This window comes from Nomascus leucogenys, chromosome 2 (genome assembly GCF_006542625.1).
Source record: "Nomascus leucogenys isolate Asia chromosome 2, Asia_NLE_v1, whole genome shotgun sequence".
NCBI lineage: Eukaryota > Metazoa > Chordata > Mammalia > Primates > Hylobatidae > Nomascus > Nomascus leucogenys.
The window spans coordinates 19,299,756-19,443,934 of record NC_044382.1 but is presented as its reverse complement, the minus strand read 5'-3'; the positions used below and the strand labels follow the sequence as shown (position 1 = coordinate 19,443,934).

The following is a 144,179-nucleotide window of genomic DNA, read 5'->3' as shown; positions in this document are numbered from 1 at the left end:
ATTACTGTTCTTGCAAGAAGGTGATCCCGTGATGGTCAAGGAATAATTTTTTTTTTTTTTTTTGAGATGGAGTCTCGCTCTGTCGCCCAGGCTGGAGTGCAGTGGCTCAATCTCGGCTCACTGCGAGCTCCGCCTCCCGGGCTGACGCCATTCTCCTGCCTCAGCCTCTCCGAGTAGCTGGGACTACAGGCGCCCGCCACCACACTCGGCTAATTTTCTGTATTTTTTAGTAGAGACGGGGTTTCACCGTGGTCTCGATCTCCTGACCTCGTGATCCGCCCACCTCGGCCTCCCAAAGTGCTGGGATTACAAGCGTGAGCCACTGCGCCCGGCCGTCAAGGAATAATTTTTGAGATGTTTAGCTTTAAAAAAAAAAAATACAATCATTAGTTTCGTGTTTGTTTAGAAGAAACTTTGTTTTCCTAACCATCATTTGAGCTCCATCTCTTGATGCAGGGAGAGATGTTATTGTAAATGTCTAGTTCTTTATATTACTTTACAGTTGGGTTTTTAAAAGACTGTACTCAGTAGACCCACTGAAGGAATTTCTAAAAATACATATGTCCCCATCCCCTAAATTCTAATTCCATAGGTATATTTAGACACTCCACAGGTGGTCCTTGTGTGTCTTTTATTGAAAACCTCTTTTTTATAAATTTAATCTACCCAAGATAACACTTCATGAAAACCTCTTTTAAGGTTAAAGATTAAAGGTTAAGATTAAGATTAAAGATCTGCCCACGTCGGCATAGAAACAGGTGGGGTTTTTTGACAGGGTCTTGCTCTGTCGCTCAGACTGGAGTGCAGTGGCATGATCACAGCTCATTGCAGCCTCGACTTCCCTTGCTCCAGTGATCCTCACATGTCAGCCTCCTGAGTAACTGGGACTACAGGTGCACATTACCACACCTAGCTAATTTTTGGTGGAGACAAGGTTTCACCACATTGCCTAGGCTGGTCTCGAGCTCCTGAGCTCAAGCGATCCACCTATCTCGGCCTCTCAAAGTACTGGGATTACAGGCATGAGCCACTGCGCCCAGCCCAGAAACAGTTCTAAAATGGAGAAATATCCTCAAATACTGTGTTTTGTTATCATGCTTTCATAATGCGCTTGGTAGAAATCTCAAAGATTTCATGTAGATCTTAAAAATAAGACTGCTTATTTTTAAAATAGTTAACTTCTATTAAACATAAGCTTGTCAGTCATAAGGTTTGAAATATATGGAAGGTACTGTGAATATAAATTTAGAATTACACTAAAAGAATGTGAATCTTGGTCATGGATAAAGCAGCTTATCAGCTGAAAACTTCATTTTTATTGTCCATACAAGGAAATTATGATATAGGAGAATTCAGCTAATCTAGACAATCTTAAGTTCCTAAAAATGCTTCCTTGACCTGAGACAAGATGATGGTTTCCTGTCCTTTTAGTGATCACTTAGATCAGTTTTTAAAAATGTAAACAGTGGTTATACTGGAGCAAGTGAAGTCAATTAAGTGAATAGATTTTTACTCTTAATTTGTTTATTTAAAATTTTAGAACCAGAATCATCAGAATATTTTAGTTTTGTTGTTTAATAGTGCTTAAGAGCAAATGTTTGGAAAGTAAAAATAACTTAGCAGAGCCTTGGGTTGAAAATCTTATTTACTACCCACCAACCCTGTAATTTCCCGCTGTTTAAATTTGGACACTTTGGTACATTATATATTAATTGTTTAAAAGTTAATTTGTTGCCTTTCAGTCCTTAGGAAGTGAATGAAGGAATACTTTAAAACATTACCATATCGCCCAGGATTATGCAGAAACTCATTTCACTACATCCTCATATCATGCCTCTGTTTACTCCCATCCCCAGGGCCTAAGCAAGGCCCTGTAAAGTGTCGTCTTCATCCCCCACATTCACTGCTGCTGGGAAACAGCACTGCTGCACTACCTTTTTGGAAGTGGGATCTCCCACAAATGCTGATTTCTGAGAAGACTCCCTTTGACAGCTCTGACTGGTGCCCTTCAAGCAGTATGGGAGCCAGCTAACAGTGTGGAGGTCACTGGCACCAAGCTGTTCTGATGAGAGTAGAACACCTGGGAAAATTTTCTTCTGTCCATTTCAGACTGGTGGTGTTTTTCCATTGACAGAAGAAAAGTATGTAAAAAATACTTAAACCCTTCCCTACACTTAATAGGTATGTTAGTAGACTTCTTTGGGCTCATTCATTGTTCTTGCTTCTCAGTAAGTGACAATGATTAAATATCATTCATTTTTCAGTGTTAACTGTGTGAAATTAATAACTAATGACCAATTTGCATTTTCTCCAAATCAAAAGAATATATTAATACTTTGCTAAGTATGAAGAAATCAGTCCTTACATGTGTGCTTTAGGAATATGTGTGCTTTAGGAATACGTATGATTTTTTTTAAAGATAACAGAAAAATTCAAATGTAAATAGAACTATATAACATTGCTTAAACCCCATGTAGATATCATTCAGTTTAAATTAACTTATTAATTCATGGATGGTTATTGTTTGCTGTATACCCTACTTCCCTCTCCTTAATATTTTGAAGTAAATCTTAGTCATATCATATTATCTAAAATCAATTTAAAATTATTGAAAGACTGTCTTGAGTTGTATGAAGGTATTTGAGCAGATGTCTTTTACAAAACAGTAAAATTCTTTATTGAAGCTATAAAATAAGGAAAAGAGCATAAGTTTATAGTTTAACAAACTGTAAAGATAATTCTTGTAAAAAATTTTATTCCACTAAAATTACTCATGATTTTCCTTTCCAAAAATAAACACTATTACCATCTTGATTTATAGTCCTCTAGTCTTTTTTAAGCATAGATGTATGCAAATCTAGATAAAGATTGCATATAAACATATGCATTCATAGCACCACCACTCAAGTCAAGATATGATATTCCTTACTAATTGCAGCTCCCTACCTCCGTCTATTATTCTGATGTGTATGGTTTGAAATAATGCTTTTTAAATTCTTTTTCATCATAAAATAGATCAGCCTTAAACATTTGGAAAATATGACAGTTCTTTTTATGGAAAACTCTTGCATAATGAAAAATGATTTTAATGGAGAATTTAATGATAAAGAAAAATACTTATGATAAAATGTAGGAGGAAACAGGTTATATAAATGTATAATGGTATCTCAGCTATACAAAAATTTAATAGAAAAATAAAAATCATCGTTGTTAAAATTTATCTCACTGTCCTGTTAGATCAAGCTGGTATTTGGGTTAAATTTTTATGAATAAAATAATGTGAATGAAATTAATTAGAAGCAACTAGAATGATAGGAGGCGGGAAAGGCTAAGTAGTTTTGCAAAGTAGAGTAGCTATGTATGGATTCAAGTGCAGTAAGAAAGCTGGTGTTGTCAGGTTCAGATTGAAAAGATAATGTTAGGTAAAATAGGTAGAAGAGTTTGTAATTTGTAAACATTATACATGACTTTCTACTTAGGCTAATATAAAAGTAATTTTTAGTATTTATGTTCTTGGTGATATTTTAACCTCATTAACTCTAATTGAAATGATAGTATAGATTTGTTAGTTTTCCTTATCACATTGTGATGTGTTGAGTAATGTTTGTTTCCTAATAGATAAGGCCTTTTATGAAAGCGCACCTAAATCGAGATAAAGACAAAGAACTTTTAAAATTAACTCAGTACCTCAAGGAGATAGCAAAATTAGATGACTTTTTGGATCTAAATCACAAATATTGGGAAAGGTAAGTTTTAATTGCTTATTTATTTTCTCTTTACATCAATGAAGAAAAAAATATCATTTTTCATCAGTGACCCCAGTATATATATAGCTGTCTTAATTTTTATTTAAAATAGGTGACTTCTAAAAACATTTTCTAATCCAGTGACCTACCCCCTGAAAGTATTTTCCCCTTTCATCTTAACCTCTAACTTGTTCGTAAACATACCTCTTGTAAGCTCTTTAATACTTCTAGAAGAGAGAACTTGAGAGACTAGCATGTGCTGGTGATGCTGCCTATAAATTATTTTGCGATGTTAGGTAGGCTACTCCTTTATGAATCACATGGAATATAATCCCTCTTCTCATACTGTAACATAATGTCAGGATAAAATAAAACACATGTAAAAATTTCATAAATGGTATTAAAAATTACAAGTAACTTGTGTGTAGCAGAAAAATCAGAAAAGTTTATCCCACTACAAAAACAATTACTCATAATTTTCCTTTTTAAAGATAAACACTGTTACCATCTTGGTATATAGTCTTTCAGTCTTTTATCTAAACCCAACTGTATGCACAAATCTATATAGACGTTGCCTATGAACATCAAGGTTTTGAGACAGAGAAAATCCCCTGGAGAAGTGGAAGGTATTGCTATGTATTACAGTATTTGAGGGGGAATTAGATCTTTAAGGATCTGGTTCCAGTAATACAGCACCAAAAGAAACTATATTTGTGTAATAATAACACTTTGGCTTTTCAGATTCCACTTTTGACTTTTCAGATCACTTTGACACAAGTCTTCTAAGAGTCTATAATCCTAATAGGAAGATAAAGCAGACATTTTTACCCCCATCTTTAAATTGCAAATGATGTAACTGAGTCATGGAGATAGTAAATACTTAGTGCAGTGCCACAAAGTGAGCAAATTGTACCAGCAAAACATGTCCAAGTTTGCTGATTTTAGGAACTCTTTCCCCATCCCCACACCACCAATTATAGTAGTTTGTAAATGTTAGAAATAGAGATCAAGTTTTTAATTTAGTGGTAGATTTCTGTTAAACAATATGAAAAACATTTGTTTGCTTAGTAAATTAATGTCTTGTATCTTTTACACTCTTAATCAAAGACCTTTAGCATCTTTTGCCCACTGTCTTGATGTAACAAAAATAAGATCTTTATGGAGTTTGATCTGTATTTGGAAGTTACAATACTAGTTAATATAGTGAGTTTCACATTGGAAGTAAGGCAGTATGGAGTGGTAGTCAATGAGTACGACCTCTGGAGCCTTGTTTTGAATCTAGGCTCTTCCACTTTCTAGCTGTGTGAATTTGTGCAAATTGCTTAACCTGTTTGTGCCTGTAAAATAGGAATAATTCTAATAGAAACTCCTCAGAGCTGTTGTGAAGACTAAATGAATTAATACATGTACTTAGAACTGTGCGTGCACATAATCAGTAGATGTAAGTGACTACTAAGAATACTCATCTTGAAATGTTTCGTTATTAGAATAAACTCCTTTGAGAGGAAAGTTAGGTTATCTTCATGAATTTAGCATGATACAGCTTTGACATCTTTATTTTATTTCTTGCAGATATCTCTCAAAGAAGCAAGGCCAGTAGTTACAAGTTATACTGGCAGTTATTGAAGATACTTAAGATCCAAGAACTTCTTGCTTTTATGCTAGAAATCATTATGATAGTGCTGGACACTGAAGCAAATACCATACTGCTTATACTTGGTCTTCCAGTTTTTTTGTAAATTTAATTTTATATTTTTTGAAGATGATAGCAATATGCTAAAAAATGCTTGTCCCCTATATGAATATTCTGTTACGCTTGAAAAATATTTTCTCCAGCATTGGTTACTGACCCACCCAGCCCCCCCATCACACACACACACACACACACACACACACACACACACACATACAAAGTGGAGAAAAATGTATACTCAACAATGTCATTTTGTGACTTTGGAAACAAGTTATGTTTTGTGTTTTTGTCTAATTGTGTTATTGTCTGACTAAATCTAAGACCAAACTCATGTTGAAACTAGTACTTTTCCCTTTAAAACCAAAAAAGAAAAAAAAAATTTTTTTTTTGTTTAAAGAACCTAGTTTGTTATGCTTAAAATTACCAAGAATTTTTTGTTTCTTTGTCATGGACACAATTTCTCTTCTGTATGCCACTAGTTACATTTCTAAATTCTGAGCGGTCTCAGTTAGGCCTGTATGTGTGTACATGTCCAAGTAAAGCTGGAAAACGTTAGTCTTGATACAGCTGCGTCTTAGTTGAGAAACAGAAGACTGAAGAATAAAAACTAAGGAACAAGAATGAGTCTCTTTTTGATGGCTAAGTAGAATCTGCCTAAAACCATTGTCATAAAAGCAGTTAAAGGCAATAAATTTTTAAAAGGGACATATCACTGATTCATTCCTAAAAAGCATGAACAAAAAGTTTTTGTTCTGTTCCAGCTATATCTTGTCTAAGTGCTAACACTGTTTCAGTGAAAATATCTAGCCATAAGATTAAAAAAATATATTATTTGCAATGCTTAAGCCTGCAGATATGTAATGTGACCACTGTTTTGTGTTGACAATATTGCTTTATACAGTTCTTGTATTTGAAAGGAATTGATCCTTTTAAAGAAACATGGTGTATATTGTTCTTACAGGACTAATTTCAGTGGTGTAAATAATAAATATCTTTTCTTAAAACATTGGTTATCTGTTCTATATTACCACAGATATTTTACCTCTTTGTTGAATGACAAAACGAACATTATGTTCAGGCAAGGATCTCTTGCAAAAACTTATATGTGTATGGTGATGTTAAAGGTATGTATATCACTATTTATACATTCAGGAGTAGTTTTAGCAGCTAATCAGATACATAAAATTACTTAATTCTAATAAGTACCTTTTTTTCAGAAATATATACTATTTTCTTTGTGACAGGTTATGAGGATATACAATGCAGAAGAGTTTGAGGACTAAAGTGATTCAATTGAAATATATTTCTTAATTATGAAGTAAAATTTAAATACTTACGGATAGAATAGAAGTTTTAGAGTATTCATTTTTCATTGGTACATTTTTCCCACTGTAAAAGACAACTTATTCCAAAGTATGCATGGAAAGGGCTTTATCTTCTCAAGAAAATGGAACACAGCATTAACATAGGTCAAGAAAGGGCAGACATTTTCTAAATCAGTATAAACTAAAATACAAAAGTTAGCAAGTCACAGGGAGCAAAGTAGAATTTTACAAAAACATTTTCTGCCATTAGGTGGTGCCCAAACCAAAGCTTCTTAGCTGCTGTGCTTAATTAAGCCACTCTGGAGAACATTGTCATTGAGCTTGTTGAGATAACGTGCTATATGTGATTAATACCGTCATAGAGTGTGGGAGTTTTCATTTGTCTTCTGCATCTCATGGCTTATTGAACAGCTCCATCTTTATATATCATGTGTGTGGCACACACAATTGAGTCAATAGATCACTTAATTCAGATGTATATTTTGGTGAAACCACAAATTATTTTTATCAGATATATGTGTTAAGCATTAAAACAGTATTATACGAAGTATATTTAGCCTAAAAACTACAGAACATCAGTAAATCTTTGATTCTGAGGGAAGTTTCTAGTTTCCCCTCAGATCTTTGTTACGGAAATCAGTTATTGGACTAATGATACCTATAGCTGTTCTTCAGTGTAAAAGGTAAGGAATGGAAAAACAGGTTGTTACAGTAAGCAACTGAAACTTATTCTTTATTCATGGAAAGTAAAATAGTTGCTTGAGAGGAAGAGGAGCTGTACAGGGATGGGGACTGGGAAAAGATATGCAAAAAGATGCAGATTAGTTGCATTTTAGGTTATTGCTTGGTTTTTAGGTATTAATAACAATTGGGTGGTCAGAATGGTAATAAAACATGAATAATAAACTGTTGAGTTTTCTCATCCCAAGTACTCAACAGAGCTCTCTCAAGGGACAAACTGTTACGGTCTCCAATGAAGTATTTTACATCAAAATTCAATCTTATGAACTAGCCCAAGAAATGTCTGTGAAGATTAAATGCTTAGATATTTGTGTAAAGATTTAGTTTTGCTACGTGAGTCTTGGTGAGACATCTGAATATTTTAAATTTTTAATTGACAATTGTTTATGGGATACAATATAGTGTTTTGATACATATATCCAATGTGGAATGATTGAATCAGGCTAATTAGCATATTCACCTCAAATATTTATCATTTCCTGGTAGTGAAAACATTTTAAATCCTCTTTTTTAGCTGTTTTGAAGTATACATTATTATTAACTGTAGTCACTGTGCTGTGCAATAGATCACCAGAATATATTCCTCTTATTTAACTGAAACTTTGTACCCTTTGACCAACATCTCGTCTTTCCCCATCCACCACCACCGCCCTCCCCAACCTCTGGTAACCACTTTTACTCTCTGCTTCTGTGAGTTTGACTTTTTAGATTCTACGCATAAGTGAGATCGTATTGTGTCTCTCTGTACCTGGCTTATTTCATTTAGCATAATGTTCTTTAGCTTCATCCATGTCACAAATGACAGAATTTCCTGAGTTTTTTTTTAAGGCCGAATAATATCCATATATGTATATATACCATATTTTAAAAGTCCACTCATCCGTTGATAAGTACTCTGTTTTTTTCTATATCTTGGCTATTGTAAATAATGCTGCAGTGAACATGGGATTGTAGACATCTCTTCAGAGTGCTTAGTGTTTAAATCTTAAGAGAATCTTTTTGTAATTAGTTTCATAGATTTAGCAAAGACTTCTGAGAAATTAGTGCCTTATAAGAACTGAAATCAATACGAAGCATCCTGTAGGGCTAAAAATGGTGTCAGTTATCTATCTAGTAATGTCAGTGAGCTTCCATGTAAAGTGTTTAAAATCTTACATGCCTCCCACATTAATAATTTCGTAAAAACACTTTGGAAGTAAGCAAGCACTTAAATGCAAGCATAAGGATATTTCCTGATACGAACTGTTACTCATTAACATGCTGGTTTGCTTCCGAAAAGCTTTAAAAGCTGAACTTACAGCTTTTAAGAACATTTGTAAACAGTAGAAACAAAACCTTAAAAGTATCAAAAACAAAGATTGCTAAGCTTTAATGATGTTTCCATAAACCAATATGGCTATGAAGAACACGCGTTAGTGTATGTGTATAATTAGTTACACTAAAGGCCAAACTGATGACTTTTCAGGAATCTAGAGGTAAATCAATTATTTAATTGAATACAAATCCCTCTTACTTTTATTCCCAGTTCTTAATTCTCTGGAACACTGATTGCTATCACGTCTTGTTGGATAATCTGTGAGGAGAACTGCTGTAGCTTCCTAAATAAGGCTTTTGAAAGAGCCAGTGGTTTGTCAGAAAAACGTGACTAAAATCCCTCTTTATTGGCAACAGGACCTTGGACAAGTCACTTCAACTCATTGAACTTTTGCTTCCTTCTCCTTAAAAAAATTCTGCACCTGTCTGCCTTTCCCATAGGCTGTGGTGAGTCAAATGAGACAGTTCCTTTGGAAGGACTTGGAAGCAGCAAAGGCTTATATGAATGTCAGATGTTAAAAGTAGCACAGAGCACGTGGCTGTCATCGAGCCCTATAATTCCTGAAATATGGTTACCAAAAGTGAAGTCTTAAAAGGAAGACTTTTCTTGATAACTTTACAAATACTATCTTGGTTTTCCTAAGATTTCTAAATAATCAAAGAAAGGAGAATAAGGAAACCTCTGAAGACCAAGATCTTTTGGTAAGTATCCAGCTGCTTTTACGTCTGCAAATTCCATTTAGTATTGGTCTGGACTGGAAGTCCAGCTGTCCCTCTCCCTCCACCCGCATCCTTAAAGTGACTATGACTGAACCTTAACAGCATTATAATACCTTCTGTATAGTGAAATATTTACATGATTTTAATCTTCTAACTTTGGAAATCAATTGTTCCCAGATAGAAGCTTGCTTATTTTGCCTTGCCATGTAAAAATGAAAAGTCATTCAAAAGCAACGAGTTTTAAAACTATTTTTTTCTTGTAAAGATATGCTAAGGTGTAAACATTCATGGGTTTTATTTGTTTGTTTGTTTGTTTGTTTTTTCTGACAAGTTTGGCAGAATAAACCATGCAGGAACCAGGCAGTCAACATTTAATGTATATTTATTAGTTCCTACTGTATCTGAGGCACTGTTCTTCAAGGGTTAAACACAAGATTTTTCTACCCTCACAGAGCTTATATTTGAGTGAGGGAAACAATGAAGAAACAAGATAATTTGAAATGGAAGTCCTATAAAAGTATAATATAGAGAGAAAATGATGGTGATTCACATTACATGACCTAAGGTGGGAAGATGGAATTTGAGCTGAGATCTGAATGAGAGCCACCATTCGGAATGTACAGAGAGACGATGTGGAAATCTTAAGGGGCAAATAAAAGGAAGAAAAGAAAAAAAGCACAAAAGTATGGAGAAGAATATTGTGGACAGAATATTGTGGAAGGCAGGATCAAGCTAGGCAGATTCAGGTAAGAGTGGGAGGTAAGCCGTGGCCTGGTGCGAGGTGAGGTTGGAGAGGCAGGCAGAGCCTGTGGGAAAGGTAGGATGTTGTACATCACCATAAGCAGTCTGGCGAATTCTACGTGAAATGTCAGAAACCAGTGAAGGGTGTTAAGCATAGAATGACAATCTAATTTTTTTAACAGCCTTATTGAGATAGAATTTACATATCACAAATTTACCCATTTGAAGTATGCAGTTCAATGGTTTTTAGTATATTTAGAGAGTTGTACAACCATCACTGTAAGCTAATTTTAGAACCTGATTTGTTTTTAAAAAGATCATTCTGGTTCTTGTGTGAGAATGGGTTATCGAAGGGCAAAAGTAGAAAGGACAAGACCCATTAGGAGATGAGAGATGTTCAATGTGACCAGGAGAAAGTATGCATTTCTTCACTCCCTTGTAGCATCATCTTCCAGCTACCTATTGAGCCCCTGTGCTATACCAGGCCACGTGTGAGGTGCCACATCTTCCATGGTAAAGAAGACAGATATGACCCCTGCCCTATGAGAGCATGCAGCTGCAAGACTGTGTGCACCACAAACTTAGCCCTTCCAGCTTTACCACTGGGTAAATGATGCGATTTGAAGAATAGAGAACTCAATATATCAAAGTCAACATATGAAAAATCTTTCTCACCCACCTATGCTCACAATGAAAAAGCCCTCTGTGATTCCACCCAACCCTCCTGCCCAGAGGCCAGACCCAGGATTAAGTGTCCAGCTTGGGCATGCATGGCCTATGCCAGCATGGGCACAGCAGAGGTCTGCACACATAGGAAGATAGATCAAAGGCCCCCTTCCATTTCTCCTCTCCAGAGTGTTCCAGCAAGAATCCCCTTCTAGCTATTTCACATGTGGACAGCCAAGAAATAGACAGTCATTTACAGAGCATTTTGCATTTGTGCACTTTCACTTGTTATTTCTTCCCCGATACCTAATGGGGGCTGCAGCGTGTACTCTGTTCGTGGTTAAATTCTGCTGCCAGAAGTTTCCTCCAGTTCCTGATGCCCCGAACCCCTCCCTCCAGCATTCCTGTGGCTCATCTTGCAAACTGATTCAAAGGTGCTTTGTTGCAATCTGATCTTTCAGGACACATACTGCTATAAAGCTTTTGAAATTTTAGTCAAAGCAAAAAAATAAGCCTAAACATCCTGTGAGGGGAAAATAATGAAGGAGCTCTTAAGCACTATTGCAGATAATGCTTAATTTTAAGAAGATGTATTTTTTTAAAAGAATGTGGACTACTTCCTGGTTTAGACTTGGAAGGGTGTACATGTCCAGAAATTTATCTATTTCTTCTAGATTTTCTAGTTTATTTACGTAGAGGTGTTTCTAGTATTCTCTGATGGTAGTCTGTATATCTGATTTGGTACCAGTACCGAGCTGTTTTGGTTACTGTAGCTTTGTAATATAGTTTGAAGGCAGGTAGCGTGATGCATCCAGTTTTGTTCTTTTTGCTTAGGATTGTCTTGGCTCTGCAGGCTCTTTTTTGGTTTCATATGAAATTTAAAGTAGTTTTTTCTAATTCTGTGAAGAAAGTCAATCGTAACTTGATGGGGGTAGCATTGAATCTATAAATTACTTTGGGCAGTATGGCCATTTTCATGAGAATGATTCTTCCTATCCATGAGCATGGAATGTTTTTCCATTTGTTTGTGTCCTCTCCTATTTCCTTGAGCAGTGATTTGTAGTTCTCCTTGAAGAGGTCCTTCACATCCCTTGTAAGTTGTATTCCTAGGTATTTTATTCTCTTTGTAGCAATTGTGAATGGGAGTTCACTCATGATTTGGCTCTCTGTTTGACTATTACTGGTGTATAGGAGTGCTTGTGATTTTTGCACACTGATTTTGTATCCTGAGACTTTGCTGAAGTTACTTATCAGCTTAAGGAGATTTTGGACTGAGACGATGGGTTTTTCTAAATAGACAGTCATGTTATCTGAAAACAGAAACGATTTGACTTCCTCTCTTCCTGTTTGAATACGCTTTATTTCTTTCTCTTGCCTGATTGCCCTGGCCAGAACTTCCAATACTATGTTGTATAGGAGTGGTGAGAGAGGGCATCCCTGTCTTGTGCCAGTTTTCAAAGGGAATGCTTCCAGTTTTTTCCCATTCAGTATGATACAGGCTGTGGGTTTGTCATAAATAGCTCTCATTATTTTGAGATACATTCCATCAATACCTAGTTTGTTGAGAGTTTTTAGCATGAAGGGGTGTTGAATTTTGTCGAAGGCCTTTTCTGCATCTATTGAGATAATCACGTGGTTTTTGTCCTTGGTTCTGTTTATATGATGGATTACATTTATTGATTTGCATATGTTGAACCAGCCTTGCATCCCAGGGATGAAGCTGACTTGATCATGGTTGATAAGCTTTTTGATGTGCTGCTGGATTCGATTTGCCAGTATTTTATTGAGGATTTTCACATTGACGTTCATCAGGGATACTGGCCTGAAATTTTCTTTTTTTGGTGTGTCTCTGCCAGGTTTTGGTATCAGGATGATGCTGGCCTCATAAAATGAGTTAGGGAAGATTCCCTCTTTTTCTGTAGTTTGGAATAGTTTCAAAAGGAACGGTACCACCTCCTCTTTGTACCTCTGGTAGAATTTGGGTGTGAATCCATCTGGTCCTGAACTTTTTTGCTTGGTAGGCTATTAATTACTGCCTCAATTTCAGAACTTGTTATTGGTCTATCTAGGGATTTGACTTCTTCCTGGTTTAGTCTTGGGAGGGTGTATGTGGACACATAGACAAAGGGAGGGGAACATCACACACTGGGGCCTCTCAGAGGGTGGAAGGCTAGGGGAGGGATAGCATTAGGAGAAATACCTAATGTAGATGACAGGTTGATGGGTGCAGCGAACCACCATGGCACGTGTATACCTATGTAATAAACCTGGAAGTTCTGCACATGTACCCCATAACTTATAATAATAATAAAAAAGAATGTGGACTAAATATTCTTTATTTTCCCTTAGTTGGTTCTTTGCTCAAAGAAAAATTTGCATCATTGTTTTGGTGGATTTGGTGGACCTGTTTAATTAATGTCAGACCTAATGGTTTAAAAGATCTTGGAGCAAAAAGGTGTAATACCTTTTCCTCACTCATTTTGAGGTCCACAGCCAACATTTCTATAGGAAATACAGGTTAGCAAGAGACAAGCATAACAAACTCAATCAAGTTTCATGTGACACAAGAGCCTTCAGAAATGAAGGCCTAAAGACCCAGGGAAGATTATATTTTTATGCTTAGGTTCAATGAAGAATGGACAGCCATGTAGAAATGTGATTGGACAAAAAGGGTATGCTCTAACGGTAATAAACAGGGGACCCCAGCAAGGCCTGTTTGTTCGGATTCTTCTTGGCCTCTTCATACAGGATTTTTTCCCTGCTGGGTATGGCGCAAGACCCTTCTGCAATGAGGGTCTTATGGCCTATTTTCAGAGGAGGTAGGTCAGAGAATGACCTCTCGAGGTTTTATGGCTTGCTTCGGGCGAGAGGGGTTCTAGTTTCTATGAGCCGCTTTGGAGAAGAGGGATCCTCATTTCCATGACCTGCTTGGGAGGAAAACGGGAGAGGGAGAAAGGAGTGTGGAGAAGGCCAAAGAGAACTTCTTGCTTCCGAGGTCTTTCCCATCTTTTACAGTTCAAAGTACTCAGCATGCCAAAGTGTCATGCTTTGGAGTATAGTGTTCCGAGCCTTAACATTCTTTAATAGCTATACATTATTATTTTTATTTTTGTGGGTAATTTCTATTTGTTTAAGAAATACAGTTTTTTTTTAATTACATGTAATCTCACCACCCAGAGGTAACAATGGTTTACATTGTGATATACGTCCTTCTGGGATTTTTTCTATGCCTATGTGTACTGATAAAATATATGTGCAAAAATGGATAGGTATGTTTCAGTGGCTCTCTGTGCTTAAATTAGTCCAAATGGTTATTGTTAGATGCATATAGTTGAAAGCCTCAGGAAGCAAAGACTGTATGTCTATTTTTTTTTGTATTCTTCCCAGGTACATAGTAAGCCTTTGAACTTGATGGATATATGATCAACCTGAGTTGAATTAACAAATGAATGTATAAACAGACAAGCCATAAAATAGGTACTTATTTAATGTCACTATTTTAATAACATTTGCTTCTTTAAATGCTTCCCTCTGTAATAAGAGTAATGACAAATATGTAACACATATTTATTTCCCTTTTCTTTTTGCATCCCAGCTTATTGATTTTTCAGTCTACCATTTAGGAGGATATATTGATATAAGGAAAATATTTTTATGACAGCTTATTACAAGAGAAAATTTTAAAATTCTGGTTACTGATTTAATGTTGGATGGGTGAACTACTGTCGTTTTGTGTCTCCATGATGTATGAGGGATATTTTCATTCGTCTCTTAAATGCATTCTGCCTTTAGTGTAATAGTCAATTGATTAATGTAGTTTACAAATGCTTTCACAAGACAATAATAGAAGGGCACAGGCCAGGCGCAGTGGCTCAGCCTGTAATCCCAGCACTTTGGGAGGCCGAGGCGGGCAGATCACGAGGTCAGGAGATCGAGACCATCCTGGCTAACACGGTGAAACCCCGTCTCTACTAAAAATACAAAAAAAATTAGCCGAGTGTGATGGCATGTGCCTGTAGTCCCAGCTACTTGGGAGGCTGAGGCAGGAGAATGGCATGAACCTGGGAGGTGGAGCTTGCAGTGAGCCGAGATCACGCCACTGCACTCCAGCCTGGGCGGCAAGGCGAGACTCCTCAAAAAAAAAAAAAAAAAGGAAGGGCACAGCACCATATTTAAATGCCATAATTATTTATCATAAATTGTTATTCTCTGGGAATTCTGGGAGCTTGAGATGATCGTCCATCCTGGTTAATAGGACACTGGTAGGTATTGTGCTGGTGCTGTCAAGCAGCAAATCATTTAAAGCCAAGTGCTACAATTTGCTGGCCGCCATCCAGTTCACTGAGTAACTAACTAAGCAGTCACACATCCAACCCCACAGTGGGGTGCTGTGAACATGTATGGAAGCCCCATATCTTCAAGGAGGTCCTACCAGGGCCACAGGTTACTAAAACTTCTCTGATAGTGCCCAAGGTGAACCCGTATTATTGTTCCTCTATCAGGAAGCTCAATATATATGAAAAGATAGTGGAATCTGCTAGGTGATACAGGTGAGGGAAGATCCTTTAATTTGAGCTGATGAGGGGAATTCAGCTGAGTCGTGTTTCAGGATGCAGGCTCATACCTAGAACAATCTTGAAAGTACCATCTGGGAGCAAGAGGGCAGGGCATGGATGCCTGTTGAACATGGGCTTTAAGGCGAACAGACCTGGGATGGATATCTAGTCCCAGACTCCTGTGGGATCTAGGGCTAGAAACTTCACCTCCCTGTATTAGTTTTCTATTGCTGCATAACCAGTTACCACATAGCTGGTGTGTTATAATCACACATTTATTATCTTGTAGCTTCAACAGTCAGGATCAGCTTAGCTGGATCCTCTATTCAGGGTCTCACAATCCTGCAGTCAAGGTGTCGGCCAGGCTTGTGTCCATCTGAAAGCTTGACTGGGCAAGAATCTGCTTCCAGACTCCTGTGGATTGTTGGCAGACTTCATTTCCTTGAGGTCGTGTGACTGAACGTATGTCTGAAGCCTGTGCCTTGTCAGTTTTAGCTGCCCTGAGGTTCCCATGATCCTTGCCACATGTACCTCTAATATGGCTGTTTTCCTACCTCAAGAGAGTCTCTGACTCCAGTCTGCTGAAATGGAGTTGTCTTGTATTACGTGAAATAATTATGGAAGTGACATCTCATCACGTTTGCCATATTCTCTTAGAGTCAAGTGACAGGTCCCACCTACACTCAGGAGAGGGGATTACACAAATGTGTGAACAGCAGAAGGTAGAAACATTGAGGGTTATGGTACAGTCTGTTTGCCACAATCCCTGAACCCATTCTGTAAAGTTGGTATAAAAATACCTACTTTAGAGGGTTGTTATGTTAATTGAAAACAAGATAACATATATCAAGTGTTTATGTGGTACCTGGCACATAGTGAGCATTCAATAAATGTCACTGATGATGGTAATGATGATAATCATTGGTGATAACCAATGGATATCCTGATAAATGCCTATAATCTTCTTAAATCATATATGTCTTTCTAAGGACTCACCACAATATGAGGAATTTCAAGTTTTGAACTTGACTCTCTCAAAGGATAATGGTCAACTCAGTTATCTACATGACATGGAGAGGAGGGTGATGGAATTGATTATCTAAGGCAGGATATAATTCAGGAAAATATCTAACTTGACTTTGTAATAAAGATTTTTTCTTTCCCTGATTATCTTGCACACACTTATTATTCCATATCACAGAGATATGCTAATTACCCTAATTTACTTACTCTTTCCCCATTGATGGACTCTTAGTTTGAATCTAATTTTTACGATTACCAGCAATGCTGCAGTGGACATCCTTCAAGACATATTCTTATGCTCTTTTGTGTTTTTGTAGGAAAAAATTGTACAGCCATTTATCGATAGCTTATTACATATCAGACATTGTGTTATGTGCCAGGTGAATAAGACCTATATGGTTCCTTCCCTCATGGAGCTTACAGCTGTTAAAATTACATGTATTAAAAGAATAATTTTGCGTATGGGGTGTATATTATAGGAGGACATAACATAGTAGCGAGGAGGGAGAGCTGAGGTCACACCCAAGCACAGGAAGATAAGCAAGATTTTGATGTCAAATGAGAAGAGTTAGGCTATCTCTAGAAAAGAAATGAAATCTTAGGATCTGGGGAATCAGAACTTGGACAACATTGGAGCCAAGTTCCTGGGATCTTGAAATTACTCTTAAAAAATTCACATGTACAAATCTGAGACTGTTAATTCAGAAATATGATTTTATTTTTCTATTAGAAAATTTATTTTAAGATCCCTTATTTTTCTGAGTAGCAGAAACTTAATCTTGGTCAATATGAGGTTTCCTGTCTTTTCCCCAGTGTTGGGTCTAAGCACTGGGGTCTTACATCATGCCAAGACATTGGGTATATGGAATTGAGATGAAGAGTTATCTGGTCTTTAGTAGTCACCTAGTGTGTTAGTCTGTTTTCAAGCTGCTGGTAAAGACCTACCTGAGACTGGGCAATTTACAAAAGAAAGAGGTTTATGAGCTGGGCTCAGTGGCTCACGCCTGTAGTCCCAGCACTTTGGGAGGCTGAGGTGGGTGGATCACCTGTGGTCGGGAGTTTGAGACCAGCCTGACCAACATGGAGAAACCCTGTCTCTACTAAAAATAGAAAAAATTAGCTGGGCGTGGTGGCACATGCCTGTAATCCCAGCTACTTGGGAGGCTGAGGCAGGAGAATTGCTTGAACCTGGGAGGCAGAGGTTGCAGTGAGCCGAGATCATGCCATCACACTCCAGCCTGGGCAACAAGAGAGAAACTCCATCTCAAAAAAAAAAAAAAAAAAAGAAAGAGGTTTATGGACTTACAGTTCCACATGGCTGAGGAGGCCTCACAATCAGGGTGGAAGGCAAGGAGGAGCAAGTCACATCTTACGTGGATGGCAGCAGGCAAAGAAGGCTTTTGCAGAGAAACTCTCATTTGTAAAACTATCAGATCTTGTGAGACCCATTCACTATCAAGAGAACAGTATGGGGAAGACCTGCCCCATGATTCAATCATCTCCTACTGGGTCCTTCCCACAACACGTAGGAATTATGGGAGCTACAAGATGAAATTTGGGTAGGGACACAGAACCTAACAATATCATTCTGCCCCTGACCCATTCCAAATCTCATATCTTCATATTTCAAAACCAATCATGCCTTCCCATTAGTCCCCCAAAGTCTCAACTCATTTCAGCATTAACTCAAAAGTTCACAGTACAAAGTCTCATCCAAGACAAGTCAAGTGTCCTCCACGTATGAACTTGTGAAATCAGAAGCAAGTTAGTTACTTCTTAAATAAAATGGGGGTCCAGGCATTGCATAAATACAGCCATTCCAAATAAGAGAAATTGGTCAAAACAAAGGGGCTACAGGCCCCATGCAATTCCAAAATCCAGCAGAGCAGTCAAATCTTAAAGCTCCAGAATGATCTCCTTCAAATCCATGTCTCACATTCAGGTCATGCTGAAGTAGGTTCCCGAGGTCTTGGGCAGCTCTGCACCTGTGACTTTGCAAGGTACAGCCTCTCTCCCAGCTGCCTTCACAATCTGGCATTGAGTGTCTGCAGCTTTTCCAGGTGCACAGTGCAAGCTGTCTGTGGATCTACCATTCTGCGGTCTGGAGGATGGTGGCCTTTTTCTCACAGCTTCACTAGGTTGTACCCCAGTAGGAACTCTGTGCGGTGGGTCCCACCCCATAATTCCCTTCTACACTGCCCTAGCAGAGGTTCTCCATGAGGATTCCACCGCTACAGCAAACTTCTGCCTGGGCATCCAGGCATTTTCATACATTTTCTGAAATCTAGGCACAGGTTCCCAAACCTCAATTCTTGACTTCTGTGCACTTGCAGGCTCAACATCACATGGTAGCTGCCAAGGCTTAAGGCTTGGACCTTCTGAAGCCACAGCCTGAGCTGTACATTGGCCCCTTTCAGCCTTGGCTGGAGTGGTTGGGACACAGGGCACCAAGTCCCTAGGCTGCACACAGCATGGGGACGCTGGGCCTGGCCCATGAAACCATCTTTTCCTCCTAGGCCTCCCGGCTTGTGATGGGAGGGGCTGCTGTGAAGACCTCTGACATGCCCTGGAGACATTTTCTTCATTATCTTGGGGATTAACATTTGGCTCCTTGTTACTTATGCAAATTTCTGCAGCCAGCTTGAATTTCTCCTCAGAAAATGGGATTTTCTTTTCTATCATTGTCAGGCTGCAAATTTTCTGAACTTTTATGCTCTGCTTCCCTTATAAAACTGAATGCCTTTACCAGCACCCAAGTCACCTCTTGAATGCTTTGCTGCTTAGAAATTTCTTCCGCCAGATACCCTAAATCATCTCTCTCAAGTTAAAAGTTCTACAAATCTCTAGGACAGGGTCAAAATGCCACCAGTCTCTTTGCTATAAGAAGAGTCACCTTTACTCCAGTACCCAACAAGTTCCTCATTTCCATCTGAGTCCACCTCAGCCTGGACTCTATTGTCCCCATATCACTATCAGCATTTTGGGCAAAGCCATTCAACATGTCTCTACGGAGTTCCAAACTTTCCCACATTTTTCTGTCTTCTTCTAAGCCCTCCAAACTGTTCCAACCTCTGCCTACTACCCAGTTCCAAAGTCACCTCCACACTTTTGGTTATCTTTTTATGAGAACCCCACTCCTGGTATAAATTTACTATATTAGTCCATTTTCATGCTGCTGATAATGACATACCTGAGACTGGACAATTTACAAAAGAAAGAGGTTTATTGGTCTTACAGTTCCACATGCTGGGGAGGCCTCACATTCATGGCAGAAGGCAAGGAGAAACAAGCTACATCTTATGTGGATGGAAGCAGGCAAAGAGAGCTTGTGCAGAGAAACTCACATTTTTAAAACCATCAGGTCTCATAAGACTCATTCACTATCAAGAGAACAACATGGGAATGACCCACCCCACGATTCAATCATCTCCCACCAGGTCCCTCCCATGGCACATGGGAATTATGGGAGCTACAAGATGAGATATGGGTGGGGACACAGAGCCAAACCATATCACTAGTCATGCTGGCACCTGCTAAGATCTCCAAAATCTGCCCTGGATCTTGGCCACTGATCCACATAGGTCACTGCTACATCATTCCTTGTTCTAAGTCAGGTCAATGAATGTTCCTTGTTACATCTATACTTCTGCTGAATGCATAGAATTCCTGTGCTTCTCTCAACCCTAGGACATTAAGTGGAGCTAAAACCCTGTGGTACTTCAGAGCCACTCTTAGCAGCATAAAGTCATCTTTTTGTCATCACTCTGTGCTGAGTTAAGGGGAAACTCTTGCAAGGCTGTTTAGGTTCCCTCTGTCTAAGCACACCCTGCAGTCATTTCTTCTCTGAGGTTGTGGCACCTCTTTTAGGCTCTGCCAGGGAAGAGAGACACACAATTACTTTGCTCTGTAATCCTATAAACCTTCCTGTGGTTCTCCAGGGCTTCCTTTCTGGGCTCACTTTTCTCTCATACATTTTCTCTTCCTCAATTCTGGAATAACTTAATTTAATTGGTGGGGAAGGATAGAAAACTTTGATATAATGCATCACTTCAATCTAACTCATCACATATGTTCTTAAATTTATTGCCTGGTTTCCAAGATTCAAAATCTGAGAGCAGGAGGCCCCTTTCAGGGCCCTTTTGCCCCACTGCCCCCTCCCCCAAGAATGGAAATAAAGGAAAATTTTGAGTCATCTCAAGGGAAATTCCAGGCACTTGGCTAGCCTTGAGAAATAAATGAGCAACCTGATAAGCAAAAAGGTAATAATAATTTAAAACAATAGCCACCCAAGTAAGTTAGAGACACAGATATTTGGTTCCCTATAAAAACTAAAGATAACATCTTGACATATGTCCCTGAGTTATTTTTCAGAAACCCAGACTCCCACCAGATGGAAAATGTTATAGGCTGTCATGTAGACTGAACTCTGACTGCCATTCCTTGTTCTAATTTTCTTCCTGAGGGGCCTGAAGAAAGTCATGCCACAGTCCAAACCTGAACATTCCTTTCTGTGGACCCCAAGTTTTTAAGACACAGATTTGTTTTCTTAACCAATTGCAAATCAAAGAATCACTGAATCTATCTATGACCTATAAGCCCCGGCTTCAACATATCCTGCCTTTTTGAGCTAAACCAATGTATAACCTCCATATATTGATTTACAATTTTGCCTATAACTTCTGCTTTCCAGAAATGTACCCCTGCCCTTAAAATCTCTTGCTGATAAGCCATGGGGAGTTTGGGCCTTAAGCATTATCTGACCAATTCTCCTTGCTTGATATCCCACAATAAATCCTTTTCTTTCTCTCATTGAATATCTTTTTTTTATAATTAATGAATAATTTATTTTGTTTTTGTTGCTGCTGTTTACCTACAGCTGCAGTATCTCACAGCAAATCTTGATGTCAGCTTTTGGCTTTGCTATGCCAAGTGAGCAGACCCAAGTTCAGTTCAATAACAAATCCAAAAGCCTTTGTTCTCTGCTATTCTTTGAGTTATCTATTCCTTGAGGCAATGAATGACTGAATGGGGTAGGGATACAGAGGAAGACCAAGAGGTACAAAAAATATATAGAAAAATTTTTTTAAATATTTTAAAATTATTTACCCACTACAAATAGCACTTTTTATTTATTAGTGATGAGGTTCAAGACACATCACCCCAGTATATGACTGTACTGGACTAGAATATATCACCCCAAAATATGCTCCTTTAGCATAAGGATTATGCTGATTTAATTATTTTAAGAAATAGCAGACCTAGGAGAAGCTCTGAAAACAAGAATAGAAATTACCCTTTTGTAAGGAAAATTTACATTTACAAAGGAAATCTCCAATTTAAGGGTGTTTTCCTCTCTGCACCAGGAAGAGAAGGGGACTGTACATCATTATACACTCCTACCAATGGAGAAGACACTGATTTAAATCTGCATAACAAACCTAATGCTGTTTTATGGTGGTTTGCCTGGCCATCTTGGCAAAAACTGGACCTTCCCCCACCCCGCCCCCTTTTTTTTTGTTTTGGTAGATGGAATTTAAAACCACCTCTTAGAGAATTACTCATTTTCCCTGTGTATCTCCCGTGGTATAAATGAGACATACATGTTTGTTTTTCTGTTGTTAATCTGTCTTTTGTTATAGGAATTTAGTTGTATCAGCTAAAAATCATGAAAAGTAGAAAAAATTATTTTTCTCTTGCTACATTAGACATGCAAAATAAATACATGTGTTTGAGCTGGTGTAGTGGCTCATGTCTGTAATTCCAGCACTTTGGGAGGTCAAGGCAGGCGGATCACTTGAGGTCAGGAGTTCGAGACCAGCGTGACCAACATGAATGAAACCTTATCTCTACTAAAAATACAAAATTAGCTGGGCATGGTGGTGCATGCCTGTAATTCCAGCTAACCTGGGAAGCTGAGTGTTATAAATAAACTTTTGGTGCCACAAAAAGAAATAGCACTCAAACATAAATTTAATTTTCTCAGCAAGGCAATTTTTACTTCTATAGAAAGAGTGTGACTTGTGGATGGAGCAATGGTGAGAGCACACCTGAACAAAGGGAGGGGAAGTGGTTTTTATTCCTGATGCAGGTAGCCCCTGCTGCTATGTCGTTCCCCTATTGGCTAGGGTTGGACCACACAGGTCTAAGATAATTTCCGATTGGCTATTTTAAAGAGAGAAGGGGAACAAGTCAGAGTGGCGGGGTGAGTAGTTTGGTGGGAAGGGCAGTTACAGAAAAGAGAACTCAGGATGATTCAGGTCAGAGGCAGGTGACCAGGGGGTGACTCAGATGGAACAGAAGACCAGGGGTGACTCAGGACAGAGCAGGTTGACCAGGGGAACAGATGTGAACTGGCTGATTAGAACTGGTGGAAAAAGTTGTTTACTGAAACTACGGGCAAGGAGAACAAGGAAGTTAAACTTTAAAATGGAGAACAAAGAATGGAAATACTGACATACTTGATTCTTTGAAGAGAAATTTAGAACTCACTGTATTCAACATGAGGCAGGGAGAATCACTTGAACCTGGTGAGGTGGAGGTTGCAGTGAGCCGAGATCACGCCATTGCATTCCAGCCTGGGCAACAAGAGTGAAACTGGTCTCAAACAAAACAAAACAAAACAAAAAAAATGTGTTTGAATCTGCTTAACACAACATTTTAGATGGACCTCTTTTGATGTTCCCAAATCAGGCTGTTAAGGACTATCTTCCGTGGGAAAAGGTGACTGGAAGAGTGGCAATCACTGGACAGAGTAAAGTTCTGCTTTGCTGCTTTGCAAAACTTGCTTATTCTCATTTTTTGGGGGGATGTATCCTAAGCCTTAGGCAAGAATTACTTAACTTTAAAATTTACACTTAGGTACATGAATATTCATAGCAGCATTAGCCATAATAGTAAAAAACTGGAAACAACCCAAATGTCCATCAACTGATAAATGGGTAAATAAAATGTGGCATGTCAATGCAATCAAATATTGCTCAGGAACAAAAGGAATGAAGTACTGATACACGCTGCCAACATGTATGAACCTTGAAAATATTATGCTAAGTAAAAGAAGAAAGTCACAAAGGACCACATATTATATAATTCAGTTTATATAAAATGTCCAGAATAGACAAACCCACAGAGACAGAAAGTAGATTGTGTTGCCTAGGACCTTGTAGAGGAGGAGGGATACTGGGATTGGGATTTGTGTTAGTCGTTTTGCATTACTATAAAGGAATACCTAAAGGCTGAGTAGTTTGTAGAGAAAAGAGGTTTATTTGGCTCACAGTTCTGCAGCTGTCCAGGAAGCAGGGTGTCAGCATCCACTTTGCTTCTGGTGAGGCCTCAGGGAGCTTACAATTATGGTGGAATGCAAAGGGGGAGCTGGCATATCATATGGCAAGAGAGGAAGTGAGAGAGAGGGGAGAGGTCCCAGGCTCCTTTAAAACAATTAGCTGTCCATGTAAACTAATAGAGCAAGAAACTCACTCATCACCAAGAGGATGGCTCAAGCCATTCATGAGGGTTCCACTCCCATGACCCAAACAGCTCTCATCTGGTCCCACTTCCAACATTAGGGATCAAATTCAACATGAGATTTGGAGGGACAAATATGCCAAACCATATCAGGTGTTGATGGTGAAAGGGGTGCTGTGCTTCTTTTTGGGGTATTGAAAATATTCCAAAATTTAATTGTGGTGATGGGTGCACAACTCTGTAAGTGTAGAAAACCCGTTGAATTAGACAACTTTAAAAGAGTCCACTTGTATAGTATGTGAACTATACTCATTACAGCTGTAGAAAAATGTATATCCTTGGTGGTCAAATTTTAGTAGCTAGTGGTGGCTTCGGTTTGCAGAGTTAGAAGAGTAAAGTCAAATATGAGGGTTTGTATATTTTGGGTAACTTTTTCATTATCTAAAAGTAAAATTTTCTCTTTTTGTGGATCTTGGGTGGAATGTAATGTAAGGCAGAAACCTTTCTCTCTACCCTCTTAAGGTTTGATCATTGAGTCTGGGAAGTAAATAGACAGTAGATAGATTAACAGGAAAAAACAATTTTAAATTATGTGCATAGGCATGGAAATCTCACAAAATATGGAAACTCAAAGAAGGCTAGATGATAAAAGTTTCTGTAGCATCCTGAGCTAATGGAAAGGAATTGAGGCTTGGAGCTTTAATTTGGGGGTGGGGCATGACACAAATTATGGGAGGGAAAGGAGAGGAAATGCATAGTGAATAAAAGTTGTCTTGTTATGCAGATAAACAATCTCCAGAGTAATAAAGGTTGTCTTGGAGCAGCCCTCAGAAGAATAAGTGATAGTTTGTGACAATATCTGGCTTGGCACTACCTTCCAGTCTGTTCTCCTCCTGTGATACAGTTAATTTTTTCCTAATTAATGAGATTCCTGGGGAGGAAAACTCATGACAATTGAGTGCCTTTTTGGAAGGTCTATCTTTAGGCAGATGAGGGCAAGTTCAGAGACCACCCTTCCCTGTGCTTTTGAAACGGGTGAGACACCAGCAGGGCCAGAAGTTCAGGGAGGCTTTGATTCTCCCTTAGTTCAAAGCACTCTGCGTGAAAGCCCCATACTTTGGGGTACATTTTCAGAGCCCCCAACAATAAAACTTACAAATTTGGCCTATTTGTGTAGACTTGCTTCTTGAGGGTCAGTAGTCAGTATTTTTTCTTACTCAGTGAAATTTCAAATTTACAGAATTGAAATCACTCAGACTTAAATTTTAAAATGTACTTGTGTGAAGAAAATACATATAGTAAAATCCTTTGAAAGCAAGACATTGAATCTTTCTTGAAAAATGATAGGACATTTGCAGTTTTTAATATGAATGATCTAATTAAATTCCATTTGAATTTCCTTCCCCCCCGTTCTGCTTCTCTTACTGTCCATTCCTCTTCTGGTAGAAAGAGTTGACTGCCTATGTACAGGTGGAAGAGTTGTTTTCTGTTCATCAGAGTCAGTAGTAGTAAAATTCAGTTGCTGGATCAGCCAAGTTGGCTCTGAATTCTTGACCTCTTCAATGCAGTAACATTTTACATGACTAAATCTGTACAGTTTGTTTCCAAAAATTACCCTGCAAAGCAGTCTGCACAAAGCAGGCGGAATCCATGCTTGGACACCATCCCAGCTTGTCCTCCAGGTTTGTGGGACAAGATCTGGGACACTGAGGGCTTGTAGAGAGTAGATATGGACTGGATTAAGCACATATGGCAACCCTAGAGATGCACACAGGGAAAGTCGTAGTCAGCACAGCACCTTGGGCTTCCTATGTATGACAGCAGCATTATCAAGTGCTAACGAGCCGGGGCTTGCAGGGCAAGGCCACACCAATGCATTTGCAAAACTCCCAGAGTCACCATAGAAAGTCATTTCCTCCAATACTTGTAGAGAGAGGCTGCCTGTCTCTAACAGTAATATGTACCAGTGTTGAAAGTAAATCTTTATAGATAAGTTAAATTAACCAAATTTAACTGAGCGAAGAATGACTTGTCAATAGGGCAGCTCTCAGAAACCAGCAGAAGTTCAGAGAACTCTGCTCCATGATATGGGCTGACAGCATTTATGAAACAGCAAATGGAAGTGAGGTACAGAGACAGCTTGATTGGTTACAGCTAGATGTTTGCTTATTTGAGCATGGTCTGATCAGTTGGCAGCCTATGATTGATTGGAGGTTTGCTGCTGTGTTTTACTGCTGGAACTCAGCTATTAGCTACAAAACATATAAATTAGCTTTCGGTCTAGTTCATACCAAGTTAGGTTGCAGTTCATTACATAGGGACTCAAGGTATGGAGGCAGCCTCAGGTCAAGTTTAGATTAATTAAACAGTGGAGAGAGGGCAGATGTCAGTTTCAGAATCATGGCTGATTGGAAAATGTTTTCCCTTTCTGGACTTTTTGGGTAGGGAGACCTTTCCTTCTCAGATCCTCCAAAGGCCTTCCTACCTCCACCAACAACAAACTCCAAGAAATGTCTTTTTATTTTTAAATGATACATGCTCAGAGAATACAGAGAATCCAAAAGAAGGAATTTAAAAAAAGTAAACAAACTAAGACAGTAGTCATTGTTTACTACTTTGGAATATTATAGAATGCTATCTAACAGAAGTAGAAGGTGAATGACAAAATATGAGCCATATATTTTTAGATAAAAATTTTCATGTAGCCAGGTGCAGTGCTCATGCCCATAATCCCAGCACTTTGGGAGGCCAAGATGGAGGACTGCTTGCTTAAGCCTAGGAGGTCAAGACCAACCTGAGCAACATAGTGAGAAACCCCAGCTCTACAAAACAAAAATGCTGTACTCCCATTAAAAAGGTTTAAAAAGGTGAAATTAATGTTAATAATACTTTTAAACTTGATATATATATTATTTTATCGTACAATCAACTTAAAAAAGTTATTATTATTATTATTTTTTGAGACAGAGTCTTTGCCGTTGTTGGCCCGGGCCTAGTGTGCAATGGCACAATCTTGGCTCATGGGCAACCTCCGCCTCCCGGGTTCCCGCAATTCTCCTGCCTCAAGCCTCCCAAGTAGCTGAGTTTACAGGCACCCCGCACCACAACCCGGCTAATTTTTGTATTTTTGAGGTAGAGACAGGGTTTCACCATGTTGGCCAGGCTGGTCTCGAACTCCTGACCTCAGGGTGATTACCTACCTCGGCCTCCCAAAGTGCTGGGATACAGCCATGAGCCACCGTGCCAGCAACTTAAAAATTATTAATAGGATATTTTACATTCTTTTCATACTATCTTTGTTTTTTATTATTTTATTTTATTTTAGAGACAGCTCACCCAGGCTGGAGTATACTGTGTGATCAAAGCTCACTGCAGCTTGGACCTCTCAGGCTTAAGCAATCCTTCAGCCTCAGCCTCCCAAGTAGCTAGGACAACAGACGTCACCACCACGCTGGGCTTAATTGTTTCATTTTTGTAAAGACAGGGTCTGTATGTTGTCCAGCCTCTTCATATTGTCTTTGAGGACCCAAAGTGTATTTTGCATGTACAGCACATCCTGCCATGTTTCCAATTTGAGGTGCTCAATAGCTGTGGCTCACGCCTATTGTACTGACCAGCACAGATGGGTGTGTGTTGTGAATCTTTACCCCCAAATTTTGGTTCAGATGCCTATACCAAAGGAGGGCGCCCCCAGGCTTTCTGAGCAGCTTGCCCAGGTGTGGGGTGTGGTGCAGAGAGGTAAGAGGAGAGGCAAGGCTTAAAAGCTGTCTGCAGTCCACATATCAAAAAAAAGGAGTCACTCTCTCTGTATATACATTATATTAATATTTATCTCTATCTATCTATCTATCTATCTTATCTATCTATCTATCTATCTATCATCTATTTATCTATCCATTCCCCTATATCAGGTCTCAAGGAAATATATTTCAAAACTACATGTTGAAAAAATTAGCAGAGAGGGAGAAGCAGATGGGAAGGTACTAAAAATGCAAGAACTTTAGCAAAAGAAGGCTGGGTGTACATACAGCAAAGGGGACACACAACAACCCCTCCCACTAGCAAATTGCCTACCCAATCATTGCCCCTAAAACAGAACCTTGCACTGCTGCTCCTTTCCTGAATTGCGCCTTCTGCCCATAGGCACACAGCTTCTTCCTTACTTCTTTCTTGTTCTACTGTTCAAATCTCACCACACCTACCTTCTTTGAGGGGCTTTCCTTGTTCATGCTATCTAAATTAGAGGGTTCTCTTGCCCCTGTGATTTATTAATGTTAGCAAAGCAGCTTACACTTAAAGAATTGTTTTAGTCTCTCTCCCTGAATAAACTGGAAACTCAAAAGGGCGGAGTTTTAGGTCTGTTTATCCACTGGTTTGGCCCCAGAATTTAGAAAAGAGGGCCGGCACACAGTAGGTTTCTGGTAAAGATAGGTTGGTTGGAATGGTTGCTTAGGAGAAGGGAAACAGGGAGGTACTTGGAAAAAAGGAGCAAGAAGGTCACCATTAGTGAGAATAAGTGTTTTATAAAACACAGGTTATGGTTTCCTTCTTTAAGAAAAGTAGTTTTGTTTCAAAGTGCCAAGAATAACATTAGGCTACTAAGATTTCTGGATCTGCTTTGGGATTTGTTTTTAAATGAATAGATGGAAATTACATCTATTTAGCATTAATTTTTTATTGTTAAGGGTACACCCGAATTGCATAAAAGCAGTTCTCTTGAATAATTAAAACATTCCTCTTCACTAAGTGTGCTAAGTGCAAGACATTAGACACTCCTCTTTCAAAAATTCTATTAATGGCAAACTAAAGGATTAAGGTTTAATGCCAAAATAAAGAAGGCATTTTTCTTTATGGTGGCACAGAAGTGAATACCTCAAAATCTGGGCAGGCCCAAAAGTCAGATACCAAGGATATTTTGTGGAGTCAACATGATGGTCTCTGATAACATCGAAAAGTTAGGAATGTTTACTAAAAGAATATAGAAGAATAAAGAATCTGTTTACAGTAGAATTCAAACTAATAAATGTAGAAAGAAGGATGGAAATAGAAAATCACCATTAGGGCAAAATTATTGTTGCTTGCAAGCAAGTATCATCTACGTATGACAAAATCTGTTGGTAGAAGTATGATGAGAAAAAGGGTATTAACATAGTCTTAAAGTGTCTCCCACAAGATATATTAATTCCGGAAGAAAAAGAGTACTACAGGGGAGAAACTGGTGACAGACACCACCTAAACAAAGTGATTCAAAGTTAATTTCACCAGTACTGAGAGACATTTGATTTCATGCCCCTCCTGACAAGATTCACTGAGAAGGGCACAGGTATTACTGGTGTAGGATGCTTGAAAAAAATGTAGAACCCAAATTTAATCATGAAAAACATGAGACAAATCTCACTTTGGACATTTTACAAAATAAACTGCTCCCAGCTCTTCAAATATGTCAAGGTCATGCATGGTTAAGGAAGACCGAGGAACTGTCCCCGACTTGAGGTATTATAGGGCACGAAACTAAATTCAGTATTGGGTCTTAGATTGTATTTCTGGACCAGGAAAAGCCACATTGGTGGAAAAATTAGCAAAATTCGAATAAGGTCCTTCTATTAGGTAGTAGTATTGACCAATGTTAATTTCCTGTTTTGGATAACTATACTAACCATTTATGTTAACATTAGAGAAACCTGGTGTGATAGTAATATGGGACTTCTGTGAACTATTTTGGCCATATTTTTTCTAAGTCCGAAATGAATTCAGAATGAAAAGTTGAAAAGAAGTATCTTTAGTTGGCAATCTTCTGGGAATTTTGAACAGGAACTGCCAAAATGGAGTCAGGAGACCCAGGCTCAAGTTTGAGCCGTGGCATTAATCCTGGTGTTTGGGCACGGCACCAAACTCTGTCCTTCAGTTTTGTCATCTATAAAACTGTCTGCAGAATTTAGGAGTGTGGAAGAGGCCTTAGGGCTCTCAGTGGTGAATGGGGTCAGGGAATGAGTGGGTGTGAGGCTCCAGCCAGAGCAGCTCTGCTTTTGCCTACTTATATATAGGACTTTATAAAAAAACTAATTTTTAATTATGCAAAAAATATACTAATATATTTTCCTTGTAAGAAATTAGAACGTTGCAGATGCAACTAAAGCCCCTTTGGCCACCATACTCCCCAATTCCTGTGTATCTTGGAATTGTGTTTAAGATTTCCATTTGAACAAAGGGACCCTGGCTCAAACAAGTTGGGGGACCATTGGGCTGGTTAACCCTTAAACACCCCAAACACTCAATAAAGAGGAGTTTCAGGACATGGACAAGCCATGGCTGGAGGATGTTCTACAACGTTGAGCAGAAACCCGTGCAATAATTTGCTGAAATAGGGCGTTGCTCTGAGTGCTGTGATTCCAGGGAGATGTCACTGCTGTGTGGTGGCCGTATGCCCAGCAAACGGCTGGTGGCTGGAAGGACATAGCTTTCTGAGTTAGGACTGGAAGGCTTCTGTACATGTCCAAAGTCAACCTTCATATTCATGGGGAGGGAAAAAGAAGTGGGCTTTAGGATTGCCTCTCCTTGTTGGCCTGCTCTGAGAAAAACAATCGCAGGAGAGTGAGGCGGGAGAATCGCTTGAGCCCAGGAGTTTGAGGCTGCAGGTGAGAAGCTGCCGTGAGCTTTGATTGTGCCACTGCACTCCAGCCTGGGCGATGGAGCCCTGGATCCTGTGAGCCTTGACTCATTTAACCCCCACAGCACCCAGTAGATGGTGGCACTATTAGCATACTTGTTTTAGAGGTGAGGACACACACACACAAAGAGATAAGGAATTGCCTAAGAGCACAGAGCTGGTAAGTGGTGAGCCCAGGTGTGAGCCCAGTCTCCTTGCTTCAGGATCAAGTGCACACCCCTGCGCTCTGGACTCCTTCCAGGTGTTGTTGCTCTTGCTGTCATTTCAGCTTCATTACACCTATCTGTATGTTGGTCGTGGGAAGGAGGAAGCTCACTGAACACTGTGGCTTACCCAAGATTTGTCCCTCGACTTTCCCTCTTCACCAACCCCCGAGCACTGGCGGAATATTCAGTTCCTTGGAATCCCCCACGCCCGGGTTAGCTCCTTTTGCAAGCAGCCTAATGGATAGAAGTGAAGGGATGGTGCTCCTTATGAAAGGAGACGGGGGAGCTTAGTGAGCAGCTGCCGGGCCCTGCAGCCCGTCACACGCTAGCATCCACCGGGTGGAGTAGCTGGCGCATGACCGCGGCGGCGGGCGGCGCTGCCAGAACGCACTGCGCTTTCTGCGGAACCCGGGCCTGCGTGAAGGTAAATGCAAATCAGCTCCGCCCAGCGCTTCCCGCCGAAGGAGGGTTTTCTGTATGCGCGCCTGGTTTCCTCCGCCTTCAGCCAGAATGCTGATTTTATTTTTGCGGTTTATGAGCTTGAGAGAGGGAATTCATTTCCTTGGTATAATATGACCCTCTGGAGAAAGTCTTGTCCAGATACATTTTGTTCCCAAACGCCGCCCTAGAAGAAGGGCTATACTGAAATGAAACAGAGATGATTAAAGTCTGATTTGTAGGTAAGGTGAATTGGTAGGATTATGCCAAATTAAATTACATCCAGAGAAGGTGAAAGGGAATGAAAGGGCTCCTCCAGGGAGATGGAAACCTTTGTAAAAAGAAATATTTATGGTGCCCATATCTTTAATCCAACCAGCAGCCAGGTTATATTTTATTATATTCACCACCATTTCCCTTTTCTGTTTCTCACCAGACTGTACAAGCCCTGAAAGCAAGAATGGGGTTCACGGCATCTTGATACCCCCATATGGGGACGTTTTGACGATTTCATTTATAAGAAAGGGATTTTACACCAGAGAGGCTTTTAAATCTGCTAACAGACTGGACCAGCTTTTCTCATCCCCACTGGCTGATTAATGATTCCTCCATGCCAACCCGGTTCTCAGAGACACCAAGGCCAGGTAAAAACCACCCCTTCATCCCCTAAACCTTGCAAGAAGCACAGGGTCCAGAATTATACTTCTTTCAGGTTCTAAATAGCACAATAAAACTAATAACAATAAGCTTTTAGTTATTGGATCAGGTACATTTTACTTTACAATAAGCTTTTACTTATGGATCAGGTACCTTTAAAGCAATTTTTTGAACATTATTTCATTTGATCCTCACAACCACACTATGAGGTAGGTACTATCTTTCCATTTGAAGGATGAGAAAACTGAGGCTCGAAGATGTTTAAATAACTTGTTCAAGATCACAGCTAGTCAGTGGACATAGCTGCCATTCACTGAGTGCTTCCTGTGAGCCAGGTACTGTGACCATCAATTATTTATTTCATGTAATAGTGCCCTTGATCCTTAGGAAGTGGCCTCCAGTGCCTAGAATTCAAGCATTTGGTCCTTTGGAGATGAGAAACCATGGGAAGGAAGGGGCTTATTCACCCCTGTATCCAAAAGTTGAGGATGGTGCCAGGGACAGAGACGGTACCAGGGACTCCAAAAATACTGAATGAAAGGACAGTAGAGGTGCTTTCCTGTGGGATCCCCCAACCTCTCCCCACCTTCAGGTGAGTCTTGCTGATGCTCAGGCTGCCCTTGGAACAGGGACCTTGGCCACAGTTTCCTTATCTGTAATAATGGAATGAGAATTCCTCCTGCACAGGGTTGTTAGGGACCTAGTGAGGTATCTTCTACGGCTGCATTTGGCCCTTAGTTTTCTCACTTTCTTTTTGAGCATGGGAGCAGGGAGATGGACTCCTAAGGGTATGACACTTGAAGATTTCAGAGGGGCCTGCAGGTTTATGTCCTCACTTGTTTTACACCTCCCAGAGGTCAGTGAAGCAGGGTATCACCAAATCCCCACCTGATGTCACTGGAAATCGAGTGCTCCATGTCTTCACCAGGCCCATGCCAGCCATGAGGGGCAGAACCAGATTTTCTGACACCAAACCCCAGGTTTCTTCCTGTGCTGGCATGGGTCCTTTTTCTGACTTGGCCAGCAGCCTTTCATAGATGGGGGTCTGATTAAATAGTTTCTGGTGATGGGTGGAGTGATGGTTGCACAACAATATGGATGTATTTAATGCCACTGAACTGTACACCTGAAAATGGTTAAAATGCTACATTTTATATTATGAATATTTCACCGCAATAAAAGAGAAACAAATATGGATCTGTCTTTCTCACGTGTCAAGAAATCTGGGGTAGGTAGATAGAGTGGTTGGTTCAGCTGCTCCATGATACCATGAGGGTCTGGAGTCTTGCTTTTTTCTTTTCTTTTCTTTTCTTTTTTTTTTGAGACAAAGTCTCACTCTGTTGCCCAGGCTGGAGTGCAATTGTGTGATCTCTGCTTACTGCGACCTCTGCTTCTTGGGTCCAAGCGATTCTCCTGCTTCGGCCTCCCATGTAGCTGGGATTATAGGAGTGTACCACCGTGCCCAGCTAATTTTTGTATTTTTTTTGGTAGAGACGGGGTTTCACTATGTTGACGAGGCTGGTCTTGAACCCCTGACCTCAAGTGATCCGCCCACCTCAGCCTCTCAAAGTGCTGAGATTACAGGCATGAGCCACAGTGCCTGGCCTGGAGTCTCTAGCTTGAGTTTTTGCATGATGGCTTTCATGCTGGGCACAAGGTGTCCGCTGAAGATTCTCGAGATTTTTTTCCGCTCAAGAGAGGAGGAAGGAAGGAAAGGGTGATGCTAGCCATTGCTCTGTCTTTCATCAGAAAAGCCAAAGCTTCTCAGCAACCCTCCCAGCAGAATTTTCTTATATCTCATTGGCCAGAACTCGGTGTTTTGGCTTTGCTGGGCAACAAAGGTGGCTGAAAAAGTGGTCGCTAAACTTACCAACATTTAGAGCTGAAGAGGGCATCAGGGGAGAAAACGGTTGGGAATGAGTATTGATTGGAAAACCAGCAGGCTGTTTCCAAGACCCTGCTCAAGGTCACATGGTTACGTAACAGACTTGTTACGTAACCATAGTTGGGACTAGCGTCTGCTCCTCTGATTCCCAGTCCTGAGATCTTTGGCTTAGACATTTAATACATTTTGTAGTGGCTAGATTTACAATAAAAAGGACAGTCCTGGAGACTATCTTTAAAGAAGAAAAACTCTGCATTGCATGCACTGAAATTAATCAAATGCTAAGAGGTCATGTCGCAAAAGCACTGGGCATGGTGGGAGCCAGAACATCTCAGCTCTGCCCCAGGCTGGCCAGAAATTTGGAGAAAGGTCCAGTTCTCAGTGCTTATGAAATGTGATTAGTTATTTATTTTTTAAAAATCTGGTTAGTGTTGTTCATTAAATATCCATTAAGTACTTTGGTAACTGTAGATGAAAGACCCTGTAGGGGGACAAACACTTGTTATTAACAACCATATGCTGTCAAGTGTGGGCTTACAACATGGGACCATATGCTCCCAAGGTTGGCATAGAATGACAGACGCCACCCACCATTCCTCCAGGCCAGGAACAGAGTAGCATAGGGCTCCAGGGGACACTGAAAATCAGGAATGTAAACAAACGCCCCTATTATAATTACCCTGCCATTGCAAGGAAGCCTGAATGTGTACACTTGGATTTTTGGGATAGCAGGAAATTGGACTGCATTCCCTCTGATCCCACCATCTGCTCCTTCCATGAGAAGCACCAAGGGGAATTGGCAGGCCCTGCCCATTCTTTAGCCTAAAGCTGGCACCCTCTCTTCTCTGATGAGTCTTTCTGGATGGTGCTGGGTTACACAGATCCTTCTTTTTCATTCTCACCCCAGGATACCATATATCCTGAACATTTTAGCATTTAATGATAGTAAAGTTAACTTTTCATCCTGTCTTATAAGCAGTGTCAGGAGTGGGCACTGTTTGGGAGACACAATGCAAGGCTTTTGAAACTTCCCAACCCCGAGGGCTAGCACATGTCCATATATATGGCAAACCCTCAATAAATACTAGAGCTGGACCTAAGAGCTGAGATGTCCATGGCTGTACCAGGTTAGAGTTTTATTTCATGATTCTGGGGATACCAGTAGAGTCGATTTCAGGATAGAGGGTGGAAGAAGTGAGAGCATTTGTGCTCTAAAAAAGTCACAATGCAGTTCAGTGCCCTTGCAAAGGATCCTTCCTGGTCGGATTACAGGGACATCCCCTGAGTTCAGGAAGACACTTACTTTGGAAAAACTCTAAGGGGAAAGAGCAACTCTGCAAAATTTGGAATGGGATCACTTCAAGAAAGGGCAATTCTTAAATGATAGGGGAAAAAATGCACCCCTGGTAGACTTGCAAGCAGAGTACTCAAATCAGCTGAGAATGCCCAAAATATGATTATAAAGAAGAGTTTTTATTAGTTCAGCCTCGGAATGCAAAAATAAATAAATAAATAAACAAACAAAACAAATGTAATCACTTTACAGAAAGCACATACATTACTTAAAAGTAGCACCTTCATGGAGCCATACTTTCTGCTCATAATTGTGTATCAGGTTCATTCATGCTAATGAGAAAAGGATTCCAGATTTTCTTTGCATCTGTCTGCTTCTCACATGGCTGTTAAGAAGCCACCTGCAATTCTGACAATTTCATGTCCTTAGCCATAACTACTTGTCCTCTCTCTTGAATCTTAAGATCCTTTTGCCTTCCAGACACTTACGGTGTTTCTGTGTCATCCTCCTGTGTATTTTAGAGAGGTGGGGGTGAGGACTGCCATGGAAGCTAAAGCTGAATTTTAATTTCAATCTTTTTTTTTTTTTTTTGAGACAGGGTCTCATTCTGTCACCTAGGCTGGTATGCAGTGGCACAATCACAGCTCACCGTAGCCTTGACCTCTTGGGCTCAAGAGATCCTCCTGCCTCATCCTCCTGAATAACTGGGACCACAAGCATGAGCCACCACGCCTGGCTAATTTTTAAATTTTTTGTAGAGAAGGGGTCTTGTTATGTTTCCCAGGCTGGTCAATCATTTTTTCTAGCCCTTTTAAAATTAAGGCATCCAAAGATTAAACTTGCTTAGAAGTGCGAGTGGCCCTAAATTGCTTTATCAACACCATCTCCAGGAAGTCTTCACAGACATGGGAAGTAGCATCTTGTTCTCCTGGATCTTCTCAACAGGTTTGCATTGTCAGCTTTCCATTTAAGTATCTCTTGCGTTCCTATCCATCACAAGTATATGATGGCACTGGTATCAGAACACTGCATTCTTCCTGATTGTCATAAAACTGATGTACTTGCAGCCTTGCTTGAAAAGTTGTCAGTATAAATAAAATTAAATTCACATTTTACATAATAGGGACTGATCCTGATGGATCGGGTCATGAGAGTATGAAACATTCAATACATCCTGGCACACAAATGTTAAATAACAGTAATACACTAATAAATACATAAATTACTTAAATATTTAAATAGCATGAAGGCCCATGGCAACTTGAGAGCTGGAAAATCTATACATAAATTAGCTGATTGTTTCAATGAGCATTTAGCATCTAACTATACAAATACAGCAAAGATATTGTGATCCTAAAAAAAAAACTTTAAAGCAAATCAGATAGAAAATATCTTTTTGGGTCTATTCCGTTGTGTCTTTAAACATTTGCTTAGTATCTTCCACTTTTCCTCCAAATTTTCATCCTGGGATCAGAACCTGGAAGAGAATGCCAAAAGTCGGTGTGGGGGGACATTGTAACAGCAAACTCTTCTTATTTCTCACAACATACGATCCTGGGCAACTGGGTTTCGGGGATTTCATGCCAGAAGGCCCAGGCCTTCCTTATGTGGCCTGGAATTTGGCTGGTGCCATGCTTGCCAGAGGCTTTCTTGAGAGTTTTCTTAAAATAATATCTGATTGTGTTACTTCCTTGCTGAAAACCCTTCAGTGGTTTTCAGGGCCCAGGGCCTCCAGAACAAGGTTCTGAGTCCTGCAAGCTTGCAAGTCCTCCATGCTCTGCCTCCTGGCTACCTCTCTCTCCTTTGCCTTTCTCTTTAGGAGGCCAGAACCCAGGTCTGTTTTCTTTCCTGCAATATCCCTGTGGCCAGCACAGTGTCCTACATAATGCAGACACCAAATAAATATCTGTTAGCGAATAAATGTATGCTTCTGATTCTGGCAACTGGGTGCCGGCCACTCCATCCCCCTTTCCTCTCCAACACAGCCCCCAATCATATCCCTGCACCCAGGTGCACTGAGAGTGCAGGTCTGGACTGGGCTTTGAGGGCCTGCTCACCTAATTGCAGGGCACAGATGCCCATTCACTCCAAGATGAGCTATAGTAGCGGTCCTGGGCCCGCACGCTAAAGCTGGCATTTTTGCGGCAGATGACCGTGGCTGAGGTCTTGTCCATGAAGACTCTATCTTTCTGCAGAAGAGAAGGAAAGTTGTGAAGGCCTCTTGGCAACATAGTCACAGGGTAAGCCGAGCCTATTTCTGCAATGCATACTCTCCCAAAACAAGCCCATCTTGGTCTTAGGGCACTGAGCTTGCAATTCACAGAGGCATGCGTAGAACTTGCACCACCTACTGGCAGACACTCCACATGTAGGTGCAGCTTTTGTACTTTGTAAGCTCTTGAGGGAGAAATCATTTGGCCCAACTTTCATCTTTCTATCACAGTTGCCTTGCCTCAAGGCCCCATGGCCAGTCACCCAGTCCTGAGCTGATGGTGAGAAAGAGACAGATTTGCTCTAGCCATCCCTGAGATATTCAGAAATATCATATCCTGATCATTTCATCAGAAAACTTGCCTTCAAATCCTGGCACTGCTACTTAATAGCTGTGTAACTTCAGGAAAATGTCTTAGGTTCTCTGTGTCTGTTTCCTCACTTATAAACAGGGATAACAATAATGCCTACTTCATAGAATTGTAGTTCAAGGTAGAAATCACGTCAAACTCTTAGCAAGTCTTTAGCACATAGGAAGCACTCGATATCACCTATTAATCATACAGATCTTAAATAGGGAAAGTACTTGCCAAGATGTAAAATAATATTTAGGTAAATATCTATTCCAGGATAGCCTCCCCACCTAATTTTTTTCCCAGAGAGTAACTAGCTCACTGAATTTCTACCACATGCTAAATGCTATGCTGAATTAGGGCTTTGTCCAGTGATTTTAAAAGTGGGGTGAAAGGAGTCTGGGGCTGTACAAAAGGGCCTCTGGAACCTTGCAACAGGCAAAGGAATTCTGCTGTAAGGCGAGGAAGCTGGGAAGCCAATATGTTAGCCTCTATAAGTGTAGGCATTCTGTTTAGTAAAATAATTTTATAATATCTGGAACAGCCAGGAGCTATCCATTTTGGGTGCGATATCTCTTGCCTGTTCTATCATTCATTACATGCACTCAGTTGAAACAACAATTTTAGGCTTCTGGAGCCCAGGTCTCCTCTATCAGGACTAATTCTGAGTGCCAAGATCAATGACCAACATCAGAGGTAGTGGAGTGGTTACGTGCATGGCCTTTCTGTCTGGCAGATTGAGTTTGTGTCCTGGTTATGTCATTTCCTAGCTGGGTGACCTTGGGAAAGTCACTTAACCTCTCTGAGTCTTCAATCACTTGTGAAATGATGATAATACTACTGGCTACCAACCATCCTTTTCTTGGGGTTGGGCTACTCTCCAATGAGCACGTAGTGAGGGCAGTGCTGCTAACACCTACACAAAATTCCTGCATCAGCTACAGCTTTGCTTTACCTTGCCACAGTTTCTGGAAAAAAGGAAAGGCTCTTTTCCACAAAAAAGGGGGTAAAAAAAACAAGAATAACATCAGCTGCCTTTGTTGGGTTAATTTTGTAGATTAAGTGAAATAAACATGCAAAACCCTTGGCACGGCTCTAGACACATAGAAAAGTGCTAAGAAAAGTAATTATGCATCACATAATAACATCTCAGTCAAAGAAGGATCACATATATGACCAGTGGTCCTATATTGTTATAATATTGTACTTTTGCTGTATCTTTTCTGTTTAGATATACAAACCATTGTGTTGTAATTGCCTACAGTATTCAGTACAGGAACATGCTGTACAGGTTTGCAGCCTAGGAGCAATAGGCTATACCATAAAGCCTAGATGTGTAGTAGGCTATACCATCTAGGTTTGTGTGGGCACACCATATATGTTTGCACAATGACGTAACCGCCTAAAGATGAATTTCTCAGAATGTATCCCTGTTGTTAAGTGATACATGGATGTAGTTGTTATTATCATCATTCATCTTCTCACTTTATGGTGGGCCTCCATAAAACTGACCAAGGAATATACTGCACTTGAATCACTTCTTACCTTTTCTCTTTTGCTCTTGCCCTGGACCTGAACGCAGAATGTCAGGGAGAAGTAGGAATGTGGAGTACTCCAGGTGTCAGGGTACTCCCAGCTGACCTCCACCTGCCGAGAATTCTTTAATGGCTTCAGCTGCAAGTTCTTGGGTGGGTCGGGTTTGACTGTGGAAGATGATAAACACGCTTTATTCTCATAATAAGGCTTTAGAGTTCAGTGGTTTTGGCTTATGATCTCACTTGCACCTTTGATCAGCTGTGAGTCCACTGGATAGTTACTTAACTTCTGTGAGCACCTGGATGGCAAATGTGAGGCACCTCTGCCGCAGGTGCTCACGCTGGTGCCTCGGGAAGGCAGTTGTTCTTCAATGGCCACATCTCAGATCCACATTTATTGCAGGATCTGAGAGATGCTCAGAATCCTCACCACTGAACAATCAGATGGGACTGCACAGTGAGAAGACCTCTGCTTTAATGGTTATGGGCCATGCACTGAAGGACCACCCTCTCTGTGCTAATCCCTCACTTTGCACTGAATATGGAACTGAGCTGAGCCTTTCCCTGGGGATGAGATGATAGATTTACTGCCCTTTCTTTTGTCTTTTCATAGCTTTTGGTGAGGACATGTCTTGGAGCAGTTATAGTCAATTGTCTCTATGCTCAATGTGCTTGTTTATTCCACAAATACTGAGCACCCATTATGTTCCAGCCACCGGACTATGCATGAAGGATACAGCAGTGAGTTTCACAAAGACTCCTTCCTCAATTAGGTCTTCTAGATAAGAAGAGGGGGAGACATGCTAGGGTGTGTGGTTGGGCTCTGTAGGCCTGGCTCTGCTCCACACAAAGATCATGGCTCCTAGCAGGTGCTTTGCAAATATGCTTCCCTCTGCTCTTAACACAACTGACATCTTTCCTTTTGGTGTCACCTAAATGTCACCTCCTCAGAGAGGCCTTCCTTGGCCCCCCTATGTGAACTCGACTCCACCCACCAAGTACAACCCCTCCGTAAGTTTTGAAGCAAGTTCTCTGGTTCTATTACACTTTATCATGCTGCCTGGTCAATGAATAAATAGTAAAGGAAATGACTTATGGTGAAATCCCTATCTGCCAATTAAAAAAAATAGATGTCCATTTTGGAAGGGTTTATATTCTAAGAAAGAAGTCCCTTTTCAAATGCTAAGGAAAGATTGGTTGGGAATAATTGCCATTAGTAGGGAAGCCCTGGTTCTGAATATGAATATTATGCTTGATTAGGCTCTGGGATTCATCATGGAAACTATCTGGCAGCTGAATCAAAGTGCAGCAAAGAGCAGCTCTAGTGGAGCGGATCTGGATTTGAACTGCTAGCTGTAAGATCTGAGATCTGGGGCAAGTTGCTTAACTTTTCTAAGACTCAATTTCCTCTTCCTTAAAATGCAGATAACAGTATCTACATCGTATTTTGTTTTTGGATGCAGAATAAAAGAGATAATGCTTATCAACCACCTACCCCAGTGCATGGGGCATTGTGAACATGTGACAAATAGTATCTTTCCCTATGGAGCACATATAATCATCCAAAACTCACTGATGTCCCTGATGAAGAAGCTGCTGGTGTAGTTTTCATACTTGAGCTTGTGAATGGCATCCACCATGACCTCAATGGGCATCCTCTCCTCAGCAGCTGGGCAGGCACTGTCCTCCTGGCACTCCACTGAGTACTCATACTCCTTGTTGTCCCCTCTGATCCTCTCTGCAGAGAGTGTAGCAGCTCCGCATGTCACCCCTTGGAGGTCAGAAGAGCTGAAGTCAAAGACAGAAATTAGCCTGTGTTACACACTGGGGAGAGAGTTCCTAGTGATTGTAGCCAGTAAGGCAGGTAAGGCCTCAACTGTTGTCCAAGGACACACTTTCTCCAACTGGGCTGATTTCTACCCAGAGGGTAAGAAACTGCCCTCCCCAGGAGAAAAAGCTGAGCTTCAAGAGCACTTACATGTCTCTGTACTAAATGAATATGGAAGTTTTTGTTTGTTTGTTTTAGATCTAGAATCTCTGATTATTAAACCCCCATGTTAAAAACTTAAATTCATTTTTTCCCATTTTAATTATAAAATCAATACACAAATCAGTACACACTAATTATAAAAGTAAAGATGATAAAGATCCATATAAAGGAAAGAAGTGTATGTCTCCTTCATCCTTAACTGCTCTCTGCAGGTGTAAGTACTAATAATAGCTTGTTGTACCCTTCCAGACCTTCCTTTTTCTTTTTCTTTTTCTTTCTCTCTCTCTCTCACTCTCTTTTTTTTTTTTTTTTTTTTTTTTTTTTTTTTTTTTTTTTTTTTTTTTTAAGAGACAGGGTCTTGCTCTGTCACCCAGGCTGGAGTGCAGTGGTGGAATCAGATCTCACTGTAGCCTCAAACTCCTAGGCTCAAGTGATCCCCTCCCTCTGCCTCCCAAGTAGCTGGGACTACAGGTGTGTGCCACCACACCCACCTAATTTTTTTATTTTTAGTATTTTCTGAGATAGGATCTCACTGTGTTGCCTAGGCTGGTCTTGAACTCCTGGCCTCAAGCAATCATTCTGCCTCAGCCTCCCAAAGAGTTAGGATTTCAGGTGTGAGCCACTGTGCCTGGCCAGAACTTTTTCAATGAATATTCAAGATAATTGTATATCCACATTTTATATATATATATATATATATATACACACACACACACATTATATATATAATCCATGTTATATATATCCCCACACTATACAGATCCACTATATATATTTTACTTATAAATATACATATAGATTTTGTTTTTATAAACTAGGATCAAATTGTATACATATGATTACGTAACCATCCTTTTCCCCTCTGAACATATTATGGGGAGCTCTCCATGACAAAACATATGGGTTGGGTTATCCATTTCAATGACTGCACATTAAGCAAGAGTATAGTGTACCATGTTTTATTTAACCATTCCTCTGCTGATTATGTCTTTATGCACTTGGAGAAACATTTCTTTAGTAAGCATTTTCCTTTTAAAGATGAAAAAGTGAGACCCCAATGCTTAATTTACTCAGTGAAATAATGGTAAAGTCAGGATGATCACCTGGGGTTTGCTTAGGTGATGATTAAAGTAAGCCACATGGGGGTTAACACATAGGTCTTGTATTTATGGAAGTTGCTTTTTTATGGAAAGTCCAAGTGTATTGGACCAACAGCGAACTTCAGATTAGTGATGTCAGCAGAAGTAAAAGGAGTTGAGGTGGCCCTGGGAAAATTTTGGGAGGCCTCATCGAGTTTTGGAGTCTGCTTCAGGGCCCCTAAGATCTACGCCCTGGAGCTCTTGTTTTTGACTCAAGGTGCAATTTCAGCAAGTCGTTTGTAGCTTTGAATTCTCCTTTTATCCCTTTCTTTGGTGCTATGAGCCTTCAGGAAGCATGGCCAGGCAATTTGGATGAGTGGGTTCAAACACAGCAGAGACTATTCTGAGTTCCCAATAATATCCTGCCTTAACACATATATTTATTCAAGCAATTGGCTAAAATCTCCACGTTCTTTCTTCAATGTAGACAAGGAAGGGTGGTTGAAAAAACATGGGTTTGACTTTGCTTTTCCCCTTATCATTAACTGATAGGTCACTGAGAGGTTGCCCTTAATTTCTTAATGAAATAGTTCTAGCAAAATGCTGAGAAACCAGAGCAGTTTCACTCACCCTCTGCTGCTTTTGACACTGAATGTCAAATCAGTACTGATTGTCGTCAGCCACCAGCAGGTGAAACGTCCAGAATAATTCTTGGCCTCGCATCTTAGAAAGGTCTTATTTTTGGGTTCTGGATTTGAAAAGAACAAAAATTCAATATTTAGGAGTTTTTTGCAGAAAGGTTTTGATTGTGATGAATCACAGGTCACCAGATGGTACAGGGTGAAGTTCTTCCATGTGTTCCCTCTTGGGTAGCTCCATAAGGATTGGGAGGGTCCCAGTGGGGTGTTGATTCTGCAGAGTACACTACACACCTAATATGCCCGGCAGAGGCATTCATTTTTTGAAGGCTATCACCCCAGTGCAGAGTGATACACTATTGGTTAATTTCCATTAGCCATTAAATAATATCACCATTATTTAAAGAAAACATCAGGCTAAACATTCAGACTGACCATGAAACTCCCTTAATATGAGATTTTGATGGTTGATAACCCAAAGGGTCCAGGAAAGCAAAGGAAAATGGAGGTTAACATCAATTAACATCAATAAGAGACTTGATATTCATTAACTACACTTATCATGACTTGGCTTTTCAATTTGTTGTTGTTGTTGTTTTTAACTCTTATAAACGAAAGAGAAAACTGATACTATCCAAGGGCATAGAATTACCTTTCTGGTCCTTTAAAATATCAGTGGACCAAATTCCATCTTCCTTTTTGTGAAGCAGCAGGAGCGAATGGCTTAGAACCTTGCCTCCTTTGTGACAGGTGTACTGGCCAGCATCTCCAAACTCTTTGACTTGGATGGTCAGGGTTTTGCCAGAGCCTAAGACCTCACTGCTCTTGTCCAAGGTCCAGGTGATACCATCTTCTTCAGGGGTGTCACATGTAAGGACCACCATTTCTCCAGGGGCATCCGGGTACCAATCCAATTCTACGACATAAACTGGAATGCACAGGAAGTGGAGAACTAGGCTGTAAGCTCCAGGAACTCTGGGACTGTGTTTTATTAACCCTTTTGGCATCCCCATTGCCTAAACACAACCTTGTTTACAACAAGTAAACAGGTATTTGGCAAATGCTTGCTGAGATGATCTCAAGGCATTAGACCCTGCTTGGGCTCAAGGTCAAGGAAAAGAGAAACAAAGAGTTTTATAGCTGCCATCGACTCATTGACTGGAAGGCTGCCCTTAATAGTAACCTTTGATTATTTAGTAGATTGGAAACACCTTAATATACCAAAAACTGCAAACAGCACAATACTCTTTGCCAAAGGTCTGGGGGAGAGAAACGTCCAGCACAATTTCAGTTTCATAGAGAATACGGCAGGGTACAATATTTAGCAGAATAACATAGTCATTAAAAGCTCAGGATGTTGAGAACAACTAACCAAGACTGTAATCCTGTCTCCACTAACCAGCTGGGGGATTTGGAACAATGTATTTAATTATCATGAGCCTCAGTTTCCTCATCTGTAAAATGATAACAGTATCTGCCATACATTTGACTGAGGATTAAATGAAAAAAAAAAAGCATGTAAAGTACTTAGCACAGTGTCTGCCACACAGTAAATTCTGTGTTAGTTATTGTTACTTACAGACTGAGGAGTCAGCCAACTGTACAGAGAAACTCTCTGTACAATTTTCCATGGATATTTAAGGATTTAGTTCCCTCTGTTTTAAATCACCAATGGAGATTTTCATTCTCTCTGTATTATTATTATTGTTATTTTTAGCTATCTTACACTTTTATGAAGCAGTCCAGTAGATCTTAGTCTTCCCATTTAATGAAGAAGGGTACTGAGGCCAAGGATCTAAGCGTGGTCACATCAAGTCAGAAGTACAAGGGCTACAGCTCAGACCTTTTGTCTCTTGGGCTTTGCAAGGGATGCTTAATGCTAGTGTCTAAACTGGCCTTTGAGGAATGGCTTAGTATAGTATTTCAGAGTGTGTCATAGCAAAGCTTCATTCATTTTTTTATCCATGCATAAATTATTAATTGAATAGAATTGTTTAATGTAGTAGTTCCCAAAGCATGATCGATGAAACACCATCAGCAGCATCACCTGGGAATAGATCAGAAATGCAAATTCTCAGCTGCTGAATCAGAAACCCTGGGATGGATTTAGTCATATAGTTTTTAAGCTCTCCAGATGGTGTTGATGCCTGCTCAAGTTTATGAGTCACAGTGGTTGAGAGCCTGGATTTTGGAGTAGCAGAGGCCTGGATTTAGAAGCAGCTCTAGCCCTTGCTCCAGTCTTGTGGCCTTCGGCAAGACATTCAACTACTCTAAGCCTCAGTGTCATCATCTTTAAAGTGAGAAAAATATTAGCCCTTGCTTTAGAAGGTAGATATGTGGATTATATAAGCTCATTCACATAAGAGCTTAACACAGTGCTCTTACATGCTTTATAAATGGTGGTTCTTGTTATTGGCCTCCAGATGTAAAGCACTGTAGAACATAAAGTTTTCACTTTACATCAATAGGATTATAAGGACTGAATGGATAACAAAAATAAGAGGTCAAAAGCATTTGGGGTCCAACTCTGGGGAAATGAGTAGCTGTGCTGATGTAAAACCATGCGGCACTTTTGGCTTTTTCTTGTGTTTTTTTTTTTTTTGTCCCCGTGACACCTAAACAGCATGGTTATTTTCCTGTCCCAACTGAGGCTCAGAAGCCCTAGAAGACGTTTGCTCAACAGCAGGGAAAACAGCTGCAGGAGGAAAGCTGAAGAGAAGCATCAAGAACCTGGCACTTAGCCTCACTGCATCATCTGCCCTCCTAAGTCACACCTCGGAGAGTTTCTCACACTGATTTTCTGGAATTTCTGTGGTTTACCAAATCAGAAGTCACTAAGGGGTCAAATATGCCAGGGCCAAGATTCCTGAGCTCGCTAACAATCCCAGGGTTGGAAGGGATCTGCCATATACCCCTGGCTCAGGCCTTTGCCTTTACTTAAGAGAGTATCTAAATCTCTCAAACCCTCATGGAGAAGGGGTGGCTGGATTCTGTTTTCCTAAAATCCTTGAGAAGAGAGGAGTGGTCCCAAATTTCTTTCAGGTACCCATTTCAAGATGGTACTCTCCAGAATATCAAAAGGTTATTTCTGATCATCAGCTGAAATATTTTCATCCTTAATTTATGTCCGTTTCCTCTTATTGAGCTCTCCAAAGACCTGGGAAAAAATTACTTCATGTCCTTGTAAAAATGTTTTCACAAATTTAAGTGCACCAGCTTTGAAGCAAGACAGAATTGGGATCAAGTCCCTGTTCCACCCTTACCAGGTATGTGACATTGGGCAAGTTACTTAATCTCTCTGGCCTCAGTTTCCAACATTTATAAAATGGGATACAGACAGTCTCTACTTCATATGGCTCTTGTGAGAATTAAGTGAGACACTGCACTCAATAAACATTAACTATAATTATTATACAATTAAAGATAGTAATCGCCAACATTATGATGTTGGCTTCAGTGATAAAAGTCTGAGGGTCTTTCAGGTACAGCCAATGGTCAGAATGTACATTTACTGAGTGTGAGATACTAGAAGGATGGGCAGAACTCCTTATTTTACCATTAACTATTCTATTAGTCTACTAATAAATTTTACTGATCATTGGGATAATAAAAAGTATCTCTTGAATCATGAGAGATATTTTAAACAACCAAAATGGTAATACTAGCTGACATTTACTTTCACTTTACTATCTGTTGAGTTGTATTCTGCATTCATTAACCCATTAAATAACCCATGTGGTAGGCATCCACTTTGTAACATCCAGTTTACAGTTGAGGAAATTCAGGATCAGAGGTGACCCAGCTCAAAGTCACATCACCAGTCATTGACAGACCTAGGACTTGAACCCAAGTCAATGTGAGTCTGAATCCTAGGCTTCCTCCAAAGTGCTTGGTCAGAGGTAAGTCATCACAGTGCCAACTGAGGGGGCAGTATCATGTGGTGGAATGAGAAATGAACACAGTTGTTATACTTTGCAAATCCTCTACTTTGGAATTTTAATTGTGTGAAACAGCTGGTTTTTAGTACTACTGGAAAATATCATATGTCTTTCCCCACCATAGTGTACCAATGTCATCCAATGTGAAAACCAAACAATATAGATACCATGAAGGTGGAAAAGAGAGATATGGCATTGCATTTTCCCAGAGTGATGGCTTTCTCTAGAGGACCCAGTGCATGGTTGCCCATTTCAGTTTGATTTCCCACCAGTGGCTGCCCAAGAGTCCTGGCTTAGAAGTGGGGCCTCCACAGAGAATAATGAGAGGCTGGTTACCATCTTTCTTCAGTTCCCATATGGCCACGAGGGGAGATGCCAGAAAAACCAGGGAAAACCAAGAGATGACCAACTGCTGGTGACACATCTGTAAGAAGGGAGAGAAGCAGGGGGAAGAGAAGGAGGAAAAGAGAAGGAGGAAGGAAGAAGAGAAGAAAGAATGTCAATAATTCTTATTACCTTTCTGAACCATATACACATTCTAGCTACTTTTTTTTTTAAATAAAATCTTGATTCTTCCCTTTCTTCTCCATAGTGTCAAGCAAATACTAAGTAAGTTACAGGAGTTCTATGGCAGTCTGTGGAGAAGAACATCTCCAGATAGAGAACCATAGGTTATTTGGGGCTGTGGAGTTGAAAGAGACCTAAGGCAAGCCATCTGATACAATCCTCTTATTTTTATGATGAGAAACTTAAAGCTTAGAGAAGGAATGTGACTTTCTGGATCAACATCTAGCAGTTGTTTATTTAGTGCTTACTACATAAAGAGCACTGGGCTAGAAGCAGTTGAGAGAGTAAAAAAGGGCTTACCTGGATCCTGCTTCCTAGGAGCAAATACTTTTACTCAATAAATATTTATTAAGTCAGTGTGTTAAATGCCTCCCTGCCAGCTGGAGAGATAAGCCACACATCTGTATCACCGCAGCACAAAGCAGTGTGTGCTGGAGCACCCAGAACTGAAGGACTTGGGTTAGGGACAGGAAAGGTAGTACAGAGGCGAACTTTCAAGTTCCGGCAATGACCTAGTCACCAGCCCTTGCCTGTAGGGGTTTAGCTTCTCTTGTTTTCCAAGTTCAAAGATTACTCTCTCCCATATAGAGAACCTAGTGGTTCTAAAATTTGAGTGACTGTCAGGATAACCTGGAAGCACTGCTACAACAGACGGCTGAGTCCCACTCCCAGAGTGTCTGATTCAGCAGGGATGAGGGCCTGAGAATATGCATTTCTAGAAAGTTTCCAGGTGAAGCAGATGCTGCTGGCGCCGAAACCACACCTTGAGAACCACTAGTTTAACCCATGTTCAGGGTCCAGAACCCCTGAAAATCAAAGTGTTCATTGGGAAAAGACCACAACATATTCATATATCTACCATGAAATAATGAAATGCATAATGTTATGTTAAATCAGCTGCCATCTGATACAGAAACCAGTCTAGGTTAGTATCCAGGGTTTATGAAAATCTTCAGATTGCAAAAATTACATGCCACTTACGAATGAGGTAGAGATGATTATTGAAACATTCTGAAACAACTCCATTCACCTTGCAGAGCACCCATGGTCTGGAGGAAAGCGGTTCTGAAACCACTGTTTTAAATTATATGAAGGGCAATGTTCAACTGTTTCAATCAAATACCTTAAAAATGAGCATTCCTGGGTTGGGTGACTGAATATTGACAAATCACAGCTTTGTCAGAACTGCTGCTAACCCTAGGGGGACCTTGCTATGTACTTTATTCCCTTATAAAGTTTGTGAGTGGCAGAGACAGGACTAGAAGTCAAGCCTTCTTGGACACTGTTCAGTGCTGTCACCACAGCATGGAGTTTTAGGGGCATGGCTATCACTTCAGTCTAGGTTATGACTGTAGCAAAGTACTAGCTGGCACAGGGCACCAGTTAGTACATTCACAGGCTTGAAGTTAAACAGACACAGGCTTGAATTTTGGTCCCGCCGCTCATTTGCTGTTGAGCAGTGGGAGCAACTTGTTGGCCAAGTTACTCTCTGAGCCTCAGTCTCTTTGTCTATACAATGGACATAATACTTATCTCAAAGGCTTGTTGGGAAAGGCAATGAGATAACATATTACAGAAGGCAACTAATAACATATTAACTTGAACCTAGAGGAAGAGTTAAGGGAACAGTTTGGTATCTCTGTGTTTTATATATCATGGATAGTCAAGAAAGTCATTCTAGGCAGTAGGGAAATGCGCACAGAGGTACTGCAATTACATGGGCCTGTAAAACCCAGAGGCTGGCACACTGGAAGTCAAAGAGTGGAGATTCCTGGCATCTCCTGGTGATTTCTTTATACCCACTTACGCTGAGGTTTTCCCACTAGCTGTGTGCCCAGCACTTCCTCTGCATGCCTCAGATGCATTTGACAATCTCAGGTGAACTGCACTTCAGGGTCAAGGGAACCCTGGCCATGGTTCTAAGAAACGACTCCCATTTTAGTATCACCTACATTTGAAACCACAGAGCACTGTCCAGGAGAGGTGATGGTGGTGGGTCTTCTCCTTTGGCTCTCTGGCCGATCAGCTGATACTAGGGAGTGCTACCCCTCAGCCCACATTTCCTCAGCATGGTAAGTTTGAGAGTCTTGATGATTAAAACAAATTTTTGTGTGTGCAATTTCATAGGTTTTCTAAACTCTTGAAACCCTTGTATGAAGGACAAAGGGACCCCACGTTACACACTCCTACTTCCTGGGGTATGCTAAGGGCTTCCCAACACTGGTGCCAACATCAGCATGCCAGTGACACTTGGGTGGGCATCTCTTTTTCAAGTTTTATTTTGTTTGTTACCTTTAATTAGAAAAGGTAGTTATTATTAAAGAATAAAAAGATATAGTCACAGATGGCATGGGTGGCACATGCAAAGATCCCCAGTTTAAGGGCCAGGCAGACTTCTATAACTGTCATCCCAGCTCTTCCACTTATTAGCTATATGACTCTGGGTGAGTCACTTGGCTTCTTTAAGCCCCACACTCCTGATCTATAAAATGGGCATGCTACTGTGGTAAGGAGTTAGTGACATAATTCATGTAAAGTGTCATGGTGCCTAGATGAAGTCAGGACCCACTGTTTGCTCCCCTCCTTCCATAGCATTTACTACAATGGCAACAACACAGTCTCTTCTTTACTGTTTGTCTTCTCTGCCACACTGAGTGAACTCTCTTATGTCATGGATCATGTCTATCTTGTTTTGCACTTTACCCCCAGAGTCCAGCATAGGGGGGTTCCATGACTTATTAGTAGAATGAAGGAATGTATGGAAATCATACAATTTCAGATTCCAGTAAAATAACCTCTAAGAGGTTACCCACATTCCATCTAGTATCTTGAAATTCCTTGTTTGAAAAAGTGGGTCATCACCTGGGGTTTAGTAATCCCTCTGTTAAAATGACATTGTTGCTGCACAGAATTTTACCTGGGCAAGTATCAGATACCAGTACAGTAAAAGTTAACCTTTTTTCCCCCTTCTCACAGATTTAAAAACTCTTCAGGAAGCAATAATAGCTTTTCATTTTTTAAGTGGGGCCAAAGTTAGTTAAGCCACAAGAATGGACAACCCAGCTATCATTTTGGTTGATATCACAACTGACGACCAAGACCATTACAAATATGGGAGCAAGTCTGATTTATAACATTGTTATAATTATGAATTCAATTACTTTAAGGAATGCATGAAAGGCTTTTTAAAAATTTCAATAGTAAGGCAGGCACCACTCACTTTAGCTCTATACAATCCTTTAACTGATGGGCATTAACATTTTGGAATATACTTTTATACATCAATACACACCACTTCAAAATAAGATAAAACAAACATTTCCATAAACTATGCATACACACAGATCTTGCTTTACAGTTATCATTAGTTGGCTTTTAAAATGGACACTGTACATCAGTCCCTAAAGTACGAAGTTTTCACTAATGTTCCAGCAGGTGACTCACCAGGGAGGCTTCCAGGAATCCACCAACTCCCTGCTGCCAGGTCCTGGGGTAGCACACTAACGGTTTCTACACCTGGACAGCTGCAGGCCCACAGGGAGGGGAGGGAGGCAGGGGCTTGGGAAGTGCTTACCTTGCTCTGGGCAGGACGTAGAGTCCAATGGCCCTGAAACAGATGTTGTTTCTTCTGCTGCTGTTGCTGCTACTGGAGCTTATATACTCTACTCCTTTCTGATGGAAACTTAAACTAGAAACTGACTTGTTGCAACATTGAAAACAACTCTCAAAACCTTCTGGGGGAATTTCAAGAAGTTCCTTTTTTGTTTGTCTCTCTCTGTGTGTGTATCAATAACGAGGAGGGAACATAGACATCAAAATCCCAGGTAATGAACTAAGAGGAAATGACTTTTGGGTGGGGAAAAGGAAGGAGATGGAGATGCTAATTTCTTTGGGTTTACATCATGGCCAAGGTGCTTAGAGACAGCACTAGGCAGATTCCCTGGGTTCCACAGATCGAGGAAGAAGGAAGGCCAAGGGGCGGTCAGACGGGAGGCTGAGTTCATGTCAGGATGGAACAACTGTATGCCCAAGGGCTTAAAAGCAAAATCCTGGTTCTTCCCAAGTCAGACAGGATGAGATGAAGGGCAAAGGGTATAGTACATCTGGGGCGCCTTCCTCCACATTAGTCCTTTAATTTCAGAAACATACTATTTACCACCCATCTTGGCTCCATGCACCTCTCCCCACATTCCCCGAGTGGGAATACACGCGTGCACACACACATCCATGCACATTTCATACAGACACAGCCCTGGGGAGATGATAAAACTGTGTGTACCACTAATAAGACTCAAATATGTGCACATCCCGTGCTCATAGGTACTCGGTCATAGGGGCGGATGGGAGCAGAAAGTGAAATACCCTCAGGGAGGCATACAGACAACCACACTCAAGGCACCCCCCCTTGGGCACCCAGACTACATCCTCATTTCATTTGCACACAAATTTATGGCCCTAGGGGCTCCGTGCGGATGCACAGGAATAGCGGAATAAAGATATCTCTCGTGGTGGAATTTCAAGTTGCTAAGAGGTATGCAAAGGTGTACACCGGTATGGACCCCCCCACCCCCCCGCCCAGTCTGCACGTGAACAGGAACACGTACCTGCACGTATACCAGGTACACGCAGACAGATGCGGGCCATCCCCAGAGCCGCCGACAGAGGTCGCTGCGAGACGGTACCCGCGCCCCCAGTCCACCCGCGCCTCGGAGTGCCCCCGCGCCCAGGAGTCCCCCCGCGCCCCGGAGTCCACCCGCGCGGGTCCACTTCTCCATCCCTGCTCTGGACCTCGGCCCCTGCGGCGGGGGAAGTTCCTGGGGCGGTGGCTGGGACCAGGCCGGGTTTGAGGCGGGCGCAGACTTCCGGGCTAACTTTCCTCGCCGTCTCAGCGCGGGAAGGGGGAAATGGGAAACCCGGGCGAGAGCAGCGGAGCTTCCCAGCCGCACACTTCCTCCCTCCAGCCGTTTGTTTCGGCAGGGGAGGGCCCTGGCAGCCAAGCCGGCAGTCCCACTGGTTATCCGACCTTGTGCTCTGGCGGGGGGTGGAGACCTTACATCCAGCTCAGAGCGCCTCCTCCCATCCCCTGTGTCCTCTAGGCCTCCCCAGACTTTGCCTTTTAGCCTTCCAGTGAAACAAGTTCTGTATCCAAGATATACAATTAAGTGGACAAAGCAGATTGCAGGTATGTTTTTTGTATGATACCATTTGTGGGGTGTGTGTGTGTATGTGTGTAAGTGCACCTGCACTTTTCACAACTGGTATCTCTGAGGCATATGTAACAACTGCGGGAGGGGCTTTTGTAAACGTGTATTAATTTCCTCTGATCCATCACTAAAGTGTACTGAACAGAAGTTGACGTGAAGTAGTTTCGCTAATTTATTTATAGTGGCTGCACCACCACAGATGAGTCCTTGTGCCCCCCCATAAATAAATACATGCATAAAATAAGACAAGGTTCAACGTGACACAAATATTTTATTCATGTGTTCATAAAAGCACCTTCAAAATTAAAAAAAAAAACAAAACTGTAACGTAAAGTCTCAGTGAAAATCCAGCGCCAGTTATGCAAAAGAAGCTTCGAAGTATGCCCTCATCCTCCCTTTTCCGCTCAGATTGCAGCCCGAGGGCTAGTCCTATATGAAAGGGCCCCCAGTGTTCACCTCCACCAGGGACAAGTAATAGGGTTTTAAGAGCATGGGCTGTGGAGTTAGAGAGCTGGATACCCGTACCTGCAAGTTACTTACCTTCGTTAAGCCTCAGTCCCTCACATCTGTAAAATCGGGTTAATGATAGTACCTGATCTTAGGACTGGTGTGAAGATTAATGAGATATGATGGGATGCAGTTAAAGCAGCATCCTGGCTAAATGTTAATGAATGGCTGCTTGCACTTATTTATTTTTTTATCCTGTCGTGTCCCAGAAAGTCTTTTCGTAGCTCACAAGGGGACATCAAAGACCACAAAGAAGAGTGGAAGAAGACAGAGAGAATCAATGTGAGGAGCCTGGAACAGGGCTCTGAATTGTCCTCCCACAGTGAAATCACTTGGCTATTGCTGAGCCACGAATTTGACTCTGAGCATCTAGGATGAGAAAGAAGAACTGGCACCTACGCCATCTCTGCCCCTCGGGACTGACTATTTTGGTAAGTTCAGTTCACCCATGGAGGAAGTGGTTCTCGTACTTTATCTGCGTGTAACAACAAAATTCAGGTTCTTGGGGCTGATGCTCGGAGATTGTGATTCAGATCTGGGATGGGGCTCAGGAACCTGCATTTTAACAATGGAGGTTCTAATGTGGTCATTGGCAGGTTGTTCTAACGTGGGGGCCACAGCCCACTCTCTGAGACAGGCTGTACACGGCCAGCCAGCATTCTGGTAATATCAGCCGAATGCCCATTGACCTGATTTTGGAGAAGAGGTTTATCAACATGTCCCGCTTCATAATCCAGACCCTGATCCCAGGCAAAATGAACCGATACCCATAAGCTTTCTATGGCTTACCCTATGAGTGAGGAAGGTCTGCTGACAAACAGGGCATGCTGAGCTGCAAGGTTAATGTGACTGATGATTAAGCTGTGAGATGGAGGCAACCCCCAAAAAACCAAAAATAACTTAAATAATTTTTTTGGCCACAAAAACTTATTTTCTCCTAGAAGAATGCTTTCATCATCTAGTACACATTTCAGATAAAGGAGAAGCCATGTGTACTTATAAAAATTAAAATCTTTAGAAGATTACATAAGCAACACATGCATGCATGCTATTGTAAAAACTTCAAACAATACAAATATACATAGAATACAGTGTTGAAACCCTGATTTCTGTGGCTTCCAGAGGTTACCAGTGCCAGCATTCCTGCAGAGCTTCTCATGCTTCTCTATGTATTTATATCTATCTGGCTATATAAATGGGATCATACTATACATATTGTTCTGCAAGTTGCTCTTTTCTTGCAACAGTCTATTTTGTATTCAGTCACTTGCAGTGACTTGCTAGAGGTCACTTGAACAGATTTCACATCTGCATCAGTTAGGTTGCCCTGGACTTAGTTTTCCAAGGAGCTCTGCAGTTCTAGGCATCAATCCACTAAGGACTGGTAACATCTGGGATAAGAAAAGACTATCTTGTCCTGTTGATGTCTCTTAGGAGCAAATAATTTGCCCTACAAGCTCCGTAGCCTTTTCACGAAGTCTCGCTTATCACCTGTATACCACTCCCTGACAAGGAGAATGGGCTTATTACAAGGAAAATGATAGACAAGGCAGGTTTGCCCTACTAGGTGGAAAGTGGTAGGCCATTGAGAGTCATGAAACCACCCTCACAGGGTTGACAAGAATTGCGTGCTGGGTTCTGGGCAGACATATAGTTATAATTAAGCATTAATTAGGTTGCACGTTGGCCCACTTCCTTGTTGCTCAAAGTCACGTAGCACTAGATCCTGACCATTTGCATCTGCATTATTCCTGCAGATAGGATTTCTGACATTAGGGTCATAAGATTGTGTAGGAATTGATTTGTATCCCTGTTGTTCCTTTAGATGGGATCTCTGACATTACAATCAGAACGCTTTTGTTTAAGAATCACTTAAGTTGTTTTTCAGGTCCCCAATTCTACCACATTTCAGTTTGGAAACCCCCACAGAGAAAGGGGATCAGGATGAAAATACAGCTTCACCCTGTCCCATGACTTCACTGTGCACTCTTCAACCAATCAACCATCTCCAACACATCGGCCCACTCCTAAACTCTTAAAAACCCTAGTCCCAAATGCCACAAGGAGAGAGATTTAAGGTTTCTTCCTGTCTCCTCTTTTGGTGACCCTACTTTCTCTGCTGCAACCTGGCCTCTCGGCGTATTGACTTGCCGTGTGCAATGGGCAATGAACCTATTATGGATACAGTCACACGTGTCTGTTACATGAGTCCAAGTGATTTGTTTGGCTAGTGAAGTGCAGAAATGGGGCAATTGTGTGGATAATGAAAACTAAGGCTTCTTCCCCCAAATGGTCAGTTGCTTTTGAAGGGATACTTCTAGCCTAGGGGTATGGGAAGTAGCTTCTACCTCCTGCCTCATAGATACGTGCTTTTAACAAAAAAAGAGTGGAAGTGTTACAGCAGATAGCTAGTCAGACATGAGCAGGGCAGAAGAGGGTCCCCCCCACTCCCCGCCCACCACCACCAGGAAGGTCAGGCAACCATCAGGTGGGGGTCAGATGGTTATTAAACTGTCTCTCTAAAATAGTAATTGGTCACAGCTGGTACCAGGGAAAGGCAGTCTCCCAATAGATGGAACACCTGAAGCTGGTGATCAGCAGCTTCCCGATAAGATCTTAGGAGTTGGGCGAATGGGCTCAAGCATGCGCACTAGGAGGGAAAATGGTCGAATTTAACTGGTGTATGAGCTTCTTCTAAGAACACTCAACTAGTAAGGGAAGAATGCCTCAAGTGAACAAGAGTACAATTTTGGTAAACATACTGCGTATGTGGCCCCTCCCAAGTGCTGGCAGGCCACTGTGCATGCGGGCAGCCCACCCCAAGGGAAGAATCAGGGGAGAAGGAAGGCAACCCCCCAGAAGCAAGACAGCATATGCAACCCCAAATCAAAGGTTAAACCATACACTTGAATCTCTCAAGTCACTGTCCCTCTTCCAAGTGTACTTCCTTTTGTTCCTGCTCTAAAACTTTCTTCTTTTTTTTTTTTTAACATTTTTTTTTTTGAGACGGAGTTGTGCTCTGTCTCCCAGGCTGGAGTGCAGTGGCGCGATCTCAGCTCACTGCAACCTCCACCTCCTGGGTTCAAGCCATTCTCGTGCCTCAGCCTCCTGAGTAGCTGAGATTACAGCTACCATGCCCGGCTAATTTTTGTATTTTTAGTAGAGATGAGGTCTCACCAGGTTGGCCAGGGTATTCTCGAACTCCTGACCTCAAGTAATCCACCCGCCTTGGCCTCCCAAAGTGCTGGGATTACAGGCGTGAGCCACTGTGTCTGGCCTTCTGCTCTAAAACTTTCTAAATAAACTTTCACTCCTGTTCTAAAACTTGCCTGGGTCTCTCACTCTGTCTTAAGCCCTTTGGTCAAATTCTTTCTTCTCAGTGTTAGGGACAGGAGACAGAGAAATTCTAGGCAGAAAAGGGTGGGGGTCCTTGGCAAAGACCCACCCTCAAGCCTGGTGCCGCGGCCCAAAGTGAGAACATGTATTCCTGTTTTCCCACTCCAATGTTGCCGTTTCCCAAACCACCCATGGCCCACCCTGCCCCCACATCCTGCACCCATAAAAACCCCAGGCTCCACTGGCAAAGAGCAGAGAAGGGGAGAAGAGAAGAAGCAGCTGAATGCCGGAGAGAAGCAGTTTGACTTCAGAGGGGTGACTTGATGGCAGGACTTCAGGGGAAGAATACCTTCCCAGTCCCTCCCCTTTCCACCTCCCCTTCCTGTGGAGAGCCACTTCCACTGGCAATAAATCCTCCACATTCACCACCCTTCAATTCGTTCATGCAACTTGATTTTTCCTGGACACCGAATGAGATCTCAGGTGCCACGGGTGAGGATGCTAAAGGCTGTCACACTGACCCTCTGCCCTTACAAAAAGGCAGAGGGGTCACTGAGTTGTTAAACACTTAATCCAACCATGGACAGCAAAGCTAAAAAAGTGCACTGTAACATATATCCTCTGGGGCTCCAGTGGTCGTGGGTACTCCACCCTAGATGCTGCTGTGGGGCCTGCACAGAGTTTTGGTCCTGCCGGTGCCCAAAAGCATTTGCTCTGGCTCCTGCACCTGCTCACCTGTGTGCTCCCCCTCCCATGAGGGATTGAGAGCTGTGGGCTGAGTAAGTGAGGCATTCCTGTCATGAGGACTGCGAAGGGGTCAAGGAAAACCTCATGTTTCCTGAGGAGGCAAGAATTGAGGTTAGTTCACCACCACTAACATACTTTGGTGCCACGTGATTTTGGTGGCACGTGACTTGGATACGTTCCCTAGTGGTAACAGAAGGTTCTAGAGCACAAAATTTAACAGTGTATATATGAGTGGTATGAAGGCGAATGATTTTTGTTTTCTTTTTAATGATCTCTTAAATTTTCCAGAATGTCTACAATGACCTTGTATTACTTTTCTAATCAGAAAAAAAGAAAAAAGTTACTGAAAGAAGAGATAAGTGAAGCACACACAAAAGGCAGAATATGTAGTGGATCAAGAATTTGTATTTTATAATCTGACAGACCTAGTTAGACCATAGTCCATATTTCAAATATAATTACATGTGCTCATAGCTGAGAACCTTCTCCTGGGATGGATGCAAGTTACCAGGTCACTGCTGAAATGTTGTACTTTTATGGATGGTGATGAGGAAGCATCTGTTTTAGGTGTGGTATTTCCTGGAGGCAGAAAACTGCTTGAGTTAGCTCATTCAGTTTTTTAGTGGCCCTTCTAATACATGTTTTGTTTTGTTTTAATGCTTTGCAAAAGATTCCTAGAGTGGAAATTGCCTTTGCAAAAATTATAACAGTGAGAAAATTATGACAGTGAAAGGGATCTGACCTAACTGTCCCCATCTTGCTTCTGGGTATCTTTGCTCATTCCTGGGTGTGGGCCAAGCTAACTTTGGGAGAAATTTAATTAAATGATAATGGCCCTTCCCAGATACTAAATTGCCCTTGTAAAACTAATGAAAGGCCGCCAAGTTAGGAGGATGAGAGGGGCCTGAATTCTGTTAGGAAGTATGCCTAGCCAGCCATTACTTAGGAGGTATAAAGATTTGCAACTTCCCCAATTACTCCAGCAGATAACATCACTATTTTAGAATCTAAGACTGGCCTTTGGAGATGTCTTTTCAGGTTTTTGCATTTCTGACAACCGGATGGGCCCCACCCAGGAACCAACTCAACACAAGAAGACAGTTTCCACTCCCTATGATTTCATCTTCAACCCAACCAACCAGCATTCCTTACTCCCTGGCTCCCTACTCACCAAGCTGTCTTTGAAAAACCACTAACCTCTGAGCCTTCAGTGAGACTGATTTGAGTGATAATAAAACTCCAGTCTCCTGTACAGCCAGCTCTGCATGAATTAAACTTTTTCTCTGTTGCGACTCCCCTATCTGGATAAATCAGCTCTGTCTGAGCAGTGGTTCAGGGAGAACCCGCTGGGTGGTTAGAATCAGCTTCACTTTCAAAGGGCCTACAATGTCCTCATTAATTTCTTCCCCTTCAAAGATGACTGTGATCACATGTTTACAATATTGTCCTTCCACCCTTGGCCCATGATAAGGGCAGAGGGTGGTAGATGCAGTCACTACTGAATTTCATTACTCCAGTGGGGATTTTTGGCCTGCTCAACTGGACTGACTGCAGAGCAAGTGTTCCACCTTGACCTTGATTTTGCCATTTGCATATGGAAACCTTTTTTTTTTCCTTTCTAAATGCAACTCTTTGGTAATCCTAGTGAAAGAAATGGGTGTGTGGGCAACTGGAAGGGAGTGGGTGTGTCCTAGGTTGTAGGATTGCTGAGATGTAGAAATGCTTATGCTAGAAAGGTATGAGAACAGTTGTTCTGGTATTGCTGTTGGTAGAGACAGGTAGAACAAGACAAGGTGGGAATAACATGGAGTGGGCAGATGTTTGTGGTGAAGTCCTGGCATCTATTGTCTGAGGGTCCCCTATCAACATTAACTCCAACCAACAATTATTGAATTTTAACCAGCACCCCCTGCATTTATAGGATGAATTGTTAAAGCACCATCCAATAAAGTACATTCCTGCTGCTACTCACCCTAGAGCACATAGAATTCTCCTGGAGAGAAATAGATTGACCAAAAATCGGGGCCTGCAATTTGGAGCATCTTCCATTGTGACAGTTGATTTGGGACTCACATTTAAGGCTGCATTTGTTTCTCCATTCACAGAAAATTTATATTAATACTCATCAGGCTTTTATTGTATCTTGTTCTGGAAATCTGCTCTGGAAAATAACTATGACCCCTGGTCTTCTGCCCTGTCATTTTCTATCTAATTTTTGGCTTTGAAAATCTATCTGTCTATCTATCTATCTATCTATCTATCTATCTATCTATCTATCTATCTATCTATCTTGTATCTATCTATCTATCATCTATCTATCTATCATCTATCTTGTATCTATCTATCTATCATCTATCTTCTATCTATCTATCTATCTATCTATCTATCTATCATCTATCATCTATCTTCTGTCTATCATCTATCTTCTATCTATCTGTCTGTCTATCTATCTATCTATCTATCTATCTATCTATCTATCTATCTTTTATTCTTGATGGTACTTTTAAAAAGTAACTCATGCCTCTAGTTTAAAATAAACCATGCTGGGCATGGTGGCTCACACCTGTAATCCCAGCGCTTTGGGCGGCTGAGGAGGGAGGATTGTTTGAGGCCAGGAGTTTGAGATCAGTCTGGGCAACATGGTGAAACTCCACCTCTACAAAAAAATTTAAAAAATTAGCCAGGTGTGGTGGCACATGCCTGTGGTCCCAGCTACTTAGGAGGCTGAGGCAGGAGGATCACTAGAGCCCAGATGGCTGAGGTTACAGTGAGCTGTGATTGCATCACTGCACTCCAGCCTGGGTCACAGAGAGAGACTCTGTCTCAAAAAAAAAAAAAAAAAAAAAGTCAAATAGCACAAAGGTTACTAAGTGTGTCTATCTTCTTGAGGTGCCTCCCTGGTCCCCCAGTGTGAAAGCTGTGTATACCACAGATCCAAATCAAGCTGTTCCAAATACCCTTCAGACTTGGTGATGATCTTCTAGTCATTTTACTTGAACATGGAACAGCCAAATAGACAGAAACTCAATTTCATTTATGTTTTTTAATAGGTGAGAGATGTTCCTTTTAGACCTGGAGAGATAGCAAGAATCTTAAGACCTTGGCACCATCACCAACCGGTTACACCCCAGTTAAGGAGACTTGATGAGGCATGAAAGTTAAATAATGCCAAACACAAAAATATGGCAAGGTGGGGTTGATTAGTCACCAAACGAATTTACATCAAAGGCATTACCATGTTTGTTATGTAGGTGCCAATAATAATGAAATGCCACTCTACAGTATTTGGGAGGCCAGAAAATTTAACAAAAAGGAAAGTGGCATCCTCAGTCTTATTGAAGGCAGCAAAGCAAACAGACACTAGAGATGAACGGACTTGGGTTTGGGTCCCAGCTCTGTTCTACTAGCTGGATGATCTTGGGCAAATTACTTCAATTCTCTGAGCCTCATTTTCCTTATAAGATGGGACTACTGATAATATCTACCTCAGAGAATTGATAGAAGGATTAAGTTACGTTTGGCATAGAAGATGGATCTATATATGGTAACTCTTACTAAAATTAAATAATATAAAAAAGAATGTGTTTGGTTGCCAAGGGAGTCTAGTCCTACAATGTAGCAATAATAAGTGTATAACACAGCAAAATTTCATCTTTATTAGATTGCTTGTTTAAATAGCTTTTTTTTTTTTTTTTTTGAGACAGAGTCTCACTGTGTAGCCCAGGCTGGAGTGCAGTGGCTCGATCTCGGCTCACTGCAAGCTCCGCCTCCCGGGTTCACACCATTCTCCTGCCTCAGGCTCCTGAGTAGCTGGGACTACAGGTGCCCGCCATCACGCCCGGCTAATTTTTTTGTATTTTTAGTAGAGACGGGGTTTCACCATGTTAGCCAGGATGGTCTCGAACTCCTGACCTCGTGATCCACCCGCCTCGGCCTCCCAAAGTGCTGGGATTACAGGTGTGAGTCGCTGCGCCCAGCCTAAATAGATAGCTATTTTTAATATGACAGAATATGTCCTGAGCACTTACTTTGTGCCAGCTGCTCTGCCACAGTAGAAGGAACACTGCCCCCACCAGTAATGTGCTCACAGTATTCTAGGGGGCAAAAGAAAAAAAAGCTAAGAGGCGATGACATGGCAGTGTGACACACCTTGCAATGACAATCACAGCAAGGGTGCTTTAGATGCACACACATCTTTGGGGTGGCGGTGAGGGAAGGCTTTCCAGAAGAAATGATGTCTAAGCTGAGACCTGCCAAATGAGGGGTTGACCTGAGAAACCACAGTAGTAGAGTTTTTGGGTGCGCTTCCTGTGGACCAGTTACTGTGGTGTGTGTTTTGTGTGAGTTTTCTCATCTAGTACTCACAACAAAGCTATGAGGTGGAAACTATTCTGCCCACTTTACAGGTGAGGAGACTGAGGCTCAGAGAAATAAAGCTAACTTGCCATAAAAAATGTAGCTAGTAGACGGAGAATCTGGGATTGAAACACATCACGTGTCTGAGTCCATCAGTACCATCTGTCTTGTAAGACCATCCTATATAAAGTTTATAAAGTGACAGCAACTCAGGTTAGCAGAAAAGATATTACCCTTAGCTAGGCCGTCTATAGGAAGCCAGTGGGAGAAATGGTTTTCTAAGATGTGGGTATGCATGAAATAGGAAGTGTAGATAGTGCTTGGGGAGGAGAGTGATGGGATTCCAGGGGGTTGTGAAAATGAGGCATCCAGACATGAGGATCAGGTAGGGGAGAGGCTGGGTGAAGGAGACCCAGGAAAGAGCAACAGTAACTAAGGTGTGGACAGATGAAGGCTGGTACTCATGCTTCTTCCCACTGCAAGGAGAGGAGCCATGTAGCATTTCCTCTCTGTGACTGTGAGCAGCCCTTGGCCCCTGGAGCTCCCCAGGTACAACTGGAACAACATCACGGTGCGCTGGGCTTACTTTTAAGCCTAGAACATGAAGAGAGCTGGTTAGAAGGGGACAAGCAAAGGATTGGAAGGATTAGGCACACACACTCCACTATGTGCTTGGTGCCATAGAGCAGTTCGAGTCTAGACAAATTGACAATCACTGCCTAACATTCTCCATTTCTGTTGTCCAGCTGGATAATCAAAGTTCCATAACAGATTCTTTTTTGGTTTTAATCATCAGTTGTGTGGGGGATACCAATGGGGCTAAGAATCAATTGTCCATGTATCATTTTTTGAATTGAGCCTTTTATTCTAAAACAAGCAAGAGGCATTGGACCTGTCAGTTTCTGAGGCAGAACCTTCCTCTCAGAATGGTGTGTGGGCGTTCATGGGATAGTCCTCGAACACTGTCCTAGTCCTAATAAAAGCAGCTAACTTTTATTTAGAGTGCTTGTTTCTTGACAGATTTTACTTAAGAGCTTTATAGTCAGTACTTTTAACAACCCTTTTCCAGGCAAAGACATGGCTGGTAGAGGCAGAATGAGTAACTTGCCCAATGTCTGCCAGCAAGGAGGTGGCAGAACTGGGATTCTTGATTGCAAACACCGCCCTTGACTGTCTCTGCCTGTGGCTAGTGATGCAATTGTCCCACGTGTCTATCTGATGGGCTGTTTGCCAGAAAAGCCTTCTGAAATGCTTTGGGCTGCACAGGACCCCAGTTAAAATGTGTGTATGATTTAAACTGGCACTTGTTAACCTTGTGGTTATTTATTGAGTGACAATTACATATCAGGCACCCAGCTAAATTCTATGAATGTAGTAAGCAGATCAGACCTGGACTCTGTCCTCATAGAGCTAAATAGATATGTGCAGAGGACAAAATGCTATGAAGGAAATGAATGAGTGATGAGACAGAGAATCACGGGAGGGTTCTCTGATGAGGTGGCATTTAAGATGGGACCTACAGGTGAACCAGGATGAGAATCAGTAAGAAGCCCCTATGATGGGACAGGGCTTGGCGGATTGGAGGAATGGAAAGGAGGTTGGTGTGACTTAAGCACAGAGGAAAGGGAGAGACGCCCAGGGAGGCTGAGGCAGGTGCTGGCCGAGGCACGTGGCTTCACAGGCCCCATGTAGTAGGCACATTTAGCACTGAAAATATGTAAAAGTCTGTGAGATGAAACAGCCACGATAACCAAAACCAAGACCCAAGTATGCTTTGTCATAGGATCAGGTACCAATGAAGTTCTTGGGAGCTGTGAAACATGGCTGACTTGAGCAGACCAGAAGTTTCTAAATCTTCCTCGGTCGCAGAACGCTTAGTGCTTCAGTAAGTTTTTCATGGCATCTGTGGCCCAAAGAAATACCAAACAGATTCATTTATTAACTAGTTAGGGTCAAATTGCTTTAAAGTCTTTATGTGCTAGCAACTTTTTATTGGCCATTTGAAAAAAAATGATACATTGAAACAAAAAAATACATTTTTTTGTATTCTCAAATCATCACAATTACTTGCTCATAGGATGTGTGGCCTGTTGGGCACTGTACAACTCCTTAAACTTTGGAATCAGAGTGGGCACTGCCACCTTCATTTCCTGTTCCACACTGATTTCCTTGTGGCACTTGCTTTTTGTCACAGTAACTGCCAAAAACATGGCTTCCCCAAAATATGCCATCACTGAAAGGAATATGACGTAATCTAATGTTGAAACCATGAACAACCCCTGAGTTTGTGCAGTGTTCAACAGATATGGAGGATCCTGTCTTTCCCTTGGAAAATTTAAAATACCAGACAACAGTCCTGTGAATTTACTATGCTACCCCAGGGTGACCTGGTAGACAGTTTGCAACCACAGCTAGCCATAGTACTTTGAAACTACTAAACTCAGATATCTCTTTGCCACCAAATCCCTCCTCAGGGCCATATGTGACCCAGCATTTTGTGCAGGGATTCCAGGAAGCAAAGTTGTCACTCTTTCAGGAAACTGTATCCTATTTGCCCAACCATCAATAGGGGTACATCTGGAGTGCTAACCCAGCCTGGCTTATTTGAATAGAGGAAAGGAGGAAAGGGGTGAGTAACATGTACAGATGGTCAGCAGTAGTATGAAAGCATGTGAGGTTAAACCAAGAGGAAATGAGTAGGTGATACGCAACCATAATTTTGGGACCCTTGATGAAGAAATGAGTGCTGAAATTCTGAAGGGTTTGTTATTGTGCAGACCAGCAGTTAAGCTGGCTAAGCTTTAGGTGTTGCCTCTGCAATCAGGAACATCCTGCCAGAAGGCAATTAAAGAGCAGAAGAGCAGAAATGCAGAGAAGGAATTCAACACCTGCTCCACCAGCACGTGCCTTGGTTGCTCTCATCTGTTTCCTTAGCTGGATCACATTCTTGGTGAATGAGAGAAAGTATGAGGATTAATGAGCAGACCTGTCTTTGGAATACCCTAGAACCATGATGCAATGCAAATATCACAGTATCTCAAAGGACAGTAGCCAGTAGAGCCAGTTGACTTCAAGTCAGTTTAACTTTCTCTTTCTGCATTAAGTCATGTATGCAAATCATCTAGGATGGCTGAGATGCTGATGAAATTAGTTCCCATGGAACTGGAAGGTTATCCTTACATCATCTTTTGATGAGCAAAGTTCAGTGAAGGCTAGAGGGAAGTAAAATTCTTGCTTCTCACTGAACTTAGACTGTTTACTCAACCTCTATTGCTTGGTTTTCTCATCTGTAAGATGAGAATAATACTGAGATGGATTGTTCCCTTGACCTCCTCATGGGACTTGCAACATTGGTGGCTTGTTTACTTGGCCACTGCACTCAAAACCTTTGCAGGAGGGGGAGCACACAGGAGAGCAGGAGCAGGAGCTGGGGTGATTGCCTTTGGAAGCCATTAGGAACAAACCCTGTACCAGCCTGTGGCAGTGTCTAGGGGTTGTCTGTGACCTCTGGAGCCCAAGGGGGCATGTGTTACAAACAATGCTCTTTTAGCATTTGCTGTCCACAGACAGCTAAGTGTTTACCAGCTCAGTGGAGGATCAGGGTGACAGCCTTTTACACCCTGCCCTCTTGGTACCTGGGTTCTTGTCCTATGTCCAGGAAGAATCAGGTCACACGGACTTGAAGGATGGTGAATGCAGAGACTTTATTGAGTGATGGAGGTGGCTTTCAGTGGGATGGGGAGCTAGAAAGGGGATGGAGTGGGAAGATACTCTTCCTCTGGAGTTCAGCCTTTCTTGGCCAAATTCCTCTCCAAGCATAGTCTCCAGTGTCCAACTGCCTCTTCTCCTCTTGATGTTCAGACACTTCTTCCCTTCTCTCCTTCTCTGCTGCACCGCTCTGCTCCTCTGCCAGTGGAACTTGGAGTTTTTATGGGTACAGGGTGGGGAGGGGGGTGTGGCGGGCCAGGGTGGTTTTAGAAAAGGCAACATTCGAGTGGGAAAACAGGGATGTGAAGTTCTCATCTAGGGCTGCAGGTCCAGGCTTGAGGGTGGAGTCTTTGCCAGGGACCCTGCCCTCTTCTACCCAGTATTTCCCTTCCTCCTGTCCTTATCAATACAAACACAGACCTTTAAGTTGTTACAAGAAGTAATGATACTCACTAAGCCAAAACCATAGTGTCAGGCACTATGCTGATGCTTTATATACACTAGCTTATTTTATACCTAAAACAATCTTACAAGGAAGACATATTATAATCCCCATTGATATCTGAGAAAAATGAGGCACAGAGAGAACAAGTAAGTTGATATCAAAAATGGCAGGGCAGGGATAATGAGATATGTCTAGTATAAGATTTGGTTGAGATTATGCATATGAGATCTTAGCCCATTGCCTGCCCACAGCAGCACTCAGTAAATGCTAGGCTATTATTGTTACTGTTATTTTTTGTTAATTCCATTACTGTTATTATTTGACTGGGGAATCATCTTAGGCTTTATGGAGGAGGTGACATTTTCAATCAGCTTTGAGGGTGGGTAGTCTTTGGACAGACAGGGATGGGGCAGAAGAATATTCTGGACTATGGGCACAACAAGAGCTAAGGCTAGGAGGTGGGACTGTGTAACTTTGAGATGGAGAATAGGGAGGACACCTCAAAGCAGGACCTTAGGCTCTAAGGGAAACAAGACAGAAGCATTCTGCTGACAAGACAGTAAAGTAGCCTGCTCGTCTGGTGGTAGCCACTGTGTCAGCATTCTAGGTTGTAATGTAGGAAGTGAGCAGATCAGAGGTTTGCTCAACAACCTGCCTAGTGAGCCAAACTGCTTGCTCTTGAGGCCATGTAGTCCTTCTGGGGCAGCTTTTCAAACCCTAGTCCACAGAGGCAGGTACCTAGTTCTTGCAGTGATGCTCCAAGCCAGATAAGAAAATGATGTTATGGAGATCTGGAATCCCCACCCAAAAGTCCAGCTTTCATTCTAAATGCATCCCTCCATCAGGACAGTCTTGTGTGTGTTCGGAGGTGAGGGATGAAAGAGAAACTTCACAGCAGAAGACCCTCTCAAAGTCATGTGTGGATCTGCACCGAGTCTCCTGTTTTTCCCTCTTCCCTAGCTATACCTCTTTTTAAGATCCAAAAGGGCAGGGCTGACCTAAGCCTTCTCTAGGGCCAGACATTCCTAGATGAAAACAAGGGGCTTCTTGAGAGGAAATGAAAGGAGACAGAGATGCGGTTTTGCCTTAAGGTTTTTCAGTGTGAACCACTGAGAAGATTCATTTTGAAATAGAAAGATGTGTCTGACAGTGTGATGTAGATGCAGGCATTTTGGAATCCCTGCTGGAGAACACACAGAGGTGAGTAGGGGTTCTCCAGTGACCTTGTGGGAGTCTTTGGCTGGGAAGCTAGCTGCTGGAGCTGAAAGGGCACAGGAATAGAAACCACACCACCTGGGGTCTTCTGATCCAGTGTTTTCCAAAGGGCAAGTGCCATGTAAGCTGGTTTTAGACTGCAAAGGAGCAACTCATTTAACAGTAACAAATCACAAATGAGAAATTTTCCCATTTCAAAGTTACTTTTCAGTTCTTCTGATGCTAAGGAGAAAGTGTCGGTTTTAGGCTATTGTCTCTCTCTCTTTTTTTTTTTGAGATGGAGTCTCGCTCTGTCTCCCAGGCTGGAGTGCAGTGGTGCGATCTCTACTCACTGCAAGCTCCGCCTCCCGGGTTCACGCCATTCTCCTGCCTCAGCCTCCCAAGTAGCTGGGACTACAGGCTCCCGCCACTGTGCCCAGCTAATTTTTTGTATTTTTGGTAGAGAAGGGGTTTCACTGTGTTAGCCAGGATGGTCTCGATCTCCTGACCTCGTGATCTCGCCCTGCCTTGGCCTCCCAAAGTGCTGGGATTATAGGCATGAGGTGCCGTGCCATGCCTATTGTCTCTTTAATACCTCTCTGTCACTTCTTGATCTCTCTTCTTAAGGAGGGCAAGCACTCTTCAGCCTTAGAGGCATTAGCAGGCAATAGTGTCTATCCTAGTGGGTCTCATCCTTGGCTGCATGATGCTATTTCCTGGGGAGAGCTTTAACAAACTACTTATGCCTAATTGCTTCCTCCCCAGAGGAATTCCAGTTTAATAGCTCTAAGGACTGGCTTGGGCATTAGGATTTTTAGAAGCTCTCCAGAGAAGAGTTTCTAATTAGAATTGTTTTGTATTATATTTATTAACCTTCTATTAATGGCACATGATACTAGTTTTCTACTGAAGGCATTGAAGTAAAATTTCCTTTCAACATCAATTGACTTACATAAAAACAGTAAGTGCCTGTTAAAGGAAAATAAAAACTAAAGGCAGGAGGATCACTTGAGGCCAGGAGTTTGAGACCAGTCTGGGCAACGTAGTGAGACCCCGTCTCTTAAAAATAAAAGCCAGGCATAGTGGTACGTACCTGCAGTCCCAGCTGCTGAGGAGGCTGAGGTGGGAGGAGTGGGAAGATCACTTGAGACAGGGTGTTTGAGGCTGCAGTGAGCTATGATCATACTACTGCACTGGTGTGACGGACCAAAAAAAAAAAGAAGAAAAAGAAAGATAACTAAATAATGCAGGTGGTATTTGCATATGGCAAAAATCAAAATATGCATTCAGTGAACTTTGCCAAACTCTCTTCTGGTCCTGGCTTAGCTCTCCCATTCCTGTCTTCTTTAGGCCCAGTTTCCTCAACAATGAAATGGGAACAATTATCCCAGGTCGCATTTCTCTCTGGGCTTACCCTGGGAATCAAATGATTGAGTTTTAGTAAGTATTATTTGATAAACAAATATGAGGAAAGAAATAAAAGGGAGAAGATCAGTGCTGCAGAGATGGCTAATTGGCAGATTTACACAGAACTGGATTTTTCGGGTATGTTAAAACAGGCTATTGGGAACTTCTGAGTTCCAAGTACCATCTTCTCTCCCTCTGCCCAGAATGATCCACTGGTCTCCATTAAAGGTATCATGAGTACCAGTAATGATTTATTTCTCCAGTGGCAATAAGCTAAAGAACATTGGAAGTCCCACCGAGACTCCCAAGGATAGCGTGTTAGCATACAAGCTGAACAGCCTGTATTGCAGTCTCCGCTAGTCAGGATCTTCTGGACAATGCATTGCATGGGTGAGGACTGGCCTGGTCCTCTGCAGGCTGAACTCTGCATTTAGTAGCTCAGTGTCCCTTCCATGGGCCCCAGTTTCAGGGGTGAGGGGCTTGGACTAGTGTAGGATCAGGTATAAACACAAATACCTCCAATACCAAGGAGGTAACTCAGGTGTGAGGCTCTGCTAAGGGAGTAGGGAGTGGTCAGGCCTACAGCAAAGTAGAGAGTGCAGTCCCACAATAAAGATACTCAGATTCAAGTTTTGAAAACCATGGAGTTGTTAAACAACAGTTTGGCAAGGTGACAGTTAGTGATTCCTGAATGTGATGGTTTCTAAGATTCATTTCTAAAAATAATTTTATAATAGTAAAATAAATCCAAGGAGTCTACTGGGGATTTTTTATATGACTGCTGTACTCAATGGTACCCAGGGGCTTCCCTGATAATAAGAACTAACACTTAGAATAAAAGCTAACATCCGAATGCTAAGTTCTTTAAAACCATTTAATCCTCACCATAACTGTGTGAAGCCAGTACTATTATTACAGTCTTATAACATATAAGGAAGTTGGGGTTCAGAGTGTTTTTTTACACACATTTTATAAATGTGTGTAAAATCTCCAGAGCAGCACTATCCAATAGAAATATAAAGTGAGCTATGTATGTAATTTTGAATTTTTTTAGTTGCCATATTAAAAAATAAAAAGAAACATGACATTAATTTTAATGATATATTTTATGTAAACCAATATATATAAAATATTACCATCTTAATATGTAATCAATGTAAACATTAATGAGATGCCTTGTGTAGTTTTTGCATTGTCTTTAAAATTTAACGTTTCTTCTTTTTTTTAAACAAATAGCCTTATTGAGATATAATTCACATACTATACAGTTTGCCCATTTAAAGTGTACAATTGAATGGCTTTTAATATATTTACATATGTGTAACAATTTTAAATTAAAATTGTGTAAGATTTAGTATATTCACATGGTTAGACACATATGGTTACCCATATGTTAATATACTAAATTTTACACAATTTTATATTTATTATTTATTTATTTGATATATAAATATTATTATTTATTTGAGACAGGGTCTTGCTCTGTTGTCTAGGCTGGAGTGCAGCATTGCAATCATAACTCACTGAAGCCTAGACCTCCTGGGCTCAAGCAATCCTCCTGTCTCAGCCTCCTGAGTAGATGGGACCACAGGCATCTACCACCACACTCGGTATTAATTTTTTAATTTTTTGTAGAGACAGGGTCTCACTCTGTTGCCCAGGCTGGTCTTAAATTCCTGGGCTCAAGTGATCTTCCCACCTCAGCCTTCCAAAATGTTGGGATTTTAGGTGTGAGCCACTGCAATTTTAGAAACTTTTCAGCCCCTTGAGGTAAAATCTCCTGTCTTTTGGCTAGCACTCACCTACCACCCTGGCCCCATCCTCAGCCATAAACTACCCCTAATCTAATTTAAATCTCTATAGATGTCCCTATTCTTTTTCATGTGACTATTCAGTTATCCCAGAACCATTTGTTGGAAAGACCATTTTTCCCCCACTGAAGGGTCTTGGCACCCTTGCCAAAATCAGTTGACCAAAATCAGTTGACCATAGACATATGGGTTTATTTCTGTGCTCTCAATGTTCTGTTCCATTGATCTGTATGCCTATCCTTATGCCAGTACCATACTGTCTTGATTATTGTTGTTTTGTAGTAAGTTTTGAAATAGCGAAGTTTGAGTTCTCATACTTTATTCTTCTTTTTAAGGAATATTATGGCTATTCCAGGTCTCTTTTAATTCCATGTAAGTTTCTAAATCAACTTGTTAATTTGTACAAAGAAGTCAGTTTGGTTTCTGATAGGGAATGTGTTGAATTTACACATTAGTCTGGGGAGTATAGCAATGTTAAGGATTGGAAAATCCATGATTATAGGGTTTTCTCCATTTGTTTAGACCTTCTTTATTTCTCAACAATGTTTTGCAGTTCTCAGCATATAACTTTGCATTTCTTTTGTTCGATTTATTCCTAAGTATTTAATACTTTTTGATGCTATTGCAGATGAATTTTCCTATTAATTTTAATATTGTTCACTGCAATTGTATAAAAATACAATTATTTTTGTATATTGATCTTGTTTCATGCAATCTTGCTGTGATGGTTAATTTTTTGTGTCAACTTCACTGGGACATGAGGTGCCTACATATTTGGTCAAACATTATTCTATGTGCTTCTGGGAGGATGTTTTGGATTAGTTTGACATTTAAATTGATAGACTGAGTAAAGTAGATTTCCCTTCGTAATGTAGCTGAGCCTCATTTAATCAGTTAAAAGTCTGAATAGAAAATAAGCCTGACCCTGCCCACGAATAAAAAGGAATTTCTTCTGCCTGACTACCGTTGAGCTGTAATATCTGTATTTTCTTGCCTTTGGACTTGAATTGAAACATTAGCTCTTTCTGGGTCTTGAGTCTGCTGGCTTTCTAACTAGGACTACAACATTAGCTTTCCTGAATGCAAATCAAAACCACAATGAGATACCATCTCACACCAGTTAGAATGGCCATCATTAAATGTCAGGAAACAACAGGTGCTGGAGAGGATGCAGAGAAATAGGAACACTTTTACACTGTTGGTGGGACTGTAAACTAGTTCAACCATTGTGGAAGACAGTGTAGCAATTCCTCAAGGATCTAGAACTAGAAATACTATTTGTCCCAGCCATCCCATTACTGGGTATATACCCAAAGAATTATAAATCATGCTACTATAAAGACACATGCACATGTATGTTTATTGTGGCACTATTCACAATAGCAAAGACTTGGAACCAACCCAGATGTCCATCAATGATAGACTGGATTAAGAAAATGTGGCACATATATGCCGTGGAATACTATGCAGCCATAAAAAGGATGAGTTCATGTCCTTTGTAAGGACATGGATGAAGCTGGAAACCATCATTCTGAGCAAACTATCACAAGGACAGAAAACCAAACACCACATGTTGTCACTCATAGGTGGGAATTGAACAATGAGAACACTTGGACACAGGATGGGGAACATCAAGCACCAGGGCCTGTTGTGGGGTGGGCAGAGAGGGGAGGGATAGCATTAGGAGATATACCTAAAGTAAATGACGAGTTAATGGGTGCAGCACACCAACATGGCACACGTATACATATGTAACAAACCTGCACATTATCTTCATGTACCTTAGAACTTAAAGTTATTTTAAAAAAAGCCACAGAATTCTTTTGTAAGTAAATAAAAAATTAGCTTTACTGGTTCTCAGACATTTGGACTAGGACTAGAACTAAGCCGTTAGCTCCCCTGGGCCCCCAGCTTGTAGGCTTCAGATTTTAGGACTAGTCAGCTTCCATAATCAAATGAGCGAATTTCTTATAATAAATCTCTTTCTGTGTGTGTGTGTGTGTGTGTGTGTGTGTGTGTATGTGCAATATATATACATTCTCTTGGTTCTGTTTCTCTGGAAACCCTGATAAATTATACTTGTTGACTCAAATTATTTCTTGCTAGTCTTAGATTTTTTTATATTCAAGATTATGTCATGTTTGAATAGAGATAATTTTACCTCTCTTTTCCCCAATTCCTTTTTTTTTGTTGTCTAATTGCACTGGCTAATACTTTCAGTATAATGTTAAATAGAAATAGAAGTGGTGAGAATAGATATTCTTGTCTCATTCCTGATCTTAGGAGAAAACATCCAGTTTTTCATCACTAAGTATGATGTTAGCTGTGAGTTTTTTCACAGATTCTCTTTATTAGGTTGAGGAAATTCCCTTCCATTCCTAGGTTTTCTGAGTTTTTATTCTTTTTAATATTATAGAAGAGTTTGGGTTTCATAAAATCTTTTTAAAGCATCTGTTGAGAAGATTATGTGGCTTTTGTTTTTTATTCTATTGATATGGTGTATTATATTGATTGATTTTTTTGATGTTAAACCAACAAATCTTTCATTCCAGGGATGAGTCTCACTTGGTCATGAAATGCAGTCTTTTTATATATTGCTGGATTTAGTTTGCTAGTACTTTGTTGAGAATTTGTGCCTCCATATTCTTAAGTGATTTTGGTCTGTAGTTTTTTTTTGAGATGTGTTTTTCTGGTTTTGATATCAGGGTAATACTAATTTCATAGAATAAGTTAAGAAGCATTTCCTCCTCTTTTATTTTCTTGGAAGAGCTTGTGAAAAATTCACATTAGTTCTTTAAATGTTTGGTACAATTCAGCAGTGAAGCCATTTGGTCTTGAGCTTTTCTTTGTGGGTAATTTTTTGATCACAAATTCAATTTCTTTAGTTGTTAGAGGTCTACTGAGATTGTTGGTCTAAGATGGTCTAAGTTATTTAATTTATTGACATATAATTGTTCATAAGACTATTATAATTATTTTGAATCCTTTATAATCCTTTTTATTTCTATAAGGTTGGTAGTAATGTTCCATCTTTTGTTTCTGGTTCTAGTAATTTGAGTTTTCTCTCTTTTTTTCTCAGCAATCTAATTAAAGGTTTGCCAATTTTGTTGATCATTACAAAGAACCAGTTTTTGATTTCATCAATTTTTGTAATGGTTTCTTTTTCCTCTATTTTATCATTTTCCACTCTAATCTTTATAATGTCCATCCTTATGCTCGCTTTAAATTTCATTTGCTTTTCTTCTTCCAATGTTTTAAGGTTAGGTTATTGCTTAGAGGTCTTTCTTCTTTTTCTAATATATGCATTTACAGCTCTAAATTGTCCTCTAAGCAGTGATCCAGCTACATTTCTTAGGTTTTGGTATGCCATATCTTTATTTTCTTCTATCTCAAAGTACTTTTAATTTCTCTTTTGATTATTTCTTTGACCCATTGGTTATTTAGGAGCATGGTATTTAGCGCCTCTTAAACTGGAATAGTTACATTTCAAGTGCCTAATAGCCACTATGGCTGGTTGTTAGCATATTGAACAGTGCAACTTTATAGAGTTATTCAGTGATGCAAGTTGGGAGTTGAACCTGGTTTATCTGATTCCAAGGAAATAATCTTTGCAAACTGTCTCTCCAATATGTTAAATGTGTAAAATAGCAAGCCTTGCTAATTAGCTACTTTAGGAAGTTTAATTACTTTATTTTGGGAAAGTAATTTTAAACATTTTACCTTTTAAATTATTAAACATTTTTTTATTTGTATATACTTTAGGCATACAACATAATATTTTAATATCCATATATATAGTGAGATGATTACTACAGTCAAATAAATTAGCATATCTGTCACCTTTTATAGTTACCTTTTAAGCTTTAAAAAAATTTTAAACACAGCACACATATAGACAAATGCACAAAGTATAAATGTACAGCTCAATAAATTATCACAAAACAAACACGCATGCATCCACTACTTAGTTCAAGAAATGGAACATTGCCAATCACTTCAGATGTCCCCTCTGTGCCACTGCCCAATCTGTATCCTCCTCTTCCTTCCAAAAGTTATCGTCTCACTTCTAACCAGAGTTGGATTTACCATTAAGATAATAGAGCCTAAGCTATAGGGGCCCTCATTTACACAGACCTCTTCCAAAGCCCTAAGATGGGGTGGAGCTCTCAGTAAAGTGTTCATATGGTCATTTGTCATCATTTTTATGTGTTTTTGTAAATTTTACATAAGGAGAATATTTTGACCATAGTCACTTAAGGTGGTGGTGCTTTCTACTCTGACTTTCTTGCCTTCATATTTTGCCTTTTGTTGAGTGGTAATGAGATAGCTGTTGATGTTTTTGTGATTTGTCCAAGCCTTAGACTCTGAGGGTAGGGGAGTTGAGGATATATTTTATTGAGGTCAGCAAGATTTATTTATGTGACTCCAAGTCACTTCCATATTCAAACACTTAAGTTTATGTAGGATTATATATCATAGTTTATTTATATATTGTCCTGCTGATGAACATTGGGCTTATTTTGAGTTTTTGGTTATAACAAATTATACTGACACATCATTTTTGTATATTTCTTTTGGCAAATATACGTATGCATTTCTTTTTCCTTTTCTTTCTTTTTTTTTTTTTTTTTTTTTGAGACAGGATCTCACTCTGTTGCCCAGGCTGGAATGCAGTGATACGATCATGACTCACTGCAGCCTCAAACTCCTGGGTTCAAGTAACCCTCCCACCTCAGCTTTCTGAGTAACTGGGACTACAGGTATGTGCATCCCCACTCAGTTAATTTTTAAATTTTTTATAGAGACGGAGGTATCCCTCTATTGCCCAGGCTTGTCTTGAACTCCTGGGCTCAAATGATTCACCTGCCTTGGCCTCCCAAAATGCTGGGGTTACAGGCTATGCATTTCTTTTTGCTATACCTCTCTAGGAATGAAACAACCAGCTCATAGGGTCATTGGTATGTTCAACTTTGGTAGACATACCAAAGTGGTTTCCAAAGTGGGTATAAACACTTACATTCCTACAAGTAAGCACATGAGGGTTTCCTTTGCTTTAGACCTTTGCCAAAAAAAAAAAAAAGAATGAGTAGTTTTTACATTTCAGCAATTCTGATGAGGTTGTAATGTTATTTCATTCTCATTTAAATTTGTATATCCCTGATTATTTTTGAGGCCAGGCACCTTGTCAGTCTATCAGTTATCTGTTAAGTTTTGAATCCATTTGTCCATTGGCTCTCTTACCTTATTGATTGGTAGAAGCCCTTAATTTTGGCATGAGCTCTTTATCAGTTACATGTGTGGCAAATATTTTCTCCCACTCAGGGACTAGCTATTTCACTCTCTTCATGGTAGGTTTTGATGACCAGAAGTTCTTAAATTTAATTTAGGCTAGTTTATTAATCCTTTTGTTTCAGGTTAGTATTGTTTTACTTAAAAACTGTTTCCTGGGCTGGCTCACATCCCAGCACATTTGGAGACTGAGGCAGGAGGACTGCTTGAGCCCAGGAGCTTGAGACCAGCCTGGGCAACATAGGGAGACCCCATCTCTAAAAAAAATTAAAAAATTAGCCAGGCATGGTGGCTCGTGCCTGTAGTCCTAGCTACTTGGGAGGCTGAGGTGGGAGGATCTGCTTGAGCCCAAGAGGTTGAAGCTACAGTGAGCCCTGATGGCACTACTGCATCCCAGCCTGAGCAACAGAGCAAGACCCTGTCTCAAAAAATACAAAATAATAAAAGATAAAAACTATTTCCACACTGCAAAATTATGAAGATATTCTCCTATTACCATAGGATAGTGCTTCCTTTCTAAAGCATTATTGGTTTGTCTTTCACATTAGATATATAAGTCACATAGACTTGATTTTTATGTATGATATGAAGTAAAGGTCAAATTTCATTTTTCTTATGTGGATATGCAGTTAACTTAGTACCACTTATTTAAAAGATTGTTTTTTCTCCACTAGTTTGCAGTGACTCATCATTAGACAAGTATCTATACATTCATGAGTTATCTCTTCTTCTTCATTGATCTACTGGTCTACTCTTGTGCCAATACTATGTTATCTTAAAATAAATCTTTTTTTTTTTTTGAGATGAAGTCTCACTCTGTCACCCAAGCTGGAGTTCAGTGGCATGATCTCGGCTCACTGCAAACTCCACCTCCTGGGTTCAAGCAATTCTTCTCCCTCAGCCTCCAGATTAGCTGGGATTACAGGCATGTGCCGCCGCACTGGGCTAATTTTTATATTTTTAATAGAGACAGGGTTTCACTATGTTGGTCAGACTGGCCTCAAACTCCTGACCTTAGGTGATCCGCCCACCTCAGCCTCCCAAAGTGCTGGGATTACAGGGGTGAGCCACCGCACCTGGCCTAAAATAAATCTTTTAATGAATAGAAGCAGTCATTCTATCTTATTTTTTCTCTTTCAGAATGTCTTGATTATTGTTGGTCCTTCACATTTCTATATCAGTTTTAGAGTCAGCCTGTCAATTTTCATACAAATCCTATTGAAATTTTATTAGGATTACATTGTATCAGTAGATCAATTTGGACAGAATTGGTACATGTATGATACCCAATATCATAAATTTATTATATTTGGTATTTACAAACCAATACATGTAATCTACCACATGCCTAATTTATTTGTCTCTTCCTGACTTCTTGAGATGAAAGCATAGATCATTGTTTTTTCCCCAGCCTTTCTTGTTTGTTAACATACTCATTTTAAGGTTGCCCTATGAGCATGACCTTAGTTGGATTCCCCAAAATAATTAGTTAGTTAATTAATTTGTTGACTGATTGATTGTCACATTGCTAGCTCCTCTCAGACTGCCCAGTCTTCCTCATGCCCAAAGTGCTCTCATTCCATTCACGATAACGCCCAAAATCTTTACCTTGGCACACTCGTTTCTCCATGATCTTCCCCTGCTCCCTAATTGCTGTCACCTCCTACAATTTGTCCCCTTATCCACCTAGCTCCAACCACATTGGCCTCCTTACTGTTCCTCAACAACATCAAACACCCTCCTGTCTCAGAGCCTTTGCCCTTGCTGCCACCCCTATCTGGAAGGTTTATACTTTAAATAGCCAAAAGCCTTTTCCTCTTCCTTCATTCAGGTTTCAGCTGAAATGCACCTTTTTCGGAAAGACCTTCCATGACTACACTATATAAAATGGCATTCTCTAGCACCCACTATCACCCATACTTTGATTTTATTTTTCTTCATAATGATACTTCCCAACTGACACAAAATAAATTTACATGTTTATTTATTGTTTGCCTACCGTTTTCTTCTCTCTCTAGAATATAAACTTCATGAGGATAAGGATTTTTTTTCTGTTTTATTTACTTCTGTATCTCCAAAGCCCACAAAATGTGTGGTACATGGTAGATGATTTATAAATACTTGGGTGATGGATTCTGTACTTGGCGTCAGAAGATCTGGATTAAATAGTTCTGAATCTGCCACTTATTAGCCATGTGACCTTGAGCAACCAAATGAAACTTTCTAAGCCTCGACTCCTTTAATGGTATAGTGGAATAATAATTATTGCCCCTGAGATACTTAGTGTAAAAGTATTTTATGAAGTATACAAGATCATCATAGACATTTTTTGATATTATAGTCAGAAAATGTCTTGCTCGTCCCAAATTTCTTTCTATTTGGACTTCCTTGATGATAAAAATTCTCCTGTGGGAGAATTTTTGTTGTGAACATTTTGGACATTTTGTTGTGTTTGGCTCTAGCTACAAAATGAGCATTTGTTCCTAGAAAGGGTAACATTTTTACACTTCTGTTGCCATTAGTGTGTGAGCAGGAATTAATATAAGAACTCATCGTCACTGATGACATGGGATATGGATGGGTATGTTTTGGTGGAGAAAGCACTAAGCAAATGTCTAGAGCATTGTGGGGAGGGGAATACTGGAAAGGCCATTCTAAGTGGGTGCCTGGGGGAAAAAATTAAAAAGTTCTTTATTAGTCAGGTTAAGCTATGTTATATTGCAGCACAAAACAACCTCAAATTCTCAGAAGCGTATCAGGAAAGGTTAATTTCTTATCCAAATAGTCTTCTGTGGTTTCTTACTACTCTCCAGGGGTTGGGAGGAGATAGTTGTATTATTTCACATGCCTGTGTGGGGACTTTTTAAGGAGTCTTAGTTAAACAACTTGGATAAATTTAATAAAGTCCACTGGCTTAGGAGACTCAGCATATGAACTATGAATAAAATAGCTTCCCACCTCTTAGGGTATTCTGAATGTTCTGACACCAGATTTTGGTATCATTTTAGGTTGGGTTTTTTTGTTGTTGTTGTTTTTGTCAGTAAAATCCTGGCTTTTGAGGAAAAAGGAGGAAGTCTAATTCCACCACAGAACCCACTTCCCTTTTTACTTTAGGTCCATGGGGTTGCCCAGGTCTGAAATAGGTTAATAACTATCTGTTTTGTACTGTAGTGATGTAACCCTGAAAAGAATGGGCTTTTGATAAGGATTAATTTCAAAATGATACCAAATGATTGATTGTTCCACTCTTATCAAAGCACACTCAAATCTGTACTAACCCAGGGATACAGAAAGATTCAGAAAGCACAATCCTTTGAATTTTAGGACAAACTTTACTTAGAGAAATGTATCCTTAATAAACAAAAAAAGAAAATAAACTTGGGACATTTAAAACTTTACATTTTGCCATATTTCAAATCAGATTTAAGATAGCTTAAAATAATATAAACATATAAGAAGACAATTTAAGTTAAAAGTGGAAGAGAGGCTGGGCGCGGTGACTCATGCCTGTAATCCCAGCATTTTGGGAGGCTGAGGTGAGTGGATCACTTGAGGCCAGGAGTTTGTTCAAGACCAGCCTGGCCAACATGGTGAAACCCCATCTCCACTAAAAATACAAAAGTCGAGCATGGTGGCACATGCCTGTAGTCCCAGCTACTTGGGTGGCTGTGGCAGGTGAATCGCTTGAGCCTGGGAGATGGAGGTTGCAGTGAGTCAAGGTCACACCACTACATTCCGGCCTGGGTGACAGAGTGAGACTCTGTTTAAAAAATAAATAAAATAAAATAAAGTAGAAAAGAAACAAAAATGATAAGATAGGGACATTAAATGGAGTTAGAAATGAGGCTAATAAATAATGAATATGCTGCACCGTGGAATACTACTCAGCCATAAAACAGAGCAAAATAATGGACTTCGCAGCAACTTGGATGGAGCTGGAAGCCATTATCTTTTTTTTTTTTTTTTTTTTTTTTTGAGACGGAGTCTTGCTCTTTCACCCAGGCTGGAGTGCAGTGGGTCACTGCAAGCTCCACCTCCCGGGTTCACGCCATTCTCCTGCCTCAGCCTCTCCGAGTAGCTGGGACTACAGGCGCCCGCCACCACGCCAGGCTAATTTTTTGTATTTTTAGTAGAGACGGGGTTTCACCGTGGTCTCGATCTCCTGACCTCGTGATCCGCCCGCCTCGGCCTCCCAAAGTGCTGGGATTACAAGCGTGAGCCACTGCGCCATTATCTTAAGTGAAATAATTCACGAATGGAAAACCAAAGATTGTATGTTCTCACTTGTAAGTGGGAGCTAAGCTATGAGGATGCAAAGGCATAAGAATGACTTTGAGGACCCAGAGAGAAGAGTGGGAGGGAGGTGAGGAATAAAAGACTACGTATATTGGGTACAGTGCATACTGCTCAGGTGATGGGTGCCTCAAAATCTCAGAAATCCGGCCGGGTGTGGTGGCTCACGCCTGTAATCCCAGCACTTTGGGAGGCTGAGGTGGGCAGATCACGAGGTCAGGAGATCGAGACCATCCTGGCTAACACGGTGAAACCCTGTCTCTACTAAAAATGCAAAAAATTAGCCGGGCATAGTGGCAGGCGCCTGTGGTCCCAGCTACTCGGGAGGCTGAGGCAGGAGAATGGTGTGAACCCGGGAGGTGGAGGTTGCAGTGAGTCAAGATTGTGCCACTGCACTCCAGCCTGAGTGACAGAGCAAGACTCCGTCTCAAAAAAAAAAAAAAAAAAAAAACCCTCAGAAATCCCCACTAAAGAATGGATCCATGTAATCAAAAACTATCTGTACCCCCAAAACTATTGAAATAAAAAAAAATAAAAAAAATGAATGTGACACAGTCCTATATGTATTTGACAACTAGCCCCAAGTTGGGTTGGGCTTTAAGCTTTCTTGTTGTCAGTGCAAATAGAGAAACTCAACCAAGTACACAGTTTTGCAGTATCCACGAGACAAATGTTTAGGAAAAGTACAACTGCATCTAATACTATGCCCAGAAATAATGTGTCCCTGGGTTCTTACAAAGAGAGCACTGCATTATAAAATACAGAGGCCTGAAGATCCTCCTTCCAGGAGACCCAAGGATGAGGTTCACAGGCCTGGTTCTTATAGGTGGAAGCATTATTTCTCAAATTTCAATTGTCTTTATTATTTCTGCCATATATACTTACTAAATTTTAGAAATTATTATTATTATCATTATTATTATTTTTTGAGAGGGAGTCTCACTCTGTCACCCAGACTGGAGTGCAGTGGCATGATTTCAGCTCCCTGCAACCTCTACCTCCTGGGTTCAAGTGATTCTTGTGCCTCAGCCTCCCAAGTAGCTTGGATTACAGGTGGGTGCCACCACACCCAGCTAATTTTTTATATTTTTTTGGTAGAAACGGGGTTTCACCATGTTGGCCAGGCTGGTCCTGAACTCCTGATGTCAAGTGATCCGACCACCTCAGCCTCCCAAAGTGCTGGGATTACAGGCATGAGCCACTGTGCCCGGCTAGAAATTATTAACCTAATTTTTTTTTAATGTAGATTTTATTTTGACTCAGTTTTAAACTTAACCTAATCTTAGCAAGGTAGATAAGCTAGTTATGTTTTTTTCTAATATCCTTTAAGTCAAGTTTATAAGGATTAAAATTAAAAAGTCTATTTTAATCTAAAATTTTCTTATGTAACATTAATAGTTTGTAGGCCACACCTTGGGAAACACTGACTTAAGGAAAAGGAAAAATCCAGTATTTGAATATCCATGACCTCATTGCATTTTAATATTTCTTGAGAGATGTCATCTTAATATTTCTTGAGAGGTATTATTATCACCAACAGAGATGGGGAAACAGATTAAAGAACTTTTGTAAAGTTCCATGATAACTGAGAAGAGATAAAACTCAGGTCTTCTGATGAAAACCAAGTTCTGGCTTCTAGATGGGTGTAGAGAAGGCCTTTTTCCCAAACTGAAGTTCAAACTCTCTTTGACTGTTTACCCCTTTGCTTCCTGCCAGAATGCCCCACCCCACTTACTCCATAGTGATGCCCACCTGTGGTTAATGGAGCCGAGGTTGCTGGACCAAAGGGAGGAAGTCTGTCAGGCATATGTGGAACCCAAAAGAGGAACTTTATCAACTGTCATGGACAGCTCTGCCACTTTGTGACCCTGTGGATTTTTTGGGAAGTGTTTTTGTGGTTCACCAGTCTCTCATTAGGCAAGGCCACTTGTCCTGGGTTGGTCTTCTTCATTGGTGGAAAGTACAGCTGGGAGATTTGGAATGGTTGCAGATTGACTTGACTCTCGGCAGGAACTGCCACCATGAGCTTTTGGGGAAAGACCTCAAGCTGTGGTGTGTTGCTGAGGATTGTGGGATTCCTCTAAATCGTGGGGAACATTTTGAGTCATCACTGGCAGCAGGTTTCTGATGACAACTTGAGCAACCTCAGAATGAAGAAGCCATATTCATCTCTCACATGAATATGACTTTGGGTAAATCATCTCGAAATCTGAACCCATGGTTGTGATCCATATTCCTCCTGGGTTCTGATTTTTAGTGTAGTCTTTTTCTTCTTATTTTTTCTTCGTTGTGCATCTCTTAAGGAGGTTTTTAAAATCTCATAATTAAAAAATTTATTTCTTCAAAACTTTTTATTTTGAAATCACTGTAAACTCACATACGTTTGTATAAAATGCCACAGAAAAATCCTGTGTGCCTTTTACTCAGTTTATCCTAATGATAACATCCTTAAAGAGATTTAAAAATTACTGAGACATAATTTAAATATGATAAAATTCACTCTTTTATGCATTTAAATATCCTTTATGTTTTTTCATAGCTTATTAGCTCATTTCTTTTCAGTGCTGAATAATTCTTAATCGTCTGGATGTACCATAGCTTATTTATCCATTCACCTATTGAAGGATGTTCTAGTTGCTTTTAAGTTTTGGCAATTATGAATAAAGCTGCTGTATACATTCATGTTTAGGTTTTTGTGTAGATATAAATTTTTAAGCTCTTTGGGTAAATATACCAAGAGCGCTTGCTGAGTTGAATGGTAAGAAACTACCCAACTGTCTTCTAAAGTAGTTATACCATTTTGCATTCCCACCAACAATGAATGGGAGTTCCTGTTTCTCCACATTTTTGTCAACATTTGGTGGTGCCTGTGTTTTGGTGCCATTCTAATAAGTATGTAGTGGTATCTCATTGTTTTATTATTTGTATATATTCATTGGGTAAAGTGCACTTTTGCTGTTGACATATTGCACTGTGGTAAAGTCAGGGCCTTCAGTGCATCATTTATCACTAGAGCAAGGCACATGGTACCCACCAAGCAACCTCCCGTTACCCCCCAACCTTCTGTCCTTCTGAGTTTCCATTGTTCATTATCCCAGACTCCACATTCTGCTTTGTGTGTACACATTATTTAGTTCCCTTTTATAAGTGAGAACATAAAGAACATGTCTTTTTGTATCTGGGTTGTTTCATGTCAGAAAATGGCCTCCAATTCTATCCATCTTTCTGCACAAGATATAATTTCATTCTTTTTATGGTTGAATAGTATTCCATTGTGTATATACACCACATTTTCTTTATCCAGTCCTCCATTGATGAACACTTAGTTTGATTCTGTATGTTTGCTATTGTGAGTAATGCTGTGATAAACATATGAGTGCAGGTATCTCTGTGATAAAATGATTTCTTATCCTTTGGGTAGATACTCAGCTGGGTAGGACTGCTGGATTGTATGGTGGTTCTATTTTTAGTTCCTTAAGAAATCTTCATACTGTTTTCCATAGAGGTTATCCTAATTTACATTCTCACCAACAGTGTGTAAGTGTTCCCTTTTCTCCAAATCCTCTCCAACATCTGTTATTTTTTTTGTCTTTTTAGTAATAGTCATTCTGATTGGTGTAAGATGATATTTTGTTGTGATTTTAATTTGCATTTCTCTGATGATTAGTAATGTGTAACATTTTTTCATATACATGTTGGCTATTTGTTTATCTTGTTTTGAAAAATGTCTATTCATGTCTTTAGCCCACTTTTTAATGGGATTATTTTTTGTTATTGAGTTATTTGAGTTCCTTGTAAATTCTGGATATTAGTCCCCTCTTGGATGTATTGTTTGCAAATATTCTCTCCCATTCCACAGATTGTTTGTCACTCTGTCAATTATTTCTTTTGCTATGCAGAAGCTTTTAACTTTAAGTCCCATTTGTCTATTTTTGTTTTCGTTGCTTGTGCTTTTGAGGTCTTCTTCACGAATTCTTGACTAGCCCAATGTCAACAAGAGTTTTCCCTATGTTTTTCTAGCATTTTTATAGTGTCAGGTCTTACATTCAAGTCTTTAATCTATTGTGAGTTGATTTTTGTATTTGGTGAGTGATAGGGGTCCGGTTTCATTCTTCCACATATGGCAATTCGATTTTTCCCAGCACAATTTATTGAAAAGGATGTTCTTTCTCCAGTATATGTTCTGGTCAATTTTGTCAAAGATCCGTTGGCTGTAAGTCTGTGGTTTTATTTCTGCGTTCTGTATTTTGTTCTATTAATCTATGTGTTGATTTTTATATAAGTATCATGCTGTTTTGGTAACTATAGCCTTGTAATATAATTTGAAGTTAGGCAATGTGATACCTTCAGCTTTTTATTTTTTCCCCTTAGGATTGCTTTGGCTATTTGGGCTCCTTTTTGGCTCCATATGAATCCATTTCTTCTAACTCTGAATTCTGAATTATTTCTTCTAATTCCGTGAAAATTGACATTGGTATTTTTTTTAGACCTCCTGTGTGGACATGACATTGGCATTTTGATAGGGATTGCATTGAACTTGTAGATTACCTTGGGCTGTGTGGTCATTTTAAGACTATTAATTCGGCCAGGCACGGTGGATCACACCTGTAATCCCAGCACTTTGGGAGGCTGAGGCGGGTGGTTCACTAGAGGTCAGGAGTTCGAGACCAGCCTGACCAACATGGCAAAACTCCGTCTCTACTGAAAATACAAAAATTAGCCAGGCATGGTGGCGCGTGTCTGCAGTCCCAGTTACTTGGGAGACTGAGACTGGAGAATCGCTTGAACCCAGGAGGTGGAGGTTGTAGTGAGCCGAGATCATGCCACTGCACTCTAGCCTGGGTGACAGAGCAAGACTGTCTCAAAAAAAAATTAATTTTTCCAATCCATAAGCATGGGATGTTTTTCCATTTGCGTGTGTCATCTATAATTTCTTTCACCAGTATTTTGTAATTCTCCTTTAAAAGATTTTTTACATCCTTGGTTAAATATATCCCCAGATATTTTATTAATTTTTTTGGTAGCTATTATAAGTGGGATTGCCTTCTTAATTTGGTCCATGGATAGACCATTATAGAATGCTACCGCATATTAATTTTATATCCTGAAATTTTACTGAGTTCATTTTTCAAATCCAAAAGTTTTTTGGTGGAGTCTTTAGGGTTTTCTAGATATAAGATTATATAATCAATCAGTGAACAAGAATAATTTGACTTTCTCTTTTCCAGTTTAGATAACTTTTATTATTTCTCTTGCTTGATTGCTCTGGCAAAGACTTGCAGTACTATGTTAAATATGACTGGTTAAAGTGGGCATCTTGTCTTGTTCCAGTTCTTAGAGGGAATGCTTTCAGTTTTCCCCATTAAGTGTGACACTTGCTGTAGGTTTATCATATATGGGCTTTATTATGTTGAGGTATGTTCCTTTATGCCTAGTTGGTTGAAGATTTTTTATAATGAAGGGGTACTGAATTTTATCAAATGCTTTTGCTGCATCTGTTGAGATGATTACAGTTTTTTGTCTTAATTCTGTTCATGTGATGTATCACATTTATTGATTTGTGTATGTTGAACTATTCTTACATCCTCTTTTGTTGTTGTGGTTTTTTTTTTTTTTTTGAGACATGGTCTTGCTTTGTTATCCAGGATGGAGTGCAGTGACACAATCATAGCTGACTTTAAGCTCAAACTCCTGAGCTCAAGCTAAGGGAGGAGACCACCCCTCATATTGTCTTATGCCCAATTTCTGCCTGCAAAGAAAGAAGTAAAAACTAAAAGGCAGAGAAGAAATCCACAGGGAGACAGCCCGTTGCCGCACCCTGGGCCTAGTTAAAGATTGACCCCTGACCTAACCGGCTATGTTATCTATAGATTCCAGACATTGTATGGAAAAGTGTGAAAATCCCTGTCTTGTTCTGTTCCATTCTAATTACCAGTGCATGCAGCCCCCAGTCATGTACCCACTGCTTGCTCAATCGATCGCAACCCTCTCATGTGGACCCATTTAGAGTTGTGAGCCTTTAAAAGAGACAGGAATTGCTCACTCGGGGAGCTCAGTTTTTGGAGATGTGAGTTTTGCCGAAGCTCCCGGCCGAATAAAGCCCTTCCTTCTTTAACTCGGTGTCTGAGGGGTTTTGTCTGCAGCTCATCCTGCTACAAAACAATCTTTCTGCCTCAGCCTCCTGAGTAGCTGGGACTACAGGTGTGCACTGCCATACCCAACTAATTTTTAAACTTTTAGTGGAGATGAGGTCTCACTATGTTGCCCAGGCTGGTCTCAAACTCCCGGCCCCAAGCACTTCTCCTGCTTTAGCCTCCAAAGTGCTGGGATTACATGTGTAAGCTGCAATGCCTGGTGAGTATTATCTTTGTAATGTGCTATTGAATTTGATTTGCTAGTATTTTGTTGAAGATTTTCACATCTATGTTCATCAGGAATATTGATCTATAGTTTTATATTTTTGCTGTGTCCTTGTCTGGTTTTGGTATTAGGGTGATATTGATCTCATAGCATGAATTAGGGATAATTCCTTCCTCCTCAATTTTTTTTTGAATGTTTCAGGAAGACTGACATTAATTCTTCTTTGTATAGTTGGTAGAATTTGAATGTGAATCCATCTGGTTCTGGGCTTTTTCGTTGGGTGGAGATTTTTTAAATTATTGACTAAATTTTGCTATTATTGGTCTGTTTAGGAGTTCTATTTCTTCCTGGATCAATCTTGGAAGGTTGTATGTGTCCAGGAATTTATCCATTTCCTCTAGGTTTTCTAGTTTGTTAACATATAGTTGTTCATAATAGTCTCTGATGATCTTTTGTATTTCTGTGGTATCAGTTGCAATGTCTCCTTTTTCATTTCTGATTCTGTTTATTTGGATCCTCTTTTTGATTAATCTAGATAGTGGTTTATCAATTTTGTTTATCTTTTTGAACAACCACCTTTTTATTTCATTGATATTTTTTTCTGGTCTCATTTTATTTAGTTCTGCTCTGATCTTTGTCATTTGTTTTCTTCAGCTAACTTTGGGTTTGGTTTGTTCTTGTTTTTCTAGTTCTGTGAGGTGTGCCATTAGGTTGTTAATTTGTGATCTTTTTGCTTTTTTGATGTAGGCATTTAATACTGTAAAATTTACTCAGCATTGCTTTTGTAGTGTCCCATGGGTTTTGGTATGATGTCTTTTAATTTTCATTAGTTTTAATTTTTTTAAATTTTCCATTTAAATTTCTTTATTGACCCAGTAATCATTCAGGAGCATGCTGTTCAATTTTCATGTATTTGTACAGTTCCTGAAGTTCCTCTTGGTACTGATTTCTAGGTTTATTCCATTGTGGTCTGAGAAGATACTTGGTATGATTTTTATTTTTAAAAAATTGTTAAGACTTGCTTTGTGGCCTAAACATGGTCTATCTTGAAGAATATTCCATGTGCTGATAAAAAGAATGTACATTTTATAGTTGTTGGGTAGCATGTCATATAAATAATTGATAAGTCCATTTTGTCTAAAGTCCAATTTAAGTTCAATGTTTCTTTGTTAATTTTATGTCTCAATTACCTGTCTAGTGCTATGACTGGAGTGCTAGAGTCTCCCACTGTTATTATAGTGTCTATTTCTTTAGATCTAGTAAAATTTGTTTGGTGAATTTGGGTGCTCTCATGTTGGGTGCCTATATATTTAGGTTTGTTATATCCTCCTGCTTATTTGATCCCTTTATCTTTATATAATAACCTTCTTTGTCTTTTATTACCATTTTTTATTTAAAACTTGTTTTATCTGATATAAGTATAGCTACTTCTGTTCACTTTTGGTTTTGTTTGTGTGGAATATCTTTTTCCATACCTTTACTTTTATCAGTCTATGTGTGTCTTTATGGATAAGATGACTTTCTTGTAGACAGCATATTCTTGGATCATTAAAAAAAACCCATTCTGTTTTTTTTCAAGATGGTGGATAGGAGGTAGTGTTAGTGTCCTCCCACTTGAAAGGACAGAATAGTGGGTGGAGATTCATACTGTTAATTTTTTTTCCATGAATTACCACAGGAACTTGTCAGGAAAACTGAAAGAATTCACAGAGCCTTTGAAAGAAGCAGCAGGCTATAGCCTACTCCATGAGACAGGTGAAAAATTATAAGTTCCCAGAGTGTGAGAGGGGGAAAACCTGCATCCAAACACACATCCCTACTGGGGAATCTGAAAACCCAGATCATGGGATAAGGTCTTAACCCTGCTGAGAGCTGGAATGAATTTAGGGAGAAACGTGAAATATTAAAGTAGAAGCAGCGGTGGGAAGTGCCTTGTAGGCATTCACAATCTGCAGCATGAGCCCAGGGAAGCCATTCCTGATTATTTCCCACAGGCACCCTTGGGGAAGTTAGCCAACAAACCCAAGGAGGGGTCACAGGGTGAAAGAAGCTCCCAACTGAATTTTATGATATAATTTTGAGTGGGAACAAACTTTCTTGAAGAGAATCCAGGAGTGAGCAGGAAGTATGCTGCAGACACAAACATAGAAGCTGCATGCCTACCTTGTGGGCAGATGGGGAGGGGAATGGCCTTAAAGCTGTTATTGCTGTCTCTGTGGGGAAGCTTATGGCTTGGGTCAGGTCTGAGTTCTGTGTGTGCAGACTGCCTGGATCTAAACCTAGTGCTGTTAGTGGGACACTGTGGGAGTGAGACCAGCCTCACCAACTGTGTGGGAGCTGGGTGGGACCTACTGCTGTCAGCTAATCCTCACTCCCTTTGTGAACTCTTCTGCACAGTAGAGACAGTTATACTTTCTTCTGGAACATTGCCCTGGTGGCCTGGGAACCACCCTCTGTTCACCAAAGTGGCTGAGGCAGGCCCTGGACAAGGAGAATCTGAGCTCAGACCTGCCTAATCCTGACCCTACCTGATGGTATTTCTCTATCTGCCCTGGTAACTTAGCACAAAGACATAAACTTTTGGGAGCTTTATAGCCCTATCCGTTGCCTGAGAAGCTAGAATACTTCCCCTGGACAATTTAGGAAAAGCTTAAATCCTACTGCTACTAATGCAGCTGGTGCTCTTTTGCAAGTGCTACCTCCCAGCTGGAGGCCAACCAACTCAGGCCATTACAGCACCTCTCAATAGAATAACACTGCACCCAGGGAAGAGAAAATAATGGTGAGATCCCAGCTAACGCCACTGCCTGCAACATGCTGGCTAACCAGAGATCCTGAGTCTGTCCATGTCACAAATTCACTGCTAGCATAACCGGCATTTGAGAAATCCAGCATGCTAAACCTATTTACAACCAAGGAGTCTCATAGAGTATATGTCACACCCCTGCTGTCACCATCAGAGCAGATGCTGGTATCCACTGCCAGGAAGCCTGAAATATTCCTCAGCACCAGCCCAAAGCCTGGTAGTCCCACTGGTGGACTAGACCCAGAAGAGCAATAATGACTACTGCAGTCAGCTCTCAGGAAGCCCCAGTCCTGGCGGAAGTGGGAGAGATCCACATCAAAGGATCACCCTATAGGACAAAAGAATCTAGATGGTGGGCCTTTAGTCCCAGATCTTTCTGCTGGTGGGAAGTTTCTTATAGCAGAGATACAGTTGCAGAGCTGGGCACAGTAGGGAAAATCTGTATGCCTATGCCAACCGGCAGGCAGCCTCTGTAATCATAAAGAGCCTTGGAAAAGGGGTCCTTGTTCCCCCAGCACACTACTGCAGACACAGCTGGGGCTTCTCCCATGGGAATGAAGCATGGATGCATCTGTAGACAGCCTTCCTGGTACAATTTAGGGTGATTGTAGCCCCATAGGAGGATCACTGCCCAGATTCAGGCCTGCATGAGAAGCAGAGTCACAATTCCTCCATAGTTGGAAGATTAACATTTCTACAATGAAGAGAGGTGCTTATATGATCTGAGTAGCTGGAACACTGGGACAGGAGAGGCTGTGAGGTGAATAGCCTACCTGCTGGCCTGGCAGGGGAACTGAGGTAGCTCCCACTCTTCATTTTGATAAAACCTCTCTGCACATCTAATTGAGAGCTTCCCCAGCCACATTCATCAAGGGTAGGACTTCTGATCTCCAGTGGGTATTATATCTACAAACCTCCTTTAGCTACAACCAGTGCCCACCTAAGGATACCTCCCCTATTGGCCTGAAGCCTGAATCATCAACTCAGTAAATAAAATACTGGGAAAAATTAAACAAATAAAGTGAATACTATGAGAGAATGAGATAAGCCTCAAGAGATTGCTACCATTCCAACCCCATAGGACACAGTGAACTGGCCCACACTCCAAGTACCTAACTACTACAACCAGAGCACAAAGACTCCCTGTGATAAAGGAACTCATACAGTGTTTTCCCCCTAAAGCACCAAGAATCAAATTATGTTAAAATAAACTGTAAACATTAAAGTCAGTAAAGCCTGATCCTTAAAAGGGGGAAAAAAAGAAATAGAAAAAATCCCCACAGTCAAAACAAAAAAAATTAAGAATAATTTGAGGAAATAGTCTACCCAAATAAGAAGGAACCAGAAAAGTAATTTTTTGAATATGAAAAAACAGGGTTCTATAACACCCCCAAAAGATCATTCTAGTTCCTCAGAAATGGATCCAAACCAAGAAGAAATTTCTGAAATGCCAGACAAATAATCAGAAGGTTGATTATTAAGCTACTCAAGGATATACCAGAGAAAGTTGAAAACCAACTTAAAGAATTTTTAAAAATCCAGAATATGAATGAAAACTTTTTCAGAGAAATAGATATAATAAACAATCAGAACTTCTGGAAATGAAAGATGCACTTAGGGAAATACAAAATACGGTGGAAAGTTTCAACAATAGACTAGAATAGGTAGCAAAAAGAATTTCAGAACTCAAAGATAAGGCTTTTGAATTAACCCAATTAAACAAAGACAGAGAAAGAAAATAAAAAAAGGACAAAGTCTCTAAAAATATGGGATTATGTAAAATGGCCAAACCTAAGAATAATTGGTGTTCCTGAGGGAGAAGAGAAATCTAAAAGTTTGGAAAACTTATTTGAGGGAATAATTGAAGAAAACTTCCCTGGCCTTGCTAGAGAGCTAGACATCCAGATACAAGAAACCCAAATAACACCTGGGAAATTCATTGCAAAAAGATTATCCCCAAGGCACACAGTCATCAGACTATCTAAAGTGAAAATGAAGGAAGGAATCTTAAGAGCAGTGAGACAAAACTATCAAGTAACCTACAGAGGAAAACCTATTACATTAGCAGCAAATTTCTCAGCAGAAACCTTACCAGCCAGAAGGGATTGGGGTACTATCTTTAGCTTCCTTAAACAAAATAATTGTCAGCCAAGAATTTTGTAGGCAGCAAAACTAAGCTTCATAATTGAAGGAGAGACAAAGTCTTTTTCAGACAAACAAATGCTGAGAGAATTTGCCGCTACCAAACCAGCACTACAATAAATGCTAAAGAGTTCTAAATCACTAAACAAAACCTCAGTATCACCAAAATAGAACCTTCTTAAAGCATAAATCTCACATGCCCTGCAAAACAATAACACAATGAAAAAAACAAAGTATCTTGGCTACAACTAACATGGTGAATAGAACAGCACCTCACATCTCCATATTAATGTTGAATGTAAATGGCCCAAATGCTCCACTTGAGAGATAAAGAATGGCAGAATGGATGAAAACCCACCAACTAAATATTTACTGTCTTCAAGAGACCCACCTAACACATAAAGACTCACATAAACTTAAGTTAAAGGGGTGGAAAAAAACATTTTACGCAAATGGAAAAGCCAAAAGCAAGTAGGAGTAGCTATTCTTATATCAGACAAAACAGACTTTAAAGCAACAATAGTGAAAAAAGACAATGAAAGACATTATATAATAATAAAAGGATTGGTCTGACAGGAAGATATTATGATCCTAAGTTTATATGCACCTAATACCAGAGCTCCCAAATTTATAAAGCAATTACTATTAGACCTAAGAAATGAGATAGGCAACAACAGAATAATGGTGGAGGACTTCAATATTCCACTGACAGCACTAGACAGATCATCAAAACAGAAAGTCAAAAAGAAATTGTCGGGGGGAACCAGCCCCCAATATTTCAACATAGGTTCTTTTCATTTTCCCTAAGTGTTGGCTGGTCTGAGAAATAAAGAGAAAGAGTACAAAGAGAGAAATTTTACAGCTGGGCCTCCAGGGGTGTCATCACATAATGATAGGACCGTGATGGCAACCCTGAGCCGCAAAACCAGCAAGTTTTTATTAAGGATTTTAAAAGGGGAGGGGGTGTACAAACAGGGAGTAAGTCACAAAGATCACATGCTTCAAAGGGCAATAAAGATCACAAGGCCAAGGCAAAATTAGAATTACTGATGAGGGTCTATGTCCCACTGTGCACGCATTGTCTTGATAAACATTTTCACAGGAAACAGGGTTCGAGAGCAGAGAACCAGTCTGACTAGAATTTACCAGGCTGGAATTTCCCAATCCTAGTAAGCCTGAGGGTACTGCAGGAGACCAGGGCGTATTTCAGTCCTTATCTCAACCGCATAAGACAGACACTCCCAGAGTGGCCATCTATAGACCTACCCCCTGGAATGCATGCCTTCCGCAGGGTTATTCCTTGCTGGGAAAAGAATTCCATGATATTTCTCCTACTCACACATCCATCTATAGGCTTTCTGCAAGAAGAAAAATATGGCTCTATTCTGCCCGACCCTGCAGGTAGTCAAACCTTATGGTTATCTTTCCTTGTTCCCTGAAAATTGCTGTTATTCTGGGTTTTTTTTGCAGGGTGCACTGATTTCATATTGTTCAAACACACGTGTTTTACAATCACATTTCATATTGTTCAAACACACATTCTACAATCCATTTGTACACTAGTGGTCCTGAGGTGATGTACATTCTCAGCTTATCAAGATAACAGGATTAAGAGATTAAAGTAAAGACAGGCATAAGAAATTATAAGAGTATTGTTAGGGAAGTGATAAATGTCCATGAAATCTTCACAATTTATGTTCAGAGATTGCAGTAAAGACAGGCTTAAGAAATTATAAAAGTATTAATTTTGGGAACTGATAAATGTCCACAAAATCTTCACAATTTATGTTCTTCTGCTTTGGCTCCAGCTGGTCCCTCTGTTAGGGGTCCCTGACTACCCGTAACAAGAAACAATGGACTAAAACTATACCCTAGAACAAATGGACTTAACAGATATTTGTAAAACATTCTTCTTATCAGCACATGGAACATTCTCCAAGTTATACCATATGATAGGCCACAAAACAAGTTTCAATAAATTTAAGAAAACCAACATCCAATCAAGTATCTTCTCAGACCACAGTGGAATAAAACTGTAAATCAACTCCAAAAGGAACCCCCAAAACTATACAAATATATGGAAATTAAATAATCTGCTCTTGAGTGATTTTTGAGTTAGCAATGAATTCAATGTGGAAATTAAAAAATTATTTGAAATTAATAATAGTAGGGACACAACTTATCAAAACCTCTGGGATACAGCAAAAGCAGTGCTAAGAGGAAGGTTCATAGCATTAAATGCCTACATCAAGAAGTCTGAAAGGCACAAATAAACAATCTAAGGTCGCACCTCAAGGAACTAGAGAAATAAGAGGAAACTGAACCCAAACACAGCAGAAGAAAAGAAATAACAAAGGTCAGAGCAGAACTAAATGAAATTGAAACAAACAAACAAAATACAAAAGATAAATGAAGCAAAAAGCTGGTTCTTTGAAACAATAAACAAAATTGATTGACTGTTAGTGAGATTAACCAAGAAAAGAAGAGAGAAGATCCAAATGACTTCAAATAGAAATGAAATGGGAGATATTACAACTGGTACCACAGAAATACAAAGGATTATTCAAGACTACTATGAACACATGCACACATTCAAAAGAGAAATCTACAGGAGATGGATAAATTCCTGAAAATATACCACTCTCCTAGATTAAATCAGGAAAAAATAGAAACCCTGAACAGACCAATCAATAACAAGCAGAGAGATTAAATCAATAATTTAAAAATTTCCAACAAAAAAATCCAGAAGCAGATGGATTAACAGCTGAATTCTATTAGGCATTCAAAGAAGAATTGGTACCAATACTACTGAAACTATTCCAAAAGGTAAAGAAATAATTCTCCCAAAATCATTCTATGAAGCCAGTATCACCCTAACACCAAAACCAGGAAAAGATATAGCAGAAAAACAAAACTACAGAACAATATTCCTGATAAACATTCATGCAAAAATCCTCAACAAAAATAGCTAACTGAATTCATCAACATATCAAAAAGATAATCCACCATGATCAGGTGGGTTTTATACCAGAAATGCAGGGATGGTTTAACATACACCAGTCAATAAATGTGATACATTACATAAACAGAATTAAAAACAAAAATCATATGATCATCTCAATAGACACAGAAAAAGCATCTGATAAAATTCAGCATCCCTTTATCATAAAAACCCTTTGTGATAGAAAGGACATACCACAAAGTAATAAAAGCCATGTATGATAAACCCACAGCCAATGTCATACTGAATAGGGAAAAATTGAAAGCATTTCCCCTGAGAACTGGAACAAGACAAGGTTGAATAGGTATTCAACACAGTACTGGAAGATCTAGCTAGGGCAATCAGACAAGAGAAAGAAATAAAGCGCATCCAAATTGGAAAAGAGGAAGTCAAATTGTTGCTGTTTGCTGATGATATGATTGTATACCTAGAAAACCCTTAAGATTCATCCAAAAAGCTCTTAAATCTGATAAATGAATTCAGTAAAGTCTCAGGATACAAAATCAATGTACACAAATCAGTAACACTGCTATACACCAACAGTGACCAAGCTGAGAATCAAATAAAGAACTAAATCCCTTTTACAACAGCTACAAACAAATAAAAAAACACCACCAACAACAAAAAACCCTTAGGAATATACTTAACCAAGGAGGTGAAAGATCTCTAAAAGGAAAACTACAGAACACTACTGAGAGAAATCATAGATGATGCAAACAAATGGAAACATCCTGTGCTCATGGATGGGTAGAATCAATATTGTGAAAATCACCATACTACTCAAAGAAATCTACAGATTCAATGCAATTCTTATCTAAATGCCATCAACATTCTTCACAGAACTAGAGCAAACAATCCTAAAATTCATATGGAACCAAAAAACCTGCATAGCCAAAGCAATACTAAGTAAAAAGAACAAATCTGGAGGCATCACATCACCTGACTTCAAATTATACTACAAGGCTATAGTTACCCAAACAGCATGATACTGGTATAAAAATAGACATGTAAGCTGGGCACAGTGGCTAACGCCTGAAATCCCAGCACTTTGGGAGGCCAAAGTGGGCGGATCACTTGAGGTCAGGAATTTGATGCCAGCGTGGCCAACATGGTGAAACCTTGTCTCTACTAAAAACACGAAAGTTAGCCGGGTGTGGTGGCAGGCCCCCATAGTCCCAGCTACTAGGGAGGCTGTGGCAGGAGAATTGCTTGAACCCAGGAGGTGGAGGTTGCAGTGAGCCAAGGTTGCGCCACTGCACTCCAGCATGGGCTATAGAGCGAGACCCTGTCTCAACAAACAAACAAAAATAAGCATGTAGATCAATGGAACAGAATAGAGAATCCAGAAATAAAGCCAAACACAGCCAACTGATCTTCAACAAAGCATACGAAAAACAAAAACGCGGCCGGGCGCGGTGGCTCACGCTTGTAATCCTAGCACTTTGGGAGGCCGAGGCGGGCGGATCACGAGTTCAGGAGATTGAGACCACAGTGAAACCCCGTCTCTACTAAAAATACAAAAAATTAGCCGGGTGTGGTGGCGGGCGCCTGCAGTCCCAGCTACTCAGAGACTGAGGCAGGAGAATGGCGTGAACCCGGGAGGCGGAGCTTGCAGTGAGCCGAGATCTTGGGTCACTGCAAACTCTGCCTCCTGGGTACAAGCAATTCTCCTGCCTCAGCCTCCCATGTACCTGGGATTACAGATGTGTGTCACCATACCTAGCTAATTTTTTTTTGTATTTTTAGTAGAGACTGGGTTTCGCCATGTCAGCCAGCTTATCTTGAACCCCTGACCTCAAGTGATCTGACCGCCTCAGCCTCCCAAATTGCTAGGATTACAGGTGTGAACCACCATGCCTGGCCTTTTTTTTTTTTTTTTTTTTTTTTTTTTTTTTTTGAGATAGGGGCTCATGCTGTCACCCAGGCTGGAGTGCAGTGGTATGATCATGGCTCACTATAGCCTCAACCTCCCAGGCTCAAGTCATCCTTCCACCTCAGCCTCCCAAGTAGCTGGGACTACAGGTGCATGTCACTATGCCAGGCTAATTTTTTTATTTTTTGTCATGTTGCCTGAGATGGTCTCAAACTTCTGAGCTCAAGTGATTCACCCACCTTGGCCTTCTAAACTGCTGAAATTACATGAGTGCACCACTGTGCCTGGCCTAATTCCTTTCACTTCCTCCTTTGTGGGATTGTTTTTATAAGATCTATGAGTTTTAGATTTCCATGTGTTTTCTTGATGGTGAATATTGACCTTTCATTTTTATGTTTAAGACCCCTTTCAACATTTTGTGTAGGACCAGTCTAGTGGTGACAAATTTCCTTAGCATTTGCTTGTCTGCAAAAGACTTTATTTTTCCTTAATTTATGAAGCTTTTTCTGGCAGGATGTAAAGTTCTTGACTAATAGGTATTTTTATTTTCTTCCCCAGCACTTTGAAAATACCATCTCATTCTCTTCTAGCCTGTAAAGAATTTACTGAAAAGTCTGTTGTTAGTCTGATGTGATTCCCTTTTATAGGTAATTAGCCACTTTTCTCTCACTAATTTTAAAATTCTGTCTTTCACTATCACTTTAGATATTCTGAATATAATACGCTGAGTTAAAGTCCTTTTTTCAAAGGGGATTTGCTTGGGGATTGCTGAGTCTTCTGTATCTGGATGTGTGACTCTCTTGCTCAACTTGGGAAGTTCTCATCAATTACTTCCTTAAATAGGCTTTCTAAACTTTTTTTTTTAATCTCTCTTCTCCCTTTGGAATACGGATAATTCATAACTTTGGGTCACTTTATGTAGCCCCACTCTCTCAAAGGCTTTGCTCATTCTTTTTTATTCTTTTTCCTTACTTTTGCCTGACTGGATTATTTCAAAAGACATGTCTTTAAGTTCTGAGAGTCTTTTTTCTGCTTGGTTTATTGTATTGTTGGAGCTTTCTAATGTACTTCATATTTCTCTCAATAAATTTTTTATTTTCAGAATTTTTTAAAAATGATATCTGTCTCCTTGGTAAATTTCTCATTCATATACTCAATTGATTTTCTGATTTCTTTGCATTCATTTTCAGATTTCTCTTGCATCTCATAGAACTTCTTTAAAATTAATATTTTGAGTTTTTATCTGGATTTTCAAGGAATCCTTTTTGATTGGGATCTATGACTATACAATTGTTGTGGTCCTTACTTTTTCATGTTTCCTGTGTCCTTCCACTAATATCTGAATATCTGTTGTAGTAGTTGCCTGTTCCAATTTTTTGAAATTGCTTTTGCAGGGGAGGATTTTTTTTCTGCATATGTATATATGTTGGTGGTTGAATAGGATACTTTGGCTTTGATTTTAGATGCCTGTGGTGGTTTGATCTTTGTTTGACTTCTTGGCAGGAAAAAGGGTCAATAGTACCTGTGATTTTCTCAGTATCTTAGAGTACAGTTATTAGTTGAGGTTGTGGTAGTGTTTTGCTAGGGACCTGGACACCAACTGAGTCAGTCTTTGGGCCCCAGTGGTGGCAGCAGTTGCCTGAGTGTGCTTGTTTTTAAACCCCAGAGCAGCTTACCTTGGCTCTTGTGTTAGTGGGCCTTGGAGGGTTGATTCTTTGGCCTCCAGGTGGCTTGTTTAGAAGTTAGTAGTGGGAACAGTGGGCTGGGTGTGTAAGCAGGTTCTCAGACCCCTGGGCAGCTTGTGTGGTGTGCTTTATGGCAGTAGCAGTGGTGGAGCAACCAACCCACTTAGACCCAGTTAGTCCATGTTGGTGTTGCTGGTGGCTGCCATGGATTCGTTGGGATAGTTCTCAGTCCCACAGCTGCCTGTAGCAGGGTAGTGGGTATTGTCCTAAGTATGCTTAGGAGAGCTTGGTCCATCTTGTTCCTCTTCTGGCTAGGTGGCAGCTGCAGCTGTGTCACCTTCACCTTGGCCTGAGGGCAGGCACAGCCCAGCATTAAACTCTCAAATTGATGCCTTGGCCTTGAGACTAGAGAGGGTGGGGCCCCTCCCAGGCAAGCAGCATGAACAAGAAGCTGTGGTGGGTGCAGTCTGTTCATGTCTCAATCTCAACAGCAGGCTGCATGGAGTGGTAGGCATTTTCCCATGGGGTACGTGGGAATGCCTGATCTTGCCTCTCCCTCCTTGAAGAAGTGCAACAGCAGCAGCCATGTCTGTAGATCTGTGGTATCTAGCTTCTCAAAATGGTGTCCAGCTGAAGCTGCTCTAGGCTTAGATGTCTGTGGAATTCTGTGTGTGTTCCCTTCCTGGCGCAATGCCTCTGTGCAATCTCTAGGCAGCTCTCTATGTCAGGCCTGAGGCCCTGATGGGTTTGAGGATTCTTCCATAGCCAAGACTGTAATAGCCTGTTTTGGAGTGTGAAGCCCTGGGGGTTACTCTCTTACTGTTTCTCCACATCCAGGAGCCTCTCCCAGCTCTCAGCTAGTCCCTTGCCTGGCAAGCTGCCTTGAACCCTCTCCTCACTTACTTCTGGTGATTCCCATCACTTCTCTGGTGAATCCTAGTATTCTCTCCTAGATGATCTGTTTGAAATGTGAGTATCTACTTTACTATCCTGGTTCTGCTCTATGGACAAAGACCTATGTCTAGTCAGTCATCTTGATCACACTACTCTCATTGTTGTTTTAGTTTGCATTTCCCATATGATATATGATGTGAAGCATCTTTTCATAGGCTTATTTGCCATCTGTGTGTTTTCTTATTTGCGATCTGTATATCTTGTGTCTGTTGAAGGCTTCAGCCCATTTTGTAGTTGGGTTGTTTCCTTATTGTTGAGTTTTAAGGGTTATTTTAATATTTTGGATAACAGTCCTTTATCATATATGACCTTTGCAGATATATTGTACCAGTTTATGGATTGTCTTTTAATTCTCTTGACAGTGCTTTTGCAGAACAGAAAAGTTTAATTTTAGTGAAGTCCATCTTATCAATTCTTCATTTCATGGATTGTGTCTTTGGTGTTACATCTAAAAAGTCATCACCAAACTCTAGATCATCTAGATTTTATTCTATGTTATGATCTAAGAGTTTTATAGGTTCATATTTTATATTTAGGTCTGTGAATTGGTTTTTGTGAAAACTGTAAGGTCTGTGTCTAGTTGATGTTCAGTTATTCTAATATCATTTGTTGAAAAGACATTCTTCACCTTTGCTCCTTTGTCAAACATTAGTTGATCTATATTTATGTGGCTCTATTTCTTGCTCCCTAGTCTGCTTCATTGATCTATTCTTTGACCAATACCACACTGTCTTAATTACGGTAGCTTTATATTAAGTTATGAAGTTGGGTAGTGTCAGTCCTCCAACTTTGTTCTTCTCATTCAATATTGTGTTGGATATTCTGGGTCTTTGGCCTCTCCGTGTAAACCTTAGAATCCAATTGCCAATATCCACTAAATAACTTGCTGTGATTTTGATTGGGGTTATACTGAATCTATAGATCAAGTTGGGAAGAACTCACATCTGGACAATAGTGAGTATTCCCATCCATGAACACAGAATATCTCCACTTATTTAGTTCTTTTTTTATGTCTTTCATCAGAGTTTCGTGGTTTTCCTCATCTAGATCTTGTACAAATACTTATACCTAAGTATTTCATTTATTGGATGATAATGTAAATAATGTATTAGGTTTTTAATTTCAAATTCTATTTGTTCATTGGTGGTATATAAGAAAGCAATTGACTTTTGTACAAGATTAACCTTGTATCCTGAAACTTTGCTATAACTGGTCATCCTGAGTTTTATTCTTTTGCCTACTTTATTTCTCAACCAGAGGATTTTTTTTTCTCGCTGCTTTGTGTGTCTTGTTATTTTTAATGAAATGCTGAACATTATGGGTAAAATAACATTAGAAACTAAGATAAATAGTGACTAACGTCCAGAATGGGCATATCTCTTCTTCTGTCAAACCTTTAGTATGGGGAGTTGAGTCAGTTGACTCAGTTGTTGAGCTGAGTTTCTTTAATTGTTGTTGCTATTATTACATTTAGTGCACTACAACTGTTTAGTATAAATTCTGAAGTCCTGTAGAGTTTTTCTCTTGTCGTTTGCCCCATCCTCAACTTTCACCATGCCTTTTTCCCTCTTTCACCCTCTTCCATTGAAAGATTGTCACTGCTTATTACTCAGTGCAAAGCTTATGGTACTCAGTACAAGGCTTATGGTAGACATTTTTTGAATTTCTTCCTCCAGCTTCATTCTTAGGGAGACCTTGTGCACCTAAGCCTCAGGAATTGGGCTTTCTCAGTATTCCTCCTCCTAGTTGCAGGCAACCTCTGGCACGTACTCAGTTCAGGATTGAGGGCAGTGCATTTACTGACTGTTACAGGCTGAATTGTGTCACTCTCCACTCCCCTAATTCATATGTTGAGGTCTCAACCCCCAGTACCTCAGAATATAGCTGTGTTTGGATATATGGTCTTTAAAGAGGTGGTTAAGTTAAAATGAGGCCATTAGTGTTTGGGCCCTAATTCAATATGACTAGTATCCTTATAAGAAGAGATTGGGACACAGACATGCACAGAGGGACAACCATTTGAAGTCGCAGCAGGAGGGCAGCCATTTGTGAGCCAAGGAGGGAGGCTTCAAAGGAAAGCGACCCTACTAGGACCTTGATCTTGGACTTCAAGCATTCAGGACTGTGAGAAAATAAATTCCAGTTGTTTATGCTACCCAGTCTGCGGTATTTTGTAATGGCAGCCCAGAAAACTAATATAATAACTTTTTCTCCTGTGACAGATGAACTCTACCTTGTATCAGTGGGGGAGATTGGGTATGAGTGAATTTCCAATCTCTCCCCTGGCAGCTTTTGCTTTGTGTCAAAACAGAGGCACAAGTAAGTTTCTTCTTACCCTTCCCCTGCCAGTAGGCAGCTTTCGTTCCATATCAGAGAAGACTCTGGGGTGTGAGTGGGTTTCATGCTTATCCTCTAGGCTAATTATTACCTTGTACTCAAAGAGTGCCCAGAAACGAATGAGCTTCTCTGGATACTCCTACTATTTTCTCAAACCTTGGCAGGCTCAGAACTCCCACATCACTGAGGAGGGTCTCTCAGGTCTTCTACCTGTCCCCAGTGTTTCTCATGAGTACCCAATTGAGGCTCATGGAGAACTATGAAGTGGGTGTGGTCTTCTTTCATGTCTGTGTCTCCCAGGGATTCAACACTTCATGCCAGCAGACATTTAACCTTTAAGAATTCATGAATGTTTAAGTTTTTTCTTTTTACCTGCCTTTATAGCTTCCACCTCTTTCTCTCATGCTCTGCCAAAATTAAAATTATTCATGGGTCCCTCAGTTCAACTAGTTGTCTAGTGACCTCATCACTCTGATAAGATTTTTTTTTTAAAATCACTTTTTAGATTACAGTTAACTGTTGAATAGTGTGGGTTTGAACTGCATAGGGGCACTTAGACATGTTTTTTCTTCTGCCCCCATCACCCCTGAGACAAGCAAGACCAATGCCTCCTTTTCCTCCTTCTCAGCCTGCTTGTATTAGTCCATTTTCATACTGCTATGAAGAAATATCCAAGACTAGATGATTTATAAAGAAAAAGAGGTTTAATGGACTCACAGTTCCACATGGCTGGAGAGAGCTTACAATCATGGTGGAAGGTAAAGGACGAGCAATGCCATGTCGTACATGGAGGCAGGCAAGAGAGTGTGTGCAGGGGAACTTCCCTTTATAAAACCATCAGATCTCGTGAGACGTATTCACTATCACGAGAACAGCATGGGAAAAACCCACCCCCATGATTCAATTACCTCCTATCAGGTCACTCCCATGACATATGGGGATTATGGGAATTACAATTCAAGATGAGATTTGGGTGGGGACACAACCAAACCATATCACTACTCAATATGAAGATGATGAAGATAAAGACCTTTATGATGATCCACTTCCACTTAATAAATAGTAAATATATTTCTCTTTTTTATGATGTTCTTAATAACATTTTCTTTTCTCTAGCTACTTTATTGTAAGAATACTGTATATAATACAGATAATACAGAAAATATCTGTTAATTGGCTATACTGTTCATAAGGCTTCCAGTCAATAGAAGGCTGTTATTAGTTAAGTTCTGGCTGAGTCAAAAGTGATACATAAATTTTCAACTGCATGGTGGGGTCAACATTCCTAACCCCCTCACCCTTCATGAGTGAACTGTATTTTTATATCTATATCTAATCTATATATCTATATCTCTCTCTATATATATTTAGTTTGGGTGGCCTCAGCTTCCTTTTTTTTCTTTGTGTATTCTAAGTGGATGCTTGAAGTCATTTCATTTATTGACATTGTCAGAATCAAAATGTGGTGATATGAAATCAGTCAGGGCCAAAGTTGTTGTGCTCAGAAACGTAGTATAAATTATGCAAGCACTATATAAAGCACATTTCAAATGAATCAGGTATTTAAAACTTGCTATGGTATTCTCCCATCAAAACTTTTAGTGACTGTTTTAATATTTAATGGGGTGGACATTTGAAGGCAATTATTGTTCAGTGAATTTAGTAGATAATCAAAGTCTAGTTGGATACTTTTGTATTTTTTTTTTTTTTGAGACAGAATTTCACTCTGTTGCCAGGCTGGAGTGCAGTGGCACGAGCTTGGCTCACTGCAACCTCCGCCTCCCGGGTTCAAGTGATTCTCCTACCTCAGCCTCCCAAGTAGCTGGGATTGCAGGCATGCGCCACCACGTCCAGCTAATTTTTGTATTTTTAGTAGAGGTGGGGTTTCACCATGTTGGCCAGGATAGTCTTGATCTCTTGACCTTGTGATCCATCTGCCTTGGCCTCCCAAAATGGTGGGATTATAGGCGTGAGCCACCGCCCCTGGCCACTTTTGTATTTTTAAATCCGATATTAAAGTAAACTTTATCTGGAATTCTAACTGTAATTATCCTCCACTAATATGAGAAGAATCTTTTTAGGACTGGAAACCATGAAGTCAATTGAATTGAATGTGCCACAACCTATGAGTTAAATCTTTTTGTGGAAAGATTCCACAAATGCCTCCAAAGTTGCATCTGTAAGTTTAATGATCTTATGTCTGTGTCTCCATGGATGTCAAGTGATATGATTTGGATCTCTATCCCCACCCAAATCTCATGTTCAGTTGTAATCCGCCATGTCAGAGGCAGGGCCTGGTGGGAGGTGATTGGATCATAGAGGTGGAACCTTAATGAATGGTTTAGCACCATTCGTCTCTTTGGTGCTGTTCTCATGATAGAGTTCTCATGAGATCTGGTTGTTTAAAAGCATGTGGCACCTCCCCGCTCTCTCTCTTCCTCCTGCTCCTGCCATGTGAAGTGCCAGCTCTCCCTTTGCCTTACACCATGATTGTAAGTTCCCTGAGGCCTCCCCAGAAGCTGATGCCACAATGCTTCCTATACAGCCTGCAGAACTGTAAGCCAATTAAACCCCTTTTCTTTACCAATTACCCAGTCTCAGGTATTTCTTTGTAGCAAAGTGAGAATGAACTAATACATCCAGTAATGTGGCAATACTGGTTAAATGTCCTGGGAGTGATGAGAGAGCATAAGTCGTAGTGATTCTTAAGATGGATGCCAAATGGAAGGGCCTGAAAGCCAAACTGAGAGGTTTGGACATGAACGGTTTTTATTGATTGACAGATTGATTGATTTCTTATTAAGGAAATAACATGATACAGAGAAACGTGACATAAGGAAACTACTATTGAGTTCTTAAATCCATGTGACTTGGATTTTATTCCTGATTTTACTGATACAAGCACAATGAGGTGAAAAGAGCTAACGCTATGTCCAGACAAGACTGAGTATAAATCTTTCGTTCTGCCAGTTAAGATTTTGTGACTTTGAGTTATATAAGCCTTAAGAGCTGTAACTTACTTATTAGCTAAATGGCATAATTGTACCTACCTTGCAGCACTCTGGAGAGAACATAAGCTTATATATTTCCATAGCGCTTGGAATTCATCATTAGAACTCCATAAATAATTGACATTGGGATGATTCCAATTGTAAAAATCATCCTCTCTGAGCCTCATTTTCCTTGTGTGTAAAATGGGATGGTAACACATTTCATTGAGCCATTGAGCAAGTTAAATGACATGATGTATTATGTGAAAAACTTTCTAGAATGCAAAATGAAATGTTATTTTTTCTCCTTACAAAAGTTGTTATTCAAGGATTATTAACAGCCACCATTAATTAAGCACTTCATTGTACTATTTTACTTACCTCATACTCACCTGATTATTGAAGCAGGGATTCCTCCCTTAGGGTTATAGGGATGGCCGACACTTGACACTGAACAGATGAGATTGACAGCAGCTTGTCCGTCACACATACTGCACTCACATCCAGGGAAGGAGGACACCACGTGGTAGGTAGCACTTATGCTTTGGAACAGAGTAAACTAGCAGGGATTGTATGTAGAAGGCAGGCTTTGTAGTATCACAAGGCTGTGGTGCTCCTTGGTTCCTGTGGGAGGATGTGATTGGCTCATTTGAATAATTTTGTGGACTGACACAGAATGAAAACCCGCTACTAAGCGATAAGCAGGCACCACACCTGGTCCCTTTGAAAAGAAGGCTTCTTTGGCAGGGAGTCCTTAACTGCTATAGCAGCGTAGAGGGGGGGAACTTGTGGTTATGCCATTTGAGGTCCTCCCAGCTTCTCCCAGATGTCAAGGCAACATAGAATATTGGGGTTTTATTTTTTTATTTTTATTTTTTCTACCATCAAGCCTTTAATTAACATTTGAACATGGAACAGGACTAACACAAAGTACGTATCATAGTGTGTAATAATCAGTGTTCTTTGATTCCTTTGAGAAGTAATTCAAAATCTACTTTGCCTACTTTAATTATATTTTTTGAATGTGCTCAATGCTTACATAGATATGGAGCTTTTGATGTTGATTCAACCTGTGAATACTAGTTTTCTTTTCTATTATTTTTACAATCTTATGTGTAAATATATGTGTGTGTATATATACTTTTTTCCTTCCAATATGTACATCTTCTTTAAAGAAATGTCTGTTTATGTCCTTTGCCCATTATTCAATGGGATTGTTTGTTTTTTACTTGTTAATTTGTTTAAGTTCCTTATAGATTCTGGATCTTAGAACTTTGTCAGATGCATAGTTTGCAAATCTTTTTTTCCCATTTTGTCATTTGTCTATATATTCTGTTGATAATCTCTTTTTTTTATTATTGTACTTTAAGTTTTAGGGTACATGTGCACAATGTGCAGGTTTGTTACATAATATTGGGGTTTTAAATTTAGGTCTTCTGTCACACATATTCCAAGAAATTTGTAAGTCTTTAAAATCTTCATTAGCCCTCTAAGGTAGATGCTGTGGTCTGAACGTTTGTGTCTCCCCAAAATTCATATGTTGAATTCCTAACCCCCAAGGTGAGAGTGTTGGGAGGTGGAGCCTTTTAGTCTCTTGGTTGGGATTAGTGGCCTGATAATATAGACTCCAGAGAGCTGGCTTATTTCTTCCACTATGTGAGGACACAGCAAGAAGCCACTGTCTGTGGGGAAACAGAGGCTTACTAGACATGGAATCTGTCAGAGCCTTGATCTTGTACTTCCCAGACTCCGGAACTGTAAATAATACATTTCTGCTATTTATAAACCACCCGGTATATAGTAATTTGTTATAGTAGCAGGGACAAACGAAGACAGTGGATATTATTATTATTATTATTATTCCCATTTTACAGATGAGGAAACTGAGGTGGAGAGGACAAGCCACATAGCAGGTGGCAGTGCCAGGGATGAGCTCAAGTTTGAGTTCTGGTGAGGTGGCTGGGATCATGCTGGAATCTGATGGCGTTATGAAGGATGGTGCTGTAGCCATGTGAGACTCAAGGCAGGAGGCCTATCAGAGCAGTCCCAGGGGTGCAGGGGTGTGGCAATGAACGCCCACCAGACATCACGAACTCAAATGCCCAGGCTCGACACAGCACATGTAAACAAATACACATAGAGAGAGAAGCAAGGCTCAGGACTGAGGACAAGCTAGGGAGTGGTGGGGACCACAGTGAACCCATGGTGCATGCTCTTGGGATCGCTCCTCAGATCCAGCTGACTGTGCCAGATGTGAAAGCAAGATGGGCATCACAGTTCTTGTGATGTTTAGAGAAGAGCTGGAAAACTCAACTTAAATGTGAAGTAGCTATTTTAAAGGCTGGCCACAATTATAATTAAAAAAATATATGATATAGGCCACATTGTAAGTATGAAGCAAACTGTGTCTGTAGGCTGGGTCTGGCTCTCAGGCTCTGAGCTTCAGGGGCGGAAATGGAGACAGTCGCCTGAGGCACTGCTGCAGCTGTGGACCTGGAATTTAACCAGAAGTGGTTTTTGCTGGAGGGCTAAGTGGCAGACTCAAGAGCATTTTCCTTTCAGCGTGAGACCATTCACGATGTACGCCCTGGGCTTCAGGCTTCACCGGTCTGGAGGTACCTCTGTGTTCACACTGATATCAATAACTGACTTGCTTCATACTTCTTCCTGCCTCCACTAGCCTCCACCCAGGGAAGGTGTGCTTCTCGGTAAGTCAGTTTGAGAGAAGCAGTGTAGTGTAGTGGTGAATAGTCTGGATTTACATCTTTGATCTTCCATTTACTACCCTTGTGACCTAGGGGGTGTTGCTTCCCCTCTCTGTTCCAATTATTTATCCATAAAATAGAAATAATAATTTGACCTAGCTTCAGGGGTGGCTGCAAGAATTATAAAAGATAATAAACATTGAGGACTTGGAAAAATCTCTGCATGTAATAAATGTTCTATAAATGTCAGCTGTCATCATTCACACTTCTTTCTTTCTTCCTGATACATCGATTTGAAGCATCTATCTGCTGCCTCTGATGCATCAACTTCTGGGAAAATTCACTTGGTATTTCCCAGAGCCCTCAGGATGCCAAGGCTGCATAATACATATTCATAATTTCATAATATTAATAATATTCATTCAGAAAATATTTATTGAGGGCCAGCTGTGTGCCAGGTTTTGTTCTAGGCATTGGGGAATCATCAGCTGCAAACAACATAGAAAAAGAGTTTATATTAGAATGTACAAGACTGACAATGATAATGAAGCCACATAAATGAATAAAATCATTCCGGAGTGCTTAATGCTATGAAGAAAAAGAAAATGGTGGTGTGATCACAAATGAATAGACAGTGACTTTAGGTGCTCAAGAAAGGCCTCTGTGAAGAGGTGTCATTTGACCAGAGGTTTGAATAATAAGAAGGTATCTTTTCATTTAAAGATCTGGGGGAAGAGTGTTCCAGGCTAATGGAACAGCAAGTGCAAAGGCCATGACTCAGGAATGAGCTTGGCTTGTCCAGGGAACAAGCAAAAGATTACAGTGGCTGGAGTATAGAGAATGAAGGGATGAGGGCCAGGGAGGGGCCACTGAGCTAGCTGGGACCACATCACACAGGCAAAGGCTTTGGTTACATCTTAAGTCTTAAGTTGAAGATTTGAAGCAGGGGAATGAGAAGACCTGATTTACATTTTATATTTATATTTTGAGTGGATCACTCTTGCTGCAGTGGAGGATGGATTTGTCAACAGGAGGGGAAGCAGAGAGGCCATCAGCTCCAATGTGGACTACTGTGGAACAGGTATTGGGGGAGGCAGGGAGAATGGCTCTTCTCCAGATAATTTTTTCATTCATTGATTTATTCATCCAACAGCTCTTTCTTGTGTGTCTTAGTGTGTGCCTAGTATGGAGAATGCTTTGTCAGATTTGATTCACGATGTGTCAGCAATGTGTTGGGCACTGGGAATACACTGATCCATGACGTTGTCATGAGCTCTGAGCTCTGCTATCTTGGAGCTTTCAATCAAACGTCCCTCTTGGTTTCCTGGGTCCTGAGGCAGCTCTGTCTGTACATCACCTTTCATGAACGTTTATCCTATAGCAGCTTACCCCAACCACACTCACTTTCACGTGGGCTCACAACCGGGGCGATGGAGGGATCGAGGAGCCTCCATCTTAGTTGTCCTTCTCTTTTCTTTTCTCTCTTCTTGCCAGGTCGCTTCCCTATAACTCCCCACTTCCCTCAGTAAAATATTAGAGATGTAAATGGGGAATGCAAAATGGATATGGAGCAGGAAAGAGGCATCTGAATGTCCCTGCCAAAAGCACAGAATCTCACTGAACTCTGTATACACATTTGTGAACACAGCTACAGGGGAGGCGGTGAATGTGTAGGGGATTGGGGGTGAGTCTACCTCTAGGTGACCCTTGAGAGAATAAAGGCAATATTTATTTCTGATCTATTTTCAATAAGGTCAGACTCTTTTTTTAATTTTTTTTTTGAGATGGAGTTTCACTCTTGTTGCCCAGGCTGGAGTGCAATGGTGTGATCTCGGCTCACTGCAACCTCCGCCTCCTGGGTTCAAGCGATTCTCCTGCCTCAGCCTCCCGAGTAGCTGGGATTACAGGCATGCGCCACCAGGCCCAGCTAATTTTGTATTTTTAGTAGAGACAGGGTTTCTCCATGTTGGTCAGGCTGGTCTCGAACTCCTGACCGACCTCAGGTGATCCGCCTGCCTCGGCCTCCGAAAGTGCTGGGATTACAAGTGTGAGCTGCCGCACCCTGCCTTTTTGTTTTCTTAAGATAATTTTTTTAAGGTAGTGAAACAATATTATTTACAATGGAGAATACTTTGTCAGATTCAATTCACTACCACAGGTTCTTGTCTGAAATCCTGGGTGTAACCAAATTTCTCAAATAGTAAAGAAAATGGGCAATCCGTTTTCTTCAAATGAAACCAAGTACCTAATAACCGTCTTTCACTATCCGATAGTTGGAGGCTGGTGAAAAGATCTTCGAAGAGAGTCTGACAGGTGGGCTAAACTCCTCTACCGCTTCTTTATAGAAAAGAAATGTCAGTCATACTTTTTAAAATAGAGGGGCTTCAAATTGCAAGGAAGTAACAAGGAGTGGAACAATGACTTTGCAGGTTCTATGTGTCAGGTACCTCTCATTTGGAGTGAACAAAGAAGAATTCTGGCAAAAGAACGAATGAAAAAATCAATTTAAATCAATTTCGGAAAAAATTTTCATGGCAATATTATCTGTTTTTCAGGATATTATTCAGAGATCCAATATGCAAAAGAGAGAAAATAGAAACTGTTTTAAAAGTGGGAGGGTGGGACGGGTGTGGTGGCTCACGCCTGTAATCCCAGGACTTTGGGAGGCTGAGGCGGGTGGATCACCTGAGGTCAGGAGCTCAAGGCCAGCCTGACCAACATGGTGAAACCCCATCTCTACTAAAAATACATAAATTAGCTGGCGTGGTGGCAGGCGTCTGTAATCACAGCTACTCATGAGGCTGAGGGAGGAGAATGGCTTGAACCTGGGAGGTGGAGGTTGCAGTAAGCTGAGATCGTGCCATTGCACTCCAGCCTGGGCAACAAGAGTGAAACTTCATCTCAAAAAAAAAAAAAAAAAAAAAAAGGAGGGTAATCAGGGCTTATCCTGTTGTCATCCAGGCCATCCCAGGTAAGTCTTGGAGCTTTAGTTCTTTAATGAACGTAGTTGGGACCTTATTGATTTAAAACCATGATAGAGAGCAAAGATTGTGTGAATCCTTTTTTTTTCTAAGCTAAATTTTATTTAGAATATATCATATGGTAGGGCTCTTTGCTAACAAAGCCATTTACATACACAGCGTTATGTTTGATCCCATGAAATGGGTGTTGTTATACCTGTTGTCCAGATGAGGAAACTGAGGCACCAGGTGGCTAGATCATGTGCCCAAAGCTACACAGTTGCTAAGGGCAAATCTTGGTGTCACACTCAGAGCTGCCACCAAAGTTCTTGCTTTGAACTAATAAACTCTACTTTCTCTCTCTCTGACAGGCTCTTCAATTCTTATCAAAAGTAGAAGAGTTTTAGGAATGCTTACAGAAATGAGACAGGGAGGAGAAAAAGGAAGAAAGAGTAATGTGGAGGAGGCAGAGGCAGAGGGAAGGGTAGGTCTTAAGCTAGTGACAAAGAGGAAATTTGTGTAAAGTGATAAAAACCCAAGAACCAAATGCTAAGAAAGGAAACTCCATGGAAAATCCAAAGAAAGATAATATCATGAGGAGAGAAGAGAAGAAAGAGGTGGGCTCAGATGGAAGGTCACTGCTTACTAGAGACCAAAATGCCAAGATTTCAATGGGGGCTGCCGCCTTGGTTTCTATTTTGATGTGATTACTTAGTCATTTAAAGTCAGGTTAATGTTCACTAACAACAGATGGGGTCAGGACACAGGAGTTCTGCACCTCACCGGAACTGGACAGTCTTTTAGGGCACCCAGCTCACAAGGCCACACCATGGCCTGCCCCTGGATGGTGGCTTTTTATGCCATCAAATGATCATTTTACCCCCATTGACTGAAGTTTTAGCTAGGTTGCTAAAATGACAGGCCAGGTTGGAGTCCATGAACCAACAGCTATCAGATCCAAGGGACAACCTAGAAGCCAATAATTGGGCTGAGGGAATGTTTCGTCTGCCAAAAGAAAAAAGCAGGGAAAAAAAAACAGTAAGCAAGCTGTTGGCATATGTGTGATGACTGGTCTCTGTTAGCTCATTTGTGTGGAATTAATTACCAAGATGAGTGGTATCAAGACCATGCACCTCCACTGCCCAAGTTTTGGGTGGGATTGGTGGCATAGCTCCAACTGCCATTATGGGTTAAGTGGGTGCCTGCTGGTTGGAGGCACCTGCCCAAGTGATGAAGGACAGGTCACTTTCTCTGCCTCGGCTCACCTCTCTGGAACACCCCAATCATATTTGCTCCTTACCTGGTTTTTTTAGGTAAGGGCTGTGGAATCATGAGGCAAGAGTGTTGGAGAGCATGTTGAGTCTGCCGGGAAGGAAAGGACAGAAACATTCTTTAAAGACCACTCTTTAAAGGACAGGAATATTCTTTAAAAATAAGAGAAGGCAATTCACATGCTTTCTCTGATCAGATTATCCCCAACTCTAGGCTGGGCAGTATTAACCCCATTCTATAGGAGATATTCAGAGATTTCTGAGATTCAGAGACATTATGTTGTTTGTTTAACTTTTATTTTTGTTTATTTATTTTTGTATCTCCTTCTCCTTTAGGTGTCCTGAACCTCTTGAGTGCATCTATTGTTAATCCCTTTAGATTCTTAGCCCTAACCAAAGGGTACCAGGATAGGTACCAAAGGCTGGACTCGAGACCCGGCAGGGTCACTTTGGTAACCAAGCAGATAACATAACTGTTAGAGGCAGTCAGGTATAGAATAACTGTATGAGGAGTATGATTAGAGGGAAAGTGCATATAAATACTTTCAGATTCAAAGAAAACACCCCTTCATTGGTAAACAAAATACATAAAGCCAGAGCTTTCCAGTTTACAGCCTCCTGGCTAGATCATCCTTCAGGTCTTTTTGAGCTCTAATGTTTAATTTTTAAATTTTTTTTGCCATACATAAAAATGAGCACATCCCTTTCTTGTTGCCTTCAGGTTCTGCTTTCTATTGTCAGGAGTAGGCGATGGTAGCAATGAGCTAATCAGATAAGCTAACCTCTGCTAATGGGTAAATTAGCTAATGGGCAATTCCTCTTATGACTTAATGCTATCATTGGGTTAAAGCATATCCCTTCTGATCTTGGACCCACGGGATTGACAAATGATGGGAATTCAGCATCCCTGCAACTACACCCTTGGGGCAGTTTCTTGGTCTTCTCAATGCCAGGGGCAGGGCTGGACAGAACTGGCAAGTGAGCCAGCCTCAATTCCCTTTAATAGTGGCATCAATACGATGGCCAGAACCTAATTATTGGTCTAAACACTATGGAGTTCTGTATCATGTGGTGGCCCCATGAAGGGGATGGGGATGTGAAAATCCAGGCAATCTTAAAGTCATTTATGAATATTTTGGTTAATCACATTTTAAACTCTGAGTAAACACATAAATACTTTTATTTTATTTGTCATTTGTTTTTGTGTGTTTGTTTTTTAAAGAGGGGCACCCCAGCTGGAGTGCAGTGGCGTGATCATGGCTCACCGCATCCTTAGTCACTGGGCTTAAGTGATCCTTCCACCTCAGCCTTCTGAGTAGCTAGGACTACAGGCCCAGCTGGTTTTGTAAAAAATGTTTTGTAGAGATAGGGTTTTGCTCAGTTGCCTAGGCTGGTCTTGAGCTCTTGGGCTCAAAAGATCCTACCACCTCGGCCTCCCAAAGTGCTGGGATTACAGGTGTGAGCCACTGCACCCTGCCTATAAGTCCTTTTTTTTTTTTTTTTTTTTTTTTTTTTTTTTTGCGGAGTCTCGCTCTGTGACCAGACTGGAGTGCAGTGGTGTGATCTCAGCTCACTGCAACCCCTGCCTCCTGGGTCCAAGCGATTCTCCTGCCTCAGCCTCCTGAGTAGGCACCCGCCACCACGCCTAGCTAATTTTTGTATTTTCAGTAGAGACAGGGTTTCACCATGTTGGCCAGGATGGTCTTGATCTCTTGACCTTGTGATCAGCCCACCTTGTTAAAAAAAAATGCATGTGGTAAAAACAAAAATATTTGGAAAGGCATAAAGTTTAAAAGTGCTTTTTCCTCCCATCTGCTCAAACTCCCAGGCCCACTCCCCTAAAGAAATTAAGTTAATGTTTTGTAAATATCTAAGCTAAGGAAGATCACCTATAGCTTGAATATTCTATTTCCAGAGGAGCCAGAAACAAGCAAACCAACCAATCCATTCTTAGTTCCCTCCTTCCACCATCCCAGGGCTACAAATTATGCGAACAGCATGGTCTCCTTCTCATGCATCTGTCTTCCATTCTCTTGGCTTTCTCTTTTCACTGATATGGAACTCCACCCTATGTCCACCTTTTTGATTTCAGAAGATGTCTTTTTCAGAAGAAACCTTTTATCAGCAGCTTACACTTGAGTGTAGAAAAACATTATAATGAATGTAGTATTTGGGATATGGAAGGAGCCTTCCATAATTGTGGATGCAGAGGCCACCTCAGAAAAACAAATATACACCCGTTACCTTGGGTTTGTGTAAATGTTCAGTGTTTATAAGAGGGCTTTCCTGTCCATTTTTATACTTGATCCTCTTCCTGGCTCCTGTATGGAAGCAGGAGAAGGCAGTATTATTTCCACTCTGCAGATGAGAAAACTGAGCCTCTGAGAAGCTGACTTCCCCAACAGCCAGTGCACTCATCCTGGGGTCACAGCATGGGAAGCCTTTCACCCCACTGACATCAGCTGCTTGTGGAGGGACTTCAGGTTTGGTTTTGGTGGAGACAGTGGGCATGAGGCCATCCTCAGAGCGCCTCAAATTGCAACACTTGGGATGCTGGCTGTTTTGCATAAGCTGACATTGAGCTCTGGCTCAGGTACTCTGCTGACTCCACTCTCCAGATTTGATTTGGCTCCTGGCCCTGGGTTTCCCAGGCATGGAAATGACATCACTATGGCTTGAGACAGAAGAACAAGTGGAGCTCTGGCACTCAGCCAGCATGGGCCCTTCCCAGTCCCCTGCTTCACAGGTGGGACTCACCTTCTTTCCCTTCATGCTTTTCTTCATCCTTCCCTTAATTTGGTGTTGTTACCTCTCATATAAGGGGAGATGCCTATTTTCCTAACATGACCTCCTTTGCCCAGGCAGGGGTAGGGGGGAGTAGAATGGCAAGAAGGGATTGATTTGCAGGTGCTGTGCTAGGGACACTGGTACCGAGACCCAGAGGGCAGCATATTCAGTCTTGAGGACCTCACAGCTCAGGGGACAGGTCATCAGACACATAGCAAAGTAAATGAGTGAGGAATTGCATTTGGCTTCAAGTAATAGAGAATCAAAACAACGGAGATTTAAACAAGAGTCTCTTTTTCTTCCAAATTCCTTGAAATTTGGAGCTGGGTGGCCCAGGGCTGGTTTGGGAGCTCTGATGTCACCAGGAACCCAAGTTCCTTTGATTCTTCTGCTTGGCAATGTTTAGTAGGATTGCTTCGTGGTCATAAGACAGCTGTTGGAAATCCACACTACATGTCTCAAGCAGAAGGAGGGGAAAAAGGCGGAAATGCAAAATGGTGTTAGCCAAGTACACCCTCTTTATTTATTTATTTATTTATTTATTTATTTATTTATTTTGAGACAGAGTCTTGCTCTGTCACCCAGGTTGGAGTGCAATGATGCCATCTCAGCTCACTGCAACCTCCACCTCCTGGGTCCAAGCAATTCTCCTGCCTCAGCCTCCTGAATAGCTGGGGTTACAGGCGCCCACCACCACGCCCAGCTAATTTTTTGTATTTCTAGTAGAGACAGCATTTCATCATGTTGGCCAGGCTGGTCTCAAACTCCTGACCTCAGGTGATCCACCTGCCTTGGCCTCCCAAAGTGTTGGGATTACAGGCATGAGCCATGGTGCCTGGCCAGAGTACACTCTCTTTAAATCACTTTCCTAGGGCCCCTATCCCATGATGTTGACTTATGTTTCATTGCCTGCCCTATCTGCAAAGGAGGATAGGAGATAATTTGTTTAGCCTTTATTTTTTCTTTTTTAAACTGGGCACATTGTCATCTCTAACAACATAGTCTTTGTTATTATGAAAGAGGAGAAGAAGGGATGTTGGGTAAATTACTAGCTGGGTCAGCTAATCTGGGCAATTTCAGTGCATTGTGGTGGTGTACTTTGCTGAATGTGTGATTTAGCTAAATAATTAAACCTCTCTCATCTTCAAAATGGATATACTAATAACACATACCTGATAGTGACTAAATGGTGTAGGATTACTGTGAAGATTCGATGAGAAAATGTATGTCAAGGGCTTAGGGCTATGGGAGGTATGCTGTAAGTGCCCAATAAATGTTAGTCGTGATGGTGAGCATGGCAGAGGGTGATGATCCTGGGTTTGTATTCCCCCTCCAGTACTCCCTGCCCAGCTATGGGCACAGCCTTGTGATTTAGTTTCTTCAATGATAAAACAGTAGGATGGGAGATTCTGTGTCTCTAAATTGCTATCAGATTGAGATAATCCCTGGGGAGTGTGTAACAGAGTGTGCAGCATGTCCTAGGTACCCGGAGAATTATAATTATGAAAGCACCGAGAAGAGGCGGGACGGTCAGGGAAGGCTTCCTGGGTGAGGCGTCTCTGGGTTACGTTTCACAGGTGTAAAGGAGACAGCCTGGGAAGGAGGTGGGGAAGGCTGTCACATGGTGTACTCTGGGAGCTGTGAAGGGTCTGGGGCATCTGGGCCCCCAGGTCAAGGTAGGACATGGTACTAATTGAGGCAGAGAGGAAGGCAGTGTTTGGGGCCATGCTGAGGGGCTGAGAGCCCTGGGGGTGTGGAGCCTGCTGCTCTGATCTCCTGGGACTGGTTTCTGAGGCTGAGGAGATCATTATTCACAGACAAGGAATTAGGTGCTTTGAACAATGCTTATTTTATTGGCATCTGCAAACTGCCACCTGTTAACCAGAAGCCTGGGCTCAAACTCTGGCTAGATTCCTCTGGGAATAGGCTATTAATCAACGAATGACTTCCTCTTTGGCAGAGAAGGAAATGTCTAATAGCTTGAGGCTCATCTTGTGACTGGAAAAATGGAAAGGCTGCTGTAAGTTCTCACAGGGATGTAAAGACAAGTTGTCTCTAGGTTTCCAACAGGGTTTTTTATTGCCTATTAGCAAATGAGCACAGATTTGTTTATCAGATTCCCCTAGAAATTAGGTTGTTGAGGCAGCTGGAGAGGTGAATCCTGGGGTGGGAGAAGGCAGAGGAGGGAACAAGAGGAGCTGGCATTACCATGGTGCATTGTACTTAAGGAACCATAGGGGTGGCTTGTTCCTGAGCTGGGGTCGCATAGAGAGAGCACTGGACATGAGTCCAAAGTCACACGGGCCAGTCTCACCTTTGCCCTGAGTTCCCAAAAACAATGTACGCTGTTCTGTAAAACATGGATAATACCATGCCCACTTGGGATTACCAGGCTATCTGATGGTAACCTAGGAAAATGTATGTCTGCAAAGACACTTTGTAAAGTGCACCTAGAGTAAAATCCAACCCCCGCCCCAATCTCCCAGGCCTTCTGACAAATTACAGAGCACCCCAGGCTCTTTTTCCACTTTGTACATTGACCATTGCTCCTTTTTCTGCCTGGAACATTCTACTGCCCCCTCCTTGGGAGGGCCTTCTGTGCCTTTCTAAGTATATGCTCACCAACATAGACAGTGGTTAAGACCCAGGCTCTGAAACACCACTCACGGGTTCAAGTTCGGCTCTGATACATACCAGTGAATTGACCTTGGGCAATCACCTGACTTCTCTGCCACAGTTCCCACTTCCATAAGATGGAAGTAAGAATTGTTTGTACCTTACGGAGCAGTTGTGGAGAAAGGATGACATTAATAGTTGGCCATTATTACTGTTTTTCAGAGCACTCTATTTCCCTTCTGGTGCTGTGGTCTGTAATTAATTTATTTGTATATATGTCTATTAACCAACACCCGTAGTATCCTATTATTTTCTATAACGGGATCTTTTAATGACGGCAATGACCATGTCTTTCTCATCATCCTTATATAGTACAGTGCCTGCGACTTAAAAAATGCTCAAGTCATAGTTGTTGGATGAGGAATTCACTGAATGGGTATTTCCCAGAAGTCTCAACAGCCTGTCCCCAGAGACAAGAAGGCACCACGAGGGGTGACTGAGGCAGCCCTGCAGCCCCTCGGGGAAGAGCCAGGGAGCTTGTCAGATGGCCCTGTTTTGCATTTCATTCTCTGGGTTGCAGGCTTTCACTTATGTAATGAAATAGCAGTGAAACCCCACTGACACCTGAGTGCTTCCCCTCTAGCCAGCCCAGTATTTGACCACAAAAAGGGGGAAGAAAAAAATATGAGAAAAAAAGGAGCTTCAAACCACATGCTTCTTGGGACAAACAGATGAGCTGTCCTTTCCCCAGAGTCATCTGAGCATAGTGTAGTAGCCTGGAGGGCTGTTTTGTTGAGCCTGATCATTGTGACCAAGTGGTGAGGAATCAAGGGCCCTAGCCTGCGTGTCAGCAGTCGAGACTTTTTCCACCTCTGCCCCTGACCTGCTGTGCAACCTTTTTCAAGTCACCTTACCTGTCTGGGTCTTTTCAGTGACCCCATCTGCAAATTGAGAGATTGAAATAGATGATGAAAGTGAGTAGCCATGCAGTTCTGGCTTTGCCTGTAGACTTGGTATAATGATTAATAATAACCTTTTTCATTCTTCTTCTTTTTTTTTTTTTTTGAGATGGAGGCTTGTTCTGTAGCCCAGGCTGGAGTGCAGTGGTGTGATCTTGGCTCACTGCAACCTCCACCTCTCAGGTTCAAGTGATTCTCCTGCCTCAGCCTCCTGAGTAGCTGGGATTACAGGCGTGTGCCACCACACCAGGCTAATTTTTGTATTTTTAGTAGAAATGGGTTTTTGCCATGTTGGCCAGGCTGGTCTTGAACTCCTGACCTCAAGTGATTTACCCACCTCAACCTCCCAAAGTGCTGGGATTACAGGCATAAGCCACTGTGCCTGGCCCGTTTCTCTAAGTGACTTGTATTGGATGATGGATTATAAGATTAGTTTGATGCAAGTCTCTGCCAGTTGTAAGATTATTGCCCTTATTATTATTATTATTTTTTCTGACTGCCCATCCGTGCTCCTACTCTGTCCCCAGATTCATGCTCTGTCCAGCTTGCTCTCTGGAATGCTGACCTCCAAAGCTACTGTCACTTGGCCACTCCTACTCTCTGGATTCCTGTGAGGTTTGGTGATGGAAGGCACTAGCAGAAGAAAGAAGTGTGGGAAGAGAGAGAAGCAGGGCCATTAATCCCTCCGTGCCCCCTTTACTGCATCCTGGGAAGTGTCTGTTTCCTGTGCCCACGGCTTCCATTGGCTGAGCTCTAGAAACCTTACACTTTCCCAGCCCTTTAGGCCTAGGGGTAGTAATGTCTTCCCAGCGTGCGTTTCCATCCCCAGCCGCTCCCTAGTTCTACCACACCTCTGAATTTAGTGCCTTCAGCAAACTGTCTCCAGTTGACTGTTTTGAGGATGCTCCTTGTTTTCTGCTAGAACTTGGACAAATACAGATTCTTTGACACTCTGACCCAATCTTCCCTTGAGGCACTGGGCTGTCCAGTACAGGGACACCACATCCGAATGTAGGCAGCTCTGCTGCTGAGTCTTGGTTTTCTAGGATGAAGGGGCCTGTGGCATAACTGGCAGCATGAATCGGCAGAGGGTCACGACAGTGGCCTGTGATGTCATCTAGGTGCCATTGCGGCAACATGAACATGAACTCAAGAAACTCACAGTGCATGTCTGATGCATGGTAGGCATTCAAGAATAGTAAGATTTCCACCCCCAGATTTTATTATGAACTTTTTTTTTTTTTTTTTTGAGACAGAGTCTCGCTCTGTCGCCCAGGCTGGAGTGCAGTGGCACAATCTCGGCTCACTGCAAGCTCCGCCTCCCGGGTTCATGCCATTCTCCTGCCTCAGCCTCTCCGAGTAGCTGGGACTACAGGTGCCCGCCACTACGCCCGGCTAATTTTTTGTATTTTTAGTAGAGACGGGGTTTCACCATGGTCTCGATCTCCTGACCTTGTGATCCGCCCGCCTCGGCCTCCCAAAGTGCTGGGATTACAAGCGTGAGCCACCGCGCCCGGCCTGAACATTTTTGAACAATCAGAAAGTTGAAAGACTTGCACCGTGAACACCCATCTATTTGTCATCTCAACTCTACAATGAATACTTTTCTGTCCTTGCTTTATCACATATTCATCTATCTAATCCTCTATCCATCTCTCAACCCATCCTATTGTTTATATACTGTATTTTAAAGTTAATTGCAAACATCAGTATATTCCTTGTCTAAACACTTCAGCAAATATAATAGGATTGTTTTCATTACAAAAGCAATTGAAGCTAATAGTGAAACATTCTGACAATACAAGGTGTATGACATGAAAAATGGAAAATATCTCTTTACTCTCTCTAATCTCGTTCCCCAGGCACAACTGCTGATGGGTGTTGGGACTCAGAAAACAATACCCCAAAATAAAGACCTCAGAAGCCAGAAAGTTTTTCGCTGACCTCTGCCCTCCTGTCTCTCAGCCCCTTTCTACCCCAAGGCTAGCCAGAGAAACTAGAATCCCTTTTCCCAAGGTAGGTCATAGGAACCAGAACCCCTTTTCCCCAAAGACAGACACAAAACCTAGAATTATTACTCCAACGTTCCCCTCTGCCTTTCTGTGTGAAAACTGGCCATGAAGAAATTATCTGACCTACCTTGTTTGACCCCCATTTCAGAGAGGGGTCTGCTCATTCCCAGAAGGAAGGAATGCTGCTCAGAGAGGCCAAGAAGAACTTCGACAGACAGGCCTCACTGGGTTTCCCTGCTCAGTCTATTAGTGTTAGATTAGTCCTTTTTTTTTTTTTTTTTTTTTGTCTAATCCTATTTCTACATGGCTGTTCATACTTTGTTGAACCTAAGCATAAAAATGGACAATTTCCCCTGTATCCTTGTTCTTCATCCTGAAGTCCCCTGTGTATGCACATTAAATAAATGTGTATGCCTTTTCTCCAATTAACCTGCCTTTTGCAAGTTGGTATTTCAGCAAATCTTCAGAGAGCCAAGGGGAGCCCTCCCTTTCACCCTTACATGGGATAGTCCCAAGCATTCATGTACACATGTAGTTTTGATATCTTACAAAACTTGAATTATAGCATACTTATTGTTTCACACCTTGCTTTTAAAAAATCAACCATACCTTGAAAACATTCTTGCTTGTTAATAATAATGGGTCATCTCAACTTTTAATGACTGTAGAAATTTCCACATTATGTACCTTCATTTATTTAACCATTTCTCAGTGATGGACATTCATACTATTTTGGGTTTTTGGGGGATATGATAAACAACGTCACAATGAAGATTCTTATACATTCCTTTACTTGACAAATATTCTAATAAGTACAACTGCGTGCCAGACATTGTTCTATGCTTGGGGATATTAGGAAAATAAGACGGGTAACATTTGTGTGGAAAGTACATTCTTCTGAGGGAGTCAGATAACGAACTAGAAAACATCAAAAGCAAATAAACTGTTTTTAGCTAGTTATTAAGAAAATAAAATTGAGTAATTTGATAGATGGTGATAGAAGGGGTTACTTTACAAATGGTCATCTGGAAGGCCTCCACTTCAAGGTGGTGATATTTGAGCTGAGACCTGAATGAAGAGAAGGGGCCAGTTACGCAAAGTCCTAAGGAGAATGGATAGCAAACGCACAGGCTCTGGAGTGGGAGTGAGCTTGCTGTGTTGAGGGATAGAAATACACATAGCATGGCAAATATAGCAAGTGGTGTGAAATGGGGTTGGAAAAGGTGGCGCGGGCCAGATCACTAGGACCAAGGAGTTTGAAATTTATTCTTAGTGCAGTATATCAGGTTGTATTTTTATCACTGGATAATCATAGAATAAAACTAGCTTGATCTGATCCACGTATAATGGAATATGAGCAAAAAATGTTTTGTATCTGGTTAGCTGCAGCATGGAAAGCCACAATTTCCCTCTAGGCTGTGTGGCACCCTGGAAAGAGAATGGGTGTCGGAGCCAGAGAGATCTTTCAAATTCCAGCTCCATTGGTATACACACCAAAGAATTGAAAGCAGGGTCTCATACTGGCAGGTGAATCGCTTGAGCTCAGGAGTTTGAGACCAGCCTGGGCAACATGGTGAAACCTTGTCTCTACAAAACACACAAAAATTAGCTGGGTGTGGTGATGCATACCTATAGTCCCAGCTACTTGGGAGGCTAGGTGAGAGGATCACTTGAGCCAGGAGGCTGAGGCTGCAGTGAGCCAAGATGGTGCCATTGCACTCCAGCCTGGGTGACAGAGACCCTGTCTCAAAAAAAAAAAAAAAAAAAAAAAAAAAAAAAAAAAAAGTGGTATATGCACAAAATGGAATATTCTTCAGCCTTAAAAACAAGGGAAATTCTGACCTGCTACAACATGGACATGTTGAGTGAAATATGCCAGTCACTAAAACACAAATACTGTATGATTTCACTTATATAAGGTACCTGGAAAAGTCAAATTCATAGAGACCGAAAGTAGAACGGTGGTTAGAAGGGGCTGTGGGGAGGGAGGAATGAGTAGTTGTTGTTTAATGAGGGTAGACTTTCAGTTTTGCCAGATAAAAAGAGTTCTGGAGATGGGTTGCACAATAATGTGAATGTACTTAACATTACTTAAATGTATGCTTAAAGTAGCTAATGGTTAAGATGGTACATTTTGTGTTATGCATTTATGTTATGCCCAGCTAATTTTTGTACTTTTTGTAGATATGGGGTTTTACCATGTTGCCTAGGCTGGTCTTGAACTCCTGGACTCAAGCCTCCAAAAATGCTGGGATTACAGGTGTAAGCCACTGTGCCAGGCCCTGTTACTCATTTTTAATTTGAAAATTCCAGCTCCATCACTTACTGAGGGTGTGACTTGGTCAATTAGTCCTTCTATGCATGAGTTTTCTCATTTATGAAAGGAAGACAACAATATCTCATAGCTGTTCTGAAAGCAGAATTCAGTGCTGTCTGATTCCAATCTTACTTTGCAAAATTTGGAATCTCATTCTCCCCAGGCACACAGCTTAAAGAACCTTTCAATGAATCCCAATTGAGTTGTCCTTGTACCTAGTACATAGTAGATGCTCAGTGAACATTTGTTGACTTGCTGGCTGACTGAATCCACTTATGTAGACATGATCTAGAAGGAAGCATATGTGTAGGGAGCTATGTGCCTGGTACATAGTAGGCATTCCATAAATATTTATGGAACAGGTGAATGTGTACACACCTGCCCACAAACTGTGGCAAAACAACTTGCTTGCTCGAAAATGCACACATTTTTCCCCCTCATGTTGTACCGTTAATGGTTGCTTTAGAAAACAAACTGAAATCCCTACTGACTGAGTCTCATGTTAGCACTGTTGCTAGAAAAAAAAAACACTCCAGATTTCCACAAATATTGTAGTTTAAACAATGCAAAGTTATTCACTTACGGTTCTGTGGGTCTGACGTGGTCTCACTGGGCTAAAATCAAGGTGTCAGCAGGGGTATGTGCCTTACTGAAGGCTCTGGGGGAGGATCTCTTTCCTTGCACATTCAGGTTGCTGGCAAAATTCATTTCCTCTGGTTGTAGGACTGAGACGTTGTTTCCTTGCTGGCTATCACTGAAGGACATTCCCAGCTTCTAGAGGCCACCCGAATTCCTTGACTCATGCCCAATTCTGCCATCTTCAAAGTCAGAAACTCTTCTTTCCTCTCACCTCTCTGACTAATTTTTAAGGAAAGTGACCCCGTTTTTAAGGACTCATGTGATTGGATTAGGCTGTCCTGGGTAATGCAGGATAATCTCAAGGTACTTAACCTTAATCTCATTTGCACAGTCCGCTTTGCTATGTCGTAACGTATTCAAAGATCCTGAGGATTAGGTCATGGATGTATTTGGAGGGATTATTATTCTACCTATTGCAGCATCCATTATCACTTTAGAATGGAATAGTTTCTCAGAACAGGCAGTTGTCTGTCTCCCAGCAAAGAGCTCCAGAAAACTAGGCCAATGAAAGGGAAATTTGGATGAAGGCAAGAGAGGTGAGGCACTGGCAGTAAATGTGCTGGCAGGCCTGCGAGGGATGCTACAGAAAGAGGTTCCTGGTTTCATGGAATCCAGGTTATCAAAAGAAGAAATATTCACAAATGCCAGGAAAGTTAAATTTCATGTCTCTTACAATTTCCCTTCAGATCGGTTCTGCCAAAGATAAAGTGATCTTCACCTCTGTGAAAAACAGAAATTCCTTTCTCCATGATTTTCATGATTTGGTTGATGGGTTATTGGTTCATCGCTGCAATTATAATTGAAGGACATTGTCTTTGCTGGTTTGGTGAAGCTTCCAGATGTTATCAGAAGGGGTATTCCTTTAAGCTCACCCAGCATTTTCTCACTTATAGCTGGGCATTAGCTATACAAGAGCTTTTTGGTCTCTGAGAGCAAAGGTTCAGCCACTAAGGAAGGACCTGGTGGTGTCCGACGTAGGCCTTTAGATTAGTTCTGGAGCTTCTCTCCAGGGCCTAAGAAGTGACTGCCAGGACACCATCTGTTTCAACCCTATTTTTTTTTCTTCTTTCTGCCTTGGCAATCCTCTTTTTTTCTTTTTCTTCCTTTTCTCTTCTCTCCTTTCTAGTGTTCTGATGTTTTAGGATCAAAATAATGAAAAAGAGTAGAAACTATTTAAATTCAGAAAATAATCCAAAGATGGAAAAAGGTGTGTACCAAATTCACTGCTCTAATCATTTCTGTTCTGATAAAAGGAGTTTACAGCAAAGAAATAACTTTTCTGTGTCTCTGAGGCTTTTGAAAAACAAGGCATCAAGAAGCCTTGGGGTGTGGGGGTGTGGTGGGGCAGCCTACTGCTTGTTGAGGTAATGCAAACTAAGGAGAAAGAGATATTAGCTTCCTCTGAGGCCAGGGCGTTTCAGGCTGCAGGTAAACCATGGATGTGGTTCTACAGATGTTGCCACAACGGGAAGCCAAAATCTCACAGCTAACAGAGGTCACAGCTTTTGGAAACAGTGGTTGCGACACAGAGGAAACTCCCCCTCCCAGCCCTACCCCAAGCACATCCTTGCTTCTCTCAGTCACGCCAGTTACACCAACAGGGGCAGCTCTGGGGAGGACATTTGGAAAATAGTCAAGGGAGGGTGAAACCGCTGGTGTGATGTCACCAACAAGAGGCTACCCCCTGGGGAAACCTAACAGGAAAAAGGTAGTTGAGCCAGGAAAAGCCACCAGACCCTTTCTCTTGGCTTGAGACATCATATACATTGGAATAATAATCAAATTAACAATGTAATATGACTGTTTAGCAACAACGATGTGCTAATCATGGTTTTACATGGATTATCTTTAGTCATTAAATTCTCTACATCCCAGAGATGCGGAAATTGAGAACGAGAGAGGTTATGAGAGCTTTGAAAGGCCACAGAGCATGTGTTGTGGCTGAGATTCAAGCCCAGCTTTACTGATTTTAAAGCTTGTCTTCTCTTTCCCTCCCTTGCTTCCTTTTTTTTTTTTTCAATTTTCTTTCTTGCTTCATGTGCTTTTTTTTTAAGAAATAAAATGTTACCCCCTCATCGATAATCCCTTTGTGTCTCTGCTGTCTGCCCTGTCCCACCCGCCTGCCATCCTTGCCAGCAGCAGCCTCTCAATTGAGGTTAGAGTTTCCCTTCCACCCTTCATTATGCATGTTCATGGCTATAAACAATCAGTATGCATGTTTTGAAAATTTACATATATGAGAAAGAGCTTAAAGTATTAATTTACAGAGAAAAAAATACAAATGGCTATTAACCATCAGAAAAGATTCACCACCTAATTCATTAAAAAAAGAGTAATAAAAATTCAAACCACATTGAAGCTGGGTGCAGTGGTGCATTCCTATAGCCCTAGCTACTTAGGAGGCTGAGGTGGGAGGATGGCTTGAGCCCAGGAGTTAGAGTCCAGCCTGGGCAACATAGTGAGATGCTGTCTCTAAAAAAAAAAAAAAAAAAAAAAAAAAAAAAAAAAAAATCACTAAAAAAATAGCATTTCAAAAATCTGTCAAATCGGTCCATACCCAAGATTTGATAACAGCGTATAGAAGAGGCTGAGGGAAAGAGGCACTTAAACTTTGATTGTGGGTGAGTAAATGGGTATAATCTCTGTAGAGGGCAATTTGACAATATATATCAAAAATGCAAATGCACAAGTCTACGTGTGGTGACTCATGCCTGTAGTCCTGGCACTTTTGGGAGGCTGAGGTGGGAGGATTGATTGAGTCCAGGAGTTTGAGCCTGCAATGACCTATGATTGATCCATTGCGCTCCAGCCTCGGCAACAGAGTGAGAACCTGCCTCAAAAAAAAAAAAAAAAAAAAAAAAAAAAAAGCAAATGGCAAATGCACAACATTATAAAAGAAATCCCATTTCTTATAATTTATTTATAGATAGGTATATGTTTACACATGTTCAAAACTGCATGTGTTCAAGGTTATTCATTGCAGTATTGCTTGTAATAAAAAGACCAGAAACAGTCCACATATTCATTAACAGGGAGTGATTAAATAAGTATGGTGCATCCTTGTAACGGAATCGTATGCAGTTGTAAATGAGAATGAAGGCGCTCTTTGTACTAATATGGAAAGTTTTCAAATACATGTTAAGTGGAAAAAAAAAAAGCAAGGTGCAGAAGAATATATATAGCATGCTATATTTTGTGCTAATGAAGGGGAAAATAAGCCTATGTATTAATTTTTTTTGCATATGCGTAAAGAAACTGAAAGTTTACATGCAAAACCTAATAGCAGTTTTGCATGTGGGATGTGGAAAGAGGGGTGGTATGAGGTATGGGAGAAGACTTTTAAATATATTTCTTAATTTTTTTGAGATAGCCCATGTGGATGGACTATGTTACCTATTCCAAAAATTAAATTAAAAAGTTAAAGTGGTTTTATGCTGTACAAGTAATTCTGTAACTAACCTTTTCCAATCAGGTTTATCTTTTTTTTTTTTTTGAGACAGATTCTCGCTCTGTCTCCCAGGCTGCAGTGCAGTGGCGCCGGCTCGGCTCACTGCAAGCTCCGCCTCCCAGGTTCACCCCATTCTCCTGCCTCAGCCTTCCTGAGTAGCTGGGACTACAGGCGCCCGCCTCCACGCCCCGCTAATTTTTTGTATTTTTAGTAGAGAAAGGGTTTCACCGTGTTAGCCAGGATGGTCTCGATCTCCTGACCTCGCTATCTGCCCGCCTTAGCTTCCCAAAGGTTTATCTTTTTGAATTTCTATCCGTGTGGTTGTGCCCTTGATTTTTCCACTAATTATGCTACCTTGAACTGTAGAACTTTACAGCTGGAAAAGCTCTTGGAGAACACCTAGTTTCCAGCTTTCATATTACAGGAAAGAAAAATGAAGGTGCATCATTGGCAAGTAATCACTGAGAGTAGCTCAGCAAGTCAGTGGCAGAATTGGGAGTTTGGCCTCAGACCTGACTCTGCTTCAGAGGCTGGGACTGCCTTTCTTCACCCCACCCTCAACCGATGCCAAAGCCATCTGCCGAGTCTTAAGAAGAGATTGGTAACTTTACATGTTACCCTTTCCTAGGCACATTTGCATTCAAAAACAAAACAAAGATAACAACAGACAACAAAACCCAGCGGTCACTGTTGTAATAGTGATTGTTCAGACCTCAGAAGTCAGGGAGATGCTTTGAGATGAGGGATATGCGGTGGGATGGTAATAGTGGTTGGGCCGGTAGTCACGGACACGGTAAACTTTCTAATATCTCCATTCCCCTACAAAATACATAAATCAGTTAAAGGAAAAGAAAAAGGCAAATAAAACAAAAAACAAAACAACGAGGTTATCACTAGTTCATTCATATAAAGATTGTTTCTGTTTTCAGCTCAGGAAGAACTAATTTGAATTTTATATTAGTGATGACATTGCTATGAAAATTATTAATTTAACTAGATCTTATTAGACTTTTTGTTGCCATAGTGACAGTCCAGGCACTAATAAGCCACAGAGTATGAGACCGCTGCAGGCCGAGTCATCTGGTGTATCCCTCCGCCTACATGCAGAACTCTTCTAAGCCGTTCTGACAGGTAAAGACCTTTTAGGATTTATGTTAATAAATAATGCCAGCCCTTCTGGAGTTCTTATAGTCAAGCACCGTGCCAGAAGTGGCAAGAATACAAAGACTCAGAAGAAATGTACTTCTGAGATGGCCAAATTCCTAGGCAGATAAAAAGGGGTCCCCGGAGAATCTCCGACTGGCCTGCGCACTGGAAGAATAGGGTGGAGCCAGGAGGAGTTCACACAGTTTGCAGGAGGGAGGAGCCTGGCCTCTTTCTGTGTGGTGGCATGGTGTTCAGTCTGTGAGATGGGAGCGCTGGCAGGATCCTTGCTTGCTTTGCTGAGAGTTTTTTTTTCCTTTTTTCCTTTTTGCCCAACAAATTCCTCTCTAAGCACCCTTCAGTGTGTCCGCGCGCCTCATTCTTCCTGGTTGTGTGACAAGAACCCGGTTTTAGTTGAACTAAGGAGCAAAATTCTGCAACACTTCCACCACAAATTAAATAGCATACATGGGTGTTTTCTAAAATGTTATACAAAAATATTTCACTTATTTATTATTATTATTATTATTATTATTATTATTATTTTTGAGACAGAGGTCTCGCTCTTGTCCCCCAGGCTGGAGTGCAATGGCACGATCTCGGCTCACTGCAGCCTCCGCCTCCTGGGTTCAAGCGATTCTCCTGCCTCAGCCTCCCGAGTAGCTGGGATTACAGGTGCACACCACCACCCCCGGCTAATTTTTGTATTTTTAGTAGAGACGGGTTTCACCATGTTGGCCAGGCTGTTCTCAAACTCCTGACGGCAGGTGATCCGCCTGCCTCGGCCTCCCAAAGTGCTGGGATTACAGGCGTGAGCCACCGCGCCCAGCTATACGAAAATATTTTTAACAGTAAAGGAACAGAAACAATGTGTAGAGGCCTCCCTATGCTTGAAATTTTGGTCACATTTGGAATTTTAACTCACAATTTCATTCAAAATGTTGGATTCTACTCCATAATATAAATGTATTTGCTTTAATGTCTATTAAATGTCTACATGTATAGTCTGTTAACTATTTTTTCTTCCTAGTCTTCTAGTAAAATTGATGCTCCAAGAAGATACACAACGTTGACCATGTGGATTCAGGTATCTCCTGATTGGATCTCAGCCTGGATCTTGTTGTTTGAGAAGCATAGATTAGCTACAGGTTGGTAAACTTTTTTGTAAGGGCCAGATAGTAAATATTTAAACAGTATATGAGCCACACTGTTCCCGGACAGAACGAGGTCCTGCTGTCTGTTCTCGCCGTCCAATAACGAGATGCAGACAGACTGGGAAAGAAGGGAGTTTATTTCTGCAACTGGTTACAGGGAGAAGGTTGGAGTAACTCACCAGACCAACTCAAAATTAGAGGTTTTTCTCTAGTGTTTATGTTGCTGGAAGGAGGTCCCAATCCAGACCCCCAAGACAGGGTTCTTGGATTTCATAGAAGAAAGAATTTGAGGCGAATCCATAGGGTAAAGTGAAAGTAAGTTTATTAAGAAAGTAAAGGAATAAAGAATGGCTACTCCTAAGTAGAGCAGCCCCAAGGGTGGCTGGTTGCCCATTTTTATAGTTATTTCTTGATGACATGCTAAACAAGGGACGGATTATTCATGCCTCCCCATTTTAGACCATGTAGAGTAACGTCCTGACGTTGCCATGATGTTTGTAAACTGTCATGGTGCTGATGGGAGTGTAGCAGTGAGGACGACCAGAGGTCACTCACATTGCCATCTTGGTTTTGGTGGGTTTGGGCCGGCTTCTTTACTGCAGACTGTTTTATCGGCAGGGTCTTGATTACCTATATCTTCTGCGGACCTCCTATCTTATCCTGTGACTAAGAATGCCTTAACCTCCTGGGAATGCAGCACAGTAGGCCTTAGACTTACTTTATTTAGCCCCTATTCAGGACGGAGTTGCTCTGGCTTAAATGCCTCTGATTTGCCTGCATGTGGGGCCTGGGGTCTGGAAAATTACTTCAGAGGCTTGGAACAATTACTTAATCTAAAGTGGGTCCTAGTACAAGGTGTGCTAGAACACCTCCATTATTTTAATTAAACTCTAAAGTCTGAGAAAGCCCAGGTGGGGTCTTAATGGACTTGTTTTTACATTCTAACCTTTGTACTAAGGCACCAGTTTCTCCAGTTCTTTAATGTTTTGCTTATATGTTCATCAGAGTGACAATAAGGTATTGGCAACGGCTAACTGCTCTGGTGGCTAATGGAGACCTGTCCTGCCACAGCACTGTTTCTGTTACATGCCCTCGACCCAGCCATTATAGCAAAAAACGGCCAGAGACAGTATGTAAATGAATTGGCATGGGTGTGTTCCAGCAAAACTTTACTTAAAAAAACAAACAGATTTGGCCAATGGCCTGCATTTGGCCTGTAGGCTGTAGTTTACCAATCCCTGAATTAGAAAATGCCCCAAGAGTTTATAAAAGGGAAATTTTTGGCTGAGTGCAGTGGCTCACACCTGTAATCCCAGCACTTTGGGAGGCTGAGGCGGGCAGATCCTGAGGTCAGCAGATCAAGACCATCCTGGCCAACATGGTGAAACCCTGTCTCTACTAAAAATACAAAAATTAGCTGGGTATGGTGGCGCATGTCAGTAATCCCAACTACTCGGGAGGCTGAGGCAGGAGAATGGCTTGAACACGGGAGGTGGAGATTGCAGTGAGCCGAGATCGTGCCATTGCACTCCAGCCTGGTGACAGAGTGAGACTCCATCTAAAAATAATAATAATTTAAAAAGGCAAGTTTTTTTCAGCTGGAAAAAAATAAGGAAGAAGAGGGGAAGTGGAAATTCTATTGGCTATTGAAGGCTGCATAGTATTTCAAACAGCAGAGAGGAGATGTCAGCATTATTGGTAGAGAACCAATATAAGCAAAGGCAAATGTCTTGGGGCTTATATGTAGATGGTAGTGGGGGACAGGGAGGACAGTAATTAGATCAGTTTGACTGAGGGAAGAAACTTGTGTCAAGGAGAAACATTCTAAATCATCAGGGCTGGAAGAGACTTTGTTGATCATTTGCTTTTCATTGTACAGATGGGGAAATTAATGTGGGCGATTTCAGATCTGGAAAGAGAATAAAGAGTGGCATGCCTCGAATACCATCTTAGTTCATTTTGTGCTGCTATTACAACATGCCCGAGATGGGTATTTATAATGAACAGAAATGTATTGGCTCTTTCCTGGAAGTTAGGAAGTCCCAGATTGAGGGGCAACATCTGGCAAGGGCCTTTTTACTGCATCATCCCAAGGTGGAAGGGCAAAGAGAGGGAGAGAGAGAGAGAAAAGGGGACCAAACTTACCCTTTTATGGCAAACCCACTCCTGTGATAATGATATTAATCTATTCATGAAAGGTGCATCCCTCATGGCCCAATCACCTCTCATTAGGCCCCGCCTCCAAATGCTGTTGCACTGGAGATTAAGTTTCCAACAAACAATTTTGGAGGGCACATTTAGACCAAGGCATTCTGGACCTGGCCCCCAAAACTCATGTCCTTTTCACATGCAAACTACATTCATTCCATTCCAATAGCCCCAAAATCTTAACTGTTTCAGCACCAATTTTAAAGTTCAAAGTTTAGGGTCTCATTTAATTAGATATGGGTGAGACTCAAGGCACAATTTATCCTGAGTTAAAACCCCTCGAGCTGTCAGCCTGTGAAATCAAACAAATTATCTACTTCCAAAATGCATTAGTTGAACAGGCATAAGATAGACATCCCCATTCCAAATGGAAGAAATAGGAAAGAAGAATGGAGAAACAAGTCCCAGGCAAGTTCAAAACCCAATACAGTGAATAATACTGAATCCTAAGGCTTAAGAATAATATTTTTTTTCACTCAGTGTCCTACCTTTGGGTATAATGAGATGGGGTTTGGGCCTCCAACGCCTTGGGCAACACTGCCCCTATGGCTTTATGGGGTGTGGTTAGGGAGAGCTAGGCCTATGCAGCAGCTCTCATGGGTTGAAATCTCATGCCTGCAGCTCCCCCAGGCTGTTATCTCATGGTGGTAGCTCTACAGTTCTGGGGTCTTGGGGGTGGCCTTACCTTCATGGCCCCACTAGGACTAGTAGGGACTTTCTGTAACAGCTCTGATCCCAAAGTTCAGCTGGGCATTGCCCTAGCGGGGGCTTTCTGCAGTGACTCTGCCCGTGAGAAAAGTTCTGCCTGGGCCTCCAGGCTATCTGAGACATCCTTTGAAATCTAGGTAGAAGAAGCCATGTCCCCACAACTCTTGCATTCTGTGTACCTGCAGACTTAACACCACATGGATACTGCTAAGATTTGCCACTTGGGGTGCTGTGCCAGAATTCAGAGAGCAGAGACTTGACCTGGCCTGGAGCCAAGGCCTCGTGGATGCCCTAGGCCTTTCTTTTGATGTATTTTCTTTTCCCAGGCCTTGTCGTTCTGAGCCTGCAATAGGAAGGGCTGTATCAGTAATCTCTCATGTGCCTTTAGGGTCATTCTCCCCTTGTCCTGATGAATAACTTCCAGCTTTATTCTATCCATGCTAATCTCCTTATCAAATGGTCCTTTGGGCACACCCTTGGTTTCCTAAAAAATTTTATTCTCTTAAAAAAAATCTTTTTTTTATTCTCTACTATGTAGCCAGTTTGAGAGTCCTCCAAATCTGTTTCCCTTTTAATTTTAAATTCTGTCTTGAAATAATTTCTTTTTCTTGCATTTTACTCGATGCAGTTAAGAGAAGCCATGCTGCTCCTTCAGTATTTTGCTAAGATATTTCTTCTACCAGACACCCTAGTTCATTGCTCTTAAATTCTGCCTTCTGTAAAGCTCTTGAGCACGCACACAATTCAGCCAAATTCTTTGCCACTTAACAAGGCTGGCCGTGACTCCAGTTTTCAATAAGATATTCTTCATTTCCATCTGAGGCCCAATCAGTATGGCCTTTACTGCTCATATTTCTATGAACATTCTGATTATGATTGCTTAAGTTCAGACTTCCTCTATAGCTCTCCTCTTCTTCTGAGCCCTTACCAGCATCATCCTCAAAGTCCACTTAAAGTAATTTTGGCTTTTTCTAGCCTGCTCCTCCAAATTCTTTCAGCTTCGTTTAATTACATAGTTCTGAAGCTGCTTCCACATTTCCAGGTATTTCTTATAGTAACAGCTCCACCTCTTAGTGCCAATTTTCTTTCTTAATCTGTTTTGTTCTGCTGTAACAGAATACCACAGACTGGGTAATTTATAATGAACATAAATCTATCAGCTCACGCTTCTGGAGGCTGGAAAGTCCAAGATCGAGGGGCTGCATTTTCCTATGGCAGGAGGGCAGAGAGGAAGAGAGAGAAAAGGGGACCAAAGGTACTCTTTTATAAGGAACCCACTCCTGCAATAAAGGCATTAATTCATTCATGAGGGTATAGACTTCATGGCGTACTCACCTCTCGTTAAGATCCACCTGCTAACACTGTTGAGTTGGGTATTAAATTTCCAACGCTTGCTTTTTGGGGGACACATTCAAACTATAGCAAATACTGAGTTAAGGAAGTTTCAGCTGTGTCTGGCAGCCTCATAATATTTCAACGCTTCATCATTTGAATGCTTATTAATTAACCAACTTCCTGTATGCCATGTGATCAGATGTCACAAGAGGAGTTCCTTTGGGATGAACTTAGTTCTTTGTGCACCATTTTGTGCATCACTGTCGTGATGGTGACAAGACACATCTGGAGCAGTTACCTAGACAAGCACCAAGCATTAGAAGCCTTAGTGTTTCAATTTGCCATCAACTTGCTCTGCAAGCCCAGACCAAACCCTGAGCTTCCCTCTGGCTTTCTCTTTGGTTAAATAAGAAGCCTTTATCTTCATCTCTCCATCAGAACCAGTGGCCTGCTCCTCTCTCCCTTCTCTGCTTTCATTGTCCACCAACACTGAAGTCATAAATGACTAGAGGGAGCTGGAGTGTGAGGGTCCAGAAACTTGTATGATCCAGCTATTTGTTTATTGATTTTTTTTTCAATTAATTAGTGAGCATTTACCATGTATGAAGTGCTGAGGATAAATAGTGAGCAAGGCAAGCAGGCTTCTGCCCTCACAAAGCTCATATTCTAGTCCTGTGTATGTGTGTTGGTGGGGGACATGTAAACAATATACAAGTAAACAAACAAAAGAATTTCAGATGGAGATAAGTGCTACGAATGAAGTAGAACAAGGTATTGTGATAGTGACTAGAGCGGTGCCTGTGGCTAGTCTGGTGAGGGAAGACCCTTTGAGGAGAGACCTGGATGTTGAGAAGAGCCAAAGAAGAAGCACTCCAGCCAGAGAACCCTGAGTATGCTGTGTTAGGGATACAGAGAGAAGGCCTGTTGACTGTAGGTTAGTAGTCAAGGGGAAATGCATGGCAGACAAAGGGAATGAGGTGGACAACATAAAGAAATCAATGAGTTTTAATCTGGTCAATTGAATGACTGGACAATTGCTTCTATTTTTAAAAGGGTGTTCAAGCTGTTACCTGTAGAATGGTTCGAAAGGGATAAGAGTAGAAGAGGAAGATGATAGGCAAGGTTGTCAGGCACAGTGGCTTGTGAATATAATCCCAGCTACTTGGGAGGTTGAGGCAGTAGGATCACTTGTGGCCAGGAGTTCAAGATGAGCCTGAGCAACACAGCAAGACTCTGTCTCTTAAAAAAACACAAAAAATTAGCCGAATGTGGTGGCACGTGCCTTTAGTCCAAACTACTTAGGAAGCTGAGGTGGGAGGATCACTTGAGCCTAGGAGTTCAAGGCTTCATTGAGCTATGATCATGCCACTGCACCCCTGCCTGGGTGACAAAGTGAGACTATATATATATAGCTATTTCAGTAGTCCAGGTGGGTACCAAGATCAAACATCACAGTGGAGACTGTGAGAAGTGGTTGGATTTGGGATCTGTTCTGGAAGCAGAAGAAACAGGACGTGTTGAGGGATTGGATGTGATGTCCTTGGTAGTGATGGTAAAAGGAAAGCAGAGATCAAGGATGACTCCTTAAGTTGGAGCTTGAACAACCAGGTTGGTGGTGGTGCCTTTTTTTCTTTTGAGTGGAATGTTGAGAGATGAACAGTTTGAGTGGGAGGTGTGGTAAGTTGGTAGGCCTATTGTGGGTGTGCTAAATTAGAGATGCCTCTGAGACTTCAGGTAAGGATATGCAGTCGGCATGTGGAAGTACTTTTCTTTGGTGTCTCCAGTCTTAAAGGATTAGCATTCTCTCTAACACTCATATAATAATCCCAGCCTTGATTTGTTCGACCATGTATTTTATAATATGCCCTCCCCCTGGAATTTCTGGGACTCCTTAGAGATATATTGATTCCACAAGATCCATCCTAGTTTCTGCATTTCACCTCTGTCAGCCATCCTGCCCCCACCTCTGCTCAACCCCTTGCCACTACCTGGCTCCCTCTGCCCACCTACTTGTCCCCACATGGTCACCTTTAAGGGACTGACACATGTTGTCAAATCAGTCTTCCCAGAGATTAAGCCGTTTGCATTCCCATTAGCAGGGCAGGATATGTCCATTTCCCCACGTTTTCACCAATATCAGGCACCATTACTAGCCAGTTAGATAGATGGTAACACATTTCAATTTGCATTGCAAAGATATGCTCCTAAACAACAGAGTATTCTATGTCTGTAAATAGAAACACACAGAATCAGTTCAAGTGCCCAGAAACCACAGGCAATTATTTGGGAATTTCAGGGTGCAGATAATAACAATGGTTAACATTTGCTGAGATTTCATTATGTGCCGGGCACCGTGCTAAAGCACTCTGCAGATATAGTACCTATTATTACAACATCTTGATAGGGTAGATGTTATGATCAGCCTTCATTTTCTAGATGTGGAAACTGAGGCAAAGGGAAATTAAGTCATTTGTTCAAGGGGCAGAGCTGGAATTCAGATCCCAGGTCTGTCAAAGCCTAATCCCAGCCAGCCTTCCTTCTGTTGCTCCAAGGGGGAGTCCTACTCAGAACTGTTCCTGGCCCTGTATGACAGCATCGATAAGACTCCTGCAAATTTTTGTTACTCCTAGCCTCCACTTTCTACCTTCCCATTTTCTCCTAATTTTCTCAATCTTTGTTGGGGTTTTCTCCTTCTTGACACCTGGCCAATATAATCCTGCAGGATCCTCACTCAACAAAACATCCCAGTCATGAGTGGGCAGGTAATGAAAGCCTCCTGCAGGTTTACAGGGTTGGGAGGGGACTCCCTGGCAGGTAGACCGCCATCTCCTCCGCCTCGCTTTCCTACTCACAGGAGTGAGGTAAACTTTGTTCTTTCCTGATTATAATGAGATAAAGTATACTGAGGGCCTACTGTTTGTGCATGCGCTGTTTTAAGTACTATTAATCCCTACAACTACCCAATGGGGTACTCACCATGATAGAAATTTTATGTGCATATTGTAAAAAATGTGAATAATAGAGTATCTAAAGACTGCCACTGCTAAGATGTTGGTATATTCCCTTCCAGTATTTTTGCCTAACATAAGTATTTTTAATATTTTTCTAGAGTGCCATGTCATACATCCAATAAAGTTCAATTCTGCAAGCATGAGAGAGAAGAGGAAAGAAAAGAGAGAATCTAAAGTGTGAGTGATTCTGTTTACCATTCCACGGAGTAAGTAGCTGCCTGGGAGTACGTGTGAGATCGGAGTGGGAGAGAATCTTCTGTTCTTCCCTTGGACCTCAGTTCCAGGGAGCTTTTCAGCTTGTAAACATCTTACCGTGGACATTCTGGGTTTCAGTTTAAAAAGATGTATTTTTGGTTTGACATAGTCTCTCACTGAAACCAGCTGCTTCAGCTGACTGTCAAACTAAGAGTCAAGGATTAACTGAACAGTTAGGGACACAGTGGCCATGGCAAAACTTACTGAGAAATGGCCATCTCCCATATAGCATTCTGCTAAGGGACTTCAAGGGCATTTTGACTTTTGACTTTTTTACCTGGCGTGCTGACTTGGTGAGCTAACCTCTGTGCAAGATGCCACTCAAGAAGCCACTCCATTGTTTATAATTAAAACAGCAGTTGAGGTGGCCCTGTACTTTGAGATTTAAACAATAGTGACTTAAGCTCTTTCTCCTGTTTTCTGTAGGAAGTCCAGCATGCTCACTGAGAGTCCCGCCATCCCTGGGGCTGACAGTCCCGTGGTTTGTTCTGGCTCTAGGTGTCCACCCCCGAGGAGCTCTGAATTCACAGTCTCACATGAAGGGATGGCACCCTGCTCTGCCTTTGCAAGGCACTGAGCTTCATGTCAAACTTGGCCTGTGTGTTTTTTTTCCCATCAGGCCCTTCTCCCAAGAAATGGACATGTAGCAAACTTTACTCAAAGTGTGGGGACTCAGCAGAGATTTTAAAAAATCATAAAAATGCCAAGTTTAAAATTAGATTGTATTAGTGTTGTTTTCCTTAGAAGGAAGAAAAAAAGTTTAAAAATTAAAAAAAGAGATAAAATTAGATCTTATATATTTCTCTCCTGAAAAGTCCCTTAACAGCCTTGCTGTAGGGAATGTCTTTCTCACCGACCACTTTTCTTGGAAGATTCCAGCCTTCCACCTTGTTGTTTGCCTTCTCTGTCCTTAAAACATTCAAATTCTCTCATTTATCCTAGAAGGCAGTTTAGCTCTACAGCCCCTACGCAGTCCTAGACCTCCTTTCTATATCTACTATTAAGTACCATTCACACCAAGGGTCACCAACTCTGAGTTTCAATCATTATTAATAAAGAAGAGAAAGTGGAGGCTTTGAAATTCCCATATTTTCTTCGTGCTTCTCCACCAGTCTTTGTAAGTGAAATAGAGTCTGATAGAGATTTATTTTCTCATTGATATTAACTATGCTTCTCCTCTTAGAAGACAGAGTCATCTGCAGTCAGTGTCAAATATTTCCCACCCTACCATATATATATGAAATACATGGATTATGTTCTATGGACAATTTGGTATCTTGTTTGTTTCAGTTATTATTGCTGCATAACAAATCATTCCAAACTTACAGGCTAATCAACAACAATTTATTATGCTTACAGATTCTGCAGATCAGGGATTTGAGAGGGTCATGGTGGAATCACTTGTTTCTGTTCCATGATGTCTGGGGCCTGAAATGGGGAGATACAGAGGTTGGGGATGGCTTCGTGGGTGAGGGCTAGAATTATTAAGAGGGTTATCACTTACGTGCCTGGCAGTTGATGTAAGTCATCAGCTGAGATGTCAGCTGGGGACATCCACTGAAATACCTACTCATGGCCTGTCCATGTGGTGCCTTGGGCCTCGTCACAGCATGGTGGCTGGGTCCCAAGAGTGAGCACCTCAAGACAGCAAGGTGAAAGTGCATGGCATTTTAATGAGTCAGCCTTGAAAGTCACATAATGCTAGTTCTGCACTATTCTTGGTTGAGGCAGACACTAAGATATGCCCAGCTTCAAGGGGAGGTGGCAAAGACCCCATCATTTGATAGGAGGATTGTCAAGGTCACATTGTAATGAAAGCCTGTGAGATGGGTGGTGATGTTTCTGCCATGTTGGAAAATGCAATCTACTACACTGCTCTTTTCATTTAACATATCATATGATTAAAATAACCCATCAACTCTGTGAATACATCCATAGAACTTATTCATTTACTAATTCCTTAGTATAGGGCTTTTCTCATCACTTCCCCATAAGAGAGAAGAAGGAGGTGTGGGTATTTTCCTTCCCTAAAACCAAGAGAGAGTGGCCCAAAGAGAATTATTTGACAAGTGGGATTCCTATTCCTGCAGTGTTGACTCCATTAATTTGGGGTCTGTTATCTTTCCTTTGATGGTTTTTGAGTCTTGGACCAGCAGGAGCACCTGATGCTGCTTAGGACATGGATATAGGGGTCTGTGGCTTCTCAGGTGTGTCAGGGACACATACATTTCCCCTGGGTCGAGGGAACACCTTAGGAAGTGGGACTTGAGCTGTTCTGCCATTATTCCCCAAGTGGGTTGCCCACTGGATGAGATGCCCCTGGTAGAAGGAAAATGTGGGGAAGACTGTGGTTGGGGAGGAAAAGGAAAGGAAGCAGCTGGAGCCCTAGCCAGGCCACCCATGTAGGTGAATATGCAGGGGATGGCCCTACAACATTCTCCAAAGAACCCAATGGATGAGCCCCATGAAGGAGCCACACAGCAGGAGTCAAAGCCCAGTCTGCATTATCCAGGAACCAGGGACCAGTGAAATAAAAATGATCAGCTCCTCATCATAAGCAGCTAAATGAGGAAACACCTCTGTCCTTCCCTCTTTCCATCTTGCCCCAACATCAGAGGGCATGTGCATAGGAGATGGCATGGTGAGAAGAGACAATCCTCTTTCCCCTACAACCTTTAAGCAGCTTAGAAACTCAAGTCTAGGTTTGTGTATGTGTTTGAGCATGGTAAGCAAGAGAGTCATTACGTGAAAACAAGTTTCAAGTTTTGAAATGCATGGGACTGAGTCCTACAGAAACAAAAATGTCACTGAATAACCCTTAATAACTGGAAATAAATGGAATTGCACTAAGGTGATGTCAAGCACTGTTAAACAGGATTTGAGAACACACAGGGGGTGGCAATTTTGTGTTTGAAACAGTGGTAAGCTGAGACTCCTTGATAAACTAGGTACAGTTGTAGTTATTGGGTATCAGCCTTTTTTAAAGACTTAGTTCTTAGCCAAAATGCCCTTCCAGGAAGGTTGTGCTTTTCCCAGCTCCTTGAAGATGCCCACTTCACAGGATGACATTTATTCAGGCCTGGAGAGGTGCAATCTCATTATGTGGGTCATTAAAGGCAACACATTAAAGGCGACAAAGGGAGTGTCGCCAAAAGACTTTGTAGCAAGTTATGTGGAAGTAAGCAAGAGAACAGGACTGCCTCACTTACCTCTTGGGGGTGGCGAAGGATTATGTTTAGATGGGGTGTATATGAGTGTCTGGGGTTTTTTACTCACATTGATGGCCAAATTATTTTCCCCTTCTGATTCCCTTTGAGAATCCACTTCACTACCTGCTTCTTGCTGCAAACTGGGAGTTGTAAAATCAGAGAGTCTAGGGTGTCACCCGAATTGCCCTCATGTATGGCATAGCTGTGTGTGTAGAGGAGAATGAGATAGGGAGGGAAAGTCATGCTGAGCTCAGGCTGAGAAAGAAGAGGGAATCAGAAAGATGGGCCATTTGAAAGCAAAACTGCCTTGAATTCTCTAATAGGCTCTGTCTTGCAAACAAGAAGGGGAAGATAGGGTGAGGGGGATGTTAGTTTTTAGCAACTATTTTAAAACTGACAACAGAGGAAGAGAGACCAGACCACAAAGTTAATATTTGCAACTTAGGCATCATTTGATTTTTTTAAAAAGTCCCCAGTCTTAGGAGGGGCTGTCCTTGGGTAAAGGGTTCTGTTTTGAACTGGAGGGAGATCTGGGTGAAGCATGGATGAAGTATATACTCCCTTCCTCAAATCACTCTCCATCTGTATCACCTGATGCTGGAAATCCCCAGGATTAGCTTTTATAAAGTTTTGGCTACATTATGAAGTTCATTTAATGCCTTCCACAATGGCGTCTCAATTTACAGGTGAGCTGACTGAAGCTTGGAGCAGTTAAGGCAATGAGTGTAAGTCCACGCAGCTGATGAAGCACATAGCCCAGGATTTGGACCTAGATCTGTCTGATTCTAAATTCTTTGGATCACACCAGTGGCCCCAGCAGATGCTCACTCCTGTAGATTAAGTACCCTCTACATCAACTGCGTTACACGGTTTCTTAAGCAAATAGCATGGAGGCTCAGACTATGGGCTTTGGAGTCAGTAGGGCTTGAATTTAAATTTTGACTTCAGCCTTGATCATTTGTGTGACTTTGGGCACACAATGCAAAGTCTACTCAAAAAAAGCTGTGAGGAGGATGTCCAGCACAGCTGTGGTAAACACTCTACTGATTATTGTTATTGTTATTATTATTATTTTGAGACGGGGACTCTCTCTGTCGCCCAGGCTGGAGTGCAGTGACATGGCCTTGGCTCACTGCAGCCTCAACCTCCTGGGCTCAAGCCATTCTGCTACCTCAGCCTCCCAAATAGCTGGGACGACAGGTGCATGCCACCATGCCTGGCTAATTTTTTTTTTTTTTAATAGAGATGGAGTTTCACTATGTTGCCCAGGCTAGCCTCAAATTCCTGGGCTCAAGAAGTGATCCTCCCACCTCAGCCTCCTAAAGTCCTGCCTGGGATTACAAGTGTGAGCCACCACGTCTGGCCTATTGTTAATTTTTAAAAAGCTGTTGTCTCTCTTTGAGCCATGAGTGTGTGATAATAGAACAGAAGGGGGACAGATAACAATGATCAGAACACTAGCTAACACTTCTTGAGCACTTAGGATGCATCAGACACTGTGCGAATTGCTTTCCATGGTACTATCTTAATCTTCCTAACAATTCAATTGTATGTATCATTAGTCAACCTCAATGTATAAATAAAAAGCACATCCAGCTACAAGTAGAGGAGCCAGCATCTGAACCTAGATGGGTGAGCTCTGGAGCCTGTGCTTACACCAGTAGGTAAGCTTGCAGGGGACCTGTGAGACTTTGGGAGCAGATGGTGATGCTTAAGGAGGGTTGAGTAGGAGGCTGTGGTCCTGGGGTCAGTGTGTGGGCTTTGGGCATTGAAGGGTGGGGAAGAAGGTGACGAACAGGGTGAGATAAGGTAACCATGGAGCGGGGATTTGGACATTTGAAACAGTTGTCATCTGTAGGATGATGTCTTAGTCCATTCTTGCCCTGCTATAAAGGCACACCTGAGACTGGGTTATTTATAAAGAAAAGAGGTTTGATTGGCTCACAGTTCTGCAGGCTGTACAGGAAGCAAAGCAGCTTCTGCTTCTGGGGAGGCCTTTGGAAGCTTCCAATCATGGCAGAGGGCAAAGAGGGAGTGAGGTATTTCATGGGGCAGGAGCAGGAGCAAAAGAGAGTGAGGGGAGGAGGTGCTGCACACTTTCAAACAACCAGATCTTGTGAAAGCTCACTCACTCTCATGAGAATAGCACCAAGGGGATGGTGCTAAACCATTCATGAGAAACTGCTCCCATGATCCAATCACCTCCCATCAGGCCCCACCTTCAACATTAGAGATAACAATTCAACCTGAGATTTGCGGGGGACACAGATCCAAACCATATCAGATGGTTTCTAGGGAAAGGCATTTGAATCTGAATCCCAAAGGTGAATCACAGACCGTCAGGGCTGGGAGTTCCTTAGACATGGTCTAGTCTGATGGTCTTTTAAACTGTACATATGGAAGCTTAGAGTCCTTCAAGGGTATGAATGGATAGAGGCAGTGGGATGGAGGCTGAGCAAAAGGGTCTTCAAGACCTTCTGGTGTGCATCAACCAAAGTCATTCCATTTCTCTTTTTACCCTTTTTGTTGTTGTTGAGGTACAGCTTATATATAATAAAGCACATGAATCTCAATTCATGTGATGGGGCTGGGCATGGTGATGCATGCCTGGAATCCCAGCACTTTGGGAAGCTGAGGTGGGTGGATAGCTTGAGCTCAGGAGTTCAAGACCAGTCTGGGCAACATGGCAAAACCCCATCTCTACAAGAAATACAAAAATTAGCTGGGCATGGTGGCTCATGCCTGTAGTCTCAGCTACTTAGGAGGTTGAGGTGGGTGGATCACTTGAGCCTGTGAGGTTGAGGCTGCAGTGAGCTTTGATTGTGTCACTGCACTCCAACCTGGGTGACAGAGTGAGGCCCTGTCTCAAAAGATACATGAAATAAAATAAAATAAAGCCTGATGAGTTTCTATAAACTTATGCACCCGTGTAACCACAGATCAAGATAAAGAATATTTCCAAAGTCCCAGTAAGCTCTCTCTGGTTTTTTCCCATCAGTGCTGTTACCAAAGAGAACCACCATTTTCATATTATCTGTTTTTGAACTCATATAAATGGAATCATAGAGCATGCATTCATTGTGTCTAACTTCTTTTGTTCGAAATTATGTCTGGGAGATTCATCCATGTTCTTGCATGTAGGAGCCATCCACCCTTTTTCATTGCTGTGTAGTATTCTGTTGTGTGACTATACCAGAGTTTATTTAGCTTTTCTGCTTTTGATGGACATTCGGGTTGTTTCCACATTTTGGTGTTATGAACATAGCTGCTATGAACACTCTTGCACAGCCTTTTTGGGGAAAAATGAACACATTTCTGTTGGGTGTATACCCAGAGTGGTATTGCAGGGTTACTAGGTGGCTGCATGTTTAGCTTTGGTGGGTAAGGCAGCTCTATTTTTGAACAGATGTTTCATAGAGTAGGAATCCTCATATAAGATTTTGCCTGGAGAAAGGGTGTGATTGCTTACATTTTTCTTTAAATGGAAAAAGTTTCAATTCCTCTAGTGCAATCTTCTGCATTTACAGACGGTGAAACCGACACTCAGAAAGTGATTTGCTCAGACTCAAACTGTGGTAAAGCCACAGCCAGATCACTAGACTGAACATTTTGTATTGACTTTCGAACTCTATGAAACAGATCCTAAATATCACTCAAACTGGTTGCTGGTCAAATGTGGACAGAAACCCATAATTAGAGTCAGAAGCCTTGGGTTCAGTCTCACAACTCACACTAACAAACGTGTGAGTCAGGGTGAGGTACTGCTGTGGACCTCCATCTCCCTAACAGGGAAGTGGATATATTTGCTTCACAGCATTGCTGGATGGAAGGAGGTAATGATGGGGAGACATTTTATAGTTGGGAAGCTCTTAGCAAATTGTTATTATCATTATCAAAATGTATTCTAAGGGGATCCTTGGGCAAGCATGCTGTTTTCTTGTGGTATGAATGTTTATAATAATTCACTATTTTCTGTTTTATATTTTAGCCTGAGTTAATAGTTTTTAATGAACATTTCTTCCCCCTCATTAAAGAGCTAGTATGGCAGTTAGTATTTTCCAGAGATAGCACACCAACATACAGCCCATCCTCCACGCTGCTCTTACACTGGGGACATTTTTATAATGAGACACACCTGCATTGAAGCAGGGGTCTGTGTTCCCTCCCCTTGAACCTGGGCAGGCTTTTGTAACTTCCTTGACTCACTGAAAGTGCAGAAATGGCAGTGCGCAAGGAGGAATGCAGAGTTAGAAAGGAAAAGTCTAGATTTCAGGGTGTTTCGTGCAGAGAACAGAAACCCTCCCTGGGAGGAGACACTGCCGTGGCTTTTACTTTTCTGGTTTTACACTGTGGTCCTATTCACTTTTCAGATTTCTTCATTAAAACTTTCCCCCAAAGAGGAAAGCCTATGTCTAGCAAACGCACCGACAAGTTAAAGCCGAGGTGCGAACTGAGTGCTCCATAGCTTCCAATTCAGGCAGAGTTTTAGTCATTTTGAGGGAGCCCGTTGACTCTGGGAGAAAGGCCTAGATCTCAGATACTCCTGGGGTTGTGGGGGCTAGGAACAGGAGCTTTGAGTGACAGTACACAGGGGGAATAGTGACAGCTGCCCTTCACCTGAGGGGCAGATAGACTCCTAGTGCCCAGAACCCTAGATGCAGAATAGCGCCCATGGGGGTGAGTGGTCGAGAGGCACACAGGGAGAGCTGGATTTCTGCCCCTTGACTTTCCCCTCCCTGAGAGCTCCAGGTTTCTAAGAAAAAAGGTCCTCACCACAGTTCTAAAAATAATAACTATCTTGGCTGGGCACAGTGGTTCACACCTGTAATGCCAGCACTTTGGGAGGCTGAGGTGGGAGGTTTGCTTGAGCCCAGGAGTTGGAGACCAGCCTGGGAAACATAGTGAGATCCTGTCTCTACAAAAAATACAAAAAACTTAGCCATGCGTAGTGGCTCCCAGCTGTAGTCCCAGCTACTCAGAAGACTAAGGCAGGATGGTTGCTTGAGCCCAGGAGTTGAAGGTTACAGTGAACTATGACCACACAACTGCACTTCAGCCTGGGCAACAGAGAGAGACCATGTCTCAAACACATACATTCAACACATACATACATGCCTTATATGTATAAATCACTTTACATACTGGGAGGCAGTTTCATACATGTGACTTTTTTTGATTTTTCCAATGACCCTGTAAATAAACCAGAGAATTGTATCATCGTCATTGTCATCATCATCTTAATGTTATGTTTAAAGAAACTGAGAGGGTGAATAAAGGCTTCACCCAAGGTCATACAGTAGCAGGTGGAAATGCCAGCAGGAAAACCAGGTACTCTGGCTTCATGAGTTTTCTTTTATTGCATTGCATACTTGATCCATGGAGGGGTGGGAGTTTGGGGCACACAGCAGATCAATGGCAGAGCTAACTTGGGGGAGAGGCACTTTTCACCCCTCAGATTGCCCCCAGAAGGTAGCTGTCTCTTTGGCTGGCAGCATGGTGTTGATTCTATGTGAGAATAAAATGTCCTGGGCTGGCCACCTCTGTCCCACCTTT

General features: G+C 41.2%; 1 protein-coding gene, 2 long non-coding RNA genes, 1 other non-coding gene and 1 pseudogene across 4 annotated transcripts; 3 read left to right on the top strand and 2 right to left on the bottom strand.

The window, feature by feature from the left end:
* Window positions 1-750, bottom strand: part of LOC115837010 — a 13,759-nt pseudogene extending 13,009 nt beyond the window's left edge.
* A 314-nt stretch (window positions 751-1,064) lies between these two features.
* LOC115837952 lies at window positions 1,065-6,447 on the top strand. The gene is made up of 2 exons (XR_004032989.1): window positions 1,065-3,746; window positions 5,319-6,447. It is a non-coding gene; the product is annotated as an uncharacterized LOC115837952 (long non-coding RNA).
* Window positions 6,448-35,540: 29,093 nt separating this feature from the next.
* Window positions 35,541-51,630, bottom strand: LOC115837257 (interleukin-12 subunit beta-like). The gene is made up of 8 exons (XM_030822534.1): window positions 51,019-51,630; window positions 47,214-47,301; window positions 43,592-43,867; window positions 42,932-43,049; window positions 40,806-41,020; window positions 39,243-39,400; window positions 37,191-37,322; window positions 35,541-36,610 (listed from the first exon to the last, which is right to left on the bottom strand). The coding sequence occupies exons 2-7, from the start codon at window positions 47,299-47,301 to the stop codon at window positions 37,191-37,193; spliced, it is 987 nt and encodes a 328-aa protein (XP_030678394.1). The 5' UTR covers window positions 51,019-51,630; the 3' UTR covers window positions 35,541-36,610.
* On the top strand, window positions 38,548-38,673 carry LOC115831927. Its single transcript, XR_004027423.1, has one exon. It is a non-coding gene; the product is annotated as a U4atac minor spliceosomal RNA (small nuclear RNA).
* Window positions 51,631-52,104: 474 nt separating the features above from the next.
* Window positions 52,105-82,084, top strand: LOC100601618. The gene is made up of 5 exons (XR_001115212.2): window positions 52,105-52,626; window positions 53,365-53,586; window positions 68,292-68,381; window positions 74,802-74,919; window positions 81,458-82,084. It is a non-coding gene; the product is annotated as an uncharacterized LOC100601618 (long non-coding RNA).
* Window positions 82,085-144,179: the final 62,095 nt, after the last annotated feature.

What these genes read in the sequence shown, in the direction of transcription:
- LOC115837257 (XM_030822534.1), bottom strand. Translation starts at nt 47,301, where the DNA reads ATGTGTCACCAGCAGTTGGTCATCTCTTGGTTTTCCCTGGTTTTTCTG. An exon ending in ATGGGAACTGAAGAAAGATG is followed by an intron (nt 43,868 to 47,213) that starts GTAACCAGCCTC and finishes TGTGCATTCCAG; the next exon opens with TTTATGTCGTAGAATTGGAT. An exon ending in AGTGTCAAAAGCAGCAGAGG is followed by an intron (nt 41,021 to 42,931) that starts GTGAGTGAAACT and finishes CTTTGACTTCAG; the next exon opens with CTCTTCTGACCTCCAAGGGG.